This window comes from Ranitomeya imitator, chromosome 2 (genome assembly GCF_032444005.1).
Source record: "Ranitomeya imitator isolate aRanImi1 chromosome 2, aRanImi1.pri, whole genome shotgun sequence".
Taxonomy (NCBI): domain Eukaryota; kingdom Metazoa; phylum Chordata; class Amphibia; order Anura; family Dendrobatidae; genus Ranitomeya; species Ranitomeya imitator.
Window position 1 is genome coordinate 368,249,407 of NC_091283.1, and position 137,875 is coordinate 368,387,281.

Consider the following 137,875-nt stretch of genomic DNA (forward strand, 5'->3'; position numbering starts at 1 on the left):
CATATGTGGGGGTAAACCACTGTTTGGGCACTCGGCAGGGCTCGGAAGAGAAGGCGCGCCATTTGACTTTTTGAATGGAAAATTAGCTCCAATTGTTAGCGGACACCATGTCGCGTTTGGAGAGCCCCTGTGTGCCTAAACATTGGAGCTCCCACACAAGTGACCCCATTTTGGAAACTAGACCCCCCAAGGAACTTATCTAGATGCATATTGAGCACTTTAAACCCCCAGGTGCTTCACAGAAGTTTATAACGCAGAGCCATGAAAATAAAAAATAATTTTTCTTTCCTCAAAAATGATTTTTTAGCCTGGAATTTCCTATTTTGCCAAGGATAATAGGAGAAATTGGACCCCAAATATTGTTGTCCAGTTTGTCCTGAGTACGCTGATACCCCATATGTGGGGGTAAACCACTGTTTGGGCGCACGGCAGGGCTCGGAAGGGATGGCACGCCATTTGGCTTTTTAAATGGAAAATTAGCTCCAATCATTAGCGGACACCATGTCACGTTTGGAGAGCCCCTGTGTGCCTAAACATTGGAGATCCCCCAGAAATGACACCATTTTAGAAACTAGACCCCCAAAGGAACTAATCTAGATGTGTGGTGAGGACTTTGAACCCCCAAGTGCTTCACAGAAGTTTATAACGCAGAGCCATGAAAATAAAAAAAAAAATTATTTTCTCAAAAATGATCTTTTAGCCTGCAATTTTTTATTTTCCCAAGGGTAACAGGAGGAATTTGACCCCAAAAGTTGTTTTCCAGTTTCTCCTGAGTACGCTGATACCCCATATGTGGGGGTAAATCACTGTTTGGGCACATGCTGGGGCTCGGAAGTGAAGTAGTGACGTTTTGAAATGCAGACTTTGATGGAATGCTCTGTGGGCATCACGTTGCGTTTGCAGAGCCCCTGATGTGGCTTAACAGTAGAAACCCCCCACAAGTGACCCCATTTTGGAAACTAGACCCCCAAAGGAACTTATCTAGATGTGTGGTGAGCACTTTGAACCCCCAAGTGCTTCATAGAAGTTTATAATGCAGAGCCGTGAAAATAATAAATACGTTTTCTTTCCTCAAAAATAATTATTTAGCCCAGAATTTTTTAATTTTCCCAAGGGTAACAGGAGAAATTTGACCCCAATATTTGTTGTCCAGTTTCTCCTGAGTACGGTGATACCCCATATGTGGGGGTAAACTACTGTTTGGGCACATGCCGGGGCTTGGAATTGAAGTAGTGACGTTTTGAAATGCAGACTTTGATGGAATGCTCTGCGGGCGTCACGTTGCGTTTGCAGAGCCCCTGATGTGCCTAAACAGTAGAAACCCCCCACAAGTGACCCCATTTTGGAAACTAGACCCTGAAAAGAACTTATCTAGATGTGTGATGAGCACTTTGAACCCCCAAGTGCTTCATAGAAGTTTATAATGCAGAGCCGTGAAAATAATAAATACGTTTTCTTTCCTCAAAAATAATTATTTAGCCCAGAATTTTTTATTTTCCCAAGGGTTACAGGAGAAATTGGACCCCAAAAGTTGTTGTCCAGTTTCTCCTGAGTACGCTGATACCCCATATGTGGGGGTAAACCACTGTTTGGGCACACGTCGGGGCTCAGAAGGGAAGTAGTGACTTTTGAAATGCAGACTTTGATGGAATGGTCTGCGGGTGTCACGTTGCGTTTGCAGAGCCCCTGGTGTGCCTAAACAGTAGAAACCCCCCACAAGTGACCCCATTTTAGAAACTAGACCCCCCAAGGAACTTATCTAGATATGTGGTGAGCACTTTGAACCTCCAAGTGCTTCACAGACGTTTACAACGCAGAGCCGTGAAAATAAAAAATCATTTTTCTTTCCTCAAAAATTATGTTTTAGCAAGCATTTTTTTAGATTCACAAGGGTAACAGGAGAAATTGGACCCCAGTAATTGTTGCGCAGTTTGTCCTGAGTATGCTGGTACCCCATATGTGGGGGTAAACCACTGTTTGGGCACACGTCAGGGCTCGGAAGTGAGGGAGCACCATTTGACTTTTTGAATACGAGATTGGCTGGAATCAATGGTGGCGCCATGTTGCGTTTGGAGACCCCTGATGTGCCTAAACAGTGGTAACCCCTCAATTCTAACTCCAACACTAACCCCAACACACCCCTAACCCTAATCCCAACTGTAGCCATAACCCTAATCACAACCCTAACCCCAACACACCCCTAACCACAACACTAACCCCAACACACCCCTAACCCTAACCACAACCCTAATTCCAACCCTAACCCTAAGGCTATGTGCCCACGTTGCGGATTCGTGTGAGATATTTCCGCACCATTTTTGAAAAATCTGCGGGTAAAAGGCACTGTGTTTTACCTGCGGATTTTCCGCGGATTTACAGTGTTTTTTGTGCGGATTTCACCTGCGGATTCCTATTGAGGAACAGGTGTAAAACGCTGCGGAATCCGCACAAAGAATTGACATGCTGCGGAAAATACAACGCAGCGTTCCCGCGCGGTATTTTCCGCACCATAGGCACAGCGGATTTGGTTTTTCATATGTTTACATGGTACTGTAAACCTGATGGAACACTGCTGCGAATCCGCAGCCAAATCCGCACCGTGTGCACATAGCCTAATTCTAAAGGTATGTGCACACGCTGCGGAAAACGCTGCGGATCCGCAGCAGTTTCCCATGAGTGTACAGTTCAATGTAAACCTACGGGAAACAAAAATCGCTGTACACATGCTGCGGAAAAACTGCACGGAAACGCAGCGGTTTACATTCCGCAGCATGTCACTTCTTTATGCGGATTCCGCAGCGGTTTTACAACTGCTCCAATAGAAAATCGCAATTGTAAAACCGCAGTGAAATGCGCAGAAAAAAACGCGGTAAATCCGCCATAAATCCGCAGCGGTTTAGCACTGCGGATTTATCAAATCCGCAGCGGAAAAATCCGCAGAGGACCAGAATACGTGTGCACATTCCTAACCCTAACCCTAGCCCTAACCCTAGCCCTAACCCTAGCCCTAACCCTACCCCTAACCCTACCCCTAACCCTACCCCTAGCCCTACCCCTAACCCTATTCTAACATTAGTGGAAAAAAAAAAATTTCTTTATTTTTTTATTGTCCCTACCTATGGGGGTGACAAAGGGGGGGGGGTCATTTATTATTTTTTTTATTTTGATCACTGAGATAGATTATATCTCAGTGATCAAAATGCACTTTGGAACGAATCTGCCGGCCGGCAGATTCGGCGGGCGCACTGCGAATGCGCCCGCCATTTTGGAAGATGGCGGCGCCCGGGAGAAGACGGACGGGACCACGGCTGGATCGGTAAGTATGATAGGGTGGGGGGGGACCACGGGGGGGGGGGATCGGAGCACGGGGGGGGAATCGGAGCGCGGGAGGGGTGGAACGGAGCGCGGGGGGCGTGGAACGGAGCACGGGGGGGCTGGAATGGAGCACGGGGGAGTGGAACGGAGCACGGGGGGGTGGATCGGAGTGCAGGGGGGGTGATTGGAGCACGGGGGGTGATTGGAGCACGGGGGGAGCGGACACGAGCACGGGGGGGAGCGGAGCACAGGGCGGAGGGGAGCCGGAGCAGTGTACCGGCCAGATCGGGGGGTGGGGGGGCGATCGGAGGGGTGGGGTGGGGGCACACTAGTATTTCCAGCCATGGCCGATGATATTTCAGCATCGGCCATGGCTGGATTGTAATATTTCACCCGTTATAATGGGTGAAATATTACAAATCGCTCTGATTGGCAGTTTCACTTTCAACAGCCAATCTGAGCGATCGTAGCCACGAGGGGGTGAAGCCACCCCCCCTGGGCTAAACTACCACTCCCCCTGTCCCTGCAGATCGGGTGAAATGGGAGTTAACCCTTTCACCCGATCTGCAGGGACGCGATCTTTCCATGACGCCGCATAGGCGTTATGGGTCGGAATGGCACCGACTTTCATGACGCCTACGTGGCGTCATGGGTCGGGAAGGGGTTAATTGTATGTGTTTGCTGTTGGGTTCCAATAATTTTAGATATGTTTAGTATTAAAGGTTACGTTTTAGTAATGGTTACCCTCCATAGCTGATCTTAGCTATTGTGCTTTTGCCACTACCACCAGATGCACCACCACCACCACCACCATCAGTACCAGCTGGCAACCACCGCCCACGGGCTCTTCCACCAGACTTCCTCATTTTTTGGAAAATCTAACCAAAATAACAACCGTTATATGGCAGTGTAAAACAAGGTAGAAGGTGTATATAAAGTTGTTGAGAATTTAAATCTCCCTTTTTTTGGGGGGAGACTGAACCAAAACTCAGGCCCTGTGCATAAAACGAAACAATGTAAGTGGCAGAAAGTGGCTGGCTGATATACGACAAACTAACAGGACTGAAGTATATCCACTTTGTGAGAATTTGAATCTCACTTTTTTGGGGGGGAGACTGAACCAAAACTCAGGCCCAGTGTATACAACAACACAATGTAAGTGGCAGAACGTGGCTGGAAGATATATGAAAAAATACAAGGGCTGTAGTACAATTTCAATCTCCCTACAATGATCTCAGAACAAGTATGGCAGCAATAAAAAGGACTGCTGCACACAAAAGTGTGGACAAATAAACAAGATAACCGTGCAGAAAGCAGCAACAGGATTTTTGCTTTTAAAAAGCAGTTGGTTTGCACAGCGGCGTACAAACAAACAGCAATGCAGCTATCAGGGAGCCTTATAAGGCAGCCTAATAAGCTACAGAGCTGATGCACAAAAAAATAAACTCTACTGTCCCTGCAAACAAATGGTGGTATTGGACAGTGGAAATCACTACAGCACATGCAGTTTGGGGGTTAATCTTCCCTCCGTAACTATATCCCTTCTTCTGCAGCAACCTCTCCCTATGCTAAGATTGGCAGAAGTAAGATGGCAGTCGGCGTGCACGCCCCGGTGACCGAGACCTATGGGGACCGAGACCTATGTCATCACGCTGCCCACACTCTGCGTCCTCCTTCATTGGCTGAAAAATGGCGCTGAAAGCGTCATACGAAACCGACTTTTGCGCGCAGATCGCCGACCTCATGGCCGATCCCACACTAGGATCGGGTCGGGTTTCATGAAACCCGACTTTGCCAAAAGTCGGTGATTTTTGAATTTGTCCGATCCGTCTCGCTCAACCCTAGCAAGAACACTGATTAAACCTGATGGTGTAACTTCATCCTGCTGTGACTGAGATCAGTGATGTGCTATATCGTCCCTAATGTCCTCCACATCCCCCCAATAATTCACGTGCTGAAGGCAAAGTAGGATAACTATGACCTGCAGTTGGTAGTACTACTTCTCGGACAACTGATGCCAGTTGTAGTGCTTCTACTTGCATTCTCATTGCTAGGTGCCATATGCATTTTTTTTTCTTTTACATAACCCTGTCCATTTCAACTTTTTCTTTTACTATGATAGAATTAACTTTTGTCTCTTTTGGAACAGAATTTTCCCCTTTCCAAAGGGACAAACCAAGAAATTCTAAGTACACTGCACGCCTTGAAAAACAACAAGGCCACAACACTACTGTGCCATATACATATCTAAAAATCAATTAATAATATATCAACTCTAATAATAAAATGGGCTTACAAAAAAATGAATGATTTCTGAAATGCACAATTTGTGAGGCAAAAAATCACACAGTTAGATTGTCTACAAGTTGTAATATGCTTATTTTCCCATTTATTTAACACATACCTATTTGTAAAAACGATCAACCAAGAAATTTTAGCTGCACATCCCAAAATGAGCACGAACAACTAAAGTTTTGTTGTGGCATGAACATATGTCATAGTTGGCTAATAAAACAAGTGTGCAAAAATCAGTAGTTTCTGACATGCATAATATTTTTTTGTAATTCTATTTTGTATTTTATTTGTTACATTTCCCCTTCCTCAAAATGATTGACGAAGAAATGATAGGTCCATGGCATGCCCAAAAAATAACAGCAGCAAGAAGTCGCAGTATTTGGTGTGCTATATGCATATGTTAAATTAGACTAATAAAGGTGGTGTGCAAAAAATCAGTAGTTTGGAGACAGTCTCACGCAGTGTCAGGCTGGGGTGTCGAGGGCCCACCAGTAACATTGTATTTGGGGGGCCCACTTTTCACTTGTATACAAATATTATTCTGCCCTCTTTCGCAAATTCACCTACACCTCTATATAATAACTAGATGGTGGCCCAATTATAACGCATCGGGTATTCTAGAATATGCATGTCCACGTAGTATATTGCACAGCCCACGTAGTATATTGCCCAGCTAGGTAGTATATTGCCCAGCTACGTAGTATATTGCACAGCCCACATAGTATATTGCACAGCCCACGTAGTATATTGCCCAGCCACGTAGTATATTGCCCAGCCACGTAGTATATTGCCCAGCCACATAGTATATTTCCCAGTCACGTAGTATATTGCCCAGTTACATAGTATATTGCCCAGCCACGTAGTATATTACCCAGTCATGTAGTATATTGCCCAGTCACGTATTATATTGCCCAGTTAGGTAGTATATTGCCCAGTGACGTAGTATATTGCCCAGTGATGTAGTATATTGCCCAGCCACGTAGTATATTGCACAGCGACATAGTATACAGCATAGAGCCACGTAGTATACAGCACAGACACGTAGTATACTGCCCAGTCACGTAGTATATTGGCCACTCACATAGTATATTGTCCAGCTACGTAGTATATTGCCCAGCCAGGTATGTAACAGGTTAAAAAATAAAAAAAAACATATACTCACCTTCCGAGGGCCCCTTGTAGTTCTGTCGCCTGTGTGCGGTGCACGCGGCAGCTTCCGGTCCCAGGGTTGGTATGAGCGCAGGACCTGTGACGACGTCACGGTCACATGACCGTGACATCATGGCAGGTCCTTCTCGCATACATCCTTAGCACCAGAACCTGCCCCTTGCACTGCCAAGGACAGGGCGACACGTCGGAGGGTGAGAATAACGTTTTTTTTATTATTATTATTTGTAACATTAGATCTTTTTACTATTGATGCTGCATACGCAGCATCAATAGTAAACAGTTGGTCACACAAGGTTAATAGCTGCGTAACCGGAGCGCGTTACACCGCGCTCCGGAAACGCTGGCATTAACCCTGTGTGAGGGCTGACTGGATGACTGGAGGGGAGTATGGAGCGGGCACTGACTGTGGGAAGGAAAGAGCGGTCATATTGCCGCCGGACTGTGGCCATCGCTGATTGGTCGAGGCAATGGTCGTGGGCGTTTTGCTTCGACCAATCAGCGACTTGGATTCCATGACAGAGGCCGCGACCAATGAATATCCGGGACAGATAGGAAGACGGAAGTGACCCTTAGACAATTATATAGTAGATAAACTGGGTAGTTTGGTTAATGAATTATGAGATGCTGCTTTTTTCTATACAGAGTAAATCAAGTGAATTATGCCAAGTACTGCCCATACAATGGGGTTGGGGGCCCATGTCTGCACAGGGGCCCACCGGGGGATTCCCCTGTTCCCCTATGGGCCAGTCCAAGCCTGGTCTCTTGGATCAAAGACTTTTTTTTAAGTTTTATTTTGTAGTTTTTTGACACAATTTCCTCTTTCCCAAAAATAACTGACCATTAAATGCTGGGTACACTCATAAACAACAGTTGAAACAAGCCGCAATATAGGCATTTTGCGTACCTACGTCAAATTAGACTAATTTGATTTGTATGCAAAAAATGTGTACTTTGTCACTTCCTCACAAAGTCCGTATGTTGCAGATTTAATTTTATTTTTCTGTCTTTAGTTCAGCAATCTTGGTGATTTGCTTTTACATGTGTGCAGAGATAAATGCTGTAACACACAGGATCTGTAGATATTTTTCACTGGTTATTTTCTTTTTGTACCTCTATAACTAAGATGTGACAATCTTTCACAAACCAGAGTAACCACAAAATGGCTGCTGCATTCCCTGCTTTTGCTTTTATGCAGGCTATTATAGTTATTGTAAATTGTTCAAATTCGTCAGGTTGAGCAAGTTACTATAAATTCCACAAGCATTAGGGAAGCATTGAATCGATGTGCTCATCTCTAGTATCACGTTTTCAACTTGCTGTAAAACATTTACCACACTCATTATATGAATATGGAGTCTTCCTTCTTTGATTGTTTTGATGGTCAACAAGATTTGATTACCTGTAAAAAAAATATTTCCTGCATTCTAAGCATGAAAATTGCTTCCCATTTGTGTGACTTCTATGATGCTTACCAAGATATGATTTTTTAGGTAAAATGCTTCCCAAATTCTGTGCATCCAAACGGCTTGACCCCGGGGTTTATTCTTTGATAGACATGAAGATCTAACTTCTATTACAAATATTTCCCATGGAAATGGCTTTTACCCTGTGTGAGTTTTTTGATGACCAATGAGATGTGTTTTTTTAGAGAAACGTTTCCCACACTCTAAGCATGAAAATGGCTTGTCTCCTGTGTGTACTTTTTGATGGTCAACAAGAGTTGATTTCTGAGAAAAACATTTCCCACATTCTAAGCAGGAAAATGGCCTCTCTCCTGTGTGACATCTCTGATGCTTAGCAAGATGTGAATTCTGGCTGAAACACTTCCCACATTCTGTGCATAAGTATGGCTTCTCCCCTGTGTGAACTCTTTGATGTTTAACAAGACCTGACTTTCGTTTAAAACATTTCTCACATTCTGAACATGAAAATGGCGTCTCCCGAGTATGAGATTTTTGATGCTGAAAAAGATTTGATTTCTGAGGAAAACTTTTCCCACATTCTAAGCATGAAAATGGCTTCTCTCCTTTGTGATTTCTCTCATGTCTAATGAGATTCCAGTAACGGTTAAAAATTGTTCCACAAATAGAACATGAATATGGCTTCTCCACCTTGTGAATTCTCTGATGTATAGCGAGTTTTGAACTAGATGTAAAACATTTCCCACATTCTGAACATGAAAATTTCCTTGCTTCAGTGTGACTTTTCTCTGATCTTTCATGTTCAACATCCCCTCTGTTTTTTTTATTTTTCTCTAACGAGTCAGAAGTTAGGACCTGTTGAAGAGGATTAGATGATAGATCTTTGCTGTGGAGGGCTGATGGTTTATCTGGAATACTGACATGCTCTTCATGTGCAACTTCTGCGATACTATCATCATCTGCTTTCCAATATGAAGATATTAAATGCCCCTTTGCACTTCTGATCCTGTCACCTGACAAAAATAAAACAGATTTATTTAGTTTTGTATGATATACTGTATTTTTTGGACTAGAAGACGCACCGGACCATAATATGCACCTAGGTTTTAGAGGAGGAAATTAGGAAAAAAAATTGAACCAAAAAATGGTCAATTTTGTACTGTAATATCCCCTATCCTAGTTTATATGGTCCCCTCATCCCCATTCTAATATACATGGCCTCCTCATCCCTATCCTGGTGTGCATGGCCCCATTTTTATTTTGGTATGATTGGCACCATCTCAGTCCTGGTATGATTGGTCCCATCCTTATTCTGGTATAATTGTCCCCATCCCATTCCTGGTATGATTGATCCCATCCTTTTTCTGGTATAAATGTCCCCATCTGGTTCCTGGTATGATTGACCCCATCCTTCTGGAATAATTGGGCCCATCCTCTTCCTGGTATGATTGGTTCCTTCCTTTTTCTTTTATAATTGGCCCCATCTCGCTCCTGGTATGCATGGCCCCATCAGAAAACATTAAAAAAAACAAACAAACCATTACATTCACCTACACGGCGCTCCCTTGCAGCGTCCTGCTCTGGTGCCAGCAGCTGCTTAATGCTTGTAAGCAGCGCATGACAGAGATGTCATGCGCTGCTCACGAGCAGAGCACAGCTGCCTGAAAACTCACCGGGACCGTTCATCGAAGACCGCGGTGAGTTTCCATTCCTCTTCAGTAGCGCGCAGTGCATTTCTCTTAAGTATCAGCACACGTGACCGCCGGCCACAGCAGGAAGCCGCTGGCTGACACTGCGCGCTACTGAAGAGGAATAGATACTCACTGCTCTCTGCGATGAACGCTCACGGTGAGTATTCCGGCAGCTGTGCTCTGCTTGTGAGCAGCGCATGACGTCCCTGCCATGCGCTGCTTACAAGCATTAAGCAGCTGCTGGCACTGGAGTAGGACGCTGCGAGGGAGCGCCATGTAGGTGAGTGTAATGTTCTTTGTTTTTAAAATCTTTCCTGATGGGGTCATGCATACCAGGAACAGGATGGGGCCAATTATAAAAGAAAAAGGATGGGACCAATCATACCAGGAACAGGATGCGTCATTTATAACAGGATGCCAGAAAAATGAATATGCATTGCCCTCCACGCCCATCGGCATGGAATGCAGTGCATATTCATTTCTCTTTAGCAGCGGGCACAGGAGTTAGCTGGAGCCGCTGGTTCCAGTCTCCTGTGACCCGATGCTCTGCCAAAACCGCTCCCCCACCTTCCCTCCACAGCCAGAGCCCATACATCCAGAAAATCTTGGGAGGAAAAAAGTGCGTCTTATAGTCTGAAAAATATGGTAATCTTTAGTAAGATATTGATCTTTTATGAACTTTCTATATAAATATTTCTATACAAATTGCAGGGCAAGTAGTAAACTTGTATAGAAAATAAAAAATGTGACCAACCAAGACTTCTGATAAATCACTGTTCAATGTCATATATTAAAATCTAATTTTGTAATTAAATCTTACATCATAGACCACAACTTCACATTTCTTTGAAACAATAGCAAATACATGACTATAATAATTCAAAGCTTAGAATACTGAAGCATTCCATAATGCCCATGTAAATGTTTAAAAAAATCTCCGAAGCTTTTGAGGGATAGGAGATTTCTTGGTCATCTTATGGTTGTTTTGAATAAGATGAATATTCCCAATTATAGTTATAGAAAAGCAACAGGCATGTTATCAATATTAACATTTTAAAGAGGACCTTGTCAAACAAAGCAAAGTAGCTCCAAAGCAGCACCGAGCCACCATCATGCTTCACGCTAGACAGGGCGTTCTGTATATACCGTATTTTTCGGACTATAAGACGCACTTTTTTCCTCAGAGAATGGGGGGTACGTCTTGTAGTCCAGATATATTGGCTCTGGCTGGGGTGGGGGAGCGTTATTGGTGGAGCAGTGGGTTACAGAGGCAGGAGCTGGCGGCTACGGCTACCTCCTGTGCTCGCTGATAAAGAGAAATGAATATTCACTGCATTCCACGCCCATGGGCAAGGAGGGAAATGAATATTAATTTCTTCCTGGCATCCTGGTATGATTGATTTGCCCCGTCCCCTTGCTGGTATGATTGGCCCCATCCCAGTCCTGGTATCCATGGCCCCATCAGAAAAGATTACAAGCATTAAGCAGCTGCTGGCACCGGAGCAGGATGCTGCGACTGCGAAGGAGCGGAGGAAGGTAAGAGTAAAGGTTTGGTTTTTTTAATCTTTTCTGATGGGGCCATGGATACCAGGACTGGGATAGGGCCAATCATACCAGCAAGGGGATGGGATCAATCAGTCATACCAGGAACTGGATGGGGCCATGTATACCAGGAACGGGATGGGGCCAATCAGTCATACCAGGAACTGGTTGGGGCCAATCAATCATACCAGGAACTGGATGGGGCCAATCAATCATACCAGGAACAGGATGGGGCCAATCAATCATACCAGGAATAGGATGGGGCCAATCAATCATACCAGGAACTGGTGGGGCCAATCAATCATACCAGGAACGGGATGGGGCCAGTCAATCATACCAGATTAAGGATGGGGCCATGCATACCATGATAGGGATGAGGGGACCATATTTACCAGGATAGGTTATCTTAAGTACAGAATTGACCACATTTTTTGCTTCATTTTTTTCCCCCTAATTTCCTTCTCTAAAACCTAGGTGCGTCTTATGGTCCAGTGCGTGTTATAGTCCGAAAAATATGGGTACTTCATTTTTCCTCCTCCAGACATTCCACTAATATACAGGCCCCCAAAATCTAAATTTTTGTTTCATTGCTCTTTCTGCCACATCCAGGCAGTGTGGCCAGTGTTCCTTTAACTTTGAACTTGTGAATTATGCTTCCAAATATTTTCTTAGGATCATTCAATGCCTTTAAGATCTTTTTACGTCTTTTTTTGTGCAAGGTAAGAATCTCTTCCAACTTTTTGGAACCCTCTCTTGACAACCCAAGAATATTAGTAAACTTGAGACCATTGCCAAAACGAATGGGCCAAGGCCCCTTAGGAACATTGCAAGAAGTTGCTGACTGTCTAAGCGTCATGTTTGCAGCAGGTCATAACAGCTAGAGGGGCCCTACTAAGTACCAAAGATACTTGTTGTAAAAGGGTGAATAATTATAAAACTGCAGTATACGGTAAAAGTGGAATTGCATATTGAATTTGGTAAAACCACTTTAGTGGAGCTGAGCTATTTACATTTTTCTGGTTTAATTGATTTATTGCAAACAGCAGAAAGTTTCTACATTTTGCTAATAAATCAAAGTGGCAATGGGGTCGAATAATTAAGATAGCAGCTGTAACTTTCAAATGGATGCTTACTGTAGACAACCTGAATGTATCCATTAAAAAAATGAGATCTGGACCCTGATGTTTGTCAGCAAAACTACTTGAAATGGCAACAGCCTCCTTCTTAATAACATCTATCTAAATGTCTTGGATATTCTGACTTCAAAACCTAAGATAAAAACAAAATGAGCAAATACCCTGAGATAAGTAAATAAAAAATAGCAGGAGTGCATAAAAGTAACATAGGGTACTTAGTTAACATAATTTTAATTAAAAAAAACATAAAAGCTATTCCACCACATCAAAGCGACGCTATTTAAGATGGTCCTAATATTTGCTCATCTTGGTTTTGTAGGTTTAGTGGCCAGTGTTAACATACGCCTACATGCTGCATGCATACCAACTTATATTCCAGTTTTAGGTTTTTATTTCAGGATTTTGCACTCAGTGCATATAAGGTCTTGGCCTCCCTTTTCTTTGAGCTGTACATTACGTTTATATAGCTCTCTGTGGCTGGGTGTCCATTAGTCACGGCTTCAATCCTGCTCGGCCCTTGCTCACTTTTTTATCAATATTATGTTTCCTAGATTATTTTTATGCACTATTGCTATTTATTTACTTGCTGCAGAGTATTTGCTCATTTTGTTTTGTTTTTTCTTAGATTTTGTCTGTTTAGTGGCCAGTGTGAACATGCACTTAAACATTGTATGTATACCTACTTGTATTCCAGTTAAAGGGAATCTGTCACCCCTAAAATCGAAGGTGAGCTAAGCCCACCGGCATCAGGGGCTTATCTACAGAATTTTGTAATGCTGTAGATAAGCCCCCCATGTATCCTGAAAGATGAGAAAAAGAGCTTAAATTATACTCACCTGGGGGGGCGGTCCCGCTGCGGTCCGGTCCAATGGGCGTCGCGGTCCGGTCCGGGGCCTCCCATCTTCTTACGATGACGTCCTCTTCTTGTCTTCTTGCTGCGGCTCTGGTGCAGGCGTACTTTGTCTGCCCTGTTGAGGGCAGAGCAAAGTACTGCAGTGCGCAGGCGCCCGGAAAGGTCAGAGAGGCCCTGCCCTCAACAGGGCAGACAAAGTACGCCTGCGCTGGAGCCACAGCATGAAGACAAGAAAAGGATGTTATCCTATGAAGATTGGAGGCGCCGGACCACGACGCCCATCGAATCGAACCGCCCGCCCAGGTGAGTATAATCTAACCTCTTTTTCTCATCTTTCAGGATACATCGGGGGCTTATCTACAGCACTACAGAATGCTGTAGATAAGCTCCTGATGCCGGTGGCCTTAAGGTACCTTCACACATAACGATTTCGTTAACGATATCGTTGCTTTTTGTGACGTAGCAACGATATCGTTAACGAAATCCTTATGCGTGACAGCGACCAACGATCAGGCCCCTGCTGGGAGATCGTTGGTCGCTGGGAATGATCAGGACCTTTTTTTTTGGTCGCTGATCACCCCCTGTCATCGCTGGATCGGCGTGTGTGACGCCGATCCAGCAATGTGTTCACTGGTAACCAGGGTAAATATCGGGTTACTAAGCGCAGGGCCGCGCTTAGTAACCCGATGTTTACCCTGGTTACCCGGGGACTTCGGCATCGTTGGTCGCTGGAGAGCTGTCTGTGTGACAGCTCTCCAGCGACCACACAACGACCTAAACAGCAACGCTGTAGCGATCGGCATCGTTGTCTATATCGTTGCAGCGTCGCTAAATGTGACAGTACCTTTAGCTCACCTTCGATTTTGGGGTGACAGGTTCCCTTTAATCTCTTTAGGTTTTTGATTCTAACAAACTTCAACAACAAGAGATATTAAAGGCTGTTGGACAAAATTGCAAAGGGATTGTCTTAATCCTTTTGAAACTATCTAAACTTTGAGAAACTGTTCAAAAAGATACTGCAGTGTTGTAAATTATTCCAACTCCAAAAATAGCTGCGATAACAATTACGTGAGATTCTGATAAAGATTACCTCCGCTAAGTTCCAAGAACATTGTGTTATTTGTAGTGCTTGTTAGGAGTAAGCTGATTGTTTTAGTTACTTTGATATTCTCTAAGCTCAAAGAAATTATATAACAACACAAAAAGGGCTATTTACTGTTGTGTGTTATGGAAACTTCTGCTATAACTGATGTTAAAACCTATTTTAACCACTGGAAATAATTAAAAAGAAACCACTTATTTTTTATTCACGCTTCGGGGAAATTTTTACTGTATTTTTACATCCTTTTTCATCACCTTTAACAACATCATATTTTAACACATTTATTTAATATTTTGGCAGAAGGCGAATCTAAAGCTGACAAACCTGAAACACCACTGAGCTTACAAGCAGCACAAAATGATACCAGCCAGTGACTGAGAAGAATCTGAGACTTTATTACATTTAGTGGTTACTACTCACCTGGGTAATCATATGTAGGAATCTCCTCTTTACACAGCTCATCAAAAATCACATGTGTATCTGTAGTATTAATATGAATCTGATCTTTACCCTGAAACAAATATTGTAAAAGTCACAGACATATGGAGAAATCACATCTATGATCAGCTCTAATCTTGCCATCTTCACCGTTCTCATTACACAAGTATAAAACATATAATAGTGGTGGATAAAACAAGACTGAGCACAAGACCTTCACAGTCATCTACACATCATAGGGGAGATCTCATGACACCTTCTCTCCATCTACCTGATGATCCTGTGGAAGAAGAAGAGGAATCGGACATCTCTCTGGTGTTGTCCTCTTACTGGATAGAACTGGAGGAAACACATACAGGGACTGAATTAATCTTTACATACAGATAATTATAGGCCGTGTGTATTTAGTCCTGTTTATTACCTGGTGATGTGAGGGGCTGGGGAACCTCCATCATGGCGTCCTTATATAAATCTTTGTGTCCTTCTAAATACTCCCACTCCTCCATGGTGAAATAGATGGTGACATCCTGACACCTTATAGGAACCTAACACAAACAATGATACCATCATCCCCCCAACCCCTTCATGGCGTTACTGTATAATGTCCCAGCATTCCCAGCAGTGTCACCTCTCCAGTCAGCAGCTCAATCATCCTGTATGTGAGATCTAGGATGTTCTGGTCATTGATGTCCTCATGTATTAGGGGGTGAGGTGGAAGCCCCATGATTGGACTCAGGGGTCTTCCCCATCCCTCAGACACAGGGGCCTGACAGCGCTCACTAGAGATCTTCTTCACTACTGTGTAATCCTGGTTATGGAGAGACACATTAATAAATCTCACTACAGACATTTCCAGAATCCTCACCTCCCCATTTCTGTCCATCTGATATTCCCATAGGTAAAAATGATGTAATGTGACATCATCGGAATCTCTCACCTCTCCAGTAAGACGGAATAGGATCTCTAGGGTGAGGTGCAATATCCTCTCCACAATTTTTTCCTTATCCATCTTTGATGGAAGATGTGTCAATCAATTCTCTTATGTAGAAAATCTCCACAGAGAGGATCCAATATTGTAGAAATCTGAATGAGAAGATGAGAAAATGTAAAATAATAAAAAATAAAATTTCTTAAAAGGAAGCTTATGAAGGGTAATAAACCTGCTTCTCAATATTCAGAGGGAAATTTTCATTTTATTAAATTGCTTTAGTTAGATGGAATATAAAGAAGCAAGTTGACACTTGACTTGCTTTTCCTATCTGTTAGTTCTGATATGACACCTTTTATCCAACATAGTGTACAGCTTGCAGCCAAGAAGATCAGCGACCAGAGCTTGGGGGAGTATGCACAGTAACTATACTACAGGCTGAAGAGTTAACTCCTAAGACCCCAGCCACCTCTCTTCAGTACATTGTTTTCTATACATCAGTTTGCTGTTTAGATATCTCCCTCTCAGCTCCTGACAAGCTTCTAAATCTTTCAAAAACACCAGCCTCCACCATTGGCAGCTTCAATAGCAGTTTTCATGCCTCCCACTTTTCTCTCACTTTCCTAAGCTGTGGGCTATCCAAAGGCACTGTTAGCTCTACATGTAATTATAGTGGTTACAGTGTACATTTCAGAACAAACCACTGATAACTGAATCTGTTTTTAGATCAACACAAGTTCTTCTAATGCTACAGCTCTGCTGAACAAAACTGTCTCTCAAGGAGAAGTTCCTGCCTCTGCGAGAACCCAGGAAATGAAAGAGACTGGAAAGCTGTATGCTGCTGAACACAAAAGCGGAGACTATCCTCTTAGTGACAGAGCATATAATACCTTCACATGGACACTACAGCTAATCACTCGCCACAGAGGTGTTATCAACTATGCATGTCAAATGAATAAAAGGATGACAACCACCAGTGCCGCACTTCACATACAATGACCACGTATGTAAGAGTATTAAACTGGCAACTGACATCTGAATTAGCATAAAAATGATGGAAGATCCAGGCATTGTGTGAGCTACTTACAATACACCCACATTAGGGCCTCATTGATACATCAGCTTGTTTTACTCAAGAGAAAAGCACACCAAGTTTTTCGGACAGCGTTTCATCCGAGTTTGGTCCAAGTGTCACCAGATTTTCTCGTTCATGAAAAAAAAAAATCTCTATTCTTTTCCTGTGTAGCAGTGCATGCATATTGAACTACACTCACATGAGATTTGAGTTGTGTCTAATATTTTCAAGGACCCATAGACTTACATTGTCAATTTTCATCTGACACTTAGTTCAAAATCGGACATGTCTCTGCGAGACCTACGGAAAATCCCAAATATGACCCATTCCCTATTGTAGGAACGAGTGCTATCCGTGAAAAACAGAGATAGCACTCGTACACAAAGAAAGGACTTCCAAATTACATGTAATATACATTATATACACAATTTCTATAGGTTTTTTCCATGTGTTTGCGAGCTTACTGACATGTTGAACTATACATTTATCTTTTTCAATTTATCTTTTAACTTTTATAAAGTATGAGCTTATTTAAAAAAAATAGATTAAGTACAATATGGCACGTTTTAATGCAAGATAATGAAAAACTTGATTAAAAGTAATACATAGGAATGAGAAGTGGACCCAGTGTATGTATAACTGAGGAAGGCAGAGCTCGACCAGAGCGTGTGATCTCTGGGGACTATATGAAGACTGCAGCATCTGAGTGAAATTAATTCCCTGAAATAGGAAAATTGTATTTCTGAAACATTGAACTTCTTGCCCTATTTGTCATAGGGTTACTGCAACAGAGAGGAGCCAGAAGACCCCAGTGCCTGATTGCTCATACTCCTGCGCTGAAAAGAAGCAATTCACCTTCTTTTTAAATGGTGTTAATTTCTTTTGGCACAACAGGGGTTAATCGGCCATGTTGGAAGTTCTGGGAGTCTGAGCACTCAGCTAAGCTCAGTTAGCCACTCCTATCCCCTTAATAATCTAGGTCTTGATTGAAACACATTGTCAGAGCTAGCTTATGCTGCATGGCTTGGAGGAGAGATGTTTTGGTAGTTATATGAGAAGGAGTTTGGTGGATTGATCTGTGACTGTTGTGTAGGTTTGTAAGTGTGATAATTCCCTTTCCTCCTCTTACTCTGGTTTTTCCCCGTCTTCCACTCCCTGGTGCATTCCTCTGTTATATGTGAGTGAATATTTGTATGCCTGGTATTTTCAGTTAGCCCTTATTCATGTTGCTTTGCTCATAGGGTTGTGAACTGCGGTGCGCAGCAGCTTCCTTCTTCCCTGGGTGGGGAAAGTGAATAGATGGAGGGCCGATTCAGGGGATAAGGCAAGGGTGGTGGCCCCGGCATCTTCACCTTCAGAAGTATCCCGTGGAATAGGGCAAGCTAGGGCGCCACCTAGTGTTAGGAACAGGGAAGAAGCCCCTAGTCCCGAGTCACCTGACAGCTGAGTCGTAACACTGTTTTGGCATTCATATCATTAACAGTGACATTACTACAGCCCAGGAAGTATTGGCAGAGATTCATGTGAGCATGCTACCTGGCAGAGAATCTCTAAACATCTCCAACCACATAATAAACAGAGGAGCTTTCATATAATTGTATATGTATTTGTTGAGTGCAAACAGTATTTATCTGGTCATAACATCTTTGTATTGCACAGTATAGTTCTGGAACAGACCACTTTAACCCCTTCCCGACATGCACCGTGCTATAGGCTCCCTGCGCACTCCCTCCAGAAGAATGCGATGCGATCGCGTTGTTCCGGTGGTCTCCATGGAGACCCCCGGCTCCAAGATTGTCACGGGGTCCTTCCAGGTCCCGCAGGGAGGTGGCTTGCGAGTGTCTGCTGAGAACAGACGCCGGCAACCCTCCTTCCCTTCCTGTCAGATCGCTGATCTGACGCTGTGCTCTGCAAAGTGTCAGATCAGTAATCTGACATTATACAGTAATGTCCCATACTGTATGTATGTCTATGAGAACCTCTGAATGACATGAGAGAGATGCGAGGTGAGTAATTGAGTATAAGAGATAAATACATAAATCCCTGATTGATGAGGGGTTCCATTAGGTGTGGTCCTCTGTATGTGACAGAAGACATTATTCAACTCAATTTGAGCTGAATTAGGTGGAATGATTGAGAAAAGGGATTTTCTTCTTGTAAAAATCAACTGAAAAGTGAAAGAAAAAAAAAAGGAAAAATCCCTGAATGAGCACGTATGAATGAATTATCACAAAAGTATCATTACTTATCCAATTGTTGCTGAGGGTCTAGGACGGATGAGTTGTGGATATTTTTAATTTACATCTGGGATTCAGTGAAACCCTTGTTATATATGGTTTGACATTGACAGTTTTTATATGTGTTTTGACTTGTATAGCGAAACTGTTTTTGATTCCGAAAGGATGAAGGTTTTGTAGAAATTAAGTCTGAGAACTGCTGCATTCTGTTTCTGTGTAGAAGACACTAAATTTCTAAAATTCAGATGGGAGAGGTAGATGTAAAAAAAGAAGGAATGTCCAGCTTCACCGAATCCGTAAAAAAGAGTTTTTTTAAGCTCCCTTAATCTTGATTAAGGGAGCATAGTCTCCAGAAACGCGTTGAGATTCACACCCATATGGTTCGTGCTGAAGTCTGAATCCTCCATGTTTAAAGTTTGTGAATAAAGAAAACTCTTTTTTACGGATTTGGTGAAGCTGGACATTCCTTCTTTTTTTGATTTTACATGCCTGGACACAGCGGGTCCGTGCTCCCGAAGATTTGCTTATGCATCACAGGTGAGCTGGCTTATTTTTCCTCTTTCAGAGGTAGATGTAGCCACTGCGAGATTGCTTGTGAATTTCTCCTTGGAGGGATGCTGCAAGTTCTTATCTCCGATGAGTGCCAGATGGGAGGGGGCATAGAGCTGCGCTCAAGATTCCCTGTATATTCTGTCCTTGGTGTAGTATGCGCTGGGAGATTTGTGTTTAAAACAAAAATACTGTATTGAAGTAGAAAAATATTGTAAGTTGAAGTTGGAAGTTGAAAGTAAAATATGCCTATTTTAGAGGAAATTTGTGAAAGATTGTTTGGTTATCAGTGTGATTGAAAGATTGGTAAAAGATTCACCAGCTTCAAGTTGAGTGATTGATATATAGCAAATTGAGGATCAACAGAGGAGGTAGCCATCTGCACTGCTGATGTAGGAGGTGAGAGGCCTAACACATCAGGGCCTTCTTGCTACAGTCAGCTGGTTGTTGTTGCGGGTCAGAGGTGGAAAGCCTTCCCGCTCCATGGAGCTGAGCTAGTGGGTTAGAGGCCTAACACATCTGGGCCTTCCTTTTCTAGTCAGCTGATCTAACGGGTGAGAGGTGGAAAGCCTTCCCCCTAAACCTTGACACTCGCTCTGAATTGCTACATGTGGCTGCCCGTAGATAAGGTACAGGCACACTAGAAAAGGGCATTTGCAGAATAAAGGTAAGCTGTCTGAAGAATAAGTTGAAGCCATGGGCAACTTGTTCTGTGTGCAGTCAGGGCCCCCAATGGGATCCAGAACCGCTATGTAGATTGTAAAAGACAGAGAAGGAAAGGAAGCAGTGAAAGATGTGGGCCAATATTGAAAAAGGCAAACATGCCAGAGTGTGGATGTTTGGATGTACAAAAAAAGTCACAGATAAGGGAGGAAAATAGCAAGTGAATAAATGGTGTCTGAGAAAGTGCAGCAGTACGGAAGTAAGGTGTATTATGAATGTTTTGATGCTCAAAAGTCAGACTATGACCGAGACATTACTGCTACCATCATACCTTTGTATAACCAGAGACCCAGACAAGACAGATAGACTCGTAAACCCTGGGGTCAGACAAACCCAGACTGGAGAAATACTTGTATGACCTGTGCTGCAACCCGACCTAAGTGAATTGCACTGAATCCTGTCCAGACAAGATCGCATGTAGTGACATAAGAAGCTGAAACAGGAGTGTGGTTAGTGGGGACATTGACTTTTTGGGAGTAAGCTGACAGTAATCCTTTTGGGAAGGAAACTGTAGAACAGCATGTCACCCCCGATAATCATCCAGTCACCTCCACCAGCAGACCCACTACCAGAGAACCAACCACATCAGGACCAAGAAGGGTGAGTAGGGTAAGACAGATACAGGAGTATTATCCCTGAGTGTGCAAAGGCAGGTGACGTACTAGGACACATAATTAAAGACACATACAGATGTGGCAAAGGATCAAGCAGGGGGCATGGATGATAAATCTGCATGGTCTGGGGAGACATACTGAGAATCACTAAAACAATGGGCTATAGTGAAACAATCAGAACAGTCTGTACTCATGACTGACGTGACACAGCAGTAAGGAGAGAGTGTGGAGATGTATTTTGGACGGTTACAGCTGAAATTGGCGGACATGGGGTACAGTCCCATAAACCCACTCAATGTTAAAATATTGGAAAATGCATTTATTGACGGTATGAACAAAGGCTTACGAGACGCAGTATAGACAGCCAGACCTGAATGGAGAAATGTAGATCCAAAAGACCTCATAAAGATGGCTAAAGGAGTTGGACAAACCAGGACAATACGATGACCTGTCATGTATACTGGAGCACAAGGAAAACTGTAGAGACGTAGTAAGGTGTTATGACCTGGTGGTTAGGACAATAATGGACCTGGTGGTTAAGAGCACACGGAATGACCTGATAGTTACTAATAATACAGGACAAGCTCTGGGACGTGGGAACTCTGCTGACCGCAATCCCTAATCCTATCACACACACTAGAAATAGCCGTGGATTGCTCCTAACGCTCCCTATGCAACTCGTCACAGCCTAAGAAACTAGCTAGCCCTAAAGATAGAAAAATAAAGCCTACCTTGCCTCAGAGAAATTCGCCAAAGGAAAAGGCAGCCCCCCACATATAATGACTGTGAGTTAAGATGAAAATTACAGACACAGAGATGAAGTAGATATAGCAAAGAGAGGCCCGACTTACTGAACAGACAGAGGATAGGAAAGGTAACTTTGCGGTCAGCACAAAAACTACAAAAAGACCACGCAGAGGGCGCAAAAAGACCCTCCGCACCGACTCACGGTGCGGAGGCGCTCCCTCTGCGTCCCAGAGCTTCCAGCAAGCAAGACAAAAATCAAAATAGCAAGCTGGACAGAAAAATAGCAAACCAGAGAAAAACAAGCAGGAACTTAGCTTCTGCTGGGAAGACAGGTCACAAGAACGATCCAGGAGCGAACTAGACCAATACTGGAACATTGATAGGTGGCATGGAGCAATGATCTAAGTGGAGTTAAATAGAGCAGCCAGCTAACGAATTAACCTCGTCACCTGTGGAAGGAAACTCAGAAGCAGCAGCTCCACTCACAGCCACCAGAGGAAGCCCATGGACAGAACCAGCCGAAGTACCATTCATGACCACAGGAGGGAGCTTGACAACAGAATTCACAACAGTACCCCCCCCTTGAGGAGGGGTCACCGAACCCTCACCAGAGCCCCAGGCCAACCAGGACGAGCCAAATGAAAGGCACGAACCAGATCGGCAGCATGAACATAAGAGGCAAAGACCCAGGAATTATCTTCCTGACCATAACCCTTCCACTTGACCAGGTACTGGAGTTTCCGTCTCGAAATACGAGAATCCAAAATCTTCTCCACCACATACTCCAACTCCCCCTCAACCAACACCGGGGCAGGAGGATCAACGGATGGAACCACAGGCGCCACGTGTCTCCGCAACAATGACCTATGGAATACATTATGGATGGCAAAAGAAGCTGGAAGGGTCAAACGAAATGACACAGGATTGAGAACCTCAGAAATCTTATACAAACCAATGAAACGAGGCTTAAACTTAGGAGAGGAAACCTTCATAGGAACATAACGAGACGACAACCAAACCAAATCCCCAACACGAAGTCGGGGACCCACACAGCGCCGGCGGTTAGCGAAACGTTGAGCCTTCTCCTGGGACAATGTCAAATTGTCCACCACATGAGTCCAAATCTGCTGCAACCTATCCACCACAGTATCTACACCAGGACAGTCTGAAGACTCAACCTGCCCTGAAGAGAAACAAGGATGGAAACCAGAATTGCAGAAAAATGGCGAAACCAAAGTAGCCCAGCTGGCCCGATTATTAAGGGCGAACTCAGCCAAAGGCAAACAGGACACCCAATCATCCTGATCAGCAGAAACAAAGCATCTCAGATATGTTTCCAAAGTCTGATTAGTTCGTTCGGTTTGGCCATTAGTCTGAGGATGGAAAGCCGAGGAAAAAGACAAATCAATGCCCATCCTAGCACAAAAGGATCGCCAAAACCTCGAAACAAACTGGGAACCTCTGTCCGAAACGATGTTCTCTGGAATGCCATGTAAACGAACCACATGCTGGAAAAACAATGGCACCAAATCAGAGGAGGAAAGCAATTTAGACAAGGGTACCAAATGGACCATCTTAGAGAAGCGATCACAAACCACCCAAATGACCGACATCTTTTGAGAGACAGGGAGATCCGAAATAAAATCCATAGAAATATGCGTCCAGGGCCTCTTCGGGACCGGCAAGGGCAAAAGCAACCCACTGGCACGAGAACAGCAGGGCTTAGCCCGAGCACAAGTCCCACAGGACTGCACAAAAGAACGCACATCCCGTGACAAAGACGGCCACCAAAAGGATCTAGCCACCAAATCTCTGGTACCAAAGATTCCAGGATGACCAGCCAACACCGAACAATGAACCTCAGAGATAACTCTACTAGTCCATTTATCAGGGACAAACAGTTTCTCCGCTGGGCAACGGTCAGGTCTATCAGCCTGAAATTCTTGCAGCACCCGCCGCAAATCAGGGGAGATGGCAGACAAAATTACCCCCTCTTTGAGAATACCCGCCGGCTCAGGAACACCCAGAGAGTCGGGCACAAAACTCCTTGACAGGGCATCAGCCTTCACATTCTTAGAGCCCGGAAGGTACGAAACCACAAAATCAGAACGGGAGAAAAATAGCGACCATCGAGCCTGTCTAGGATTCAACCGTTTGGCAGACTCGAGATAAGTCAAATTCTTGTGATCCGTCAAGACCACCACGCGATGCTTGGCTCCTTCAAGCCAATGACGCCACTCCTCGAATGCCCACTTCATGGCCAACAACTCTCGATTGCCAACATCATAATTGCGCTCAGCAGGCGAAAACTTTCTAGAAAAGAAGGCACATGGTTTCATCACCGAGCCATCAGAACTTCTTTGCGACAAAACAGCCCCTGCTCCAATCTCAGAAGCATCAACCTCAACCTGAAACGGGAGCGAAACATCTGGCTGGCACAGCACAGGGGCAGAAGAAAAATGACGCTTCAACTGCTGAAAAGCTTCCACAGCCGCAGAAGACCAATTGACCACATCAGCACCCTTCTTGGTCAAATCAGTCAACGGTTTAGCAACACTAGAAAAATTACTGATGAAGCGACGATAAAAATTAGCAAAGCCCAGGAACTTTTGCAGACTCTTCACAGATGTCGGCTGAGTCCAATCATAAATGGCCTGGACTTTAACAGGGTCCATCTCGATAGTAGAAGGGGAAAAAATGAAACCCAAAAATGAAACCTTCTGAACTCCAAAGAGACACTTAGACCCCTTCACAAACAAAGAATTCGCACGAAGGACCTGGAACACCATTCTGACCTGCTTCACGTGAGACTCCCAATCATCCGAGAAGACCAAAATATCATCCAAATATACAATCAGGAATTTATCCAGGTACTCTCGGAAGATGTCATGCATAAAGGACTGAAATACTGATGGAGCATTGGAAAGCCCGAATGGCATAACCAGGTACTCAAAATGGCCCTCGGGCGTATTAAATGCTGTTTTCCATTCATCGGCCTGTTTAATACGCACAAGATTATACGCACCACGAAGATCTATCTTGGTGAACCAACTAGCCCCCTTAATCCGAGCAAATAATTCAGACAGCAGCGGCAAAGGGTACTGAAATTTGACTGTGATCTTATTAAGAAGGCGGTAGTCAATGCAAGGTCTCAAAGAACCATCCTTCTTGGCCACAAAAAAGAACCCTGCTCCCAATAGTGACGACGACGGGCGAATATGACCCTTCTCCAAGGATTCCTTTATATAACTCCGCATAGCGGCGTGTTCTGGCACAGATAAATTGAACAGTCGGCCCTTAGGAAACTTACTACCAGGAATCAAATTAATAGCACAATCGCAATCCCTATGAGGAGGTAGGGCACTGGATTTGGGCTCATTAAATACATCCCGGTAATCCGACAAAAACTCCGGGACTTCAGAAGGGGTGGATGACGAAATAGACAAAAATGGAACATCACCATGTACCCCCTGACAACCCCAGCTGGACACAGACATAGATTTCCAATTCAATACTGGATTATGGACCTGTAGCCATGGCAACCCCAAAACGACCACATCATGCAGATTATGCAACACCAAAAAGCGAATATCCTCCTGATGTGCAGGAGCCATGCACATGGTCAATTGGGTCCAGTACTGAGGCTTATTCTTGGCCAAAGGCGTAGCATCAATTCCTCTCAATGGAATAGGATACCGCAAGGGCTCCAAGAAAAAACCACAGCGCCTAGCAAACTCCAAGTCCATCAAATTCAGGGCAGCGCCTGAATCCACAAATGCCATAACAGAATAGGATGACAAAGAGCAAATCATAGTAACGGACAAAAGAAATTTCGACTGTACCGTACCAATGGTGGCAGACCTAGCGAAACGCTTAGTGCGCTTAGGACAATCGGAGATAGCATGAGTGGAATCACCACAGTAAAAACACAGCCCATTCCGACGTCTGTGTTCTTGCCGTTCAGCTCTGGTCAAAGTCCTACCGTATCACATTGCATAGGCTCAGGTCTATGCTCAGACAATACCGCCAAATGGTGCACAGCTTTACGCTCACGCAAGCGTCGATCGATCTGAATGGCCAAAGACATACACTCATTCAGACCGGCAGGCATGGGAAATCCCACCATGACATCCTTAAGGGCTTCAGAGAGACCCTTTCTGAAAATTGCTGCCAGGGCACATTCATTCCACTGAGTGAGTACAGACCACTTCCTAAACTTCTGACAATATATCTCTACCTCATCCTGACCCTGACACAGAGCCAGCAAGATTTTCTCTGCCTGATCCACTGAATTTGGTTCATCATAAAGCAATCCAAGCGCCAGAAAAAACGCATCAACATCACGCAATGCCGGATCTCCTGGCGCAAGGGAAAATGCCCAGTGTTGAGGGTCGCCACGTAACAAAGAAATAATGATTTTCACTTGTTGAACAGGGTCACCTGAGGAGCGAGGTTTCAAAGCAAGAAACAATTTACAATTATTTTTGAAATTCAGAAACTTAGATCTATCCCCAAAAAACAAATCAGGAATTGGAATCCCAGGCTCTGACATCGGATTCTGAACCACAAAATCTTGAATGTTTTGTACCCTTGCAGTGAGATTATCCATCCAAGAGGACAGACCTTGAATGTCCATATCTACACCTGTATCCTGAACCACCAAGAGGTAAAGGGGAAAAGAGAGACAAAAACACACTGCAAAGAAAAAAAAATGGTCTCAGAACTTCTCTTATCCCTCTATTGAGATGCATTAATACTTTTGGCCACCTGTACTGTTATGACCTGGTGGTTAGGACAATAATGGACCTGGTGGTTAAGAGCACACGGAATGACCTGATAGTTACTAATAATACAGGACAAGCTCTGGGACGTGGGAACTCTGCTGACCGCAATCCCTAATCCTATCACACACACTAGAAATAGCCGTTGATTGCTCCTAACGCTCCCTATGCAACTCGTCACAGCCTAAGAAACTAGCTAGCCCTAAAGATAGAAAAATAAAGCCTACCTTGCCTCAGAGAAATTCCCCAAAGGAAAAGGCAGCCCCCCACATATAATGACTGTGAGTTAAGATGAAAATTACAAACACAGAGATGAAATAGATATAGCAAAGAGAGGCCCGACTTACTGAACAGACAGAGGATAGGAAAGGTAACTTTGCGGTCAGCACAAAAACTACAAAAAGACCACGCAGAGGGCGCAAAAAGACCCTCCGCACCGACTCACGGTGCGTAGGCGCTCCCTCTGCGTCCCAGAGCTTCCAGCAAGCAAGACAAAAATCAAAATAGCAAGCTGGACAGAAAAATAGCAAACCAGAGAAAAACAAGCAGGAACATAGCTTCTGCTGGGAAGACAGGTCACAAGAACGATCCAGGAGCGAACTAGACCAATACTGGAACATTGACAGGTGGCATGGAGCAATGATCTAAGTGGAGTTAAATAGAGCAGACAGCTAACGAATTAACCTCGTCACCTGTGGAAGGAAACTGAAAAAAGGAACCACTCCTCCTTGTTTAAAGCAATACCCCATGAGCCTAGTCAAATCAATGGCCTTGAGCAGGGATATTAAAGAGTATGTTAAGGCAGGGGTTCTAGTGCAGAAATATTCCCCTTGCAACACCCCTTTGTATCCCATTAAGAAAAAAAAGGACCCAAAGGTTCCCCTGACACTTACAGAATAGTTCATGACTTTCGGGCTATTAATGATGTTACAGTGAGTGTGACCTCAATTGTCCCTAATACACACACCATACTGTCACAGATCCCAGCGACGTCAAGATGTTTCGCAATCACTGATTTGGCAAATGCATTCTTCGCCTCATCCACAGATTGTACTATTACAGTACGTGGATGACTTCCTGCTCTGCTACCCGGACCAGATGTCCCTGCTGTGGTTTTTGGCAGGAAAGGGTTGCAAAGTCTCACGTGACAAACTACAGTATTGCAAACAAAAGGTGACATTTTTAGGACACAATATTGCATAAGGTGTATGAAAAATGTCCTAGTATGTGTAGATCTCTTCTCTGGTTGGCTGGAAGCCTATCCGGTAAAATGTGCAAAAGCTAAAACGACTGCAGGCAAACTGATGAAAGAACTGATCTGCAGGTATGGTGTCCCAGAAACCATAGAAAGCGATAGGGGTACACACTTCACGGGAGAAATAATGAGGGAAGTCATGCAAGCCCTGGGAGTACAGCAAGCATATCATGCACCATATAGACCACAAAGTAGTGGGAAAGTGAAGAGATTAAACGGGACACTTAAACTGAAAATTCAAAGGCCATGGCAGACACAGGAAAAAGCTGGGTAGAGTGTTTGCCTCTTGTACTCTTTTCAGTCAGACACACTCCAAATAGAAAGACAGGCTTGTCTCCTTTTGAAGTCCTGTTTGGTAGTGCACCAAACACTGGTCTGTACTTTACACAGGTGCTACAAATGCAACACAGTACTATGACAGCCCATGTCCAGGCCTTGCAAAGAAAGACTTAATGTGGTGCATAAACATGTGTTCTCATCCATTCCACATCATAATGCCAGTGCAGACTTACAACAGTTGAATCCAGGTGATCGGGTGGTCATACACAGACACGTGAGAAGGAGCCTAGATCCATGATTTGACGGCCCATTGTAAAGTCCAGCTGACCACATTTACCTCAGTGAAACTTGAGGGAAAGCTCACCTGGATCCATGCCAGTCCCTGCAAAAAGATCTTTTCACCAGCAGAATGACTGTTCTCTTAATCACCTTGCTGGAAGTCATAGGATTTTTGCACCCTACAGAGACACTGGATAAAACTTTTAAATGTTGACAGGGACAACAAACTTATTCAACATCATGCTTTTCTTATAAAAGACACAGAAGGACAAAAACTGCCTGACTGTTGGATCTGTACACACAGCCCAGTATCTGCAAGGAAGCCAAGGAAGGAGCCAAGGAAGGTATTAACACCACATTGCATACACAATGAGACTTGGACTCAGATTTCCTAGGTTCCTTAAGGTTCTTAATGAGACTAATACAATATAGAGACTCTTTTTTAAATCAAGCAAATTGGCCTAGCGGGATGGATTATTTTTGGTATTTTACAGACTTGCATACAATTTTTATTGTTTTGTTTTGTTCATTGCTTTATGTAGCTGTAAAAGCGCTAATATATGCATTACATAAGCTATTGAAGAGTTTATGTTTAAGGAAGGAATCTAAGGCTGTGCCATCCATAGTGTATAATAGACCCCAGATAACCACTGCTGACTAGAGAAGTGAGTGTCCACAATGAGGGTGGATGGGCGAAGCAGGTAGAAAGCCCCCTTATGGGTACTAGACCCAAGAGACAGTAGCTCCTTTGTGGACATCATTTGACCCTGTGGCAGAGGTTATACCATTTACAAAAGGGGGAAATTGATAGAGAAGGGTTAATGTTTTGCCTTTAATTGCCTATAATTGCTAGAATGTGTTTAGAATTTGTTCTTATGATGCAGTAGTCTAGGATTCAAGGATTGTATACTTCTTATCTTACATGTTTTCAATAGTCAGCAAATAGCATGTTCTCAGTACGTAGGAAATAAAGGTCAGCATGACCCGGGGTAAAGTTACATTTGTTGTAAATGGTATAAAATACTGCCTCTTGCTGCATTACATCAGATAAAAGTGACTTTGCTCACAATCTGTGTGCATCTTCCTTTTTCTCCAAGCACTTATCAATGAAGGGCGTAATTCAACAATTTGGCCTCACTGGTGATCTGGCATGTCTGACATTGGGTCAGAACGCAAACAGCTACAACACTGAGACAATGTGATAAAGTAAAAAAAAAATACTATAATGTGTAAAAATATATATTTTTAAAAATCCCCAAATATAGAAAAAAAAATAAAATGAAAATATTTCTCCAATAAATGCATTTATTTATGTAGATTTAAAAAAAAACAATAAAAGTACACATATTTGGTATCGCCGCGTCCATAACGACCTGCTCTATAAAACGATCTCACTAGTTAACCCCTTCAGTGAACACCGTAAAAAATAAATAAAAAACAAGGCAAAAAACAACGCTTTATCATCACACCGCCAAACAAAAAGTGCAATAAAACACGATCAAAAAGATGGATGTAAATAAAAATGGTACCGCCGAAAAAATCATCTCGTGCCGCAAAACACAAGCCACCATACAGCTCCATCAGCGGAAAAATAAAAAAGTTATAGCTCTCAAAATAAAGCGATGCAAAAACTATTATTTTCTCTATAAAAGTTATTATTGTGTAAAAGCCCCAAAATATAAAAAAAAATAACTGAGATATCGTTGTAATCGTACTGACCCAAAGAAAAAACTGCTTTATTAATTTTACCACACGCAAAATGGTATAAACGCTAGGGTTGGGATTAGGGTTAGGTGTGTGTTGAGGTTAGGGTTGGAGTTAGAATTGGAGGGTTTCCACTGTTTAGGCACATCAGGGACTCTTCAAATGCAACATGGCGTCCGATCTCAATTCCAGACAATTTTGCGTTGAAAAAGTCAAACGGCGCTCCTTCCCTTCCGAGCTCTGCCGCGCACACAAACAGTGATTTACCCGCACATATGGGGTATCAGCGTACTCAGGAGAAATTGCACAACAACTTTTAAGGTCCAATTTCTCCTATTACCCTTGGGAACATAAAAATTTGGGGGCGAAAAAATCATTTTTGTGGAACAAATATGATTTTTTATTTTTACGGCTCTACATTATAAACTTCTGTGAGGCATTTGGGGGTTCAAAGTGCTCACCACACATCTAGATAAGTTCCTTGGGGGGTCTAGTTTCTAAAATGGGGTCACTTGTTGGGGGTTTCTACTGTTTAGGCACATCAGGGGCTCTCCAAACGAGACATGGTGTCTGCAAATTATTTCATCAAATTTTGCATTCAAAAAGTCAAATGGCGCTCCTTCCCTTCCAAGCCCTGCCATGCGCCCAAACAGTGGTTTCCCCCCACATATGGGGTATCGGTGTACTCAGGAGAAATGGTACAACAAATTGTATGGAGCAATTTCTCTTATTACCCTTGCGAAAGTAAACAAAATTAGGTGTCAATAAAAAATTTTGTGAAAAAAAAGTAAATGTTTATTTTTTCCTTCCACATTCTAAAAATTCCTGTGAAGCACCTGAAGGGTTAATAAACTTCTTGAATGTGGTTTTGAGAACCTTGAGGGGTGCAGTTTTTAGAATGGTGTCACATTTTGGGTATTTTCTGTCATATAGGCCCCTCAAAGTCACTTTAAGTGTGAGGTGGTCACTTAAAAAAATGGTTTTGCAAATTTTGTTGTAAAAATGAGAAATCGCTGGTCAACTTTTAACCCTTATAACTTCCAAACAAATTTAACAAAATTATGTTTCCAAAATTGTGCTGATGTAAAGCAGACATGTGGGAAATGTTATTTTTTAACTATTTTGTGCGATATGACTCTTATTAAGGGCATAAAAATAAAAAATTTGAAAATTGCGAAACTTTTAAAATTTTCCCCAAATATTCTTTTTTTCACAAATAAATGCAAGTCATATCGAAGAAATTTTACCATTATCATAAAGTACAATATGTCGCGAGAAAATAATCTAAGAATCACCAGGATCCCTTGAAGCGTTCCAGAGTTATGACCTCATAAAGTGACAATGGTTAGAATTGAAAAAAATGGCTTTGTCAGAAAGTTGAAAACAGGCTTCGGGGTGAAGGGGTTAAATTGTATGGCAAAAGATCAACAACCTTTAGAACATCATGTGACCCGGCCCCAATAGCTTTCTGCCCCATAACTAGCATTCTTTACTGTGGAAAGACTTTTTTCATTATTATAATTTGTTCCCCCCTGTGAGGAGACTATCCTTCTCTATTATCCTTAGTTCTGTTAACAGGCACGCGGATGCAACAGTGCAGAAAATGGGGAGGCAGTGGTACTAAACAAACAACTACTTATTTGGCTAACGTGAATTTCTACAATGGGGAAAATAAGTGTTTGATACACTGACAATTCTGCAAGTTTTCCCACCTACAAAGAGTGGAGAGTTGTGTAATTTTTTAAAGGGACACTGTCACCTGAATTTGGAGGGAACAATCTTCAGCCATGGAGGCGGGGTTTTTGATTCACCCTTTCCTTACCCGCCGGCTGCATGCTGGCTGCAATATTGGATTGAAGTTCATTCTCTGTCCTCCGTAGTACATGCCTGCACAAGGCAATCTTGCCTTGCGCAGGCGTGTACTATGGAGGACAGAGAATGAACTTCAATCCAATATTGCAGCCAGCATGCAGCCAGCGGGTAAGGAAAGGGTGAATCAAAAACCCAAAAACCCCGCCTCCATGGCTGAAGATTGTTCCCTCCAAATTCAGGTGACAGTGTCCCTTTAAAGTTGGTACACTTCAACTGTGAGAGACAGAATCTAAAAATAAAATCCAGAAAATCACATTGTATGATTTTTACATAATTGATTTGCATTTTATTGCAATAAATAAGTATTTGATACAATAGCAAAACAGAACTAAATATTTGGTACACAAACCTTTGTTTACATTTACAGAGGTCAGACGTTTTCTGTAGTTCATGACCAAGTTTACACACCCTGCAGCAATGATTTTGGCCCACTCCTCCATACAGATCTTTTCCAGATATTTCAGATTTCGGGGCTGTTGCTGAGCAACATTGAGTTTCAGCTCCAAGGATTTTCCATTGAGATCAGGTCTGGAGATTGGCTCGACTGTTGCAGGACCTTCAAGTGCTTCTTACTGAGCCACTCCTTAGTTGCCCTGGCTATGTGTTTCAGGTCATTGTTATGCTGGAAGACCCAGCCTCGACCCATCTTCAGTGCTCTTACTGAGTTACAGAAGTTGTTGGCCAAACTCTCTTAAGACATGACCACATCCATCCTCCCTTCAATATGGTGCATTCATCCTGTCCCCTTTGCAAAAAAAGCACATCCAAAGTATGATGTTTCCCCCATCATGCTTTACAGTTAGGCTGGTGTTCTTGGGGTTGTACTCATCCTTCTTCCTCCAAACATGGCAAGTGGAGTTAATTCCAAAAAGTTCTATTTTGTTCTCATTTAGTCAAATTAGCTTCTTCCATTCCTTTTCGGGATAATCCAGATGGTCATTGGCGAACTTCAAATGAGCCTGGGCATGTGATGGTGTGAGCAGGGGAACTTTGAGTGTCCTACGGGGTTTTAAATCCATGACGGCATAGTGTGTTACTAACAGTAATGTTTGAGACTGTGGTCCCAGCTCTTTTCAGGTCATTGATCAGGTTCTCCCATGTAATTATGGGCTGATTTCTGACCTTTGTTGGCATCATTATTACCTCACGAGGCAAGATCTTGCATGGAGCCCCAAACCGAGGAAGATTCACAGTCATCTTGTGTTTCTTCCATTTTCTAATAAATGTGCCAACAGTTGTTGCCTTCTCACCAAACTGCTTGCCTATTGTCCTGTAGCCCATCCCAGCCTAATGCAGGTTCACTATTTTGTCCCTGGTGTCCTTAGAGAGCTATTTGGCCTTGACCATGGTGGAGAGGTTGGAGTGTTATTGATTGACTGTTTCGACAGGTGTCCTTTATACAGGTAACGAGTTCAAACAGGTGCATAATACAGGTAATGTAGTAGTGCAGAATAGGAGAGCTTCTTCAAGAAAAACTAACAGGACTGTGAGAGCCAGAATCCTTGCTGGTTGGTAGATGATCAAATACTTCTTCATGCAATAAAATACAATTTTTTAATTATTTAAAAATCATAAAATATGATTTTCTGTTATTTTATCTTTAGATTATGTCTCTCACAGTTGAAGTGTACCTACAATAAAAATTACCTTCTCCATTTTTTGTAGCTGGGAAAACTCACAAAAAAAAAGTTTTATATATGTGTATATATATAACAGGCATCACTCTCACTACTGGACCCGTCACCATTGCCTTTCTCTAGGCGGCTCAAAATGTCACCAAGGCCCTAACAGAAATCAACGATACTACCCACTAAGCAGCAAGTCCAAGATTGGTGAGTTACTTGATCCTCTATTCACAAAAGCCACCTTTTTCCCCTGAAGCGTGGCTCCGGCCCACAATATATAATATATGACTATGCTGGAAGTAACGGCTTACACAAACATCTCAAAGGGGTTACATACAGAGTTATAGATATCGTTTACAGAAAACAAATTTACAATGACAGATTGGTACAGAGGGAAGAGGACCCTGTCCTTGTGGATAATGGGAAAGAGACAGAAGGTCGAGGATGCAGCAGATCTGGTGGTGGTGAGGCGGTAGCTCGGGTGGTGGTGGAGTGGCAGCTCGGGTGGTGGTGAGGCGGCAGAATGGTTATTACAGGCTGTAGGCTTTCCTGAAGAGATGGGTTTTCAGGTTCCGCCTGAAGGATCCGAGGGTAGTGGATAATCGAACGTGTTGAGGCTTGTAATTCCAGAGGATGAGGGATATTCGGGAGAAATCTTGGAGGTGGTAGTGTGAGGACAAGTGTAAAGGAGAGTAGGAGGTATTGGGAGGATCGAACATTACGTGAGGGAAGATATTCGGAGATTATTTCAGAGATATAGGATGGGGACAGGTTGTGGATGGCTTTGTAGATCAGTGTTACTAGCTTGAACTGGATTTGTTGGGGAATTGGAAGCCAGTAGGGGGATTTGCAGAGGGGAGAAACAGAGGAGTAGCGAGGAGAGAGGTGGATTAGCCGGGCAGCAGAGTTGAGGACAGACTGGAGGGGTGCGAGAGAGTTAGTGGGGAGGCCACAGAGGAGGGTATTGCAGTAATTGAGGCGGGAGATGATGAAGGCAGAGGGCATGCAGAAGAGTTTTAGTAGATTGAGTGCTGAAGAAGGGACGGATTCTGGCAATATTTTTCAGTTGAAGGCGACAGGAGGTGGCAAGAGTTTGGGCGTGCGGTTTGAAGGACAGGGCAGAGTCTAGAGTTACCCTAAGGCAGCGGATTTCAGATGCGGGAGATAGCATGATGTCATTTACCATAATAGATAGATCGGGTAGGAGGATACGCGAGATGGAGGAAAGATGATGAGTTCGGTTTTGCCATTGACATTGAGTTTTAGGAAGCGAGAGGTGAAGAATGAGGATTTGGCTGATAGACACTCTGGGATTCTGGACAGCAGAGAGGTGACATCTGGGCCAGAGAGGTAGATCTGAGTGTCATCTGCATACAGGTGGTACTGGACGCCATGGGACTTTATGAGTTGTCCTAGGCCAAGGGTATAGATGGCAAAAAGTAGGGGCCCCAGGACAGAGCTTTGAGGGACTCCAAAAGAGAGAGGGCAGGATGAGGAGAAAGTGTGGGAGTGGGAAACATTAAATGTGTGGTTGGGAAGGTATGAGGCAATCCAGGACAGAGCAAGGTCTTTGATGCCAAGGTAAGAAAGAATCTGTAGCAGTAGGCAGTGGTTGACTGTTTTGAGTTGTCTTTTAGCTTTGGCTGTAAGTCATTAGTAATTTCGGTCAGGGCAGTTTCAGTGGAGTGGTGGGGGCGGAAGCCAGATTGGAGGTTGTCAAGGACCGAGTTACATAAGAGGAGTTTTGAAGCAGTGATATGGGGTGATAGCTGGGCATAGCAATTGGGTCAAGGTTTGTTTTTTTGAGGATGGGTTTGATGGTGCATGTTTGAAGGCAGAGAGGAAGGTACCAGAAGATAGTGATAGGTTGAAGAGATGGGCTTTATATAATTATTAACTGCACCACAGCTGTAACCTGACCCAGTATCTCCTCTAACCTTTTTCCTCAGTGGATGTGTGTTCCGCTCTTCAGTTCCTACCATTATCATTCTCTCCTCTTTCTCTCTTCCTATTATCTTTGGGCAGCAAATGGCGATGTTTGTTTGCAGACATTCGGCTTAAACACTATTGTGTTTATCTCTTTACTGCTCCATCTCCTCTCCTTACAGTTCCAACCTTCTCCCATCTGTGACAAATAGTCATGTTACCACATGTAACTGCCTGGGTGGTGGAACCAGTGTGCCAAAGCCCAAGGAAGACCCGGAGGGGCGTGACTAGGAGCCTCACCCAGTCTGACCATGGATATGCAGCAGCTAACGACACTGCAGTCCGTGGAGAGACAAGGCAGATGATACAGGTGCTGCTCCAGGACTGACCTTGTGTAGATGGCAGCTGACCCCTAGGAGCAGATAGCTGGAATGGCCTGAGGGAATGTCCAACAGATGCAGGCAGGCAGAGAAGGCAGGAACTGCAGGTGCAGACAAGAGTCAGAGGGAGAGATGAGCACTTGCGGGTGCAGCTGGCTTGGTTGCCGTTGAGGTGAGCACTGGTGGGTGCAGCTGGCTCAGTTGCTGTTGAGGTGAGCAATGGTGGGTGCAGTTTGCTCTGCTGCCATTGAGGTGAGCACTGATGGGTGCAGCTGGCTTGGCTGCCGTTGAGGTGAGCACTGACGGGTGTAACTGGCTCGGCTGCCGTTGAGGTGAGCACTGGTGAGTGCAGCTGGCTCAGTTACCATTGAGGTGAGCAATGGCGGGTGCAGTTTGCTCTGCTGCCGTTGAAGTGAGCACTGACAAGTGCAACTGGCTTAGCTGCCGTCGAGGTGAGCAGTGGTGGGTGCTGCTGGCTCGGCTGCTGTTGAGGTGAGAGCTGGCGGGTGCAGCTGGCCCAGTTGCTATTGAGGTGAGCACTGGTGGGTGCAGCTGGCTCTGCTGCCGTTGAGGGAAGCACTGGCAGGTGCAGCAGACTCGGATGTAAGTACAGGGACCTGAGAACTGACAAGCGTGTTAGGAACAAATTCACAACATTGCACAGACACCTCCATGTTGGAGGAGGCGGTTTAAATAGATTGAGACCTCTAGCTATTAGTTGGGGACACTTTAGAGGAACGCACGTGGCCCCTTTAACCCCTTCAAGACCCAGCCTATTTTGACCTTAAAGACCTTGCCGTTTTTTGCAATTCTGACCAGTGTCCCTTTATGAGGTAATAACTCAGGAACGCTTCAACGGATCCTAGCGGTTCTGAGATTGTTTTTTCGTGACATATTGGGCTTCATGTTAGTGGTAAATTTAGGTCAATAAATTCTGCGTTTATTTGTGATAAACACGGAAATTTGGCGAAAATTTTGAAAATTTCGCAATTTTCACATTTTGAATTTTTATTCTGTTAAACCAGAGAGATATGTGACACAAAATAGTTAATAAATAACATTTCCCACATGTTTACTTTACATCAGCACAATTTTGGAAACAAAATTTTTTTTTGTTAGGAAGTTATAAGGGTTAAAATTCGACCAGCGATTTGTCATTTTTACAACGAAATTTACAAAACCATTTTTTTTAGGGACCACCTCACATTTGAAGTCAGTTTGAGGGGTCTATATGGCTGAAAATACCCAAAAGTGACACCATTCTAAAAACTGCACCCCTCAAGGTACTCAAAACCACATTCAAGAAGTTTATTAACCCTTCAGGTGCTTCACAGCAGCAGAAGCAACATGGAAGGAAAAAATGAACATTTAACTTTTTAGTCACAAAAATTATCTTTTAGCAACAATTTTTTTATTTTCCCAATGGTAAAAGGAGAAACTGAACCATGAAAGTTGTTGTCCAATTTGTCCTGAGTACGCTGATACCTCATATGTGGGGGTAAACCACTGTTTTGGCGCATGGCAGGGCTTGGAAGGGAAGGAGCGCCATTTGACTTTTTGAATCAAAAATTGGCTCCACTCTTTAGCGGACACCATGTCACGTTTGGAGAGCCCCCGTGTGCCTAAAAATTGGAGCTCCCCCACAAGTGACCCCATTTTGGAAACTAGACGCCCCAAGGAACTTATCTAGATGCATAGTGAGCACTTTGAACCCCCAGGTGCTTCACAAATTGATCCGTAAAAATGAAAAAGTACTTTTTTTTCACAAAAAAATTCTTTTAGCCTCAATTTTTTCATTTTCACGTGGGCAACAGGATAAAATGGATCCTAAAATGAGTTGGGCAATTTCTCCTGAGTACACCAATACCTCACATGTGGAGGTAAACCACTGTTTGGGCACATGGTAAGGCTCGGAAGGGAAGGAGCGCCATTTGACTTTTTGAATGAAAAATTATTTCCATCGTTAGCGGACACCATGTCGCGTTTGGATAGCTCCTGTGTGCCTAAACATTGGCGCTCCCCCACAAGTGACCCCATTTTGGAAACTAGACCCCCCAAGGAACTAATTTAGATGCCTAGTGAGCACTTTAAACCCTCAGGTGCTTCACAAATTGATCTGTAAAAATGAAAAAGTAATTTTTTTTCACAAAAAAATTCTTTTCGCCTCAATTTTTTCATTTTCACATGGGCAGTAGGATAAAATGGATCATAAAATTTGTTGGGCAATTTCTCCCGAGTACGCCGATACCTCATATGTGGGGGTAAACCACTGTTTGGGCACTCGGCAGGGCTCGGAAGAGAAGGCGCGCCATTTGACTTTTTGAATGGAAAATTAGCTCCAATTGTTAGCGGACACCATGTCGCGTTTGGAGAGCCCCTGTGTGCCTAAACATTGGAGCTCCCGCACAAGTGACCCCATTTTGGAAACTAGACCCCCCAAGGAACTTATCTAGATGCATATTGAGCACTTTAAACCCCCAGGTGCTTCACAGAAGTTTATAACGCAGAGCCATGAAAATAAAAAATAATTTTTCTTTCCTCAAAAATGATTTTTTAGCCTGGAATTTCCTATTTTGCCAAGGATAATAGGAGAAATTGGACCCCAAATATTGTTGTCCAGTTTGTCCTGAGTACGCTGATACCCCATATGTGGGGGTAAACCACTGTTTGGGCGCACGGCAGGGCTCGGAAGGAATGGCACGCCATTTGGCTTTTTAAATGGAAAATTAGCTCCAATCATTAGCGGACACCATGTCACGTTTGGAGAGCCCCTGTGTGCCTAAACATTGGAGATCCCCCAGAAATGACACCATTTTAGAAACTAGACCCCCAAAGGAACTAATCTAGATGTGTGGTGAGGACTTTGAACCCCCAAGTGCTTCACAGAAGTTTATAACGCAGAGCCATGAAAATAAAAAAAAAAATTATTTTCTCAAAAATGATCTTTTAGCCTGCAATTTTTTATTTTCCCAAGGGTAACAGGAGAAATTTGACCCCAAAAGTTGTTTTCCAGTTTCTCCTGAGTACGCTGATACCCCATATGTGGGGGTAAATCACTGTTTGGGCACATGCCGGGGCTCGGAAGTGAAGTAGTGACGTTTTGAAATGCAGACTTTGATGGAATGCTCTGTGGGCGTCACGTTGCGTTTGCAGAGCCCCTGATGTGGCTTAACAGTAGAAACCCCCCACAAGTGACCCCATTTTGGAAACTAGACCCCCAAAGGAACTTATCTAGATGTGTGGTGAGCACTTTGAACCCCCAAGTGCTTCATAGAAGTTTATAATGCAGAGCCGTGAAAATAATAAATACGTTTTCTTTCCTCAAAAATAATTATTTAGCCCAGAATTTTTTAATTTTCCCAAGGGTAACAGGAGAAATTTGACCCCAATATTTGTTGTCCAGTTTCTCCTGAGTACGGTGATACCCCATATGTGGGGGTAAACTACTGTTTGGGCACATGCCGGGGCTTGGAATTGAAGTAGTGACGTTTTGAAATGCAGACTTTGATGGAATGCTCTGCGGGCGTCACGTTGCGTTTGCAGAGCCCCTGATGTGCCTAAACAGTAGAAACCCCCCACAAGTGACCCCATTTTGGAAACTAGACCCTGAAAGGAACTTATCTAGATGTGTGATGAGCACTTTGAACCCCCAAGTGCTTCATAGAAGTTTATAATGCAGAGCCGTGAAAATAATAAATACGTTTTCTTTCCTCAAAAATAATTATTTAGCCCAGAATATTTTATTTTCCCAAGGGTTACAGGAGAAATTGGACCCCAAAAGTTGTTGTCCAGTTTCTCCTGAGTACGCTGATACCCCATATGTGGGGGTAAACCACTGTTTGGGCACACGTCGGGGCTCAGAAGGGAAGTAGTCACTTTTGAAATGCAGACTTTGATGGAATGGTCTGCGGGTGTCACGTTGCGTTTGCAGAGCCCCTGGTGTGCCTAAACAGTAGAAACCCCCCACAAGTGACCCCATTTTAGAAACTAGACCCCCCAAGGAACTTATCTAGATATGTGGTGAGCACTTTGAACCTCCAAGTGCTTCACAGACGTTTACAACGCAGAGCCGTGAAAATAAAAAATCATTTTTCTTTCCTCAAAAATTATGTTTTAGCAAGCATTTTTTTATTTTCACAAGGGTAACAGGAGAAATTGGACCCCAGTAATTGTTGCGCAGTTTGTCCTGAGTATGCTGGTACCCCATATGTGGGGGTAAACCACTGTTTGGGCACACGTCAGGGCTCGGAAGTGAGGGAGCACCATTTGACTTTTTGAATACGAGATTGGCTGGAATCAATGGTGGCGCCATGTTGCGTTTGGAGACCCCTGATGTGCCTAAACAGTGGTAACCCCTCAATTCTAACTCCAACACTAACCCCAACACACCCCTAACCCTAATCCAAACTGTAGCCATAACCCTAATCACAACCCTAACCCCAACACACCCCTAACCACAACACTAACCCCAACACACCCCTAACCCTAACCACAACCCTAATTCCAACCCTAACCCTAAGGCTATGTGCCCACGTTGCGGATTCGTGTGAGATATTTCCGCACCATTTTTGAAAAATCTGCGGGTAAAAGGCACTGCGTTTTACCTGCGGATTTTCCGCGGATTTCCAGTGTTTTTTGTGCGGATTTCACCTGCGGATTCCTATTGAGGAACAGGTGTAAAACGCTGCGGAATCCGCACAAAGAATTGACATGCTGCGGAAAATACAACGCAGCGTTCCCGCGCGGTATTTTCCGCACCATGGGCACAGCGGATTTGGTTTTTCATATGTTTACATGGTACTGTAAACCTGATGGAACACTGCTGCGAATCCGCAGCCAAATCCGCACCGTGTGCACATAGCCTAATTCTAAAGGTATGTGCACACGCTGCGGAAAACGCTGCGGATCCGCAGCAGTTTCCCATGAGTGTACAGTTCAATGTAAACCTACGGGAAACAAAAATCGCTGTACACATGCTGCGGAAAAACTGCACGGAAACGCAGCGGTTTACATTCCGCAGCATGTCACTTCTTTGTGCGGATTCCGCAGCGGTTTTACAACTGCTCAAATAGAAAATCGCAATTGTAAAACCGCAGTGAAATGCGCAGAAAAAAACGCGGTAAATCCGCCATAAATCCGCAGCGGTTTAGCACTGCGGATTTATCAAATCCGCAGCGGAAAAATCCGCAGAGGACCAGAATACGTGTGCACATTCCTAACCCTAACCCTAACCCTAGCCCTAACCCTAGCCCTACCCCTAACCCTAACCCTACCCCTAACCCTAACCCTACCCCTACCCCTAACCCTAACCCTACCCCTAACCCTACCCCTAACCCTAACCCTACCCCTACCCCTAACCCTAACCCTATTCTAACATTAGTGGGAAAAAAAAAATTTCTTTATTTTTTTATTGTCCCTACCTATGGGGGTGACAAAGGGGGGGGGTCATTTATTATTTTTTTTATTTTGATCACTGAGATAGATTATATCTCAGTGATCAAAATGCACTTTGGAACGAATCTGCCGGCCGGCAGATTCGGCGGGCGCACTGCGCATGCGCCCGCCATTTTGGAAGATGGCGGCGCCCGGGAGAAGACGGACGGGACCCCGGCTGGATCGGTAAGTATGATAGGGTGGGGGGGGACCACGGGGGGGGGGATCGGAGCACGGGGGGGGGAATCGGAGCGCGGGAGGGGTGGAACGGAGCGCGGGGGGCGTGGAACGGAGCACGGGGGGGCTGGAACGGAGCACGGGGGGGTGGAACGGAGCACGGGGGGGGGTGGATCGGAGTGCAGGGGGGGTGATTGGAGCACGGGGGGGTGATTGGAGCACGGGGCGAGCGGACACGAGCACGGGGGGGAGCGGAGCACAGGGCGGAGGGGAGCCGGAGCAGTGTACCGGCCAGATCGGGGGGGTGGGGGGGCGATCGGAGGGGTGGGGTGGGGGCACACTAGTATTTCCAGCCATGGCCGATGATATTTCAGCATCGGCCATGGCTGGATTGTAATATTTCACCCGTTATAATGGGTGAAATATTACAAATCGCTCTGATTGGCAGTTTCACTTTCAACAGCCAATCAGAGCGATCGTAGCCACGAGGGGGTGAAGCCACCCCCCCTGGGCTAAACTACCACTCCCCCTGTCCCTGCAGATCGGGTGAAATGGGAGTTAACCCTTTCACCCGGCCTGCAGGGACGCGATCTTTCCATGACGCCGCATAGGCGTCATGGGTCGGAATGGCACCGACTTTCATGACGCCTACGTGGCGTCATGGGTCGGGAAGGGGTTAAGAAAGAGGAAGGGTGCGCATGTGCTCTAAGCACAGTGTCTGGAGACCTGCTAGGAGTGCATGCACCCCAGGCAGCAGCAGACCCGGAAGTGGCAGGATGGGAGCCTCAGTGTTGAGTACGCTGATGTCTCTGCAGGGAGAGAGGGACTGTAGGCACTAAACCACAGCTGTGTACAATACTGACCGGCATCTGGGGAACCTCCACCAATGGAACAGTGATCTCTTCATCCAGCCATCTGTCAAGAGCATTAATGACCTACTGTATGTATAGGTTTATAGAGCTGGGTGGTCTAACCAGAATTTTTTGGAGAGCACTGCTTCCCGATAGTGAAGGAAGCTGGCTAAGGGGATGGAAAGCCAAGGGCCTGGAGCACATGCTCCTGTGTAGCCGCAACACAGATCTGTTTCCTCCTATGCTGAGGATAGAATTAATACTGGTTTTGGAATTGAAATATTTGTCTTTAAGCACAATTAATTTTGTGTTCAAGGACAGATTCTGTTTACAGTTACGTGGGACTCACAGTGCGGCACCCCCTTGCATCTCCTCCCTTATTTCTGTCTATCGGCCTAGCCGACCTCTGCGCTCTGCAAATGACTTTCAACCAACCTCTGCATTAATCCGTACCTCCCACTCCCATATCCGAGACTTCTCTGATGCTGCGCCAATGTACTGGAATGCTCTACCCCAAGATATTAGGACCATTCACAATTTGCAGTTTTAGGCGCGCCCTCAAAACATATTTGTTCAGAGCCGCCTATCACGTTCCTTATTAAAAGTCATTTCATGTGTAAGGGCGCATGTGTAGCCCATTCTCTATCTCCATCTATCCCCCACCCCCTGAAGATGGCTGGACCATCCATCATTGTAAATACATCATTGTAAATACACACCTGTACTTTGTATCTCCCCCACCTCATTGTAGATTGTAAACTCTCACGAGCAGGGTCATCTTATTTTGCTTTAATTATTGTACTGTTAACATTGTTACTTATGACTGAAAAATATTTAGAATTGAGAGTCCTCAGTGGTTGATACCTTTTAATGGCTAACTGAAAAGATGGTAACAAATTGCAAGCTTTCGAGACTACACAGGTCTCTTCATCAGGCAAACACTAAAACAAATTCTGAAGAATCACATATTTATGCACAACATGACAATTATACTTATGACTTGCATTTGAAACTGTTAAATTGTAAAGCTCTGTGGAATATGTTGGCCCTATATAAAGATTAATATTATTATTATTATGACTGCGATGGGGGTTACTTGTGCCCTCATGTATGCCAATCTTTTATGGTGTTTTTGGAATGTGAAATGATATAATCAGATTCCAAGAGATACAGTGGGGCAAAAAAGTATTTAGTCAGTCAGCAATAGTGCAAGTTCCACCACTTAAAAAGATGAGAGGCGTCTGTAATTTACATCATAGGTAGACCTCAACTATGGGAGACAAACTGAGAAAAAAAAATCCAGAAAATCACATTGTCTGTTTTTTTAACATTTTATTTGCATATTATGGTGGAAAATAAGTATTTGGTCAGAAACAAACAATCAAGATTTCTGTCTCTCACAGACCTGTAACTTCTTCTTTAAGAGTCTCCTCTTTCCTCCACTCATTACCTGTAGTAATGGCACCTGTTTAAACTTGTTATCAGTATAAAAAGACACCTGTGCACACCCTCAAACAGTCTGACTCCAAACTCCACTATGGTGAAGACCAAAGAGCTGTCAAAGGACACCAGAAACAAAATTGTAGCCCTGCACCAGGCTGGGAAGACTGAATCTGCAATAGCCAACCAGCTTGGAGTGAAGAAATCAACAGTGGGAGCAATAATTAGAAAATGGAAGACATACAAGACCACTGATAATCTCCCTCGATCTGGGGCTCCACGCAAAATCCCACCCTGTGGGGTCAGAATGATCACAAGAACGGTGAGCAAAAATCCCAGAACCACGCGGGGGGACCTAGTGAATGAACTGCAGAGAGCCGGGACCAATGTAACAAGGCCTACCATAAGTAACACACTACGCCACCATGGACTCAGATCCTGCAGTGCCAGACGTGTCCCACTGCTTAAGCCAGTACATGTCCGAGCCCGTCTGAAGTTTGCTAGAGAGCATTTGGATGATCCAGAGGAGTTTTGGGAGAATGTCCTATGGTCTGATGAAACCAAACTGGAACTGTTTGGTAGAAACACAACTTGTCGTGTTTGGAGGAAAAAGAATACTGAGTTGCATCCATCAAACACCATACCTACTGTAAAGCATGGTGGTGGAAACATCATGCTTTGGGGCTGTTTCTCTGCAAAGGGGCCAGGACGACTGATCCGGGTACATGAAAGAATGAATGGGGCCATGTATCGTGAGATTTTGAGTGCAAACCTCCTTCCATCAGCAAGGGCACTGAAGATGAAACGTGGCTGGGTCTTTCAACATGACAATGATCCAAAGCACACCGCCAGGGCAACGAAGGAGTGGCTTCGTAAGAAGCATTTCAAGGTACTGGAGTGGCCTAGCCAGTCTCCAGATCTCAACCCTATAGAAAACCTTTGGAGGGAGTTGAAAGTCCGTGTTGCCAAGCGAAAAGCCAAAAACATCACTACTCTAGAGGAAATCTGCATTGGAGGAATGGGCCAACATACCAACAACAGTGTGTGGCAACCTTGTGAAGACTTACAGAAAACGTTTGACCTCTGTCATTGCCAACAAAGGATATATTACAAAGTATTGAGATGAAATTTTGTTTCTGACCAAATACTTATTTTCCACCATAATATGCAAAAAAAATGATAAAAAAACAGACAATGTGATTTTCTGGATTGTTTTTCTCAGTTTGTCTCCCATAGTTGAGGTCTACCTATGATGTAAATTACAGACGCCTCTCATCTTTTTAAGTGGTGGAACTTGCACTATTGCTGACTGACTAAATACTTTTTTGCCCCACTGTATGTATCATCAATTGTGCCATGGTGCAGTTTCACAGATAATATGATTTTCATCTGGCAAGCTCCCAATGATGACCTGATGGGGTTTCGGGAATAATTTATCTTAATGAGGCTATCGTTAAATTGACAACCAGTTACAGCCGGTGTCAAATATTGAAAGCGGTATGAAAACTAAAATAAACTCAGAATTATATATATATATACACACACACACAGTACAGACCGAAAGTTTGGACACACCTCATTTAAAGATTTTTCTGTATTTTCATGACTATGAAAATTGTACATTCACACTGAAGGCATCAAAACTATGAATTAACACATGTGGAATTATATACTTAACAAAGTGTGAAACAACTGAAATTATGTCTTATATTCTAGGTTCTTCAAAGTAGCCACCTTTTCCTTTGATGACTGCTTTGCACACTCTTGGCATTCTCTTGATGAGCTTCAAGAGGTAGTCACCGGGAATGGTTTTCACTTCACAGGTGTGCCCTATCAGGTTTAATAAGTGGGATTTCTTGCCTTATAAATGGTGTTGGGACCATCAGTTGTGTTGTGCAGAACTCTGGTGGATACACAGCTGATAGTCCTACTGAATAGACTGTTAGAATTCGTATTATGGCAAGAAAAAAGCAGCTAAGTAAAGAAAAACGAGTGGCCATCATTACTTTAAGAAATGAAGGTCAGTCAGTCCGAAAAATTGGGAAAACTTTGCAGTGGCAAAAACCATCAAACGCTACAAAGAGACTGGCTCACATGAGGACCGCCCCAGGAAAGGAAGACCAAGAGTCACCTCTGCTTCTGAGGATAAGTTTATCCGAGTCACCAGCCTCAAAAATCGCAGGTTAGCAGCAGCTCAGATTAGAGACCAGGTCAATGCCACACGGAGTTCTAGCAGCAGACACATCTCTACAACAACTGTTAAGAGGAGACTTTGTGCAGCAGGCCTTGATGGTAAAATAGCTGCTAGGAAACCACTGCTAAGGACAGGCAACGAGCAGAAGAGACTTGTTTGGGCTAAAGAACACAAGGAATGGACATTAGACCAGTGGAAATCTGTGCTTTGGTCTGATGAGTCCAAATTTGAGATCTTTGGCTCCAACCACCGTGTCTTTGTGCGACACAGAAAAGGTGAATGGATGGACTCTACATGCCTGGTTCCCACCGTGAAGCATGGAGGAGGAGGTGTGATGGTGTGGGGGTGCTTTGCTGCTGACACTGTTGGGGATTTATTTAAGATTGGAGGCATACTGAACCAGCATGGCTACCACAGCATCTTGCAGCAGCATGCTATTCCATCCAGTTTGCGTTTATTTGGATCATCATTTATTTTTCAACAGGACAATGACACCAAACACACCTCCAGGATGTGTAAGGGCTATATGACCAAGAAGGAGAGTGATGGGGTGCTACTCCAGATGACCTGGCCTCCACAGTCACCAGACCTGACACCAATCTAGATGGTTTGGGGTGAGCTGGACCGCAGAGTGAAGGCAAAAGGGCCAACAAGTGCTAAGCATCTCTGGGAACTCCTTCAAGATTGTTGGAAAACCATTCCCGGTGACTACCTCTTGAAGCTCATCAAGAGAATGCCAAGAGTGTGCAAAGCAGTCATCAAAGCAAAAGGTGGCTACTTTGAAGAACCTAGAATATAAGACATAATTTCAGTTGTTTCACACTTTTTTGTTAAGTATATAATTCCACATGTGTTAATTCATAGTTTTGATGCCTTCAGTGTGAATGTACAATTTTCATAGTCTTGAAAATACAGAAAAATCTTTAAATGAGAAGGTGTGTTCAAACTCTTGGTTTGTACTGTATATATATATATATATATTTGTGGTGGCCATATTGGCTCCCCACGATTGCTCTATTTACATGCTGCCATAACAGATTGACAGCAAGTTCCGGCCCCTGCTGTTGCAGTCAGATTCTGTTTCTATGATACAACTCCTTGTACAGAGCCCAAATTACTTATATGACAGTATTCCCACGCAACCATAGGGAGAACATACAAACTTCTTGCAGATATTGTTGTTGATGGAACTTGAACACAGAACCCCCACACTGCAAACCAACAGTGCTAACAACTGAGCCACTGCACTGCTCTTAGGCTTCTTTCACACTTCTGATTTTACAATCTGCACAGGATCTGTCAAAATGTTGAAATGATAGGGGGGCGTGGCTAGCATCTGAAGGGCCTTGTGCTCCACTGATAGATCTTGCAATCTAATCAATCCGAAGGTTTTGTGGACTCATCCATACACCTAGAGGCAACGCACATCTGCCTCTGGACCCTAGAGTCGTTGATTGATCATATTGACTGTTGTGAATTCTGTTGTCGGGCTCCCTCCTGTGGTCATGAATGGTACTTCGGCTGGTTCTGTCCATGGACTTCCTCTGGTGCGTGTTTCTGAGTTTCCTTTCACAGGTGACGAGGTTAATTCGTTAGCTGCTGCTCTATTTAACTCCACTTAGATCTTTGCTCCACGCCACCTGTCAATGTTCCAGTATTGGTCTAGTTCACTCCTGGATCGTTCTTGTGACCTGTCTTTCCATCAGAAGCTAAGTTCCAGCTTGCATTTATTTGGTTTGCTATTTTTCTGTCCAGCTTGCTATTTAATTTGTTGTCTTGCTTGCTGGAAGCTCTGGGACGCAGAGGGAGCGCATCCGCACCGTGAGTCGGGGCGGAGGGTCTTTTTGCGCCCTCTGCGTGGTCTTTTTGTAGGTTTTTGTGCTGACCGCAAAGTAACCTTTCCTATCCTCGGTCTGTTCAGTAAGTCGGGCCTCACTTTGCTTAATCTATTTCATCTCTGTGTTTGTATTTTCATCTTTACTCACAGTCATTATATGTGGGGGGCTGCCTTTTCCTTTGGGGAATTTCTCTGAGGCAAGGTAGGCTTTATTTTCCTATTTTCAAGGCTAGCTAGTTTCTTAGGCTGTGCCAAGTTGCATAGGGAGCGTTAGGCGCAATCCACGGCTATTTCTAGTGTGGTTGATAGGTTTAGGGATTGCGGTCAGCAGAGTTCCCACGTCCCAGAGCTCGTCCTTTATGATTAGTAACTATCAGGTCATTCCGTGTGCTCTTATCCACCAGGTCCATTATTGTCCTGACCACCAGGTCATAACAATTGACCGCATATTTACGCTCTAGGCCCGCTGGAAATCTGAGGCCTGCAAACAGGCCTGAAGCCTGACAGGAGAGAATACGGCCCACCATTCGCCTGTGGACCTGCCGCACGTCATCCTCCTATTAAAGAAAACCGAATTCAGTGAGGCAAGAGAGGAACCCACCCCCGTTTACCTGGCACCCGGTGGCTCTGCTTGGGGAGATCCGCTGCCGAAGAAAGCGGCGCCGCAGCCTCTGTGCTCGCTGTGAGGCCGGCGCTTGGTCTCGGTGAGACAGATTAGCACCTACGTGCCGAGGATCCGGGGCCGCCTCCCCGAGGCTGTGTCTGCTTACCTGCCACATCGCCAGCCGCCTGGTGCTCCAGTGTGTTCAGCGGCGGGGGACCGACAGCGGGGCCGAGTCCGTCCGACGGCGGTGAGTGGAGGAGCGCCGATTGCTGTGGTGACTCTCCTTGTGCCACATTTTCCGAGGTAAGACGGGCCATGCTGTTGTGCTCAGGGTGCTCCCCCTATAAGAAGCTTCCCCATAGACAGGAAACGCAAGGCGCGACTGGCCTCCCCTGGAGAGGGACACTGTGGCGTCGGGCCTGAGTGCCTGGAGAACCCTGTATTTAGAGTCGCCTGGGAAGAAAACTAAATAAGTTTGTCAGGGGGCACTCCACTTCCCTCTTTATTAACAGCACCGGAGAGGGAATTCAGGGAACGGACAGTCTGCATACTTATATTGGTGCCATTTTCATCTAAAGGCCCAAGCACTAAAGTAGTAGAAAAGACCTCAGCCTGTAAGGAAACAACTCAACATCCTAACCCCCTCCATTTTAAAAGACTTGAAAGCGCAGATTGCAGGGTCTGTACCTTGGTGAATAGTGAAGGATTGCAGACTGCTCAATTCTCAGATATGTGATCTTGTGCTGACACCTACTGGCCGCTTGAAGGAACTGTCACCACCTTCTAATCCTCGGAACACCTTAAAAGTTTATGGAGTCGGAATTAATGGCCTGAAACCAGCAACCCCCCAACCCCTGTAAGGGACAACGTACAGTGTTGTGAATTCTGCTTTTGGGCTCCCTCCGGTGGTTGTAGGTGGTAATGCAGTTGTCCCTGGGCTGCAGTCTTGGACAGGTGTATCTGCTGATTGCAATTCTGACTGGGGTATTTAGGTTTGCAGGACTCATTAGTCCTTGCCAGTTGTCAATGTTTCTTGGGAAGTGTTGGATCTTTGTCTGGCTTCTCCTGCTTAGCTGCCAATTCAGCAAAGATAAGTGTCTGTTTCTTTTTCTGTGGCACACAAGCTGTGTGCTTATATTCTGTGCTATTCATTTGTTTTCTCTTGTCCAGCTTAGACTGTGTCAGTGTTTTCTCAGTCTTGTTGGATTCTCTGGAGTTGCAGATATACGCTCCACATCTTTAGTTAGATGGTGGAGTTTTTGTATTTTCTGATGTGGATATTTTTGGAAGGATTTTAATACTGACCGCTTAGTATCCTGTCCTATCCTCTCCTATTTTAGCTAGAGTGGCCTCTTTTGCTGAATCCTGTTTCCTGCCTGCGTGTGTCTTTTCCTCCACTACTCACAGTCAATATTTGTGGGGGGCTGCTTATCCTTTGGGGTTCTGCTCTGAGGCAAGGTAGAATTCCTATTTCCATCTATAGGGGTATTTAGTCCTCCGGCTGTGTCGAGGTGTCTAGGATTTGTTAGGCACACCCCACGGCTACTTCTAGTTGTGGTGTTAAGATCAGGATTTGCGGTCAGTATAGTTACCACCTACTCCAGTGAAAGTTTTCATGCTGCTCCAAGGTCACCTGATCATAACAGTACAACTGGCCAATAATGAGTTAAATGCATCTCAGAAGAAGTGAAGAAAGGTCTTGAGCCATTTTTTTTTCTTCAGTCTGCTTTGTCTTCTCCCTCTTTATCTCTGGGTGGCTGAGGAGCCTTGTGCTAGCATGAATGTTCAGGAATTAGCTTCTCGTGTAGACCAGCTTGCTGCTAGGGTACAGGGTATTTCTGAATATATTGTTCAGACTCCTGTTTTAGAACCGAAGATTCCTACTCCTGATTTGTTTTTTGGTGACAGGTCCAAATTTTTGAGTTTTAAAAACAACTGTAAACTGTTTTTTGCTTCGAGACCTCGATCCTCCGGTGATTCCATTCAGCAGGTTAAAATCGTCATCTCCCTGCTGCGTGGCAACCCGCAGGATTGGGCATTTTCCCTGGAATCTGGGAATCCGGCTTTGCTTAATGTAGACTCCTTTTTTCAGGCTTTAGGATTATTATATGATGAACCTAATTCTGTGGATCAAGCTGAGAAGACCTTGTTGGCCCTGTCTCAGGGTCAAGAGGCGGCAGAATTGTATTGTCAGAAATTCAGAAAATGGTCTGTGTTGACTAAATGGAATAATGATGCTTTGGCGGCAATTTTCAGAAAGGGTCTTTCTGAATCCGTTAAAGATGTTATGGTGGGGTTTCCCACGCCTTCCGGTCTGAGTGATTCTATGTCTCTGGCCACTCAGATTGACCGGCGGGAGCGCAGAACTGTGCGCGCTGTGGCTTTAACTTCAGAGCAGATTCCTGAGCCAATGCAGTGTGATAGGATTCTGTCTAGAACGGAACGACAAGGTTTCAGACGTCAGAATAGGTTGTGTTATTATTGTGGCGACGCTTCTCATGTCATTTCTGTCTGCCCTAAGCGGACAAAGAGGATTGCAAGTTCATTTACCATCAGTACTGTACAACCTAAATTTCTGTTATCTGTGTCCTTGATCTGCTCATTGTCATCATTTTCTGTCATGGCGTTTGTGGATTCAGGTGCCGCCTTGAACTTAATGGACTTTGAGTTTGCCAGGCGTTGTGATTTTCCATTGCAGCCTTTGCAGAACCCTATTCCTTTAAGGGGCATTGATGCTACACCCTTGGCTAAAAATAAGCCCCAGTTTTGGACACAGGTGACCATGCGCATGGCGCTAGCCCATCAGGAAGATTGTCGATTTCTGGTGTTGCATAATTTGCATGATGCTATCGTGCTGGGTTTTCCGTGGTTGCAGGTACATAATCCTGTGTTGGATTGGAAGTCCATGTCTGTGACTAGTTGGGGTTGTCAGGGGGTTCATAATGATGTTCCTTTGATGTCAATGTCCTCTTCTTCCTCTTCTGAAATTCCACAGTTTTTGTCTGATTTTCAGGATGTATTCGATGAGCCCAAGTCCAGTTTCCTTCCACCGCACAGGGACTGCGATTGTGCTATTGACTTGATTCCAGGCTGTAAGTTTCCTAAGGGTCGACTTTTCAACCTGTCTGTGCCTGAACATACCGTCATGCGGAGCTATATTAAGGAGTCTTTGGAGAAAGGGCATTTTCGACCATCTTCTTCACCGTTGGGAGCGGGGTTCTTTTTTGTTGCTAAAAAAGATGGTTCCTTGAGACCCTGTATTGATTATCACCTCTTGAATAAAATCACTGTCAAGTTTCAATACCCTTTACCTTTGCTTACCGATTTGTTTGCTAGGATTAAGGGAGCTAGTTGGTTTACGAAAATTGACCTTCGGAGGGCATATAATCTTGTTCGTAATAAGCAGGGTGATGAATGGAAAACTGTGTTTAACATGCCCGAAGGCCATTTTGAATACCTTGTGATGCCATTCGGGCTCTCCAATGCTCCATCTGTTTTTCAGTCCTTCATGCATGATATCTTCCGGACTTATCTTGATAAATTCTTGATTGTATATTTGGACGATATTTTGATTTTTTCCGATGAATGGGAGTCTCATGTGCAACAGGTCAGGATGGTATTTCAGATCCTTCGTGACAATGCCCTGTTTGTGAAAGGGTCTAAGTGTCTCTTTGGGGTGCAGAAGGTTTCTTTTTTGGGCTTTATTTTTTCTCCCTCGTCTATAGAGATGGATCCGGTTAAGGTTCAGGCCATTCATGATTGGATTCAGCCCACATCCGTGAAGAGCCTTCAGAAATTTTTGGGTTTTGCAAATTTTTATCGCCGTTTCATTGCTAATTTTTCCAGCGTGGTTAAACCCTTGACCGATTTGACGAAGAAAGGCGCTGATGTGGCGAATTGGTCCTCTGCGGCTGTCTCTGCCTTTCAGGAGCTTAAACGTCGATTTACTTCTGCTCCGGTGTTGCACCAACCGGATGTTTCTCTTCCGTTTCAGGTTGAGGTTGACGCTTCTGAGATTGCGGCAGGGGCCGTTTTGTCTCAGAGGGATCCTGTTGGTTCCTTAATGAGACCGTGTGCCTTCTTTTCCTGTAAGTTTTCGCTTGCTGAACGCAATTATGATGTCGGCAATCGGGAGTTGTTGGCTATGAAGTGGGCGTTTGAGGAGTGGCGACACTGGCTTGAGGGAGCTAAGCACCGTATTGTGGTCTTGACCGATCATAAGAATTTGATTTACCTCGAGTCTGCCAAACGGCTGAATCCTAGACGGGCTCGATGGTCCTTGTTTTTTTCCCGTTGTGATTTCGTGGTCTCGTACCTTCCGGGTTCTAGGAATATTAAGGCTGATGCCCTCTCTAGGAGTTTTTTTCCTGATTCTCCTGAGGTCTTAGAACCGGTCAGTATTCTGAAAGAAGGGGTGGTCCTTTCTGCCATTTCCCCTGATTTACGACGGGTTCTTCAGGAATTTCAGGCTGACAAACCTGACCGCTGTCCTGTGGGGAAACTGTTTGTTCCTGACACATGGACTAGTAGAGTGATTTCTGAGGTTCACTGTTCCGTGTTGGCTGGTCATCCTGGCATTTTTGGTACCAGAGACTTGGTTGGTAGGTCCTTTTGGTGGCCTTCTTTGTCACATGATGTGCGTTCTTTTGTGCAGTCCTGTGGGACTTGTGCGCGGGCCAAGCCTTGTTGCTCCCGTGCTAGTGGGTTGCTTTTGCCATTGCCGGTCCCTGAGAGGCCCTGGACGCATATTTCTATGGATTTTCTTTCCGATCTTCCTGTTTCCCAGAAGATGTCTGTTATCTGGGTTGTTTGTGTCCAATTCTCTAAGATGGTTCATTTGGTGCCTTTGCCTAAATTGCCTTCCTCTTCGGATTTGGTTCCGTTGTTTTTTCAGCATGTGGTTCGTTTGCATGGTATTCCGGAGAATATTGTGTCCGACAGAGGTTCCCAGTTTGTTTCTAGGTTTTGGTGGGCCTTTTGTGCTAGGCTGGGCATTGATTTGTCTTTTTCTTCTGCATTTCATCCTCAGACAAATGGCCAGACTGAGCGAACTAATCAGACTTTGGAGACTTATTTGAGATGCTTTGTGTCTGCTGATCAGGATGATTGGGTGGCTTTCTTGCCATTGGCCGAGTTTGCCCTTAATAATCGGGCTAGTTCGGCTACTTTGGTTTCGCCTTTCTTTTGTAATTTTGGTTTTCATCCTCGTTTTTCTTCTGGGCAGGTTGAGCCTTCTGACTGTCCTGGTGTGGATTCTGTGGTTGACAGGTTGCAGCAGATTTGGGTTCATGTGGTGGACAATTTGGTGTCTCAGGAGGAGGCTCAACGTTTTGCTAACCGTCGTCGGTGTGTTGGTTCCCGGCTTCGGGTTGGGGATCTGGTCTGGTTGTCTTCCCGTCATGTTCCTATGAAGGTTTCTTCTCCTAAGTTTAAGCCTCAGTTTATTGGTCCTTATAGGATTTCTGAGATTATTAATCCGGTGTCTTTTCGACTGGCGCTTCCGGCCTCTTTTGCTATCCATAATGTCTTCCATAGATCTTTATTGCGGAAATATGTGGAGCCCGTTGTTCCCTCTGTTGATCCTCCGGCCCCTGTATTGGTTGATGGGGAGTTGGAATATGTTGTTGAGAAGATTTTGGATTCCCGTTGTTCGAGGCGGAAGCTTCAGTACTTTGTCAAATGGAAGGGTTATGGCCAGGAGGATAATTCTTGGGTTTTTGCCTCTGATGTCAATACCGCTGATTTGGTTCGTACCTTTCATCTGGCTCATCCTGATCGGCCTGGGGGCTCTGGTGAGTGTTCGTTGACCCCTCCTCAAGGGGGGGTACTGTTGTGAATTCTGCTTTTGGGCTCCCTCCGGTGGTTGTAGGTGGTAATGCAGTTGTCCCTGGGCTGCAGTCTTGGACAGGTGTATCTGCTGATTACAATTCTGACTGGGGTATTTAGGTTTGCAGGACTTATTAGTCCTTTCCAGTTGTCAATGTTTCTTTGGAAGTGTTGGATCTTTGTCTGGCTTCTCCTGCTTAGCTGCCAATTCAGCAAAGATAAGTGTCTGTTTCTTTTTCTGTGGCACACAAGCTGTGTACTTATATTCTGTGCTATTCATTTGTTTTCTCTTGTCCAGCTTAGACTGTGTCAGTGTTTTCTCAGTCTTGTTGGATTCTCTGGAGTTGCAGATATACGCTCCACATCTTTAGTTAGATTGTGGAGTTTTTGTATTTTCTGCTGTGGATATTTTTGGAAGGATTTTAATACTGACCGCTTAGTAACCTGTCCTATCCTTTCCTATTTTAGCTAGAGTGGCCTCTTTTGCTGAATCCTGTTTCCTGCCTGCGTGTGTCTTTTCCTCTACTAATCACAGTCAATATTTGTGGGGGGCTGCCTATCCTTTGGGGTTCTGCTCTGAGGCAAGGTAGAATTCCTATTTCCATCTATAGGGGTATTTAGTCCTCCGGCTGTGTTGAGGTGTCTAGGATTTGTTAGGCACACCCCACGGCTACTTCTAGTTGTGGTGTTAAGATCAGGATTTGCTGTCAGTATAGTTACCACCTACTCCAGTGAAAGTTTTCATGCTGCTCCAAGGTCACCTGATCATAACAGTACAGCATGCATTTCCCTTGATTCTATCTTTTTAAGCTGGTTGTATAATACTGTGGTTCTCTATCTAATTCCAACGCTCCCATGACTAAGCAGCGTAGAACTAACTCCAGGTACGCTAGCAATCGGTTCCAGGCGCTGACGGATCTAGAAGATACTATGTCCCCTGGGCCACACTCCCAGTCTGAATCCTCTAATTCTTCCATAATAAACGGAGCAGAGCCAGATACAATTCCAGCCTCTACCAACAGGGTCCCTAGTACCCCAACTCCGGACCACAATGCCCTACTCTCTCAATTTCAGTCTATTTTACATACGGAATTATCCATAATGTCCGATAAACTGACTAAAGACCTAACGAAAGAGATTAGGGAGCTGGGATCTCGTACCTCTGACTTAGAAGATAAAATGGACTCTGCTCTAACCAATCTTGCCACCCAGGAAAAAGATATGGTGTCGCTTCATGAGGAGATATATACCCTCAACAACAAACTAGAGGATTTCGAGAATTGAGCCCGCAGAAGCAATATCAGAATTAGAGGCCTGCCGGAGTCCATTACAGACCTCCAGTCAACGGCCACAGCTCTGTTCCATGAACTTCTACCCGGCATTTCTATTGAACGCCGTGAGATGGACCGCATTCACAGAGCCTTAACCAGGAAAAAACCCAATGGCCCCCCGAGAGACATAATCTTAAAGCTACTTTATTATAAAACTAAAAATTAACTTCTCCAAGCTGCAAGAAATTCTACATCTTTGGTTTTCCAGGGGCACTCCTACGAACTGTTCCCGGACCTGCCCCCAACCACTATTGCGAAAAGACAGGCAATGAGACCATACTTGGAAGTTTTACGTTCCAAAAACATTAAGTATCGTTGGGGATTCCCCTTTAAGCTGATATTTACCCACGGTGAGATGGTTCACACGGTCCTTTCCCCGGAGGGCGCGGGCCGCTGCCTCACCAAGCTGCAGCTTATGAATCCCCCCTCACCTGCCCCACAACCATCATCGTCATTGCCGCGGTTTGGAGACAGACGATCTGAGCTGCAGGCCTCATCGGGCCCCCCTTGAGACCCAACGATTACTATAGCTCCTCCAGGAGCTTTGATCCACACCTAGGCAATTCAGACTGCAGCCTTAGAATCCTTTGGTGTCAATATTGTCTTTTGACTGTTTTATAGCAGACAGAAAAGTTCGTGTTAATGCTATTGACGCATACTAATGTTTTTTCACTTCACAGTTTATGATTGTTTTACAGTTTCTTTTCTATGATTCTTCAGCGCCTTTGGCCTCTATTGGACGTTTACTTGGAATCCAGATTTGATTTGTTATTTTACCAGCTATGAGTGCCTAAGAAGGTCTATTTTTCTTATAATGCACCGTTGTTTTATTTGTGTTATAAGGTTATTGATACTAACTTTATGCCTTGTTTTGTTTTGGTATTCCATTATAGCTGTAAGTTCTTTCTTAATAACCACCCCTACAAGGCTGGCACAGTTCGCAGCCTACATGTAGACCCAATATATTGCTAGGCCTTATTGGCGCTCCATATATACAGCTTTCCCCATCTACCCCACCCTTCCTTCACACTTAATTACTAGGTCTACTCTAAATTGCGTTGTCCCTGTTATTGTCCTTATGTCCCTACAGTGTCCCTATACACTGCTGCTCAGCATGTTGTGCTTGGCTAATGTTACGGTTTCCCCTGTTACCCTTATATCCCAGTTATAACCGACCACCCACTCCTCCTCCCCCATTCCCCACCCGAGTAAACACTATCTATCTTGCCTGAACCAAGAGGACTCTTTCATTTCCAACCCCAAACCACAAAAGATGGCTACCATAGGTGAACCCCACATTTCTTTATCATGCCGCTAACGATCATTTCACACAATGTACGCAGTTTTAATTCTCCACACAAACGTACACAGAGAAAAAAGCAGAGATGTTTACCTGCAGAAGCCTCCACACAAACGTACCAAGGCCTTTCGTTATTATAGGTCTCAACGGGCTGACGTGGTCTGTCTCCAAGAGACACACTTCTCGGCCAGTTCTTATCCTAAGTTCTTATCCGCTTCCTACCCATTATATTATTTAGCTACTGCCCCAAATAAGACTAAAGGCGTTGCCATTTGCTTTAAGAGGTCCGTCCCTTTTGTCTTTAAATCTTTAGTAGCCGATAAAGAAGGTTGTTACTTGATAGTTACAGGCACCATTTCGGACGAACTGGTAACCATCGTTTCGTACTATGCCCCTAACACCCATCAAACCGCCTTTTTCTCTCAATTGTGTGAATTAATCACCGAGCATGCCCAAGGAGCTACGGTACTGTGCGGCGATTCTAACTGTATACTCAAACCCCATTTTGATAGGTCAACAATTACACAATCCCTTACTATTCCATCGCCTCTCCCGTCGGCGGACTCGTCCTCCCTTAATAAACTCCTCTCCCAATACCAGTGGGTGGACCTGTGGAGGGACTTGCACCCCTCACAGAGAGATTATACGTATTTTTCCCCGCGTCACTTAGTCCATACCAGAATAGACCACATATTTTCCCATCCATCCTTCATTCCTAACGTCTCTAATGTCTCCATCCTTTCCACCCCATGGTCTGATCATTCCCCAATCTTGCTTATATGTTCCGCGCTGCACCCTAAACCGCAATCATATAATTGGATCCTGAACGACTCTCTGCTCTCCTACCCTGATATCAATTTGAAATTAAAAGGTCACCTAGAAGAGTACTTTTTCTTTAAATCTTCAATCAGCTTCTTCCCCTATTTCTTTGTGGGAAGCGCATAAGGCAGTATTGAGAGGCCTCTGTATTCAAGTGGCCTCCGGCAGGAAAAAAGAGAGATGTGCGAAAATGGCTGAATTGGAGGACAGAGTATCAGTGCTTGAGACTCAATTAAAGAATTCGCCATCCCCTGACATATATAGAAATCTCACCCACGCCCGAACTGAACTCGACCTCTGTCTATCTGAAAACGCTGACCGAGCCTTACGCTGGTCCCAGCAATGGTTTTATGCACTCAATAATAAAAACAACTCCAATTTAGCACGTCGGTTAAAACCCCGTCCCCCAGTAAGATTACGAACCCCCTCAGGAATCACGTCCAACCCGCTGAAGATCACGCAATTGTTTCAGCAGAAATTAAAACAATTATATAGCGCCACTTCAACTATCGATTCAGGGGAGCTGGAAGCTTTCTTGGACTCCGTCCCACTCCCTGCTTTTGGCCCAAGTTTGATTGATTCGCTGAACCAACCTATTTCCTCTAACGACATAGAGTTACCTATCCAACAATTGAAAGTCAATAAAAAGCCCGGCCCGGACGGTTTTACAGCCCTATATTATAAAAAATATGCCCCACTTCTGATACCCCATCTTACCAATTACTTTAACTCCTTGAGAGACGGTAATAAACCTGGAGAGGCATCATTAATAGCAGCTGTGTCTATGATACCAAAGCCTAATTCTGATCAGTTAGTATGGTCTAACCACAGACCAATATCCCTAATTAACATAGACCTTAAAATATTAGCCAAGATTCTATCCCAACGTCTAAACTTGGGTCTGGGAGCCATAATACATAGAGACCAGGTAGGTTTCGTTCCCAAAAGACAAGCATCAGATAATATAAGAAGAGTCTCTCACCTGTTGCACCATTGCAAACAGCGCAATTTACCAAGCATGTTATTGTCGCTTGACATTAAAAAAGCCTTTGACTCTATTTCTTGGTCTTATCTGTTTGCGGTCTTGCGGAAATGGGGTTTCCCTCCTTACTTTCTTACAATGATTCAGGCCCTTTATAGCTCCCCTTCTGCATATGTACGATACAACGGCTTCTCCTCCCCGCGCTTCCCTATTCATAGAGGCACTCGCCAAGGCTGTCCCTTATCACCTATATTATTTCTTTTAGCATTTGAACCCTTGGCGATACACCTTCGACTCAATTCATCCATCCAGGGAGTCACTATAGCATCAGTCCCCCATAAACTTTTCTTGTTTGCTGACGACATGCTGCTCCTCCTAACATCTCCTCGGTCATCCTTCCCAGCCCTACTTCAAACTCTTAATAACTTTGAACACATTTCAGGTCTACAAATTAATCCCTCTAAATCCTATGCCATGAACATCACTCTCCCTTCCTCCACTATCACATTGCTAAAACAAAATTTCCCGTTTCAGTGGACCTCTAACCATTTGGACTACTTAGGAGTGAAACTTACTTCAGAGTACGGCTCATTATACGCGGCTAATTATCCTCATATGCTCCATAAAATTCAATCAATACTCCAGTCATGGGGCAAACTTAACCTCTCCTGGCTCGGCAGAGTACGCGCACTAAAGATGACTATACTCCCTAAATTACTTTATCTATTTCGGGTCCTCCCAGTCTCGGTCCCCACACAATAACTTAAAATAGCTCAGCGAGCGATTAATACCTTTGTTTGGAGGGGGGGGGGTCTCCCTAGGGTTAATAGAGCCACCCTTTACCGCCATCGTCTAAAAGGGGGATTGGGGGTCCCAAACCTCTCGAAATATTATCAAGCAGCCCAACTTGGTCAACTGACGTTGTACCACGCCTATTCTGAACCCCCCTATGGCTAGCTCTAGAGGCCTCAGAACTCCACTTGAGTACCCTAGATACGTTGCTCTGGACTCTCCCAACACACCGGAGAGAAATCACTAACCCCATCATGGTTCACTCTCTCAGAATCTGGGACTCATTAAAATATTCCTCACATTTAATATCTTCATTCCTACCCTTGGCCCCCTTGTGGGGTAATGCCCAGTTACCCCCGGGAGTGGATTCCCTTAGGGACTTCCGACTATGGGTCGCGGCGGGAATAACGAGAGTTCACCATCTCATCAACGTGGATGGGCTTATCCCATTTTCTGCTTTGAGTGAAAAATACCATCTCCCACCGAGAGAAATATTTCGATACTTGCAACTTAAAAATTTTGTTCAATCTGTACTAAGAAACTCTGCCCCCCCTATTCCTTCACCCCCTTTGAACAGAGATGCTGCCAAAACCCACATGCTCCAGGTATCATATCCCTTCTTTACTCACACATCAACTCTCCAACTCACAGGCGGTGCCTGGGCTACACCTCTCGCTGGGAGTCTGATATTGGTTCAACCCTGACGGACTCGGAATGGACCCAGATTTGATCTTCCTCCACTGGAGGCTTGCTTAACACCCTCATGCTAGAGACCAATTACAAAGTACTTACAAGATGGTACTTGACCCCAGCTAGAGTGGCGATGGCAGTCGCTAACTACTCTCCAAACTGTTTTTGGGGATGTAACTCTATAGGAGATATGCTTCATATCTGGTGGCTATGCCCAACGGCTCGAAGGTTTTGGACCAGGGTATACTACTTGATTCTCTCAATAACAAATATCAATCTTAGGAAAAAGCTCTGGGAAGCCCTACTAAACAAGCGTATCCCCAATATTTCTAAATATTCCCAAGCCCTTATCACGTTTATATTCTTAGCAGCCAAACAAACAATAGCCTCGGCTTGGAAAAACCTGGCTTGGATCTGTCGGGAGTTAAATCTCATCTATCATGGTACATGGTAAATGAAAAATTATCAGCTATACGCACTGACAAAGTAGAGATTTGAACTTACTTGGCTCCCCTGGGCGGAATACGCCAGCCACACCCCTTTTGCTATTCCGGTATCTCGACTATCTAACCGTAGTCCTCAGGCTTCTGATTAAAATTACCCAAATGGGTATGGATTTATTATAACATCTTCTCGAGTCCCCCTTCCCTTCCCCCTCCCCTAACCCTTGTCCCCCATTTTGTGTGTGTTTTTGTCGCTGTTACACTCGTCCTTTGATATGACTCGTCTTAAGTTTATTGCCAGTTACCAGAACATAAATGAAGGACTGTTACCCCCTTGTTATGATGCAATGTACCATATGATAATACTAAAGTTTCTTCTTTTCCTGTATCATATATGCAAACTTCAATAAAAATGTATTGTTTAAAAAATGTTGAAATGACAGATCCTGTGCAGATTGTAAAAAATGGGTGTACTGGGCCCGTTTTTCTGACGAACCCGTCGAGGCTATGTGCACCTGTTGTGTATGCGTCTTCGCAGCGGTTTTCCAATGCGATAAAGGCATACACAACACAACCCAGGTTTAAAAATAATTTTTAAAAAATTGCGATATTCTCGCCTTCCGGCGTCCTGCGCAGCATTATCGATGCTTGTGATGCTCCCGGCAGCTAGCGTTGCCAGTAATGCCTTGCGTGCAATGACCTCTGATGACGTAGCGGTCTCACGAGACCGCGATGTCATCGGGTCATTTTGCAATGCATCCATGGGAACGCTAGCTGCCGGGAGCATCGGTAACACTGTGCGGGACACCAGATGGTAAGAATATTGCAATATTTTTTGGTTTTTTTAATTATTTTTAACATTATATCTTGTTACTCTTGATTCTGCATAGGCAGCATCAATAGTAAAGAGAGAGCAAGCAAGAGAGAATTTCCCTGACGGGAAATTCTTCCACGCATGCTTAGTTTCAAAAGATGGAACCCATCGCTGGATTCCTGCTTTTCACAGTCAGCAACGGATCCTGCGCCCATAGGCTTCCATTATAGCCAACAACGGGCAGCGCAGTACCCGTCACTGAGCGATTTTCCGATGTGCAGAAAAAAACGTTCCTCTGAACGTTTTCTCCTCCTGACGGACAGCAGTTTTCCGGCGGATCCAGTGCACGACGGATGAAACGGAAGGCCATCCGTCACAATCAGTCGCTAATACAAGTCTATGGGAAAAAACAGGATCCAGCAGAAAAATTTGCTGGATCCTGTTCTTTCCAAAATCAACGGATTGTGATGGGAGCTCAAAGACGGAAGTGTGAACGAGGCCTTAGGCTCAGAAGCAAGCCAAACCAGACAATCTATTTGCAGACACATATTTCGGGGTGTTGGTGCCTCTGACACACTGTCTAAGGGGGAACATTTCTCCTTGTGGAGAGTGCTGAGCAGGAGTAAAGAGACTTTTAGGCCATGCAATTTTCCTTTGGAAATTCAAATATGCAAATAGAGGCAAGCTCGTTGAAGACAGACAGCTCTCACTGTCAATGCAGCTTACAGGAATTTAGTAGATCAGGAGATTCTAGTTATATTTTTGTATGACATATCCATTTTTCTACATTTCCATGATTATAAAAAACAAACAAAAAAAAACATTACATTCTCCACCCCAGAGAGAAAGCGTCATCTGTCCCCAAACCAGAGCGCCCTCCCCTGTATACATGAGCACAGCCAGCGTTCTATTACTGTACATATACACATGGCAGAGCTGGGGGCACTATCTCCGGGAATGGAGGGGTTACTGCCTCCCCCCAGTAATGGGGAATCTCCAGCACCTACCTCCACCTGCAGAGCCGCACACCACATATATGGCTGTTCTGTGCGCACAGGACCTGTGATGAGGTCAGAGGAGGGGAGGAGTCAGGGGTCACATGATCAGGGGCCTCAGTGTATGCAAGACCCTGCTGTGCTGGGATTACATGAAGGGGCAGAAGGATTTCCGTAAACCCCCCTCCCTCCATACAGAAAAAATTGGTCATAATGCTGGAAAAATTGATAATTTTTGGAACACTGCTTATGATTAAGCTATTGCTACTTTCATATACACAGCATGGAGGGCATTTGCCACCAAAGGTGGATTATTTTTGGACAGTTTTTTTTTAATTGTAAGAAGCTTAAAAATAACGCCAGTTCAATGTGTTGTTACACAGGTTGTTGTTTACCACCAGTTACCAACTGTTTAGCCGTAGCCATATATGTTGAGGTAATTTTGATACTACTAAGGCTGTATTTGCATCAAAGGAGTGAGATACAGTCATACAAGTCATTAGCGCAACATTCACCTATTTTAAGGGCAAGAGGAGGCTTTTTTGAATATGGTATTTACAATGCATCACAATTCCTTGGAAAATTCAGCAAAGCCGGTGAATTCTAATCTAAAAGATTTTATCATCTCCTTTACAGAGAATACATAGAATCGGTAGCTTCAGTCTCAGTTTCTACTGGGTCTTTAGAAGCCGAAACATGATGAATACAGAGTTTCACGACAGCTCATAGTCCTTGCCAATTTTTTAAAAAAATACTTCTATTTTAGGATATACAGTAGCTCTAGACAAACATTCATGTTGTTACAAGGTATTGATACCAATATAGAAAAGCCTATATGGTGAGTTCTGTAAAACCTGCCTCCCAAGCTGCCCCCATCTATGAAACCTGCCTAAAACTTTCAAAAAGTCCATAGTAATTTCTTTATTCTTTCCACATTAATAGTGTTAAGGTACCGTCACACATAACGATATCGTTAACGAAATCGTTATGCGTGACAGCGACCAACGATCAGGCCCCTGCTGGGAGATCGTTGGTCGCTGGGGAAAGTCCAGGACTTTATTTCGTCGCTGATCACCTGCTGACATAGCTGAATCGGCGTGTGTGACGATTCAGCGATGTCTTCACTGGTAACCAGGGTAAACATCGGGTTACTAAGCGCAGGGCCGCGCTTAGTAACCCGATGTTTACCCTGGTTACCATTGTAAAAGTAAAAAAAAAAACACTACATACTTACATTCCTGTTACGTTCCCCCGACGTCAGCTTCCCTGCGTCCCCCAGTGTCAGCGCCGGCCGGCCGTAAAGCAGAGCACAGCGGTGACGTCACCGCTCTGCTTTCCGGCCAACGCTTACACAGTGCAGGGAAGCTGACGGCGGGGGCGCGACAGGAATGTAAGTAAGTATGTACTGTTTTTTTTTAACTTTTACAATGGTAGCCAGGGTAAACATCGGGTTACTAGGCGCGGCCCTGCGCTTAGTAACCCTATGTTTACCCTGGTTACCCGGGGACCTCGGGATCGTTGGTCGCTGGAGAGCTGTCTGTGTGACAGCTCTCCAGCGACCAGACAGCGACGCTGCAGCGATCGGCATCGTTGTCTAGATCGCTGCAGCGTCGCTAAATGTGACGGTACCTTTAGGGTCGTGACCGACCCGTTTTAGGTTTTAAATGCATACAAATTCTACATACATTTGTTTATTTCATCAAGACTTTTTGACTTTTTCAGGAACTTATTGTTAAACAAAATACAATAAAATAAAACTATTTTACTAAATTGTAAAATGCTCTTATTAAAATTATAACATTTGTGTTGTTGGGGTCAATTTCGACGCAGGTGTAATATCAGAGTAAAAAAACAAAAATAAGTCCCAAAACTGAACTCATAAACACAATATAAACCAACAGCCCACAGCCAGCTCTACCTCCAACAACTTGAGTTAGGGACATGTCCAGGCATGTATGGCCAAATCAATTATTTCATGTGTGGGCACCCTTACTGAGCAGGTATCTGGATGGGTAGAGGGTATTCTTAAACCCCTGGTAAAGGATACACCTAGCTTAATTCAGGACACAACTGACCTATTGAATAAACTATCAGCAATAGGTCCTCTACAAAAAGGAACCATCCTGGCCACCATGGATGTGGAATCTTTGTACTAAAATATCCCACACCGGGATGGAATAAATGCCTGCAAATTCTTCCTGGAAAACACAGGGACTGATGCACATTCTGTGGTGAAACGTATAAAGTTCATCCTCACCCACAATTACTTTTAATTTGACAAGAAGATCTATCTACAGGAGACTGGCACGGCAATGGGAAGAAAAATTGCCCCACAGTATGCAAATCTATTCATGGCCAAGCTTGAAAGCGACTTTTTGTCCTCATGTCCCATCAGGCCTCTGGTGTACTACCGCTACATTGATGACATTTTAATCATCTGGACGGAGTCTGAGCCACAGCTAAAGACGTTCCATGAACAGTTTAATCAATTTCTTCCTACCATCAACTTGACACTCAACTACTCCTGCACTGAAATTAACTTTTTGGACACCATCATTAAGCTGCAGAACAATAAAATAGAGACATCCCTGTATCAGAAGCCAATCGACCGTCCAACATACCTTAAATGGGACAGTTTCCATCCAAAACACATAAAAAACTCTATTGTCTACAGCCAAGCGATCAGATACAATCGTATATGTTCCAACCCAATGTATAGGGATGAACACCTTGGTCACCTCAGAAAGACCTTTTTGAATTAGGGCTACCATCCAAGAACAATTTGAAAACCAGATTACAAGAGCCACCAGAATATCAAGGAATCGCCTGCTACATTACAAATCTAAAGAAGAAAATAACCGGGTACCTCTAGTAGTTACCTACAATCCAAATCTGGAGGTGCTAAGGGGAGCTGCACAGAAATTACAATCTTTACTACAAAAAGATGCCCGCTTACAATCCATTTTTCTAGACCCCCCACTACTGTGTTTTAGGCAGCCCCCAAATCTAAGAAGCATCATTGTCAAGAGCTCCCTGTCCTCTTCAACAGCTGCAGGTACCTTTCCTTGCAACCAGAAAAAATGTAAAACCTGTCCATTTATAATGACCACGGACAAGATAAAGATCCCCAATTCACATCAGGACTACAAGATAGCAGGTACTTTCAGCTGCGTCACTTCTAATGTGGTGTACTTTAATTATTTGTACTAAATGTCCAACTGGGGGTCTGTATGTGGGGGAGACAGGGCAAAAACTGAGGACAAGGATGAATTCTCACCGCCATACAATAGGAGAAAAAAGAATGGATCTACCTGTGGCAATACATTTTTGTCTCCCAAATCATAACATGGACATGAAATTACTTGTGGTAAAAGGTAGCTTCAAATCTCAGAAGAGTCTGGGAATATAAACTGATGATGACCTTTGACAGTCTCACTGCAGGAATGAATGTGTTGCACGGATTCATGTCTTTTTACATCAACTAAGGAACTTGCCCCTCAGACTATGAGGGGTCATCACAACTGAACCCGACCCCAATCAGAGGACAATAAAACAATCCTTATCTAAGAACTGGCCCAATATTTATGGACATAACGGTTTATCACTCATGGTAATTCTGCTTCATGTCACCTGTCTTATCCATGTTTTTTTCTTTTTTTTTCTGTGCTATGTTGTGTATAAATATGTGATTCTTCAGAATTTCTTTTAGCCCTTTGCCTGATGAAGAGACCTGTGTAGTCTTGAAAGCTTGCAATTTGTTACCATCTTTTCAGTTAGCCATTAAAAGGTATCAACCACTGAGGACTCTCAATTCTAAATATTTTTCTATCTACTGGTTAACACGCCAGTACTAAGATATATATCTTTCCTGTATCATAATGAGTCTGCAGTCATTCTATGTGACTGCAGACTTCTGATTTCTCACAGTGCGCACTGCATGCTGTCAGGATTCTCTTGTGCTGGCGATTTATATTCATGTGGTCACATGCTGACTAGACATGTGTGGCCTCAGTCAATGAAAATGAACATGAGCGAGGCCGAGCACGTCTAGTCGGAATGTGGTCAGAAGTATACAAATCATATGTTTGTGCTGACATGACTGTCCACCGGCAAGGGAGAATCCTAAAAGTGTGCTGTGTATTCGTTGTGATAATCCAGTAGCCTGCGATTTCAGGATTCAGCTCTGCAGGTTCCAGTAGTCGTCACATGGACACTTCACTCATATGTGATTTTCATACTTGCGGTCCTGTCACATCGAGCTTCTCTCCCTGCTTCTCTCAGTTTTTCACTGAACATTGAGAGCATAAGGGAGAGCGGCTCGTCGATACATGACTAAGTGTGAAAATCGCATATGTCCTTGGTGGTGGTGGTGTGGGGGGCAGAATAAATACTTGCCCCAGGTGCCAGAAAACATAGATACACCTCTGCCGGTATGCTACTGCGGGCGGTGATTACTGGGTCCGGTGGAGGTATGTCTGTGCACAGTGCAGCACAGGCAGTGAGGCAGGGACTGAGGGTGTGCACAGAGAGAGAATGGAGACCCGGAGACTGTCCGTCCCAGTCTGCGCCGTAGCCTGGAACCCACATTATCATAGGAATGTCAGTTAATAAATTGTTTCTCTAAAGCTTTATTGTGTAGTTTTAGGTCAGAGAGGGATGGTTAGGGATGAGCTAGCAAGGTGCAGGGACAGGTAGTGATGGCTACTTGTGGACATGTGCAGCACTTGCGGTGAGACAAAAAAACACTGCTAGGAGCGTTTTTTTTCATTGCTATAAGTACCACATTTACCGGATCGCTGCAAAACCGCAAGTGCCGCACATGTCCGCAAGTCCCATAGGGAATGAATGAGGCCGAACGCAGTGTTGCCGTGAGCCGTTACGCGGCAGATGCGGGAAAACTGCCGGATCTGCTGCAAAAGGCTACTTTCACATCATCGATTCATGGCAAAAATCACTGCCGATAGTGTCATACTCAACAATGGGGGAGGCAGCACTAAAGAGTGCCTAGGGCAGCAGAAACTCTAAATACAGCCCTGCCTAGGAGCCTAACAAAGGCTGGGATTCAAAGTGTAAATGGGATTGTATATCCAACACTGGCTAATAAAGTCAAAGTTTGGGAAAGAGGAAAGAAGATACTAGAGATCAACGGATATACCAAATTTACACCCTTATGGCCTAATAATAATCTGCCTGAAATATTTAAATTACAAAACGCTGTAGACTGGGGAAAACGGGCATTAATACTTTAGATCTTATCTTAAAAGAAGGCACCCTTAAAAGTTTTGAACAATAACAACTATAACCAAATTTGTGATTTAGACATGCGTTTAATACCCAAAATAAGTACATAACCCATGATTATAAATTACAGTTCCTTTATTGCGGCCGCAACTGAAACAACTTCCTATAAAGGATTGATATCCCTCATATACAAATCCTTAATATCAAATTATTTGAAACAACATCCTACAAAACTCTCAAATAAATGGGTAGATGATGTAGACCAGAGGTGTCAAACTGCATTCCTCAAGGGCTGCAAACAGGTCATGTTTTCAGGATTTCCTTGTACTGCACAGGTGATAATTTAATCACCTACACACATAATGATTGCAGCACCTTGTGCAAAGCTAAGGAAATCTTGAAAACACGCATGGTTTGCGGCCCTCGAGGAATGCAGTTTGACACTCCTGATGTAGATGAAGGGCAATGGAATACAATCATGGGGCTCACACCTCATTTATCGATATGTGAAGCGCAAAGGTTGTCACAATTATACATTATGCAAAGAAAGTATAGAACCCTTAGCTTCTTCAACAAATTAAGAATAAGATCATACGAAACAAGCCCAAAGGTGCAAAATGGAGAACGTACAAATTAATGCATATGCTTTGGGAATGCCCTGCTCGGAGCAGTTTCTGGAAGGAGATACTCAAACTAGTTAGCAAAATTTCTAACATTTATTTACAGATAAACACTATACTATGCATTTTAGGGAAGCTAAAGGAAGAAATTGATTTTGACTCGATATACATAGGCGTGTCTAGAATTCTGCTCCAGGCCAGAAAGAGGAATGAACTCCATAATCAGAATGGAGACGAGTATATATAACAAAATAAAGTCTATGAGTAAACATTGAAAATGTTGGGGTTCATAGCTAGACACTCCTGGATTACCATCTGCTCAATTACTTAGAAATAGAGTGTTCAACTTTGTAATATTGCATCAAGCATGATTTATGGCAATGAATGATGAATTAAATCGATAGTACATGTTCCAGGGCATCATGTATTAAGTGCTAAAGGACAGTGAAAATCAGGATTATTAGTAGTGATGAGCAAACATGCTCGGATAAGGCGTTATTGGAGTATGCTCGTGTGCTAACCGAGGGTCTTCGGAGTGCTCGAAAAATATGCTCGAGTCCCTGCGGCTGTTTCATAGCCACAACACATGCAAGGATCGGCCTGTTTGTTAGGCAATCCCTGCATGTGTTGCAGCTGTCGAACAGCCTTTAGAGATGCAGTCATGGGGACATATTTTTCGAGCACGCCGAAGACACTCGGTTAGCACACATGCATGCTCGGATAACGCCTTATCCAAGCACCTTCGCTCATCACTAATTATTAGACATTCTGTTAAGATATGTGGGTGGAGAGGTAACAGATGGGGTATAAAAAAAATTTCTGTTATCCTCTCGTGTATTTTTATGTACGTAACATCTAATTGTATGTGTTTAGAAAAAAAATTTTGTGGTTAATAATCTAATTTAAAAAAAAATTGTTTTAGACTAGTTATGCATGAATGCAAAAATTAAAGCTATAACAAACGCTCCCTGTAGACTTTATTCACTGGTGACTTTCTCTATGGATAAGCTTTGTCATCTTCTCACTATCCAGATGCACCACAAATTGGCTGCTGTATTCCTTGCTTCTGCTTTTATACAGGGCTGTTACAGTCTCACATGATTGACTGGGAATATGATGTGAGGTGATACTTGCAGGGCATTATGTTGAAGATAAAGAAATGCCAGAAGTCATGTAATGTTTTCTGGTTAATATAATCTTCTTCAATACATAAAATGACAGCGGCAGTTTTTTACTATTCAAGCGATGTAAATTGCAGATTCTTTTCCAGGTTCAGCAAAGTCCTACAAATTGAATAAGAATTTGAGTCCAATTGAATCAAATTCCTCATTTCCAGTAAGAAGTATTGAACCATCTGTAAAACATTGACCATATTAAGGACATTAATATGAGGTGTTCCCTGCTTGAATATAGTTATGGTCAACAAGATGCGATTCCCTAGAAAAGCGGTGAGGTGTAGTACAGCCTGATTTTTTTGTTAAAACACTTTCCAAATTCTGAGCATCAAAGCAGCTTATACCATGTGTGAATTGCTGATGGGTAACAAAGTCTGACTTCAGTTTAAAATTTTTCTCACATTCCAAACAGTAATAAGGTTTATCCCTTGCATGAAATTTTTGATGGGCAGTAAGATGTGAATTCTGAGAAAAACGTCTGCCACAATCTGAACATAAAAATGGCTTCTCCCCCGTATGACATCTTTGATGGCCAATAAGAATTGATTTCTTAGAAAAACGTTTCCCACATTCTGAGCATGGATATGATGGATATGGCTTCTCTCCTGTGTGACTTCTCAGATGCTTAACAAGATGTGATTTCTGACTAAAACATTTCCCACATTCTGTGCATAAGAATGGCTTCTCTCCTGTGTGAATTCTCTGATGACCTACAAGATCTGCCTTCCGTGCAAAACATTTCTCACATTCTGAACATGCAAATGGCTTCACGCCTGTGTGACTTCCCTCATGTCTCATGAGATTAAATAAATGGTTGAAGTATGCTCCACATGTAGAACATGAATATGGCTTCTTCAACTTGTGAACCCTCTCATGTCTAATAAGTTTTGTATTAGTTGTAAAAGATTTCCCACATTCTGAGCATGAATATGGCTTCTCTCCTGTGTGACATCTGAGATGCTTAGCAAGATGTGCTTTCTGATTAAAACATTTCCCACATTCTGTGCATAAGAATGGTTTCTCTCCTGTGTGAATTCTCTGATGAGTTACAAGGTCTGCCTTCCGTGTAAAACATTTCTCACACTCTGAACATGCAAATGGCTTCACTCCTGTGTGAGTTCTTTCATGTGTAACCAGATGCCAGTAATCCTTAAAATTTAGTCCACATGTAGAACATGAATAAGGCTTCTCCACGTTGTGCATTCTCTGATGCATAAAAAGTTCTGAATTAGTCGTAAAACATTTCCTACACTGTAAACATAAAAATGGTTTCACTCCTTTGTGACATCTCTCATGCCTATTTAGATTCCAGTAACGGCTAAAACGTGCTCCACAAGTAGAACATGAATACGGTTGCCCCACTTTGTGATATTTCTCATGTATGACAAGTCTTGGTTTAGTTGTAAAACATTTCCCACATTCTGGACATGGAAAGCCTTTTGCTTTTGTGCGACTTTTTTCAGGTTTAACAAGATTTAATGCATCTTCAGAATTCTTCCCACTTTGTAAACATGGATTCTCCTCTTTGTGAGATCTTTCATGTTCAACATTATTTCTGTTAGTTTTATTTTTCGGTAATGAATCAGGAAATAGGACCTGTTGAAAAGGGTCAGATGATAAATCTTTGCTCTGAAGGGCTGATGGTAGATCTGGGATACTGACATGCTCTTCATCTTGTGTGATCTCTTCATCAAATAATTTAAATTCAGAAGATCTCACATGTCTCTTTGGGCTTCTGATATATTCACCTGCCGAGAATAAAATGTATTTTTTTTATTACGGTTTAATAAAATTAATATAGTATTGATCATGTATAACATTTCTATAAAACAATATAATGCGATAAACCCAGCCTTCTGATAAATCACTTTGTAATCTTATGTAGAGTAATTCATTCTGTTATTCAGGCATTTACTAACAAATAGAGATGGCCTGACACCTGGATGTTCAGGTCCGGCAGAACAGTTACAAAAAGTTCAGGTTCGGGTACTGGGACCAGGACAGCACGCTTAGGTGATCTCCGAGTATATATCACTGCTCGGAGATTTAGTGAACAGAAGCTCTTCTCCTGTATTCTGACCTGGCTGCTTTGTGCCAGCAGTGCAGGAGTTAATCTGGTTGCTGAGTTGCTGTGAGCTGGGTCTCTCAGCTGAAGGTGATTTTGTAATCTCCTCCTCAATATAGACCCAGCCTTGACTTCAGCTATTGTCATTGATCAGTTCAGCTGCCTGGCTTGGAGGTTGAAGGAGCGTGGTGTATTAGGAGCTTGGAGGTTTATTTACAGAGATTGGTGTCTGCTGTTTTGGTTGCATGTTAAACCTGTTTTCCTTCCTAGTTTTTTCCTTCTCTTTCCTTCTATGTGTTACCTCTGTGGTTGTGTGAGCATTTGGTGAGTTTGAGACTTTTAGTTACCTTGTCTGTATACCCTGCTTAATGTTGTATTTATACACTGGTGAAGTCCACCTCCTTTGGGGGGTGAGGGGGCCTATGATAGGGCCTGCACAGGAGACAGGGATACGCTGGTGGCTCAGGCCTCCTAACCATCATTGGTACCCCTGAGATAAGGGAAAGTCAGGGCCCCATTATAGTGGCAGGGACAGGTGCGGGTCCCAGTACGCCGTCCTGCCCCTTTATCGCCGTTAACGGCGTGACATTTAGTTTTCCTCGCAGCAGCTGGATGATTTGCGACTGTTAAGACAGTTTGATTACATGTGGTGATTCCCTAACAAACAGGCAACACCCACATGTACTCAGGCTGCGTAGTAGCTGTAAATCATTCAGCTGAGGTGATGAAAACTAAATCTCCGAACACTAACAAATACTCGGAGGTCACCGGAGCGTGCTCGAGAAAACCCGAGCAACGAGTACACTCACTCATCACTAGTGGTAAAATCACCACCGCCAGTGATACAGGTACAGTTCCCACGCTGTCAAAAGACAGTGTGAGCCAGCAGCTGTGATTGGAGGTATAGTCAAAGGTATATCAAACAGGGATACCATCGGGCTAAATATACCCCACGACAAGGCCTAATCGGTAGCTGTGGTAAAGTGAAGGATAAGAGTGACCCCCAAACGAGATTTATCCCAACTTTTAATTGCCAGTGGGACACTATTCGCCAAATTCTCACTAAACATTGGCCCATCCTCCAAACTGATCTGATCTTGAGGAAAGAAATTTGCACAAGACCATTGATCACGGCTAGGAGAAGCAAAAATCTCAAGGATCAACTGGTGAAGAGCCACTATGTGGTTCCCCAGAAAAGTCCCTTTGGCAATTCAAAACAAAGGTGGGGATGTTTCACCTTCAGGAATTGTTTGGCGTGCAATTTGCATATCATAAGGGCTAAAACCTTTACAGATATGGATGGTACTCGGGAATACACTATTAACCATTACATTTCCTGTACCACTTCATATGTGATTTATTTTGCGCAGTGTCCCTGTTCTAAGGTCTATATTGGCCTAACTTCCAGGGAACTGCGCATTAGGGTAAGGGAGCACGTCAGGGACATACTCGCGGCAAAGGAGGTGGAGGACCTTTTGCTGTTGAAGACCCTGCCCAAACACTTCAGGCTATACCACAACTCTGACCCACGTGGCCTTAAAGTGAAGGGAATCGATAGAATACATGGGGGCATAAGAGGTGGAAATCTGAAGCAGATGCTAGCACAGGCCGAAACCAGATGGATTGTGGAGCTTGGCACTATGTCCCCCAGTGGCTTAAACGAGAAATTGAGCTTTGCCCCGTACCTGTAATCCCTGCTTGTTTTTAATTCTGTTGTGTCTTTAGTAAATGTGTTTTATTGTTGTATTTTTTTATTTTAGTAATCCAGTTATATCAAACCTAATACTTTGCTATGGCTTGAGATATGGTTCCCCTATGATGATTAAGATCCTGCACTCACTGACAACCTCTGAAGATCGCATGAAAGCCGACTTGGTTGCACTATATGTTTTTAGAATCCCCTAAATTAACCTGGAGGCTATAAATCTGTGTTTGTTTATTTTGATTATATATGATCTTTCTCGCTTTTTTTTTTTCTTCTTTCCCTGAATGCCCCTTGATCACTGTGTGATATATTACTGCTTGTATTTTTTGAGCAATTTGGACATCTAAATGATCTAAACATCAACATAGGGAAAGCGTAGGGAGATATGCAATCCTTCTCATTAGTATGCACAGGTCAGGGTGGCACCACCTTAATCCATCAAGAGAAAGGGCTGCGCACTTGCGCATTAGAGGCTGGTGTGTGGGATAGTTGGACTTCAACAAAATGGCGACGCGCATGTGCACTACGCTCCAGGATCCGACATCTTTTTGAAGGCCTCTTTTAACTCCGGCGTGCAGATATGATGTCACGGAGGATTTCCTCTCTGCAAACTGAAGCTGAGTGCCGGCATTAGATGCACCTGAGACCCGGGGGCAGTGGCGCCATGCACGACACACTATTGGGCAATAGGTGAGTGGGGATACCATATAAGCCAGCAACTATGCAGACATGACATGCACAATTATCTTTTTCTCCCTTGAGAAAGCGGAAGACGCGAAACGTACGTCGGGACGTATGTGATACTAAGGACGGGCTCACCACATGGGTATGTGTCAAGCATTCTATATGTGTTAAACTGGACTGAGAACTTGGCACTATGCACTTCAGACTAGGGCTTATATATTTGTGATGACTACATGCTATGACACAGACTATTTGATCCCAGAAGCCTATTTCCTGTATCACTTTTTTGTGCTATGTACTTGGGTACTCATCCTTTCCTCTTAATGAATACGACATTTTGATATTTTCTGTGTTTTTAATAATAAAATTTGTTAATTTTTCTAAACAGTTTTTGTGAGAGTGGTGTGTTTGGGTACTTGGTACCCGGTTGTTAGATTATGATAGGTTAACACACCCCTATATTTACTGCTTTGATGGATAAACCTTCCTTGCTGGAGGTTCCTATATATTTAGTATTATTATGTTTTTGGACAGCTTTGTATATGTACTCAGGCTGCGTAGTAGCTGTAAATCATTCAGCTGAGGTGATGAAAACTAAATCTCCGAACACTAACAAATACTCGGAGGTCACCGGAGCGTGCTGGAGAAAACTCGAGCAACGAGTACACTCACTCATCACTAGTGGTAAAATCACCACCACCGGTGATACAGGTACAGTTCCCACGGTGTCAAAAGACAGTGTGAGCCAGCAGCTGTGATTGGAGGTAAAAAGTTTACCTCCGGTCACTCGTATCAGCTGATGGGACTACTACTGGTCTACCGATACCTACTGCCACTAATAACAGTGAGAGCAGAAACGGCTGATGGCAGTATTTTGCCTGCACCTGTGTTGTAAATAAATAAAAAAACAAAGAAAAAAAAAACGGCTTGGGTTCCCCTGTATTTTTCATAATCAATAATTGAGGGGTCCCCCCTCGGTGAACAATCCCTGCACGGGAGATAACGACCACGGCGGGTTTCCCACCATAACGGGCGCCATCTTAAACCTGTGCCACAATACAGAGGGAAACAAACGCCTGTGCTCAGCTCTGGTTGTGAGGCAGTTCAACCTTCCAGCCATTCCTGCAGGCAAATTTTCCTGCTGCCCCATACCCAATACCCCTAGGCATAAAGCCCAATTGTCTGACCACCCTGGGCTGGTGAGGATACCCCACAGCACCTTTATAGTACCACACAAACATCTGGTGCTTGCCTAGTAATATTCTGCACATCAAATAATAAAATAAGAAGTGGACTCATCACTACAGCTCTCAAATTTATTTCCGGGACATTTATCTTTATCTTCCATTATATGGGAAATACAGAAAGCATCTCTAAAATCAATAAACGTCAGTCAAAAGTGCCTTAATACAGTTTTGTGGTATTACGCTAACACCTAGTGGCCACTAAAAATAACGGTTTCTTTCTGTATGCTATCAGAAGTCCTTTGGCCTGCTTTGACCTGCTCCCTCCTCCAACACTTGAATTGACATTCTCACTGCCTAGGCAAAAATCTAGTAACATGATATTCTAATAACCCCCTTTGCTAGTACGGGAGAAACTAGAAGCTTTATAATACTCTACTCAACACACCAAACAATGGTTAAATCCGGTGTTAAGACGCCCAGATCTACCAAAACGAATAATCTAGCTACTCAGTCGGACCTGGACAAATACTAAAAAGCCTTGCAACCCCAAGTGCTATTAAATCAAACTATCCGCCTAATTCAGCACAAGAGGGAGAAACGGATACAGATATGGAGAGAAACTCTGATATGGGCTCTAGTTGCAAAGACCAACCTGTGATACGTTCCTTTATTAAGCGCATCTTATCCCAAGCCTTAGAACCCATTCAAAAGAACTAACAGATATCACACAAGAAATATCTCAACAAGGACATAGACTGGAGACTCTAGAAAGTGCACAGTCCACCTATGCAGAACACTCTAATGCTATTCTTTCCTGCATTAAAGCCAAGAGTAACAGCTACAACTTGTCCAATCCACTCTAGAGGACCATGAAAATTGAGAACGCAGGAATAACATTCAGATAAAAGGGCTACCGGAATCTGTCGCCTTTGACGCTCTAAACAAGGCTGCAACTGAGACCTTCCGATCACTCCTCTTGGAGCAAAACCCTCAGGACATTGAAATAGTAAGAATTCATAGGGCGCTTTGACCTAAGCCTAAACAAGGAGACCCACCACGAGATGTTCTGTGCAGATTCTTGGACTTTCACACCAAAGATCTGATACTAAAACGCGCCCGTGAAGCGAATGACATTAAATTTGAAGAATCTCATCTCAAACTATTCCAGGACCTCTCAGCAATCACCTTGAAGAAATGACAATTACTTAAACCATTAACTGAAGCGGTTCTCCAGAAAAAATTACAATACCGATGGCTATTTCCATTCGGGATACAGATTATACAGTAACTGAAGATAAGAGATTACAAGCCAGTTTTTCAGCTGAAGTTCAAAAACTATGCAAAGACTTAAATATATCCCTGGACCAATACCCACACATTGAGATTTTCCATTTGGCCTCCATACTACAACCCCTCCCTCTCCCGTCCCCTTGGCACCCGGACTCTATTCCTAAATCACAGAAGACAAGGCGTAAAGTCCCCAGATAAACCCCCACCAAAGATCCGGACACCTGAAGGGGATGTCTGTACCGTGTGCTGCTGAGCCAACGTGACCATCTCCTCTTCCTCCGAACTGAACACGTCACTAGGATGGCCTTAACTACATGTGGGGTCTGGGACATCATTGTCCCCCACATCATCTTCCACCCAGTCCTGACCCCTGCCCTCCTTGACGGTCGGAACACTGCAGAAAGTCGCAACAGTTCGGAACTGGGTTTCCTCAGCTCAAGAAATGTGCTGACTGTCCTCTAACAGAACCAGTGGTTGAACCCTCAGTCTCTTCCATTTCTTGGGCAGAGCCTGGTGTATGGGCCGCGGAACCTCAGCCAGTGGACTCATCAAACAGCAGAAGAGACTACTGAATGACTTGAGACTCACACTGCTTAGATGCTTTGCAAGGGGGTGTAACAATATATAGGTACTAAGGAATCTGATAGCGTGGGATAAAGCCAGTCTGAGAGCAAAACTGTAGTAAAAGATGTATTTAAACAAAACAGAAATGCTAACAAAACTAACACAGATATTCCTGCAATTGTAACGAGGTGCTCATCACAATATGGTAATCACAGCACAGTGAATAGCGGGACGTGGCCGCTAATATGAATCAGTCCAGCAAGGACCAGCAAGGATATGACGAGGGGGCAAACAAGACACTTGACAAGGAAGTCCAGTTGGTTATTAGTGAAAATGCACACAGTACTTAAACTTGGGAATCCAGCAGAAGTGAAGTAGAAATGCACACAGTACTTAACGAGGAAGCCCAGCAAAACTTGATCCCACGTGCGCACAGCACTTGTTTGTGGAAGTTCAATAATATGCAGGTGGTGCATTGAGCATGAAGTCCTGGTGAAAGAGGATGAAGGGAAAAAGAGGGAGAGCACTATCTAAGCGTAGTAGATGAGTACAAAACTCTCTTGATGGGAAAAGCAACACTAGAATCTTGCTCACCTGGTGTGGTTGTGCAAAGAGGCACAACACTGGGAAAAGTTTAGCAAACAAGGGAAATCCTTCCACAGGTGTGCTGCCAGTCACAGCAGTTCCAAAGGTGAGATGCGGCTGAAAGGGGCGAGGCAGACCACCGAGTAGAGCGCAGCTGAAGCAGGGAGTTCACCAGAACACAGGCAGAAGCTCAGGAGCCAGCAACACAAAATACTCAGGCACAGAAGAACACATGACTCGGACTTAAATAATCAGGACAGACAGGAAGTTCCATGACAGGGTGAGATCCAAGACTTCATCTTGGATCAGGGCGAACAGGAACAAGGGAAGTCCGGAATCCTTACAGGGGGTGAGGTGGAAGAGCGATGACCAAGATCTTTTATAGCACAGACCCATGAAGCTTTTATGGCACATACCACAGGGCACATACCAGGAGGCTTTTATGGCACAGACCTACAAGGCCTTTATGGCACAGACCAAAGCCTTTTATAGCACAGTGCACCAGGAAACACATCAATGGGATTGCACACAGCAACATGCTGATCTGATCAGCCGTCATGTGCCTTTAACTGCCATGGGTGGATCAGAGACCCACCTGCGGCTGTTAAGTTAAATGCCACTGTCACTCTCCAACAGTGGCATTTAACATGCGCCGAGTGTAAGCGCATCACAAGAGATTACGTTGGCTCCCCTGTCACGAGATCGCCGGGCTTCGATGGGTTTTCATGACAGTCGGGGGTCTGCAGAAGACCCCCATGCCTGTCCCTGTAAATCATGATTTATGTTACACATAGTAGGGCTGAAGCCCTGACGTGTAGCATAAAGGATCAGTTGATTGCAGCTTCAAGTCTCCTAAGAAAACTTTTAAAATCAGTAAAAAGTTTAAAAAAAGTTTTAAAAAAAAAAAATATATATATATATATATATATATATATATATATATATATATATATATATATATAAAAATTAAAACACGTGTTCAGAAACGCCCAATTAAAATATAAAGTAAATTAATCCAATCAATAAAGGGCGTAATGAGGAAAAAACAAAAGCCAGAATTAAGGGTTTGTTTCGGCAACATTTCAATAAAATACAATAACAGGCAAGTAAAACATTGTATCTACCCCAAAATTATATCAGTAAAAACATCAGCTCAGTGTTCAAAAAATAAGCCCTCACTTAGCCCAGGATCCCAAAAAATGGGGATGTAAGGAGCCATAGAAAATGGCATTTTTTTGTTTGTTTTGTTTTTAACCAAATTTTGGAATTTTTTTCACTTCTTAAATAAAAAAGAACCTATACATGTTTGGTATCTGCAAACTCATACTGAACTAGAGAACAATATTGCCAGGTAAGTTTTAGCATTTAGTGAACATGATTATAAAAAAAAAAAAAATTGTGGTGCACTTTTTTTGCAATTTCACTGCTTTTGGCATTATTTCCCCTTTTCCAGTACATTATCTAGTAAAATAAATGTTGTCATTCAAAAGTATAACTCATCCCATAAAAAACAAGCCCTCACGCTGCCATATTGATGGGAAAAAAAAAGAGTTATGGCTCTGGGAAGAAGGGTAGGAAAAAAATGAAAACGAAAAAAAGGAATAACGGAAAGTTGCAAGCTGGCGAAGGGGTTAAACCAGAGTGTTTTATCACACAAATTAGTTAATAAATAACATTTTCCACATGTCTACTTTACATCCGCATAACTTTTTAAGCATAATTTTTTTGTTCCGAGTTAGAACCGTTAAAAGTTGACCAGCAATTTCTCATTTATACAACAAAATTTACAAAACCATTTTTTTAGGGACCATTCACATTTAAAGTCACTTTGAGGGGTGTTCATGACAGAAAATACCCAAAAGTGACACCATTCTAAAAACTGCACCCCTCAAGGTGCTCAAAAACACATTCAAGAAGTTTGTTAACCCTTCAGGTGATAAAATGCACAAAACAATTTGTTCTGCAATTTCTCTTGAGTACGCAGATAACTCGTGAAAAATTACTGTTTGGGCGCACGGCAGGGCTCAGAAGGAAAAGAGCACCATTTGAATTTTGCAATGCAAAGTTGTTTGGAATCGATAGTGGACGCCATGTTATGTTTGGAGAGCCCCTGATGTACCTAAACAATGGAAACATCCCACAAGTGACCCCATGTTGGACACAAGGAATTTATGTAGATGTGTGGTGAGGACTTTGAACTCCTTGATGCTTCACAAAATTTCAGAATATTGAGCCATGAAAATGTAAAAAAAAATAAAAATTAAATTTTTACCACAAAAATATTGTTTTAGCCCCACACTTTTTATTTTTACAAGCGTAACAGGAAAATTGCACTGTACAATTCGTTGAGCAATTTCTCTAACTACTGTTTGGGCACACGGCAGGGCTTGGAAGGAAGGAGCGCAAACTGAATTCTGGAGCTCAGTTTAGGCTTAAAGGGAACCTGTCACCCCGTTTTTTCAGATTGAGATAAAAATACTGTTAAATAGGGCCTTCGCTGTGAGTTACAATAGTGTATGAAGTGTACCCTGATTCTCCACCTATGCTGCGAAATACATTATAATAATAATAATCTTTATTTTTATATAGCGCTAACATATTCCGCAGCGCTTTACAGTTTGCACACATTATCATCACTGTCCCCGATTGGGCTCACAATCTAGAATTCCTATCAGTATGTCTTTGGCATGTGGGAGGAAACCGGAGTGCCCGGAGGAAACCCACGCAAACACGGAGAGAACATACAAACTCTTTGCAGATGTTGTCCTGGGTGGGATTAGAACCCAGAACCCCAGCGCTGCAAGGCTGTAGTGCTAACCACTGCGCCACCGTGCTGCCCACATTACCAAAGTCGCCGTTTTCGCCTGTCAATCAGGCTGGTCAGGTCAGGTGGGCGTGGTGACATCGCGAGTTTGCATCTCGGCTTCAGGAAAATGTCCGCCGCGATCTCCATCTGCGCACGCGTGGCAACCTGCGGCCATTTTCCTGAAGCCCCGTGCAGCAGAGCACTCCATCTGCGCACGCGCGGCCTCAGGAAGATGGCCGCCCCCACCGATGACAATGGTACTAGCGCAGATCGCGCGCTTTTTCTTCACCTGCGCGCAGTGGATTCGGGCACTTGGACATGCGCACACCACTACGCCACCAACGGAAAGCTGGGGAAGAAACAGCGATGTCACCACGCCCACCTGACCTGACCAGCCTGATTGACAGGCGAAAACGGCGACTTTGGTAATGTATTTCGCAGCATAGGTGGGGAATCAGGGTACACTACATACACTATTGTAACCCACAGCGCAGGCCCTATTTAACAGTATTTTTATCTCAATCTGAAAAAACGGGGTGACAGGTTCCCTTTAAATAGCAGATGCCATGTCAGGTTAAAAGAACCCCTGAGATGCCGAAAGAGAAGAAAACCCTACAACTGACTCCATTTTGGAAAACACACCTTCTGAGGAATTAACCTAGGGTGTAGTGAGCATTTTTAACAATCAGGCAACTCACATAATTGTATAAAATTAGGCTGAGTAAATGGAAAATTATTATTTTTTGTCCACCCAAAAAAAATACTGTTGAGGCACAATGCAAAGCTCAGAAGGGAAGAAGTACAGTGGGTATGGAAAGTATTCATACCCCTTAAATTTTTTCACTCTTTATTCCATTGCAGCCATTTGGTAAATTCAAAAAAGTTCATTTTTTTCTCATTAATGTACACTCTGCGCCCCATCGTGACTGAAAAAAAAAAAAACAGAAACATAGTAATTTTTGCAAATTTATTAGAAAAGAAAAACTGAAATATCACATGGTCATAAGTATTCAGACCCTTTGCTCAGTATTGAGTAGAAGCACCTTTTGAGCTAGTACAGCCATGAGTCTTCTTGGCAATGATGTTACAAGTTTTTCACACCTGGATTTGGGGATCTTCTGCCATTCTTCCTTGCAGATCCTCTCCAGTTCCGTCAAGTTGGATGGAGAACGTTAGTGGACAGCCATTTTCAGGTCTCTCCAGAGATGATCAATTGAGGTTAGGTCAGGGCTCTGGCTTGGCCCGTCAAGAATGGTCACAGAGTTGTTCTGCAGCAACGTCTTTGTTATTTTAGTTGTGTACTTAGGGTCATTGTATTGTTGGAAGGTGAACCTTTGGCAAAGTCTGAGGTCCAGAGCACTGTGGAAGAGGTTTTCATCCAGGATATCTCTGTACTTGGCCGCATTCATGTTTCCTTCAATGACAACCAGTCGTCCTGTCCCTGCAGCTAAAAAACACCCCATAGCATGATGCTGTCACCACGTTTCACTGTTGGGATTATATTGGGCAGGTGACGAGCAGTGCCTGTTTTTCTACCGCTTAGAATTATCACCAAAAAGGTCCATCATTGTCTCATGACACCAGAGAATCTTATTTCCCATAGTCTGGTAGTCCTTCATGTGTTTTTTTTTAGCAAACTCTATGCAGGCTTTCTAATGTCTTGCAATGAGGAGAGGCTTCGGTCAGGCCACTCTGCCATTGTGGAACTTTCTCCCATCTCCCTACTGCATCTCTGGAGCTCAGCCACAGTGATCTTGAAGTTCTTCTTTACCTCTCTCACCAAGGCTGTTCTCCCACAATTTCTCAGTTTGGCTGGACGGCCAGGTCTAGGAAGACTTCTGGTGGTCCCAAACTTCTTCCATTTAAGGATTATGGAGGCCACTGTGCTCTTAGGAATATTGAGTACTGCAAAAATTCTGTTGTAACCTTAGCCAGATCTGTGCCTTGCCACAATTCTGTCTCTGATCCAGTTCCTTTGACCTCATGATTCTAATTTGGTCTGACATGCACTGTGTGCTGTGAGGTCTTATATAGACAAGTCTGTGCCTTTCCAAATCATGTCCTATCAGTTTAATTAAATACAGCTGGACTCCAATGAAGGAGTATAACCATCTCAAGGAGGATCACAAGGAAATGGACATCATGTGACTTATATGAGTGTCTGAGCAAAGGGTCGGAATACTTATGACCATGTGATGTTTCAGTTGTTTTTTTTTATTAAATTTGAAAATATTTCTACATTTTCTGTTTTTTTTTTCAGTCAAGATGGGGTGCAGAGTGCACATTAATGAGAAAAAAAAAATGAACTTTTTTGAATTTACCAAATGGCTGCAATGAAACAGAGTGAAAAATGGGGTCTGATACTTTCTGTACCCACTGTATAAGCCGATGGGGCCATAGACTGTGATAATGATAGCAGAGTAAATGTGCGTTCTGACGTGCATTATTTTTGGGAGTGTCCACCTATTGGAGGTGGTCACTCAGATGCAGTTTACTACTTCTGAGTGTCCGCCTTCAGTAGGCAGACACTCACGAAAACGATACATGTCAGAGCACACGTTCGCTCTGCCGTCACGATTACAGTCTATGGCCCCGTCGGCACATACGTCCGAACCTGGTTTTGCCGAGGGGGTTGGGAAATATGAACCAATGGGACCCAAGAACACAATAGGAAAGCACCCTAAAAATAGCAACAAAATTTATCACACAATTTCTGCTGAACATGGCAGTACCCCATATATGGATGTACAGTACTGCTTAGCCATACGACAAGTCTTGGGAGGGACGAAGCACTATTTGCCTCCTGGAGCACAGATTTTCCTAGAATAGTTTGCAGACATCATATACAGAGCCCCTAAGTGCTAGAAGAGCAGAGTAGCCCACTCAAGTGACCCCATTTTGGAAATTATACCCCTTTTTTACTTTATCTATAGGCGTAGTGATGAATTTGACTTCATCAGTGTTTTCTGCTATTGTAGTGCCCAGTACGTTCTAGTGCCCATACATTAAGCCCAGGTTACACTTCAGGAGACACGCAAACAGTAAATTAAGCAGGCTCTCATCGCTAGAGAAAAGCCAAACATGTGGGCGCTAAAGGTTGTTTAGGCACACTGTGGGCCTCAGAAAGGGGGCATTTGGATTTGGGAGTGCAGAATTTGCTGAATTTTTTTGGGGAGAAGCGAGGAGCCATTTAGCTTTTCCGGAGCCTTTGTACTACCAGTAACTTGGAAGCCCCCCATATTTCCATTAACAGATGACGGACCTGAGTGGGGACTTGCCATTTTTGTGGACTGAGTTAAAGCTTTTATTGGAACATTTTCCATAACACTTGGGATCACATTTATCCGGCGCTCTATGCTGAGAACTTACATTGGGGTTTTCATCTAAATCTATGAGTGATGTATTTGAGATGAAACCCCCGAGGGATCCATTCACTTTAATTCGGCAGCAGATTTACTTTGTGCTCCATCTTTCCTCAGTTCAGTGGTGTCCTTCTTTTCATCAGATTACAGGTTAGACAGCGTCCACAGTGCCTCCATCTGCCTCAGCCTAAACTTACTGGGATCTTTGGGAAGCAGAATGAACAAATCAATAGTAGGTCAAGAATAGATTTCATTTATTTTTTACGCTGTTCTTCGTGCTGTATGAGTGATTAGACAACTTTATTCTTCGGTTTAGTGCGATTACATCGATACCAGATTTATATCGGGTTTTTATATTTGGCAGTTGTCACCCGCTAAAAGATTTTTTTTGGTTGAAAAAACAAGTTTTGCATCCCCATATTCGGAGAGATATAATTTTTCCATATTTCTGCAGATAGAGTCATGTGGGGGGTCTTGTTTTTATTTTTGCGGGACGAATTAACGTTTTTATTTGCTACAAATTTTGGGCACATTACATTTTTTGATCAGTTCTGTATTCCAATTTTGCGGAGGCAGGATGAATAAAATCCAAAAATTCAAGAATTGTGTCTTTTGTTTAATTATGTCAAACACAGTGTGGAAAAAGTGAAGACAACTTCATTCTTCTGGTCAGTACGATTACAGCGATACCAACTTGCTTAACTGTTGACAATCAATTACAGAAGTGCCCAAACTTTTATATGCTGCTGTAAAAGACCTTTGGTGGGTTTTTTATTGATGAATTACTCTTTTTTTTTTTTTTTTTTAATCCAAGCATATTTGTCCCAACTACAGTGGAATTGTAGCCTCCTGATTGCATAGCAGAGCTGACTGGGTCTTCTTGGGTCCAGCAGCTCTTGCCCCTTTCCTACATCCAGTGATCACATAACTGCTGGGTCTGGAGGAGTAAGTTAGTTATTCCTATTTCTGTATACACAGCGCTTGTGAAGTCCTAACAAACAGGCAATCCATGCATGGGTTGTGGATGTCGAACAGCCGCATGACATACAGCCATAGCGAATCGAATATAGAGTATCTTCGGTGTTTTCGAATATCATTAGAACACGAGCGTGCTCGGATAACACCTTATTTGAGCACACTCGCTCATCACTAATATTTTTACAGCATTTCGGAAGAAGTGGTGAATCTAAGACCACAGAGCTCACACAAAATGGTAAAAGCCATTGACTGAGGAGAATCTGTGAGATCTCTGCATTTAGTGGTTACTACTCACCTGGGTAGTCATATGTGGGAATCTCCTCTTTACACCACTCATCACCAATCACATATGTCTCTATAGTATTATCATGGGTCAGATCTTCATCCTGGAACAAATATTGTAAAAGTCACAGACAGATGTAGAAGTCACTTCTATGATCAGCTCTAATCCTGCCATCTCCACCGTTCTCATTACACAAGTATAAAACATATAATAGTGGTGGATAAAACAAGACTGAGCACAAGACCTTCACAGCCGTCTACACATCATAGGGGAGATCTCATGACATCTTCTCTCCATCTACCTGATGATCCAAAGGAACATCTAGATTTTCTTGTTTACAGTCCTGAGGAAGAATAGGAAGTGGACATTTCTCTGGTGTTGTCTTGTTACTGGATGGAACTGGAGGAAACACATACAGGGACTGAATTAATTTTTTTACATGCAGATAATTATAGGCTGCGTGTATTTAGTCCTGTCTATTACCTGGTGATGTGAGGGACTGGGGAACCTCCATCATGACGTCCTTGTACAGATCTTTATGTCCTTCTAAATATTCCCACTCCTCCATGGAGAAATAGATGGTGACATCCTGACACCTTATAGGAACCTGACACATACAATGATACCATCACCCCCCGATCCCTTCATAGTGTTGTTATTATACAATGTCCCAGCATTCCCAGCAGTGTCACCTCTCCAGTCAGCAGCTCAATCATCTTGTAAATGAGTTCTAGGATCTTCTGGTCATTGATGTCATCATGCATCAGGCTGTGAGGTGGAGGCCCTGTGATTGTGCTCAGGGGACTTTCCCATCCCTCAGACACAGGGTCCTGACAGCGCTCAGAGGTCTTCACTAATATGTAATCCTAGTTATGAAGAGACACATTAATAAATGTCACTACAGACATTTCCAGAGTCCTCACCTCTCCAGTTCTGTCCATCTGTTATTTCCATAGATAAGAATGATGTAATGTGACGTCATCAGAATCTCTCACCTCTCCAGTAAGCCAGAAGAGGATCTCTAGGGTGAGGTGTAACATCCGGTCCGCCATCTTGTCCCTTTCCATCCTTGATGGGTCAATCAGGAAAATCTTGTTATATATAAGATCTCCACTGAGAGGATCCAATATCGTAGAGACCTGAATGGGGAGAAAATAAAATCAAATACAAAACAATTTCTGAAGATAATAAAGGGAAATATATGAGAGAAGATATAAAGCAGATACTCCATAATTAAGGACAGATCATGTCAGACCCTCAGATGAACGATGCAGCTAATCATTGGCCACCGAGGTGTTACCAACATATATGAGAAGTGGACAACCATGAGGGCCACTTCACCTACAATGACCAGCAAGTGATAACTGTACTAGAAGAAAGTTAATCGGGGATCCAGATTTTCTGTGAGGCACTTTATAATACACACACAAATATGTCTGCGCTGTGTGGACAGATATTAGACAATTTGTATTTTTGATAATTCATTTTATTACTGAACATCTGCTGTTGGTCAATCCAAAAAGTTAATAAACCTGAATATTTAAGAAAGTTAAAGTGTGGTTTTGTCTTTCTTAGGAGAATATTGATATGTTCAAAATTATGGGGTAACTAAATGATAAACAATTTGAAATGGGAAAAATCAAGTTTAACCCCTTACTGACATTGGACATACTAATACGCTGATGTCAGTATCCCCCGCTTTGATGTGGGCTCCACCTCAAATCCGGGACATTTCAGCTGTTTTAAACAGCTGGCATGTGCCCGCAATAGTCGCAGGCAGAATCGCGATCTGCCTATGGCCATTAGTTAAATGCCGCTGTCAAACTCTGACAATAGTATTTAACAAGCGCTTCAGGCCATCCGGCTGGAAATGCGCTCACCGGTGGCCCGTATCACGTGATCGTAGGTCACCGGTGTGTCGGTATGACAGCCATGAGACCTCTATGGTTGTTGGTGCCGGATTGCTATGAGCGCCACCCAGTGGTCGACGCTTATAGCAAGTCTGTAATTCTGCTACATAGAGGCAATCTGAGCATCGCCTCTATGTAGCAGAGCCGATCAGGCTATGGCAGCTTCTAGCCTCCTATGGAAACTATTGAAGCATGGCAAAAGTTAAAGAAAAATAGTTTTAAAAATAAGAAAAAAATATATAAAAGTTCAAATCACCCCCCTTTCACCCCATTCAAAATAAAATAATTAATAAAAAAAAAAAAATCAAACCTACACATATTTGGTATTGCCATGTTCAGAATCGCCCGATCTACTGTATCAATAAAAAAGGATTAACCTGCTCGCTAAAAGGCGTAGCGAAAACAAAAGTCAAAATGCCAGAATTAAGGTTTTTCTTGGCACTTGCGACAACATTGCATTAAAATGCAATAACGGGCGATCAAAAGATCATATCTGCACCAAATGGCATCATTAAAAACATCAGCTCGGTGCACAAAAAATAATCCGTCACCCAACCTGAGATCATGAAAAGCAGAGACGCTACGGGTATCGGAAAATGGCACAATTTTTCTTTTTAACAAAGTTTGGAATTTTTTTTTCACCACTTAGATAAAAAAAGAACCTAGACATGTTTGGTGTCTATGAACTCATAATATAAACATAAGGATGAATGACCTCGGGAAGATCAAATCATCCCACAACCCGGAGACACCATCACGTGTTTCTCAACGCAGTGATCCAGAACACTGCTCCCATCCCTTATGGGAAATATGCAAATGCATGTAGAAAAGCCGCGGAGACACCATCACGTGTTTCTCAATGCAAGCAATAAATAGCCAGGTCTTTCACCGGGAAGGAACAACCACGGGAAGGGCAGCATCCAAAAGGAAAACCACCTATACCAAAACATGGTATCCATCCATAGACAGCTGTTTCAGGGTATTTGCCCCTCATCAGTGTGGAGCAGGAAACTGGCTATTAGGAGCAGTGCCTAGTAAAAGGACTATAAACAAAAGGATGAATGACCTCGGGGAGATCAAAACATCCAACACCGCAGAGACACCATCACGTGTTTCTCAACGCAGTGATCCAGAACACTGCTCCCATCCCTTATGGGAAATATGCAAATGCATGTAGAAAAGCCGCGGAGACACCATCACATGTTTCTCAACGCAAGCAATAAATAGCCAGGTCTTTCACCGGGAAGGAACAACCACCACGGGAAGGGCAGCATCCGAAAGGAAAACCACCTATGCCAAAACATGGTATCCATCCACAGACAGCTGTTTCGGGGTATTTGCCCCTCATCAGTGTGGAGTAGTTAACTGGCTATTAGGAGCAGTGCCTAGTAAAAGGAGCAAGCAATAAATGATGAGGGGCAAATACCCCGAAACAGCTCATCCCACAAAAAACAAGCCCTCACATGGCCATATTGATGGAAAAAAAAAAGTTATGACTCTGGGAAGAAGGGGAGTCATAAAGTCCATCCATGGAGTCTGTCAGTTTCTTAACCCCTTGACCCTGAAGCCTGTTTTCAACTTCCTGACCAGACCATTTTTTTCAATTCTGACCACTGTCACTTTATGAGGTCATAATAATTCTGAGATTGTTTTCTCGTGACATATTGTACTTTATGATAGTGGTAAAATTTCTTCAATTTCTTCAAAATGGAAATTTGGCGAAAATTTAGAAAATTTTGCAATTTTTAAACTTTTAGTTTTTATGCCCTTAAATTAGAGAGTCATATCATACAAAATAGTTAATAAATAACATTACCTACGTCTGCTTTACATTAGCACAATTTTGGAAACATAATTTTTTTGGTTAGAAAGTTATAAGAGTTAAAAATTGACCAGCGATTTCTCATTTTTACAACATAATTTGTGAAACCATTTTTTTTAGGGACCACCTCACACTTGAAGTGACTTTGAAGGGTCTATATGACAGAAAATGCCCCAAAGTGACACCATTCTAAAAACTGCACCCCTCAAGGTACTGAAAACCACATTCAAAAAGTTTATTAACTCTTCAGGTGCTTCACAGGAATTTTTGGAATGTTTAAAAAAAATTGAACATTTAACTTTTTTTCACAACATTTTTACTTCAGATCCAATTTGTTTTATTTTACCAAGGGTAAAAGGAGAAATTGGACTAAAAAAGTTGTTGTACAATTTGTCCTGAGTATGCCGATACCCCATATGTGGGGGTAAACCACTGTTTGGGCGCATGGCAGAGCTCGGAAGGGAAGGAGCGCCATTTGACTTTTCAATGTAAAATTTGCTGGAATTGAGATCGGACACCATGTTGCGTTTGGAGAGCCTCTGATGTGCCTAAACAGGGGAAACCCCCCCACAAGTGACACCATTTCGGAAAGTACACCCCCTAGGGAACTAATCTAGATGTGTGGTGAGCACTTTGAACCCCCGAGTACTTCACAGAAGTTTATAACGCAGAGCCGTGAAAATAAAAAATCCTTTTTTTTCCACAAAAATTATTTTTTAGCCCCCGGTTTTGTATTTTTCCAAGGGTAACAGGAGCAATTGGACCCCAAAATTTGTTGTCCAATTTGTCCTGAGTACGTTGATACTCCATATGTTAGGGGAAACCCCTGTTTGGGCGCACGGGAGAGCTCGGAAGGGAAGGAGCACTGTTTTAGTTTTTCAACGCAGAATTGGCTGGAATTGAGATCGGACGCCATGTCGCATTTGGAGAGCCCCTGATGTGCCTAAACAGTGGAAACCCCCCAATTCTAACTGAAACCCTAACCATACTCCTAACCCTAATCCCAACCCTAATCCCAACCGTAAATGTAATCCAAACCCTAACTTTAGCACCAAACCTAACCCTAGCCCTAACCCTAACCCTAGCCCTAACCCTAACGGGAAAGTAGAAATAAATACATTTTTTAAAATTTTATTATTTTTCCCTAACTAAGGGGGTGATGAAGGGGGGCTTGATTTACTTTTATAGCATTTTTTGGGGCGGATTTTTTTGATTGGCAGCCGTCACACACTAAAAGACGCTTTTTATTGCAAAAAATAGTTTTTGCATCACCACATTTTGAAAGCTATAATTTATCCATATTTTGGGCCACAGAGTCATGTGAGGTCTTGTTTTTTGCGGGACGAGTTGACGTCTTTATTTGTACCATTTTTGGGCACATGACATTTTTTCATCGCTTTTATTCCGATTTTTGGGAGGCAGAATGAACAAAAAATAGCAATTCCTGAATTTCTTTTAATGGGGGGCGTTTATACCGTTCCTTGTGTGGTAAAATTGATAAAGCAGCTTTATTCTTCAGGTCTGTACGATTACAGCGATATGTTTTGGTGCTTTTACACAATAAAAACTATTTTATATAAAAAATAATTGTTTTTGCATGCCTTTATTCTGAGAACTATAACTTATTTAGTTTTCTGCTGATGATGCTGTATGGCTGGGTTTTTTTTGCGGGACAAGATGATGTTGTCAGCGGTACCATGGTTATTTATATCTGTCTTTTTGATCGCGTGTTATTCAACTTTTTGTTCGCCGGTATGATAATAAAGCGTTGTTTTTTGCCTCGTTTTTTATTTATTTTTTTGCAGTGTTCACTGAAGGGGTTAACTAGTGGGATCATTTTATAGCGCGGGTCGTTAAGGATGCGGCAATACCAAATATGTGTACTTTTAGGGTATGTTCACACGTTCAGGATTTCCATCCTTTTTTTTTCAGGACTGTTTTTTTAAAAAACTGCAGCTTTTGGCAGAAAACGCAGGTCCTTTTTTTGGTCCTTTTTTGTCCTTTTATGATGCGTTTTTTGATGCGTTTTTTGATCCTTTTTTTTTATGCAGTTTTCTAACCCTAACCCTAACCCTACCCCTAACCCTACCCCTACCCCTATTCTAACCTTAGTGAAAAAAAAAAAAAAAAAATCTTAATTTTTTTATTGTCCCTACCAATGGGGGTGACAAAGTGGGGGGGGTGTCATTTACTATTTTTTTATTTTGATCACTGAGATAGGTTATATCTCAGTGATCAAAATGCACTTTGGAGCGAATCTGCCGGCCGGCAGATTCGGCGGGCGCACTGCGCATGCGCCCGCCATTTTGCAAGATGGCGGCGCCCAGGGAGAAGACGGCCGGACGGACACCGGGACGCCGGGTAAGTATAAGGGGGGGAAATTAGGGCACGGGGGGGGGCATCGGAGCACTGGGGGGGGCATCGGAGCACGGGGGGGGGGCATCGGAGCACGGGATCGGAGCACGGGGGGGCAGCCACACTCCGCCCACGCACTTCCGCCCGCTCCCCCGCACTTCCTGCTGCAGCGGTTCTGCACATCAAATCGCAGTAAAACCCGCAGATATATTTTTGATCTGCGGGTTTTACTGCGGTTTTGACCTCACAATGGAGGTCTATGGGTGCAGAACCACTGCGGTTCAGGAAAAAGAAGTGACATGCTCCTTCTTTTTTGCCGCAGCTATTCTGCGCGGCTTTTTAAACGAAATTCCGGATCATGTGCACAGCAGTGACTGTTTTCCATAGGGTTACATTGTTATGTACCCTGCATGGAAAACAGCTGCGGAACCGCAGCGGCAAAACCGCTGCGGTTCCGCAGTAAAAAACGCACTGTGTGAACATGGCCTTACTGTTTTTTTTTTTATTTACATAAATAAATGGATTTATTGGGAAATATATATATATTTTTTCCTTATTTGGGGATTACTTTTTTTTTTCCAGGACACCGGAACAATGCGATCGCTTCGCATTGTTCCGATGGGAAAGCGCAGGGAGCCCCCATCCCTGCGTGATGCCCCTCTATGTCGCTGTCACTACTGAGAGGGGTTAAATGCCCACGTACATGTACAGCTGACACCTGCACGAGATCGCCGCGGCGCTCAGCGTGAGGCCGCGCGATCGTGCCGCTGTACTAGTACTGTGGTTTGCGGGAACTCAGTTCACGCAGAGCAGTACTAGTACGGCGCATGTCAGGAAGGGGTTAATCTTATGGCGATCAACTTTTTGGAAAGCACCAACCACAGCCCCCAGACACTGATCAAAAAAGTGACTGTTCTCAGTAGGATTTAGGTTTGGTGAGGAGGGGTGTATCACTATTCTTTCAATTTTAAGGCCTTTACTGGCAGCCGAGAAGCAGAGACTTCAATGCTGCAATGGAGCATTGTACTGCAGAACAATCATGGTTGTCTAGAAACATGAAGACTTTTTGCTGGACCATTGCTTGATGTCTTCTAAAAGCTGGCAGTAGGTTTAGCAATTGATTTTATAATGAAAAACAACTATTTTTTACTCCATTTTTAATCCATAAAAGTCCAACGAGATGCTCTTTAATAATACCAGCCCTTAGTGGAATCACACCTCTACCTTTCAGAAGCCTGAGTCAAAGTAAAGGTCTGTGTCTGTTACTGATCCAGCCACAGGCACATCCATCACGTCCGTCAAGAGTCATTTGCATGTCATCTGTCCATAAGGTCTTTGTAAAATCTTTCTTCAGACATTTCTTGGAACAGTCTTGCCGTATCCATTTCTGAGTTGCTCAGTGGTGGTCGGGTTCAGCCTCCTCACCTCAGTTTTGGCTCTGAGCACCTTGTACTTCTGGCCTCCCCGGATGTTGCAGCTCTGGAATTTGACAGCACTGGAGGATAATGGCTTCCTGGTCGCTTCAGGATTCATTCGTCTCACATCTTTGGCCGTTAATGTGTTTTTTTTCCCTCAACACATTTTTTGTGACCCTGGTGATTATTTGCAACAAAACTTTGAATGTTCTGTGATTGCTCCAATATCTATTTCAAAAGCTCTGCATCCCTCTTTAAGACTTGTAACAATTTTTGCCTTTTCAGAGTCAGTTAAATCTCTTTTTTGCCCATTTCTAACTTTGACGGTGATTTGTCGGTCAATTTTCATGTGCATGGGACATTTATGTTATGACTATTATTGCACATGAACTTATGTTATTTCACGATGTCTATTAACCTCTTCCTGACAGCCCATGGTAGATATACGTTGGCGCTTTCTGGGCTCTGTGCAGCACCGACATTAATGAACGGTGGGTGGTCTCGCAGCACTCGGGACCCCCAGCGTCCTTGAAGCACTGCGATTACTGTGCAGAGTGGTTGCTATGACAGGTGACATCATCAGGACCTGATTAGATCAGGTCCCAATGATGTTAACATTTTGCTATCTTCTGCCACGATCACGGCATTTAGAAGATAGCAGAGTGAGACCGCTGCTATACTCGCCTCTCTGACGCCCCCATGATGAGATCTGATCACATCACGAGGGATCCCGCGTTGTCCCGCCGGAGGTCATGTGATGACCTCCAGACCTGCCAGCTACGGTGGCCTGTTAGACTCAGCCTGCAGCGGAGTCTAAGGGTATGTTTCCACGGTCAGGAAACGCTGTTTGTTTGATACTGCGTACAGCCGCAGCATCAAACACGCAGCGTCCAGATGTTACAGCACAGTGGAGGGAATTTCATGAAATCCCATCTCCACTATGCGTTAAAAGACGCAGGCGGCAGACACGCGTAAACGGACATGCAGCGTGTCTTTCCAGGATGCAGCATGTCTGTTTACAATGTGTCAACGCTCCATCGCCGCACCGCAAATTTACCAGAGACTATCATTAGATGCAGTAAAACCGCATCTAATGATTAGTCATATGCATAATAACTGCGTAAACGCAGCTTACTATGCATGTCTACTAATTTAAATAAGGTCTTACCTGTTACACTGCCGAAAGTCCGTGTCCACTGCAGTTCTCGCGATAACTTAGCTTACTGCGAGAACTGCCGTGTACGTTATCGGGGGTTATCTCAGGTCACCCTAGGCTAGTTCTCACGGTCAGCTGATCGCGAGAGCTAGAGTGTAGGTGATCGCCGGAGAGTTATCTACAAGCTTTGCTATGTCTGGATGTCAGGCATCCACATGTAGCAGAGCTGGACTCGTCGTGGGACACTCGTTATTAAGGACTGTATCGGACCAAGGAGTATTTCTTTATTATTTTCAGAAGATCGATGGCTTCGTTTGGATTACCAGTGTAATAAAGATGGCAAAACTGTGTGGTGTTTCATTTCATTAAAATACTTTATTCTGCATGTGTGTGTTTTATTAACCCTTTACCAACTATAGGATTAGTAATGGTAGGAGTCTTATTGACGCCTCTCCTTTACTAAGCCGGCTTAATGTCACCTTACAAAGGTGACATTAACCCCTTATTACCCCATATGCCACCTCTACAGGGCGGTCGGAAGAGAGAGGCTAAGCACCGGGGTGGCTGGGATCTGGCATTTGTAGCCAGGGGGCCAATATCCATGGTCCCTTCCTAGGCTATGGATATCAGCCCGCAGCTGCCTTGTCTGCGTAGCCTTTTCTGGCTATAACTTATAAGGGGACCCCACGTCATTTCTTTGGGGGTCCCCCTATTTTAATAGCCAATAAAGGCTAAATATACAGCAGCAGACTGATATTCATAGCCTGGGAAGCTCCATGTGTATTAACCCCACCCCAGTCTATCAACATTGGTCCGTAGTAGCTGGCTTTCCCTCTCTGGTGCAGAAAATTGTGCAGGAACCCATGCCATTTTTTTTTAATGAAGACCAAGGAACACAACAGGAAGGTCAGTGATACTGCTGTGGAGAAATTTAATGCTGGATTTGGATACAAAATGATTTCCAAAACTTTAAACATCCCAAGGAGCACTGTTCAAGCGATCACATTGAAATGGAAGGAGTATCATACCACTGCAAATCTACCAAGACCCGGCCGTCCCTCTAAACTTTCATCTCAAACAAGGAGAAGACTGATCAGACATGCAGCCAAGTGGCCCATTATCACTCTAGATGAACTGCAGAGATCTACAGCTGAGGTGGGACAGTCTGTCCATAGGACAGCAATCAGTCGTACACTGCACAAATCTGGCCTTTATGGTAGAGTGGCAAGAAGAAAGCCATTTCTCAAAAGATATCCATAAAAAGTGTTGTTTAAAGTTTGCAACAAGTCACCTGGGAGACACACCAAACATGTGGAAGAAGGTGCTCTGGTCAGATGAAACCAAAATCGAACTTTTTGGCAACAGTGTCAAATAATATATATATTATTCTATAATAATTTGTTCTCCAAGAGTCAAATAGCGCTCTGTCCCTTTAGAGTCTTGCTGTGTGGCTAAGCAGTACTGTACCGCCACATATGGGGTATTGCCAAGTTCAGAAGAAATTGTATAACACATTTTGCCACCATTTTACCCATTTCCCAGTGTGAAAATGTAAAATCTGGGGCTAAAATTGTTTGTGGTAAAAATGTAATTATTTTTTCTTCACTGCCCAATGGTATCAAATTCTGTGACACACTTGTGGTGTCAATATGATCATTGCACCCTTAGATGAACTCATTGAGAGGTGTAGTTTGCAAAATGGGGTCACTTACGGGGGTTTCTGCTGTTCTGGCACCTCAGGGGCTCTGCCAATGTGACATGGCCCCCTCAAACCAATGCAGCAAAACCTGAACTGTAATATGGCGCTCCATCCTTTTCATGCTCTGCTGTGCTCCCAGACAGTAGTTTTCCAACCACATACTGGGTATTGGCATACTCAGGAGAAATAGCGCAACAAGCTTTGGAGTCCATTTTTTCTTGCTACTCTTGTGAAAATAAAAAAGTGGGGGCTAAAATAGCAATTTTGTAGTAAAAATGTATTTTTTTTATTTTGACGGCTCAATATTATAAAATTCTGCGAACGCCCTGGAGGTTCAACGTGCTCTCCAGAAATCTAGATAAAATCCTTGAAAGTCTAGTTTCCAAAATGGGGTCACTTGTTGGGGGTTTCCACTATTTAGGCACGTCAGGGGCTCTCCTAATGCAACATGGCGTCCGCTATCGATTCCAGACAATTTTTCATTTCAAAAGTCAAATGGCATTCCTTCCCTTCCAACCCCTGCAGTGCGCCCAAACAGTAGTGTTCCCCAACATATGGGCACGTGCTCAGGAGAAATTGCACAACAACTTTTATGGAGCAATTTCACCTTTTACCCTTATGAAAATACAAAAAATGGAGCTAAAAAAAAATAATTTGTGAAAAATTTTAATTTTTTATTTCCACGGCTCTATGTTATAAACTTCTGTGAAGCCTCTGGAGGTTCAAGGTGCTCACCAGACATCTAGATAAATTCCTTGAGGGGTCTAGTTTCCAAAATGGCGTCACTTGATGGGGATTTCCACTGTTTAGGCACATCGGGGGCTCTCCAAACACAACATGGCAACCGCTAATTATTCCAGCATATTTTACATTCACAAAGTCAAATGGCGCTCCTTCCCTTCCGAGCTCTGCCATGCACCCAAACAGTAGATTTCCCCCATATATGGGGTATCGGCATGCTGAGGAAAAATTGCAAAACAAAATGCATAGTCCATTTTCTCCTGATACCCTTGTGAAAGTAAAAAAAAAATTAAGTCTAAAAGGAAAATCTTTGTGAAAGAAAAGTAAATGTTTATTTTTTCCTTCCACATTCCATTAATTCCTGTGAAGCAACTGAAGGGTTAATAAACTTCTTGAATGTGGTTTCGAGCACCTTGAGGGGTGAAGTATTTAGAATGGCGTCACTTTTGGGTATTTTCTGTCATATTCACGCCCCAAACTCACTTCAAATTTGAGGTGGTCCCTAAAAAATGGTTTTGTAAATTTTATTGGAAAAATTAGAAATCGCTGGTCAACTTTTAACCCTTATACTCAGGGCCGCCATCAGGGCATTACAGCCATTACTACAGTATGGGGCCCGGTGATGAGGAGCAAAAAGGGGCATTTTATTCAGGCTGCCGAACGCCAACAACACAGTGCTGTAAATGCAGCGGAAATGAGCGCTGTAGCTTTAAGCCGCCGCCTGCGGCCCGGTGCATCATGGTCCAGTTCGTGATGTCACATGCTGCCCTGCTCCACTTCCTCATTCCGGAGCAGAGCAGCGTGCAGTGGGCAACGTGGCTGCGGACGACGGAGCAGAAGAGGCAGCGGGGGACCACCCGGGGGAGGAAGAATGCTGGAGACCCGAGGTGGGGGGGTATGAGGAAGAATGCTTAAGACACAGAGGTGGAGGAAGAATGATGGAGACACGGAGGGGGAGGAAGAATGCTGGAGAAGCTGGCTGGGGGCAGAATCCTGGAGACACTGGGGCAGAATGCTGGAAACACTGGGGGCAGAATTTTGAAGACACTGGGGAGCAGAATGCTGGAGAAGCTGGCTGGGGGCAGAATGCTGGAGACACTGGGGAGCAGAATGCTGGAGACACTGGGTAGCAGAATGCTGGAGACACTGGAGAGCAGAATGCTGGAGACACTGGGGAGCAGAATGCTGGAGACACTGGGGAGCAGAATGCTGGAGACACTGGGGAGCAGAATGCTGGAGACACTGGGGAGCAGAATGCTGGAGACACTGGGGAGCAGAATGCTGGAGACACTGGGGGAAAGAATGCTGGAGACACTGGGGGGAAGAATGCTGGAGACACTGGGGGGCAGAATGCTGGAGACACTGGGGGCAGAATGCTGGAGACACTGGGGGCAGAATGCTGAAGACACTGGGGGCAGAATGCTGAAGACACTGGGGGCAGAATGCTGAAGACACTGGGGGCAGAATGCTGGAGACACTGGGGGCAGAATGCTGGCGACACTGGGGGGCAGAATGCTGGAGACACTGGGGGGCAGAATGCTGGAGACACTGGGGGGCAGAATGCTGGGGGCAGAATGCTGGAGACACTGGGGGGCAGAATGCTGGAGACACTGGGGGGCAGAATGCTGGAGACACTGGGGGGCAGAATGCTGGAGACACTGGGGGGCAGAATGCTGGAGACACTGGAGGGCAGAATGCTGGAGACACTGGAGGGCAGAATACTGGAGACACTGGAGGGCAGAATGCTGGAGACACTGGGGGCAGAATACTGGAGACACTGGGGGCAGAATACTGGAGACACTGGGGGCAGAATGGAGATACGGGCATGATTGGAGATACAGGGCAGAATGGAGATATGGGGCAAGATGAAAGACATGGGGGCATGATTGGAGACACTGAGGGCAGGATTGGAGACAGATCGTGCAAGATCATGGGGCAGGATGGATATTATGGAGACAGATGGGGCAGAATGGATACTCATGAGGGCAGAATGTGAGAACATATGGCTGGAGCCAGAAATAAGACACACGGGGGCCAGGATGGGGAATATTGTTACCATAGGGGTTAATTAAAGGGATATTATTACTGCAGGGACGTATTTATTTTATTTTTTGAGGATACTGTTTTAAATGGGGGGGCGGTCCTGTTACAGTGTAGAGTGATACTATGTTGCCTTTTTTTCTTCATGTGGTGTAATGTAGAAGTTGGGAAAAATTAAGTAATGTGTTCTGCAAGCGGAGCTCGAGATAACTGTGTTATTTCCTGCAGAGACAAGTCCTGGCTGGAAGAAGTGACGGCGGTCTGTGCTGGATGAAAGATGAAGGACTTCATCTAGAGACGTCACTGGTGAGTCAGTGTTTTACGTATACACTGACACTATACACTGTATACTATATACAGAGCTCCTGTGTATAATGTCACCAGTGATCACTGTATTACCTATACATTATAAACAGAGCTCCTGTGTATAATACCACCAGTGATCACTATTATCTGTACACAGACACTGCATACTAAGTACAGATCTCCTGTGTATAATGGCACTTATGGTGATAGTATTGTGGGTTTTTTTTTATTACTGATCAGTATTGTAGTATTTAGTCACTATGTGGTGGTAATATGTGGTCTGGACAGGGTGTTGCGGTATTTGTCCCTTGTATGTGCTATTTGGTCACTTTGTGGTGGTAATATGTGGTCTGGTCATGGTGTAGCGGTATTTGTCCCTTGTATGTGCTATTTGGTCACTTTGTGGTGGTAATATGTGGTCTGGTCATGGTGCAGTGGTATTTGTTCCTTGTATGTGATATTATTCGGTCACTGGTGGTAATATGTGGTCTGGACATGGTGTAGCGGTATTTGTTCGTTGTATGTGATATTATTGGTCATTTTAAAAATTGAAAAATAAATATATACCTAAACTGTACTGCATATTTTAACAAATATTAAATAGGTTACAGCAGAGTAGGGCCCGGCCAAAAGTGTCTACCGTGTTATGGTGGCGGCTTAAAAAATCCTTTGGCCAAAACAAAAGCTGCCGGCTATATATGTGTGATCTGGTGATGGGAACTGTTAATGTGCGATAGATGAGAAGTGGAGTTTTTCCAAGAGAGAGCGGGGGTACTGTGGACAGTTCGAGGGGGGGAGGCGGGGCTGGGGTGGAGCATCAAGGGGGCCCCGAAAAATTTGCCAGTATGGGGCCCGAAAATTTCTAGTGGCAGCTCTGCTTATACTATACATACGCGCAAAGAAGCCTTATGAAACGTCCAATCTTAACTTCTATGACTGGTATTAAGGTGTCTTAGGTGAATATATAGATGACTTTGCAAGCCACTTGCAAGTGCATTTGGCCCCAGATGAAGCCATACCCCCTAGCGGCAATACACGTGGGGTAATCCCTCTCTCTGTATCTACGCAGTTCAAACAATAAGAAGAGCCCCAAAATACCACATCCTAGATATAGATTTCCCTGACCCCCGACTCCACAGCACTGCCTCACTACTGACCATGGACATAAAGTGAAGCACAGATTCATCTCAACTAAAAGCCTACATTCTTAGTAGAGATGTCCGAATGCGTTATCCGCGCATGCTCGAGAGCTAACCGAGTGTCTTTGGCGTGTTTGAATAATATGTTGGAGTCCCCACGCCTACATGTCTCAAGGCTTTTCGACAGCCACAACACATGCAGGATTGTCTAACAAACAGGCAATCCCTGCATCTGTTGAAAAGCCGAGAGACATAAGGTTGTGGGCATGACTGTGGAATCGGTAAGCCAAACCTCCGACTCCTCAATTTCCATGACACTCACGTCACCAAAATGAGCTCCGACTGACTCCACAGCCCTGGTTGTGGGGACGCAAACATATCTTTTGAGCATGCCGAAAGCACTCCGTTAGCTCCCGTGCATGCTCGCAAAACACATTATCTGAGCACGTTTGTTCATCACTAATCTTTAGATTAAGAAGAGAAGATATATTTATAGGATATTTCATAATTCCAAATTCTTATGAAAAAATTTACAGCACATACTGCACTGAACTACTGTATCCAATTTATTCTATATTTTGGGAGTCTTGGCCACATCGGGAGAAATAGTGGTGGCTGGGAAACGAGTACCAAGGGACGGCTGCCGACATGAGTAGGCGGAAATCCTTTGTGTCCACAAGTCTAAACATCAACATTTCCATGGCAAACAGTCTGGTAATGTGCCCATTTAGTGTTTGAGCCTGTGGGTGGGTGGCTGAGAACTTTCTGTATCGTTCCAAGGCCTGGGGTAGGGACAGCTGAATGCTGTACTGGGACAAGGATTTAGAAGAGCCTGATGATGGTGCCTCAGATTGTGCAAGGATAGGTTCAAGGCAGGAGGCATCTACACCAGTGTCATGGACACAGCTCCCTCCAATCACAACTGTCCCTGAACTGTGCACTGACGTCAGCGCGGCGACACCTGTCCTTTTATAACCTCTGATGAGGTAATGCGACCAGCCAGTCACAGCAATGCCACTACCAAGATGGCTACAGCACTAGTGACCGGCAGGCAAATGCTGCATGCTTATTGGCTGTGTAACAGGTGCCAAAGAAGCGGGGCGGGGATACGAGCACCAAACAATGAAGGGCACCCAGATAACTCGAGTGATATCGGAGGATCACCAAAAACACTCATCACTAGTCAGAAGTAGTGATAAGCGAGTGTACTTGATGCTCGGGTTTTCCAGAGTACGCTTGGGTGTTCTCCAAGTACTTGTTATTGCTCGGAGATTTAGTATTCATCGCCTCAGCTGAATGATTTACAGCTATTAGCCAGGCTGAGTACATGTGGGGGTTGCCTGGTTGCTAGGGAATCCCCACATAGACTCAGCTTGGCTAGTAGCTGTAAATCATTCAGCTGAGGCTATGAAAACTAAATCTCCGAGCACTAAAAAATACTTGGAGACCACATGAGCGTGCTGGGGAAAAGCCGAGCAACGAGTATATTCTCTCATCACTAGTCAGAAGCTGTGGTGGATGGTGAGATATGGGGCCTGGAAGTCAAAAGTTAAAAACATTGATACCGCTTTGTTTGTCGCTGTATGTTCTATTACAAATGTAAATTAGGGACCATTCTGCCCCCACAATTACCGTCCTCCATGTGATCTGGTCTCCTGCAGGGTCAGTGGCTTCAGAGCTAGAGTTTCTATTCAGGAAGCGCCCCAAAGCGAGTACCCCACCCCAGAGAGAAAGCGTCATCTGTCCCCAAACCAGAGCGCCCTCCCCTGTATACATGAGCACAGCCAGCGTTCTATTACTGTACATATACACATGGCAGAGCTGGGGGCACTATCTCCGGGAATGGAGGGGTTACTGCCCCCTGCCCAGTAATGGGGAATCTCCAGCACCTACCTCCACCTGCAGAGCCGCACACCACATATATGGCTGTTCTGTGCGCACAGGACCTGTGATGAGGTCACAGGAGGGGAGGAGTCAGGGGTCACATGATCAGGGGCCTCAGTGTATGCAGGACTCTGCTGTGCTGGTTGTCATGGTGCTGGACGAGGGGAAGTTTATGTGTGGGGTCAGGAGTAGTGTTGAGCATTCCGATACCGCAAGTATCGGGTATCGGCCGATATTTGCGGTATCGGAATTCCGATACTGAATTCCGATACTTCCCGCGTATCGGATACCGGAATCGGAAGTTCCCAGAATTCAAATTGAACGCAGCAGCCAATGAGGAATGAATGAAAGTGTGGGCACATCCTGTTTAGCATGGTGGGCATGTAAGTACTGGCAAGGCTTGGATTGGCTGCTGAAATGATGTCACTCTGCACTATAAAAAAGCGCTGCCGCCATTTTGCGCTCACTCTGCTGTGATTTCAGTTAGGGACAGGACGCTGTGTTCTAACTGAGGGCCAGTTGAGCTAGCTAATTGCTTTATTTTCCTTTCCAAAGGCTAATTTAGCAAAACGCTGTGTGTTCTTCACTGTTCACCTTGCTCTTGCCTTGCAGCGCTGTTTTAACAGCGTTCTGCAAGGTCTCTGTGTGTGTTTGTGTGTGCAGCTCACTCTGTAGTCTGTGTGCAGCCATATACCCGGTTGTATTCAGCTCAGGGGGGGTTCACACTGCCTCACACAGTTGTTCTTTTTTGCTCTTAGTGCAGCCTGCTGCACATTTTTTCTCAAATTTCCTATTAGTGTTTTTCCACCAGTCTCCAGCTCTATTGTGGAAAAACACTACATAGGATAACCTAGAGGGGGGTTTTTGGGCCTTGCAGCGCCGTTTACGGCTGTCTGCACGGTCTCCGTGTGAGCCCAGCTCGCCCTGTAGTCTGTGTGCAGCCATAGCCGGTTGGATTCAGCTCAGGGTTCGTTACTGGCTCATACCTTGAGAAAAATTTTCCTTTTTTTCAAATAGTGCAGCCTGTTTAAAATTTGAAAAAAAAAATTCCTATTAGTGTCTTTCCACTCGTATCCAGCTAAATAGTGGAAAAACACTATATAGGATAACCTAGAGGAGGGTTTTTTGGCCTTGCAGCGCCGTTTACGGCTGTCTGCACGGTCTCCGTGTGAGCCCAGCTCGCCCTGTAGTCTGTGTGCAGCCATAGCCGGTTGGATTCAGCTCAGGGTTCGTTACTGGCTCATACCTTGAGAAAAATTTTCCTTTTTTTCAAATAGTGCAGCCTGTTTAAAATTTGAAAAAAAAAATTCCTATTAGTGTCTTTCCACTCGTATCCAGCTAAATAGTGGAAAAACACTATATAGGATAACCTAGAGGAGGGTTTCTTGGCCTTGCAGCGCCGTTTACGGCTGTCTGCACGGTCTCCGTGTGAGCCCAGCTCGCCCTGTAGTCTGTGTGCAGCCATAGCCGGTTGGATTCAGCTCAGGGTTCGTTACTGGCTCATACCTTGAGAAAAATTTTCCTTTTTTTCAAATAGTGCAGCCTGTTTAAAATTTGAAAAAAAAAATTCCTATTAGTGTCTTTCCACTCGTATCCAGCTAAATAGTGGAAAAACACTATATAGGATAACCTAGAGGAGGGTTTTTTGGCCTTGCAGCGCCGTTTACGGCTGTCTGCACGGTCTCCGTGTGAGCCCAGCTCGCCCTGTAGTCTGTGTGCAGCCATAGCCGGTTGGATTCAGCTCAGGGTGCGTTACTGCCTCATACCTTGAAAAACAATTTCCTTTTTTTCAAATAGTGCAGCCAGTTTAAAATTTGAAAAAAAAAATTCCTATTAGTGTCTTTCCACTTGTATCCAGCTAAATAGTGGAAAAACACTATATAGGATAACCTAGAGGAGGGTTTCTTGGCCTTGCAGCGCCGTTTACGGCTGTCTGCACGGTCTCCGTGTGATTTAAACTAGCTCTGTAGCCCGATCTGCACCAAAAAAAAGGTTAAGTTCACCAAACACAACTTACACTTGTGTAGGCCACATTTGAAAAATAATAAAGTTTAGTCCACAATTTACAACATTAGTGTTTCTTACACCTGTTAGGAGGAGCATTACAGGAATAAGCACACTAAGGCCTTAGTACTTTTCTGCTTATCTTTATCTGTCAACCAAGATGAAGAGGGCAGGGAGTAAGGCACGTGGGCGTGGGCGCGGAGCAGGGAGAGGAGCAGGGAGAGGACGTGGTGATTCTGTGCCTGCTGCGGGCGCCGGTGACTCGTCGTCACTCAGTTTCAGCAGGGAACAGTCCTTCATGCGCAGCTTTGTCGGAGAGCGCCGTGCACCGCTGCTGCGTGAAGACCAAATTGAAGCCGTTGTCGGGTGGATGGCAGCTAACGCCTCGGCATCGACTTCAGTTAGTGCCACATCCTCTCAGGCACAGAGCACTGGAGAGCAGCCATCTGTCTCTTCACCACCTGCCAAATTGGCCAGGCAGTCAGAGAGCCCAGGACAGGAGCCGTCTCTACTTCTGTTCTCTGAATCTCTTGGCTTGGAAACAGGGGGCCAGCCAAGCAGCATTGGAGAAATGGAAGAAGAGGCAGTGTGCAGTGATGCCCAACACCTTTTTCTCTCTGACTCTGAAGAGGCAGGTGGGCCAGTGCCTCCGGTGACCACAGCGCAGTACGCATCTGATGATGAAACTCAGGTGCCGCTTTCTCGTGCGTACTGTGCTGCTGAGACTACCCAGGAGGAGCAGTTGGTGGCAGAGGGTAGTGGAGATGATGAGGTCCTTGACCCATCGTGGCGTGAGGAACAGGAAGGTGGTGGGAGCAGCTCAGAGGAAGAGCTTCCTCTTACGGGCCAAAGAGGGAGAGGGAGGGGGAAGACTGCGGAGCCTGTAGCCTCCACTTTGGCACCCGTTAGGAGCCTGTCTCTTTCCAAAGCCAAAAAGGGCGCTCCCAAGACTTGCAGTGCCTGGTCCTTTTTTGACACAGTTGCAGATGACATTTGTTTTGTCAAATGCAAGCTGTGTCATCATAAAGTAAAAAGAGGGAAAAATGTCAGCAACCTCAATACCACAAATATGTGGAAACATGTGCGGACCAGGCACGCGGTGGAGTTACAGAAACACACTGAAGATGTAGGCCAACCAACAGCGGCAGCTACCACCTCTTCAGCTCGTGTTGCCTCTTCCTCCAGCTCACGCACAGCTGGTTTGGCTTCCTCCCAGAGACCTTGTGTAATTCCACCCACAGCACCACCTTCCCAGTCATCCTCACACTCCCAGTCTACTCTACAGCCATCGGTAGTACAGGCATGGGAGAAAAGGCGGGCATTCTCGGCCAACCACCCCCGAGCACAGGCTCTGAATGCAGGCATTGCCAAACTGTTGTCCCTGGAAATGCTCTCGTTCAGGCTGGTGGAGACTGACAGCTTCCGTGACTTGATGGCATTGGCAGTCCCACAGTACAAGGTGCCCAGCCGCTTTTACTTCAGCAGGCAGGCTGTCCCTGCCCTGCACAGGCATGTTGAGGCAAACATAAAACATGCGCTACTGAACGCCGTCAGTAGCAAGGTCCACCTCACCACCGATGCGTGGACCAGTCAGCATGGACAGGGGCGATATGTTTCCCTCACTGCCCATTGGGTTAATGTTGTTGAGCCAGGTACAGATCGTGCGAGTGGCGCAGGACGTGTCCTGCCCACTCCAAGGATTGCAGGAATCCAGTCTGTACGCATCGACTCCTCCTCTTACACCAGTTCCTCTGATTCCTCTCTGCAGGATCCGTCACAGTCCACCTCCACATGGACCCGTGAACGTTTACCTATGACCGACATGAGCACAGCCGTGGCCAAACGTCAGCAGGCCGTCTTGAAACTAGTTTCATTGGGGCATCGAAGCCACACAGCGCAGGAGCTCTGGAATGCCATCAAGCAGGAGAGCGATGTGTGGTTACTGCCAGCGAATCTCCAGCCAGGCATGGTAGTGTGTGACAATGGCCGAAATCTGGTGGCAGCTTTGGCCCTTGGCAACCTCACTCACATCCCATGTCTGGCACATGTGCTCAATTTGGTTGTGCAGAGTTTTCTGAGGGACTATCCGGATCTTGATGCCCTGCTGCACAAGGTCCGCCTAGAGTGTGCTCACTTGCGGCGTTCCAGCTTGGCCAGATCCCGCATTGCTGCTCTGCAGCGCCGATTCCGCCTTCCGGAACACCGCATCATATGTGACCTACCTACCCGGTGGAATTCCACGTTACATATGTTGGAGCGGTTGTGTGAGCAGCAGCAAGCAGTTATGGAGTACCAGCTGCATCAGGCGCAAAGAAGTCGCAGTCAGCGCCGATCAGACTTCACAACCACAGAGTGGGCCACTATGAAGGACGTCTGCCAGGTTTTGCGTCCTTTTGATTATTCCACGCGGATGGCAAGTGCAGATGATGCACTAGTCAGCATGACTGTCCCCCTTATCTGCCTGCTTCAGCAAACTTTGCAAGGGTTAAGGGATGATGTGGTGGAAGAGGTGGAGGATGAGGAGTCACCTTTTCCATCAGCTTCTGGAGAGTCAGCGCCACGTGGTTCCTCACAAAGGGGTACGCAGGGGCCAATTTGTGAGGAGGATGAGGAGGAGTCAATGGAGGAGGAAGAGCTCCGTCCAGAGGAGGGAGCGACACAATTGTCCAGTGGTCAGTGTGTACAGCGAGGGTGGGGTGATGACGAGCGGGCAGAGATCATGTCTCAAGCAGGGGACAGCGTTTCTGGGCCGGTTGGCACTCTGCAGCACATGGTGGATTTCATGCTGCAGTGCCTGAGAAACGACCGCCGCATCGACCACATTCTCAACATGCCTGATTATTGGGTGTTCACCCTCCTCGATCCTCGCTACCGGGACAACGTCCAAAACCTCATCCCTGCGTTGACCCGGGAGCGTAAATTGCGGGAGTACCACGACACACTGGTGAATTCCATCATCTTCTCCTGTCCAACTGAGAGGAGTGCTGCTAGTGCTTTACAAAGCAGCTCAGTGCGTCGAGGCAGTGGGGGAGGCTCTGCCCAAAGAGGGAGCAGAAGCAGTGCCTCTGCCCAAGGCAAGCCCAGTATGGCACAACTCTGGCACACTTTTGTGTGCCCGCCCCAAATGTCTACACCATCACCGGCGGCTCCAGTCAGCAGGAGGCAACGGTTCCGTCAGATGGTGACAGACTACATGGCTTGCCCTCTTACTGTACTCCCAGACGGCTCTTCCCCGTTCAAGTTTTGGGTCTCTAAGCTGGATACATGGCCAGAGCTAAGCCAGTATGCATTGGAGGTGCTGGCTTGCCCTGCGGCTAGTGTCTTATCGGAACGTGTCTTTAGTGCCGCAGGTGGTGTACTAACAGACCGTCGCATGCGACTATCCTCCGATAACGTTGACCGGCTTACTTTCCTGAAAATGAACCAGGCCTGGATCTCGCAGGAATTTGCCACTCCTCTGCCTGATTAAGTAATTGGGTGTCATCCAGGTCTCCTGCTGTGTTCATCTTTCTACCACCTGAACTGCTTTTCCTGGGCTCCAACACCGCCAGTTGCGGCTCAGAAGTGCAGGCTGCACAGTAAAAACATACGACCCAGTGTTATTGGGTTTCAGTAACGTCAGCTGATCCCCAGCTGTGTAGCCGGCAATGTGTCCTGCGACCGCCACGCTGGCACAACAACCTAAATGTAAGGGAACCTGTCCCCCCCCCCCCCCCCCCGTCGTTTGTTACTGAAAGAGCCATCTTGTGCAGCAGTAATGCTGCACAAGGAAAAGGTAGCTCTTTTTTTTTAGCTCTTTGCACACGCAGAACTTAACACTTATAAAATGTGTTCACTGATACCGTTATACCGTCCCGGAGCTGGGACTTTCCTTCGTAATGTGACGCAGCACAGCCGTCATTCCTACCCCCTTGGTGCCATGCGCTGCCTCCTCAGCGTTGTTTTAAGCTGTCACGGAGCCTGCGCTGTTCTGTTATCCCTTGGGCATGCCCTATTTGCGCTGCCTGTCTTCTGACATAATTTGGTGTCAGGCTGGCTGCGCCTGTGCGGCCGCGGTGCCCGAGATCCCGCCTCGCAGTGTCTTCTGATTGAGTCACACTGCGGGCCTGGGATCCATGGGCATGCGCAGTGCATATCTTCCCCTCGGGCTCTCGCTCATTTCCCTCCGCCTTCTTTAGACTGTGCGCCGTCAGCTGATCCCTAGCATGCCACGGCCGTGACACCGCACAGTCTGAAGAAGAGGGAAGGAGGGGAGTGAGAGTCGAGGTTATGCACTGTGCATGCCCATGGTTCCAAGGCCCGCAGTGGGATTACGTTAGATGAGACTGCGAGGTGGGATCTGGAGCAGCGTGGACGCACAGGCACTGACAGCCTGACACCAAATTATGTCAGAAGACAGGCAGCGCTAATTGGGCATGGCCAAGGGCTAACAGAACAGCGCAGGCTCCGTGGCAGCTTAAAACAACGCTGAGGAGGCAGCGCACGGCATCAAGGGGATAGGAATGACAGCTGTGCTGTGTCCCATTACGAAGGAAATTCGCACCTCCGGAACGGTTTAACGGTATAAAGGGACACATTTTTAGTGTTTACTTCGGTGTTTGCAAGGAGCATAATTAAAAGAGCAACCTTTTCCTTTTGCATCCTTAGTGCTGCACAACATGGCTCTTTCAGCTACAAACGTCTTGGGGGGGGGGGTTAAAGGTTTCCTTTCAACTTGCTCCAATCAGGCTTCGGCCTACACTCTGTTCCTCTGCTCCTCCTGCTGTCCCTGGGCTCTAACACCGCCAGTTGGTGCCTGGAAGTGCTGTGTGCACAGTCAACAGTCGCTCCTCTGTTATTGGGGTTCAGTAACGTCAGCTGATCCCCAGCTGTGTGTGCGGCAATACCTCCAATCTGCTCCTCCTGCTGTCCCTGGGCTCTAACACCGCCAGTTGGTGCCTGGAAGTGCTGTGTGCACAGTCAACAGTCGCTCCTCTGTTATTGGGGTTCAGTAACGTCAGCTGATCCCCAGCTGTGTGTGCGGCAATACCTCCAATCTGCTCCTCCTGCTGTCCCTGGGCTCTAACACCGCCAGTTGGTGCCTGGAAGTGCTGTGTGCACAGTCAACAGTCGCTCCTCTGTTATTGGGGTTCAGTAACGTCAGCTGATCCCCAGCTGTGTATCCGGCAACGTGTCATGCGACCGCCACGCTGGCACAACTAAAATGTAAGGGGACCTGTCCCCCCCCCCCCCTAGGCGTTTGTTACTGAAAGAGCCACCATGTGCAGCACTAATACTGCACAAGGGAAAGGTCGCTCTTGAAATTATGCTCCTTGCAAACGCTGAACTACACACTCATGTAATGTGTCCCCTCACACCGTCCAACCGTCCCGGAGGTGGGACTTTCCTTTGTAATGTGACACAGCACAGCCGTCATTGCTACCCCCTTGGCACCGTGCGCTGCCTCCTTAGCGTTGTTTGATTCCGTCATGGACCCTGCGCTGTTATGTTATCCCTTGGCCATGCACAGTTTGCGCTGCCCGTCCTCTGACATCATTTGTTGTCGTCCTGGCTGCGCCTGTGCGTCCACGCTGCCCGAAATCACACCTCGCAGTGTCGTCTAATGTGATCCCACAGTGGGCCTGGTATCCATGGCCATGCGCAGTGCATATACTAGCCTCTCACTCCCCTTCTTCACGCTTCTTCAGACTAGGCGGCGTCAGCTGATCCCTAATAGCATGCCACGGCCGTGACGCCGCACAGTCTGAAGAAGCAGGAAGGAGGTGAGTGAGAGGCGATGATATGCACTGCGCCCGCATGGATCCCTGGCCCGCAGTGGGACTACATTAGATGACACTGCAAGGTTGGATCTCGGGCAGCTTGGACGCACAGGCACTGCCAGCCTGACACCTACATGATGTCAGAAGACGGGCACCGCTAACTGTGCATGGCCAAGGGATAACATTACAGTGCGGGCTCCGTGACAGAACCAAACAACGTTGAGGAGGTGGTGCCCGGCACCAAGGGGGTTGGAATGACGGCTGTGCTGTGTCACATTACAAAGGAAAGTCCCACTTCCGGGATGGTTTGACGGTGTGAGGGGACACATTATATGAGTGTGTACTTCAGCGTTTGCAAGGAGCATAATTTTCGGAGCCACCATTTTCCATGTGCAGTATTACTGCTGTACAAGATGGCTCTTTCAGCAACAAATGCCTGGGGGGGGGGGTTAAAGGTTCCCTTTCAACTTGCTCCACTGCAGGCTTCGGCCTACACTCTGCTCCTCTTTGATTCCCTGGGTTTCAACACTGTCAGTTGCCACCTGGAAGTGTTGTCTACACAGAAAAAAACACTAGGTGATGTGTCAGTGGGGTTCAGCACCGCCAGCTGTTCCCCTGCTGTGTAGTCGGCAACGTGTCCAGCACAAGCCACGCTGGCACAACAGAACAAAAGCTGCCACCAGTGCAGGCTTCGGCCTACACTCTGCTCCTCTCCTCCTCCTGCTGACCCTGGGCTCAAACACCGCTAGTTTTTGCCCGGAAGTGCTAGCTGCACAGAGAAAAACACCAGCCAATGTGTTAGTGGGGTTCAGCAACGCCAGCTGTTCCCCTGCTGTGTAGCCGGCAACGTGACCTGCAAACGCCATGCAGGCACAGGAACTGAAATTAAAAGGGAACCTGGCCCCACCCCCCCAGGTGTTTCTATGTATAACAGCCACCTAGTACAGCAGTACTGCTGCATTTGTACAAGGTGGCTGACTTTTTCTCCTTGCCCACGTGGAACTCAACACGTACAAAATGTGTCTCATTGAGACCATTCCACTGTCCCTGAGGTGTGACTTTCCTTTGTAATGATACGCAGCACCCCCCTTGGTAGCGTTTCCCGTCTTTTGTCATCATGGTTAGCTGGCTGCGCCTGTGCATCCGCCCTGCTAGAAACAACGCCCCTCGTTGTCATATTTATTTTGTCAGCGAGGGTGTGGTTTATGGGCACGAGCAGTGCATATGTTCGCCTGTCTTAACTCATCTCCTTCCGCCTTCTTCAGACTGTGCGGCCTCCTGGCCGTGGTAGGCGATAAGGGATCAGCTGAGGCCGCCCAGTCTGGAGCCGGTGTAAGGACATGTGTAAGCGGCAAACCTATTTACTACACAAGGCCACGAATCCCAGCCACGTAGTGTGATTGTTTGAAAACACACTGTGGGTCTGGGATTCATGTCCATCGCTAACCGCAACGGCCGACATGAAATGAGGTCAGAAGACAGGAAGCGCTCACAGCGCATGGCCAAGGGATCACAATAGCGCAGACTCCTGTACAGCAAATAACAACGCTCAGGAATCTGCGCCCAGTACCTAGGTGCAAATTTTGACACCTGTGCTGCGTCTCGTTAAAAAGACAAGTCACGCCTCCACAACTGTTTGACAGTATAATGGGCTAAATAGTGTACGTGTTTTAGTCAGCGTGTGCAAGGAGCAAAACAAATAGAGCAACCTTTTACTTGTGCAGCATTAATGCTGCACAAGGTGTGGCTCTTGTACCTTGCAACACCTGAGGGGGGGGTTAAAGGTAACCTTTGAAATTGGTTCAACTAGGCTTCGGCCTACACTCTGCTCCTCTACTCCTCCTGCTGACCCTGGGCTCAAACACCGCTAGTTTTTGCCCGGAAATGCTAGCTGCACAGAGAAAAACACCAGCCAATGTGTTAGTGGGGTTCAGCACCGCCAGCTGTTCCCCTGCTGTGTAGTCGGCAACGTGTCCAGCACAAGCCACGCTGGCACAACCGACCAAAAGCTGCCACCAGTGCAGGCTTCGGCCTACACTTTGCTCCTCTCCTCCTCCTGCTGACCCTGGGCTCAAACAACGCCAGTTTCTGCCCGGACATGCTAGCTGCACAGAGAAAAACACCAGCCAATGTGTTAGTGGGGTTCAGCACCGCCTGCTGTTCCCCCGCTGTGTAGCCGGCATCGTGTCCAGCACAAGCCACGCTGGCACAACCGACCAAAAGCTGCCACCAGTGCAGGCTTCGGCCTACACTTTGCTCCTCTCCTCCTCCTGCTGACCCTGGGCTCAAACAACGCCAGTTTCTGCCCGGACATGCAATCTGCACAGAGAAAAACACCAGTCAATGTGTCAGTGGGGTTCAGCAACGCCAGCTGTTCCCCTGCTGTGTAGCTTGCAACGTGACCTGCAAACGCCACGCAGGCACATGAACTGAAATTGAAGGGAGCCTGCCCCCCACCCACAGGTGTTTCTATGTATATCAGCCACCTTGTACAGCAGTACTGCTGCATTTGTACGAGGTGGCTGACTTTTTCTCCTTGCCCACGTGGAACTCAACACGTACAAAATGTGTCTCATTAGAGACCATTACAATGTCCCTGAGGTGTGACTTTCCTTTGTAATGACACGCAGCACCACCCTTGTTAGCGCTGCCCGTCTTTTGACATCATTGGTTAGCTGGCTGCGCCTGTGCATCTCCCCTGCTCGAAACAACGGCCCTCGGTGTCTTATTTTTTTGGACAGCGAGGGTGTGATTGATGGGCATGTGCAGTGCATATGTTTGCCTGTGTTCACTCATCTCCTTCCGCCTTCTTCAGACTGGGTGTCCTCATGGCCGCGGCAGGCGATAAGGGATCAGATGAGGCCGCCCAGTCTGAAGCAGGTGTAAGGACATGTGTGAGCGGCAAACATATTTAGTGCACCAGGGCACGAATCCCAGCACCGCAGTGTGATTTTTTAAAAACACACTGTGGGTCTGGGATTCATGTCCATCGCTAACCGCAACGGCCGACATGAAATGAGGTCAGAAGACAGGAAGCGCTCACAGCGCATGGCCAAGGGATCACAATAGCGCAGACTCCTGTACAGCAAATAACAACGCTCAGGAATCTGCGCCCAGTACCTAGGTGCAAATTTTGACACCTGTGCTGCGTCTCGTTAAAAAGACAAGTCACGCCTCCACAACTGTTTGACAGTATAATGGGCTAAATAGTGTACGTGTTTTAGTCAGCGTGTGCAAGGAGCAAAACAAATAGAGCAACCTTTTACTTGTGCAGCATTAATGCTGCACAAGGTGTGGCTCTTGTACCTTGCAACACCTGAGGGGGGGGTTAAAGGTAACCTTTGAAATTGGTTCAACTAGGCTTCGGCCTACACTCTGCTCCTCTACTCCTCCTGCTGACCCTGGGCTCAAACACCGCTAGTTTTTGCCCGGAAATGCTAGCTGCACAGAGAAAAACACCAGCCAATGTGTTAGTGGGGTTCAGCACCGCCAGCTGTTCCCCTGCTGTGTAGTCGGCAACGTGTCCAGCACAAGCCACGCTGGCACAACCGACCAAAAGCTGCCACCAGTGCAGGCTTCGGCCTACACTTTGCTCCTCTCCTCCTCCTGCTGACCCTGGGCTCAAACAACGCCAGTTTCTGCCCGGACATGCTAGCTGCACAGAGAAAAACACCAGCCAATGTGTTAGTGGGGTTCAGCACCGCCTGCTGTTCCCCCGCTGTGTAGCCGGCATCGTGTCCAGCACAAGCCACGCTGGCACAACCGACCAAAAGCTGCCACCAGTGCAGGCTTCGGCCTACACTTTGCTCCTCTCCTCCTCCTGCTGACCCTGGGCTCAAACAACGCCAGTTTCTGCCCGGACATGCTAGCTGCACAGAGAAAAACACCAGCCAATGTGTTAGTGGGGTTCAGCAACGCCAGCTGTTCCCCTGCTGTGTAGCTTGCAACGTGACCTGCAAACGCCACGCAGGCACATGAACTGAAATTGAAGGGAGCCTGCCCCCCACCCACAGGTGTTTCTATGTATATCAGCCACCTTGTACAGCAGTACTGCTGCATTTGTACGAGGTGGCTGACTTTTTCTCCTTGCCCACGTGGAACTCAACACGTACAAAATGTGTCTCATTAGAGACCATTACAATGTCCCTGAGGTGTGACTTTCCTTTGTAATGACACGCAGCACCCCCATTGTTAGCGCTGCCCGTCTCCTGACATCATTGGTTGGCTGGCTGTGCCTGTGCGTCCCCCCTGCCCGACACAACGCCCCCCGTTGTCTCATATATTTTGACTGCGAGGGTGTGATTGATGGGCACGAGCAGTGCATATGTTCCCCTGTTTTCACTCCCCTCCTTCCGCCTTCTTCTGACTGTGCGGCCTCATGGCCGCGGCATGCGATAAGGGATCAGCTGAGGCCGCCCAGTCTGAAGCAGGTGTAAGGACATGTGTGAGCGGCGAACATATTTACTGCACAAGGCCACGAATCCCAGCACCGCAGTGTGACTTTAGGAAAAGCCACTGTGGGTCTGGGATTTATGGCCATCGTTAACCGCACCGGCCAACATGAAATGAGGTCATGAGACGGCCTGCACTAACAGGGTATTGCCAAGGGATAACACAAGAGCGCAGACTCCTGTACAGCAAATAACAACGCTCAGGAATCTGCGCCCAGTACCTAGGTGCAAATTTTGACACCTGTGCTGCGTCTCGTTAAAAAGACAAGTCACGCCTCCACAACTGTTTGACAGTATAATGGGCTAAATAGTGTACGTGTTTAATTCAGCGTGTGCAAGGAGCAAAATTAAATAGAGCAACCTTTGACTTGTGCATCATTAATGCTGTTCAAGGTGTGGCTCTTGTACCTTGCAACACCTGAGGGGGGGGTTAAAGGTAACCTTTGAAATTGGTTCAACTAGGCTTCGGCCTACACTCTGCTCCTCTACTCCTCCTGCTGACCCTGGGCTCAAACACCGCTAGTTTTTGCCCGGAAATGCTAGCTGCACAGAGAAAAACACCAGCCAATGTGTTAGTGGGGTTCAGCACCGCCAGCTGTTCCCCTGCTGTGTAGTCGGCAACGTGTCCAGCACAAGCCACGCTGGCACAACAGAACAAAAGCTGCCACCAGTGCAGGCTTCGGCCTACACTTTGCTCCTCTCCTCCTCCTCCTGCTGACCCTGGGCTCTAACACCGCTAGTTTTTGCCCGGACATGCAATCTGCACAGAGAAAAACACCAGTCAATGTGTCAGTGGGGTTCAGCAACGCCAGCTGTTCCCCTGCTGTGTAGCTTGCAACGTGACCTGCAAACGCCACGCAGGCACATGAACTGAAATTGAAGGGAGCCTGCCCCCCACCCCCCCAGGTGTTTCTATGTATAACAGCCACCTTGTACAGCAGTACTGCTGCATTTGTACAAGGTGGCTGACTTTTTCTCCTTGCACACGTGGAACTCAACAAGTACAAAATGTGTCTCATTACAGACCATTACAATGTCCCTGAGGTGTGACTTTCCTTTTTAATGACACGCAGCACCCCCATTGTTAGCGCTGCCCGTCTCCTGACATCATTGGTTGGCTGGCTGTGCCTGTGCGTCCCCCCTGCCCGACACAACGCCCCCCGTTGTCTCATATATTTTGACTGCGAGGGTGTGATTGATGGGCACGAGCAGTGCATATGTTCCCCTGTTTTCACTCCCCTCCTTCCGCCTTCTTCTGACTGTGCGGCCTCATGGCCGCGGCATGCGATAAGGGATCAGCTGAGGCCGCCCAGTCTGAAGCAGGTGTAAGGACATGTGTGAGCGGCGAACATATTTACTGCACAAGGCCACGAATCCCAGCACCGCAGTGTGACTTTAGGAAAAGCCACTGTGGGTCTGGGATTTATGGCCATCGTTAACCGCACCGGCCAACATGAAATGAGGTCATGAGACGGCCTGCACTAACAGGGTATTGCCAAGGGATAACACAAGAGCGCAGTTTCCTGTACTGCAAATAACAACGGTAAGGAATCTGCGCACAGCACCTAGGTGTAAATTTGTACACCTGTGCTGCGTCTCCTTAAAAAGACTAGTAGTCACGCCTCCACTACTGTTTGACAGTATAATGGGCTAAATAGTGTACGTGTTTAATTCAGCGTGTGCAAGGAGCAAAATTAAATAGAGCAACCTTTGACTTGTGCATCATTAATGCTGTTCAAGGTGTGGCTCTTGTACCTTGCAACACCTGAGGGGGGGGGTTAAAGGTAACCTTGGAAATTGGTTCAACTAGGCTTCGGCCTACACTCTGCTCCTCTACTCCTCCTGCTGACCCTGGGCTCAAACACCGCTAGTTTTTGCCCGGAAATGCTAGCTGCACAGAGAAAAACACCAGCCAATGTGTTAGTGGGGTTCAGCACCGCCAGCTGTTCCCCCGCTGTGTAGCCGGCATCGTGTCCAGCACAAGCCACGCTGGCACAACCGACCAAAAGCTGCCACCAGTGCAGGCTTCGGCCTACACTTTGCTCCTCTCCTCCTCCTCCTGCTGACCCTGGGCTCTAACACCGCTAGTTTTTGCCCGGACATGCAATCTGCACAGAGAAAAACACCAGTCAATGTGTCAGTGGGGTTCAGCAACGCCAGCTGTTCCCCTGCTGTGTAGCTTGCAACGTGACCTGCAAACGCCACGCAGGCACATGAACTGAAATTGAAGGGAGCCTGCCCCCCACCCACAGGTGTTTCTATGTATAACAGCCACCTTGTACAGCAGTACTGCTGCATTTGTACGAGGTGGCTGACTTTTTCTCCTTGCCCACGTGGAACTCAACACGTACAAAATGTGTCTCATTAGAGACCATTACAATGTCCCTGAGGTGTGACTTTCCTTTGTAATGACACGCAGCACCACCCTTGTTAGCGCTGCCCGTCTTTTGACATCATTGGTTAGCTGGCTGCGCCTGTGCATCTCCCCTGCTCGAAACAACGCCCCTCGGTGTCTTATTTTTTTGGACAGCGAGGGTGTGATTGATGGGCATGTGCAGTGCATATGTTTGCCTGTGTTCACTCATCTCCTTCCGCCTTCTTCAGACTGGGTGTCCTCATGGCCTCGGCAGGCGATAAGGGATCAGATGAGGCCGTCCAGTCTGAAGCAGGTGTAAGGACATGTGTGAGCGGCAAACATATTTACTGCACCAGGGCACGAATCCCAGCACCGCAGTGTGATTTTTTAAAAACACACTGTGGGTCTGGGATTCATGTCCATCGCTAACCGCAACGGCCAACATGAAATGAGGTCATAAGACAGGAAGCGCTCACAGCGCATGGCCAAAGGATCACAAGAGCGCAGACTCCTGTACAGCAACTAACAACGCTCAGGAAGCTGCGCCCATGCAAAAAGGTGTTTTCGACACCTGTGCTGCTTTTCTTTAAAAAGACAAGTCACGCCTCCACTACTGTTAAACAGTATAATGGGCTAAATAGTCTACGTATTGCATTCAGCTTGTGCAAGTAGACAAATTAATAGAGCAACCTTTTACTTGTGCAGCATTAATGCTGCAGAAGGAGTGGCTCTTGTTCTTTGTAACACCTGAGGGGGGGTTAAAGGTAACCTTTGAAATTGGTTCAACTAGGCTTCGGCCTACACTTTGCTCCTCTCCTCCTCCTCCTGCTGACCCTGGGCTCTAACAACGCTAGTTTTTGCCCGGAAATGCTAGCTGCACAGAGAAAAACACCAGCCAATGTGTTAGTGGGGTTCAGCAACGCCAGCTGTTCCCCCGCTGTGTAGCCGGCATCGTGTCCAGCACAAGCCACGCTGGCACAACCGACCAAAAGCTGCCACCAGTGCAGGCTTCGGCCTACACTTTGCTCCTCTCCTCCTCCTCCTGCTGACCCTGGGCTCAAACACCGCTAGTTTTTGCCCGGAAATGCTAGCTGCACAGAGAAAAACACCAGCCAATGTGTTAGTGGGGTTCAGCAACGCCAGCTGTTCCCCCGCTGTGTAGCCGGCATCGTGTCCAGCACAAGCCACGCTGGCACAACCGACCAAAAGCTGCCACCAGTGCAGGCTTCGGCCTACACTTTGCTCCTCTCCTCCTCCTCCTGCTGACCCTGGGCTCAAACACCGCTAGTTTTTGCCCGGAAATGCTAGCTGCACAGAGAAAAACACCAGCCAATGTGTTAGTGGGGTTCAGCACCGCCAGCTGTTCCCCTGCTGTGCAGCTTGCAACGTGACCTGCAAACGCCACGCAGGCACATGAACTGAAATTGAAGGGAGCCTGGCCCCCACCCCCAGGTGTTTCTATGTATAACAGCCACCTTGTACAGCAGTACTGCTGCATTTGTACAAGGTGGCTGATGTTTTCTCCTTGCCCACGTGGAACTCAACACGTACAAAATGTGTCTCTTTGAGACCATTCCACTGTCCCTGAGGTGTGACTTTCCTTTCTAATGATACGCAGCACCCCCCTTGGTAGCGCTTCCCGTCTTCTGACATCATTGGTTGGCTACTTGCGCCTGTTCGTCCGCCCTGCCTGAATAAAATGCTCCTCGTTGTCTTAATTATTTTGACTGCGAGGGTGTGATTGATGGGCACGAGCAGTGCATATCTTCGCCTGTCTTAACTCATCTCCTTCAGCCTTCTTCAGACTGTGCAGCCTCATGGCCGCGGCATGCAAGAAGGGATCAGCAGAGGCCGCCCAGTCTGAAGCAGGTGTAAGGACGTGTGTGAGCGGCCAAAATATTTACTGCTCAAGGCCACGAATCCCAGCACCGCAGTGTGGCTTTATGAAAAGACACTGTGGGTCTGGGATTTATGGCCATCGTTAACCGCACCGGCCAACATGAAATGATGTCATAAGATGGGCAGCGCTAACAGGGCATTGCCAAGGGATAACACAAGAGCGCAGACTCCTGTACAGCAAATAACAACGCTCAGGAAGCTGCTCCAAGCACCAAGGCGTTATTTTGGACACCTGTGCTGCGTCTCATCAAAAAACCAAGTCACGCATCCACTACAGTTTGACTGTAGAATGGGGTAAATTGTGTATGTCTTTCATTCAGCGTGTGCAAGTAGACAAATTAATAGAGCAACCTTTCACTTGTGCAGCATTAATACTGCACAAGGTGTGTCTCTTGTACTTTGTAACACCTGAGGGGGGGGTTAAAGGTTTCCTTTGAAATTGGTTCAACTAAGCTTCGGCCTACACTCTGCTCCTCTCCTCCTCCTCCTGCTTCAACACGGGCTCTAACATCGCTAGTTTTTGCCCGCAAGTGCTAGCTGCACAGAGAAAAACACACGCCATTGTGTTAGTGGGGTTCAGCAACGCCAGCTGTTCCCCCAGTGTGTAGCCGGCAAAGTGTCCTGCAAACGCAACGCAGACACAAAGCTGCCTCCAGTGCAGGCTTCGGCCTACACTCATCTCCCCCTGCTTACCCTTTGCTCCAACACCGCTAGTTGGGGCTCTAGGAAGACAATCTTTAATAGGCAAGGCAACGCATCCGGGTTCCAGCACCGCCAGCTGGTTCTCGGCAGTGTTTTTGTCACAGGTACTCCCTCGTGCCAAGCCTGGTTTCAGCACCGTCAGCTGTTTCCGGGTTGTGTCAAGCTCACTGAGACACCTATGCTTGCCTCGTCGTGGTGCGGTCGGGTTAGCCAACTCCAGGGTGCCTCCAGTTTAGGAGCTTCCTATGTGGGCTGCGTGAACTGGTAGTCAAGGCTGGTTCTGTAGTGCCAGTAGGCCCAGCTCCCCCTGTAGGACTGTTGGGGTTCGGTAACTGCGGCTGCCTCGCGGCCTAGCTGTTCTCTCCTCTCCTGTGGACCTTCGGGTCCACCACCTGGTTCCAGCACCGTCAGCTGGTTCCGGGCCGAGCCTTTGGCTTAGGTGCCTCCTCCTGGGTATCCGAGTTCCGCCAACGCCAGGCGGTCCTTGGTAGTGCTTTTAAGCGCGGGCACCTACAGCTTAGTAACCGGGTTCCAGCACCGTCAGCTGGTCCTCGGTCGTGCCATTGGCTCTTGCACACTGGGGCAACGCATCCGGGTTCCAGCACCGCCAGCTGGTTCTCGGCAGTGTTTTTGTCACAGGTACTCCCTCGTGCCAAGCCTGGTTTCAGCACCGTCAGCTGTTTCCGGGTTGTGTCAAGCTCACTGAGACACCTATGCTTGCCTCGTCGTGGTGCGGTCGGGTTAGCCAACTCCAGGGTGCCTCCAGTTTAGGAGCTTCCTATGTGGGCTGCGTGAACTGGTAGTCAAGGCTGGTTCTGTAGTGCCAGTAGGCCCAGCTCCCCCTGTAGGACTGTTGGGGTTCGGTAACTGCGGCTGCCTCGCGGCCTAGCTGTTCTCTCCTCTCCTGTGGACCTTCGGGTCCACCACCTGGTTCCAGCACCGTCAGCTGGTTCCGGGCCGAGCCTTTGGCTTAGGTGCCTCCTCCTGGGTATCCGAGTTCCGCCAACGCCAGGCGGTCCTTGGTAGTGCTTTTAAGCGCGGGCACCTACAGCTTAGTAACCGGGTTCCAGCACCGTCAGCTGGTCCTCGGTCGTGCCATTGGCTCTTGCACACTGGGGCAACGCATCCGGGTTCCAGCACCGCCAGCTGGTTCTCGGCAGTGTTTTTGTCACAGGTACTCCCTCGTGCCAAGCCTGGTTTCAGCACCGTCAGCTGTTTCCGGGTTGTGTCAAGCTCACTGAGACACCTATGCTTGCCTCGTCGTGGTGCGGTCGGGTTAGCCAACTCCAGGGTGCCTCCAGTTTAGGAGCTTCCTATGTGGGCTGCGTGAACTGGTAGTCAAGGCTGGTTCTGTAGTGCCAGTAGGCCCAGCTCCCCCTGTAGGACTGTTGGGGTTCGGTAACTGCGGCTGCCTCGCGGCCTAGCTGTTCTCTCCTCTCCTGTGGACCTTCGGGTCCACCACCTGGTTCCAGCACCGTCAGCTGGTTCCGGGCCGAGCCTTTGGCTTAGGTGCCTCCTCCTGGGTATCCGAGTTCCGCCAACGCCAGGCGGTCCTTGGTAGTGCTTTTAAGCGCGGGCACCTACAGCTTAGTAACCGGGTTCCAGCACCGTCAGCTGGTCCTCGGTCGTGCCATTGGCTCTTGCACACTGGGGCAACGCATCCGGGTTCCAGCACCGCCAGCTGGTTCTCGGCAGTGTTCTTGTCACAGGTACTCCCTCGTGCCAAGCCTGGTTTCAGCACCGTCAGCTGTTTCCGGGTTGTGTCAACTTCACTGAGACACCTATGCTTGCCTCGTCGTGGTGCGGTCGGGTTAGCCAACTCCAGGGTGCCTCCAGTTTAGGAGCTTCCTATGTGGGCTGCGTGAACTGGTAGTCAAGGCTGGTTCTGTAGTGCCAGTAGGCCCAGCTCCCCCTGTAGGACTGTTGGGGTTCGGTAACTGCGGCTGCCTCGCGGCCTAGCTGTTCTCTCCTCTCCTGTGGACCTTCGGGTCCACCACCTGGTTCCAGCACCGTCAGCTGGTTCCGGGCCGAGCCTTTGGCTTAGGTGCCTCCTCCTGGGTATCCGAGTTCCGCCAACGCCAGGCGGTCCTTGGTAGTGCTTTTAAGCGCGGGCACCTACAGCTTAGTAACCGGGTTCCAGCACCGTCAGCTGGTCCTCGGTCGTGCCATTGGCTCTTGCACACTGGGGCAACGCATCCGGGTTCCAGCACCGCCAGCTGGTTCTCGGCAGTGTTTTTGTCACAGGTACTCCCTCGTGCCAAGCCTGGTTTCAGCACCGTCAGCTGTTTCCGGGTTGTGTCAAGCTCACTGAGACACCTATGCTTGCCTCGTCGTGGTGCGGTCGGGTTAGCCAACTCCAGGGTGCCTCCAGTTTAGGAGCTTCCTATGTGGGCTGCGTGAACTGGTAGTCAAGGCTGGTTCTGTAGTGCCAGTAGGCCCAGCTCCCCCTGTAGGACTGTTGGGGTTCGGTAACTGCGGCTGCCTCGCGGCCTAGCTGTTCTCTCCTCTCCTGTGGACCTTCGGGTCCACCACCTGGTTCCAGCACCGTCAGCTGGTTCCGGGCCGAGCCTTTGGCTTAGGTGCCTCCTCCTGGGTATCCGAGTTCCGCCAACGCCAGGCGGTCCTTGGTAGTGCTTTTAAGCGCGGGCACCTACAGCTTAGTAACCGGGTTCCAGCACCGTCAGCTGGTCCTCGGTCGTGCCATTGGCTCTTGCACACTGGGGCAACGCATCCGGGTTCCAGCACCGCCAGCTGGTTCTCGGCAGTGTTTTTGTCACAGGTACTCCCTCGTGCCAAGCCTGGTTTCAGCACCGTCAGCTGTTTCCGGGTTGTGTCAAGCTCACTGAGACACCTATGCTTGCCTCGTCGTGGTGCGGTCGGGTTAGCCAACTCCAGGGTGCCTCCAGTTTAGGAGCTTCCTATGTGGGCTGCGTGAACTGGTAGTCAAGGCTGGTTCTGTAGTGCCAGTAGGCCCAGCTCCCCCTGTAGGACTGTTGGGGTTCGGTAACTGCGGCTGCCTCGCGGCCTAGCTGTTCTCTCCTCTCCTGTGGACCTTCGGGTCCACCACCTGGTTCCAGCACCGTCAGCTGGTTCCGGGCCGAGCCTTTGGCTTAGGTGCCTCCTCCTGGGTATCCGAGTTCCGCCAACGCCAGGCGGTCCTTGGTAGTGCTTTTAAGCGCGGGCACCTACAGCTTAGTAACCGGGTTCCAGCACCGTCAGCTGGTCCTCGGTCGTGCCATTGGCTCTTGCACACTGGGGCAACGCATCCGGGTTCCAGCACCGCCAGCTGGTTCTCGGCAGTGTTCTTGTCACAGGTACTCCCTCGTGCCAAGCCTGGTTTCAGCACCGTCAGCTGTTTCCGGGTTGTGTCAACTTCACTGAGACACCTATGCTTGCCTCGTCGTGGTGCGGTCGGGTTAGCCAACTCCAGGGTGCCTCCAGTTTAGGAGCTTCCTATGTGGGCTGCGTGAACTGGTAGTCAAGGCTGGTTCTGTAGTGCCAGTAGGCCCAGCTCCCCCTGTAGGACTGTTGGGGTTCGGTAACTGCGGCTGCCTCGCGGCCTAGCTGTTCTCTCCTCTCCTGTGGACCTTCGGGTCCACCACCTGGTTCCAGCACCGTCAGCTGGTTCCGGGCCGAGCCTTTGGCTTAGGTGCCTCCTCCTGGGTATCCGAGTTCCGCCAACGCCAGGCGGTCCTTGGTAGTGCTTTTAAGCGCGGGCACCTACAGCTTAGTAACCGGGTTCCAGCACCGTCAGCTGGTCCTCGGTCGTGCCATTGGCTCTTGCACACTGGGGCAACGCATCCGGGTTCCAGCACCGCCAGCTGGTTCTCGGCAGTGTTCTTGTCACAGGTACTCCCTCGTGCCAAGCCTGGTTTCAGCACCGTCAGCTGTTTCCGGGTTGTGTCAACTTCACTGAGACACCTATGCTTGCCTCGTCGTGGTGCGGTCGGGTTAGCCAACTCCAGGGTGCCTCCAGTTTAGGAGCTTCCTATGTGGGCTGCGTGAACTGGTAGTCAAGGCTGGTTCTGTAGTGCCAGTAGGCCCAGCTCCCCCTGTAGGACTGTTGGGGTTCGGTAACTGCGGCTGCCTCGCGGCCTAGCTGTTCTCTCCTCTCCTGTGGACCTTCGGGTCCACCACCTGGTTCCAGCACCGTCAGCTGGTTCCGGGCCGAGCCTTTGGCTTAGGTGCCTCCTCCTGGGTATCCGAGTTCCGCCAACGCCAGGCGGTCCTTGGTAGTGCTTTTAAGCGCGGGCACCTACAGCTTAGTAACCGGGTTCCAGCACCGTCAGCTGGTCCTCGGTCGTGCCATTGGCTCTTGCACACTGGGGCAACGCATCCGGGTTCCAGCACCGCCAGCTGGTTCTCGGCAGTGTTTTTGTCACAGGTACTCCCTCGTGCCAAGCCTGGTTTCAGCACCGTCAGCTGTTTCCGGGTTGTGTCAAGCTCACTGAGACACCTATGCTTGCCTCGTCGTGGTGCGGTCGGGTTAGCCAACTCCAGGGTGCCTCCAGTTTAGGAGCTTCCTATGTGGGCTGCGTGAACTGGTAGTCAAGGCTGGTTCTGTAGTGCCAGTAGGCCCAGCTCCCCCTGTAGGACTGTTGGGGTTCGGTAACTGCGGCTGCCTCGCGGCCTAGCTGTTCTCTCCTCTCCTGTGGACCTTCGGGTCCACCACCTGGTTCCAGCACCGTCAGCTGGTTCCGGGCCGAGCCTTTGGCTTAGGTGCCTCCTCCTGGGTATCCGAGTTCCGCCAACGCCAGGCGGTCCTTGGTAGTGCTTTTAAGCGCGGGCACCTACAGCTTAGTAACCGGGTTCCAGCACCGTCAGCTGGTCCTCGGTCGTGCCATTGGCTCTTGCACACTGGGGCAACGCATCCGGGTTCCAGCACCGCCAGCTGGTTCTCGGCAGTGTTCTTGTCACAGGTACTCCCTCGTGCCAAGCCTGGTTTCAGCACCGTCAGCTGTTTCCGGGTTGTGTCAACTTCACTGAGACACCTATGCTTGCCTCGTCGTGGTGCGGTCGGGTTAGCCAACTCCAGGGTGCCTCCAGTTTAGGAGCTTCCTATGTGGGCTGCGTGAACTGGTAGTCAAGGCTGGTTCTGTAGTGCCAGTAGGCCCAGCTCCCCCTGTAGGACTGTTGGGGTTCGGTAACTGCGGCTGCCTCGCGGCCTAGCTGTTCTCTCCTCTCCTGTGGACCTTCGGGTCCACCACCTGGTTCCAGCACCGTCAGCTGGTTCCGGGCCGAGCCTTTGGCTTAGGTGCCTCCTCCTGGGTATCCGAGTTCCGCCAACGCCAGGCGGTCCTTGGTAGTGCTTTTAAGCGCGGGCACCTACAGCTTAGTAACCGGGTTCCAGCACCGTCAGCTGGTCCTCGGTCGTGCCATTGGCTCTTGCACACTGGGGCAACGCATCCGGGTTCCAGCACCGCCAGCTGGTTCTCGGCAGTGTTCTTGTCACAGGTACTCCCTCGTGCCAAGCCTGGTTTCAGCACCGTCAGCTGTTTCCGGGTTGTGTCAACTTCACTGAGACACCTATGCTTGCCTCGTCGTGGTGCGGTCGGGTTAGCCAACTCCAGGGTGCCTCCAGTTTAGGAGCTTCCTATGTGGGCTGCGTGAACTGGTAGTCAAGGCTGGTTCTGTAGTGCCAGTAGGCCCAGCTCCCCCTGTAGGACTGTTGGGGTTCGGTAACTGCGGCTGCCTCGCGGCCTAGCTGTTCTCTCCTCTCCTGTGGACCTTCGGGTCCACCACCTGGTTCCAGCACCGTCAGCTGGTTCCGGGCCGAGCCTTTGGCTTAGGTGCCTCCTCCTGGGTATCCGAGTTCCGCCAACGCCAGGCGGTCCTTGGTAGTGCTTTTAAGCGCGGGCACCTACAGCTTAGTAACCGGGTTCCAGCACCGTCAGCTGGTCCTCGGTCGTGCCATTGGCTCTTGCACACTGGGGCAACGCATCCGGGTTCCAGCACCGCCAGCTGGTTCTCGGCAGTGTTCTTGTCACAGGTACTCCCTCGTGCCAAGCCTGGTTTCAGCACCGTCAGCTGTTTCCGGGTTGTGTCAACTTCACTGAGACACCTATGCTTGCCTCGTCGTGGTGCGGTCGGGTTAGCCAACTCCAGGGTGACTCCAGTTTAGGAGCTTCCTATGTGGGCTGCGTGAACTGGTAGTCAAGGCTGGTTCTGTAGTGCCAGTAGGCCCAGCTCCCCCTGTAGGACTGTTGGGGTTCGGTAACTGCGGCTGCCTCGCGGCCTAGCTGTTCTCTCCTCTCCTGTGGACCTTCGGGTCCACCACCTGGTTCCAGCACCGTCAGCTGGTTCCGGGCCGAGCCTTTGGCTTAGGTGCCTCCTCCTGGGTATCCGAGTTCCGCCAACGCCAGGCGGTCCTTGGTAGTGCTTTTAAGCGCGGGCACCTACAGCTTAGTAACCGGGTTCCAGCACCGTCAGCTGGTCCTCGGTCGTGCCATTGGCTCTTGCACACTGGGGCAACGCATCCGGGTTCCAGCACCGCCAGCTGGTTCTCGGCAGTGTTTTTGTCACAGGTACTCCCTCGTGCCAAGCCTGGTTTCAGCACCGTCAGCTGTTTCCGGGTTGTGTCAAGCTCACTGAGACACCTATGCTTGCCTCGTCGTGGTGCGGTCGGGTTAGCCAACTCCAGGGTGCCTCCAGTTTAGGAGCTTCCTATGTGGGCTGCGTGAACTGGTAGTCAAGGCTGGTTCTGTAGTGCCAGTAGGCCCAGCTCCCCCTGTAGGACTGTTGGGGTTCGGTAACTGCGGCTGCCTCGCGGCCTAGCTGTTCTCTCCTCTCCTGTGGGCCTTCGGGTCCACCACCTGGTTCCAGCACCGTCAGCTGGTTCTCGGCAGTGTCTTTTGCTCTTGTACCTTCTGCTCCCCATCCTGGTTCCAGTACCGTCAGCTGGTTCCGGGCAGAGCCTTTGGCTTAGGTGCCTCCTTCTGGGTATCCAAGTTCCACCAACGTCAGGTGGTCCTTGGTAGTGCTTTCAGGCACGGGTACCTCCTGCTTAGTAACCGGGTTCCAGTAACGTCAGCTGGTCCTCGGTAGTTCCATTGGCTCTTGGACCTTCGGCTACCCATCCGGGTTCCAGTACCGTCAGCTGGTTCTCGGCAGTGTCTTTTGCTCTTGTACCTTCTGCTCCCCATCCTGGTTCCAGTAACGTCAGCTGGTTCCGGGCAGAGCCTTTGGCTTAGGTGCCTCCTTCTGGGTATCCGAGTTCCGTCAACGTCAGGCGGTCCTTGGTAGTGCTTTTTAGCACGGGTACCTCCTGCTTAGTAACCGGGTTCCAGTAACGTCAGCTGGTCCTCGGTAGTTCCATAGGCTCTTGAACCTTCGGGTAGCCATCCGAGTTCCAGTTCCATCAGCTGGTTCTTGGCATTTTCTCAGCCTTCTTGTACCTTCTGCTACATTTCCAAGTTGAAGACCCTAACGTCGACGACCCGGAAGACCACCACGATGACGACGACACGGAAGACCACCCCGATGACGACGACGACGACGGCGGAGATGACGACACTGGAGACGACGACCCTGGAGACGACAACATGGAAGACCGAGAAGCAGAAGAACAAGAGGCTGCAGAACAAAGAGCAGAAGAACATTAAGCATAAGACTTAATATCAGAGCAAAAGATATTATCTAAATTATATGCAGAAGAAGACTAAGCAGTGTATGGGGGTGAGTCCGTTCCTCCTCGTGGTGCCCCTGGATAAAGCCTGATGCTGCAGGCCAAACTGAACGCGGACAAATGTAACTTTTGTGACTGGCAGAACGGAAGGTGTAATCTTCAAACTTTTATAGATAACAACTACGGGAATGCCTGTCACAAATGAGAATATGATGAAGAAGTAGAATAGGAAGAATAATAACAGTGGAATAAAAAGAATATGTAGAATAAGAAGAATAATAATAGTTGAATAAAATGAATATGAAGAATGTAATAAAAAAAAAAAAATAGGTAGAAGATGAAGAAGAAGATGAATAAGGTGAAGAAGTTGATGTCAAAGATGCTGATGATGATGAAGATGAAAGTGTGGGAAAAGAAAAAAAAAAAGAAAAAAAAGAAGGGGAAGGGCGTGGAATAGTGAAACATCAATATCTGACAAAATAAAAAAAAAATTTACATAGTCAATATCTTTGTCACTCCGAACGTCTTAAAAAAAAACAAAAAACATGCTATTCTATTTGATTGGGATAAACCTCTATGACTTTAATGTCTCCGCCACCTCCCCAAATACATCCGGCATTATTCTTAGTTGTTTTCCTTCATGTAGAATGAACCTACAAGGAAAGAAAGGGTTTATTTTAATTCCGATATTTTGGTCCCATTGACTTGCATTGGGATCGGGTATCGGTATCGGCGATATCCGATATTTTTTGAATATCGGCCGATCCAAACCGATACCGATACTTTCCGATATCGGAAGGTATCGCTCAACACTAGTCAGGAGGGGTTTACAGTGTGGATGTAGCGGAGCCGCGTGTGTACGGAGCGGAGCCGTGTGTGTACGAGGTGTACGGAGCGGAGCCGTGTGTGTACGAGGTGTATGGAGCAGAGCCGCGTGTGTACGAGGTGTACGGAGCAGAGCCGTGTGTGTACAAGGTGTACGGAGCGGAGCCGTGTGTGTACGAGGTGTACGGAGCGGAGCCGTGTGTGTACGAGGTGTATGGAGCAGAGCCGTGTGTGTACGAGGTGTACGAAGCAGAGCTGTGTGTGTACAAGCTGTATGGAGCGGAGCCGTGTGTGTACGAGGTGTACGGAGCAGAACCGTGGAGATCAAAGCCTTCCTCCAAGTGCGGTAGAGATGTGGTTCCTTACTGCCTAAGGCTGCCGTCACACTAGCAGTATTTGGTCAGTATTTTACATCAGTATTTGTAGCCAAAACCAGCAGTGGGTGATAAATACAGAAGTGGTGCATATGTTTCTATTATACTTTTCCTCTGATTGTTCCACTCCTGGTTTTGGCTACAAATACTGAGGTAAAATACTGACCAAATACTACTAGTGTGACGGCAGCCTAAGGCTTCACATAAGATCCTCACTAGTGATGAGCCAGTATACTCATTGCTCGGGTGATCTCCGAGTATTTGTTAGTGTTCGGAGATTACGTTTTCATCGCCTCAGCAGCATGATTTACAGCTATTAGTCAGCCTGAGTACATGTGGGGGTTGCCTGGTTGCTAGGGAATTCCCACATGTAATCAAGCTGGCTAACAGCTGTAAATCATGCTGCTGAGGCGATGAAAACTTAATCTCCGAGCAGTCATAAATGCTCGGAGACCACCTGAGCGTGCTCGGGAACACCCGATCAACGAGTACACTCGCTCATCACTAGTCCTCACGGTCCCCCATAAAGGATAGGGCACAACCCGTATGACAGGTGACACTTCCTTATTACTGTGATTATTTTACAACAGGGTATTTTTACCTCACTGTGCTCTTTTGTGTCTTCAAGTTTCTTGGTGGTTTGTGTGAACATGTTTTTATAGACTTGTTCAATGTGCAAGTAGCCCATGTGTTTCTGGTTCTATAATTGTTCTCTTGTTTCTACAAGACTGGGGAGTCCATCACTCCTCTGTGGGTCATTTGCATTCAGCTGTTCCATCCTGCATGTCCACATGGATATTCCCTCTCTGAACCCTGCTTATACAAGTACTATACAGATGATCAGGTTTTTAAATACATCAGATTGGGATTATATACATTAGTTAGGACTGCTCTATATGGGTATACCTTGACGATGGGTGGAGCAGCTTAGTATACTTTTTTTTGCAAAAAAACGTATCAACTAAATACCTTGTTTTTTTTCCATCTTTTGACTAGCACTTCCTTATTACTGTGATTTTTTTTTTACAACAGAATATTTTTGACCTCACTGTGCTCTTTTGTGTCTTCAAGTTTCTTGGTGGTGTGTGTGAACATTTTCTTACAGACTTGTTCAATGTGCAAGTAGCCCATGTGTTTCTGGTTCTATAATTGTTCTCTTGTTTCTACAAGACTGGGGAGTCCACCACTCCTTTGTGGGTTAGTTGCACTTAAGCTGTTCCATCCAGCATGTCCACATGGATATTCCCTTTCTGAACCCTGATTATACAGGTACTATACAGATGATCAGGTTTTTAAATACATCAGACAGGGATTATATACATTAGTTAGGACTGCTCTATATGGGTATACCTTGACGATTGGTGGAGCAGCTTAGTATACTTTTTTTTGCAAAAAAAAGTATCAATTAAATACCCTGTTTTTTTTCCATCTACCGGCCACATTGTTATTGCATGTGAGCATAATAACAATGAAAATAGGTTACAAAATCTGCTACTAAATTTTATCAGGATGTTAATAATACTCCAGCAGTATGAGGGTTGATAGTTCTTCCTCACCACTGCATTGAGTATTTATGAGCAAAGTCCCATCTATTAATAATTCATAAGATACTCTGGCAGATCTGAAACTGCCCCCATTTATCTATATAAGCTGAGTCATTAGGTGACATAGCTCACAAGTAATTGGTAACAGAAGGGTATGTACCTGGTATTAGCCACGTGGAATACCCTCGGCGTCCCTCTGCCTCGACGTGCGTTTCGCAATGCTTCTTCGGGAGGAGTGTCAGGGCAGGGGGCGTACTGGTTTAAATAGTAAAAGCTGCGCTGTTGATTGGATGTGGAATACCTACGTAAGGGGGGAATACTAAATGTGCAGAAAGTGATTTCCATGTAAGTGGCGCAAGCGCTGGTGTAATAGAAACCCCGTCCTACTGTGTGATTTAAATGAGCGGTGCAGAGTATGTCGGCACATGCATCGGTCAGTAGCGCTGGTGCACAGTGAGGGGACGGTTCGCAGTCACGTGAGTGGAAGGGCCAGGCCATCTGAGTAGATGATGTAGTCGCACCGCCGCACAGTTGAAGTATGGTGGTAGGGGTTTTTATTAATTTATGTTGGTCTTGTCGGTTTTAATTCATTTGTAGTGTTGAGCATTCCGATACTGCAAATATCGGGTATCGGCCGACATTCGCTGTTTCGGAATTCCAATACTGAGTCCCGATATTTTTGCGATATCGGATTCCGGAATTGGAAGTTTCCATAGTGCAATGATGCACTATAATGGAGTGTGGGCGGTGCGTGGGCAGAGACTGCGTGTGTGCGGGCGGGGTCTGTGCGTGCCTGCCGGGGCTCTGTGCGGGCCTGCCGGGGCTCTGTGCGGGCCTGCCAGGGCTCTGTGCGGGCTGCCAGGGATCTGTGCGTGCCTGCCGGGGTTCTGTGCGGCCTGCCAGGGCTCTGTGTGGCGTGCCGGGGCTCTGTGAAGGCAGAGGGCTGCCGGGGCTCTCTGCCGGGGCTCTGTGGGGGCAGAGGGCTGCCGTGGCTCTGTGCGGCGTGCCGGGGCTCTATGCGGCGTGTCGGGACCTTGTGCGGGACCTCGTGCCGGGGCTCTGTGCGGCCTGCCAGGGCTCTGTGAGGGCTTCCGGGGCTCTGTGAGGGCAGAGGGCTGCCGGGTCTCTCTGCCAGGGCTCTGTGAGGGCAGAGGGCTGCCGGGGCTCTGTGCGGCGTGCCGGGGCTCTGTGCGGGCTGCCGGGGCTCTGTGCGGCGTGTCGGGACTCTATGCAGGCTGCCGAGGCTCTGTGCGGCCTGCCGGGGCTCTGTGCGGCCTGCCAGGGCTCTGTGAGGGCTGCCGGGGCTCTGTGCGGTGTGCCGGGGCTCTGTGAGGGCAGAGGGCTGCCGGGGCTCTGTGCGGTGTGCCGAGGCTCTGTGTGGGCTGCCGGGGCTCTGTGCGGCGTGTCAGGACTCTGTGCAGGCTGCCGGAGCTCTGTGCGTGTGTGCAGGCATCATCCGATGGGACTACAAGTCCCATCTGACGATGAAGGCAACAGTGACAGTGATTGACACATTAGCCAATGATGGGACAGTAGTAGTCCCATCATCCGGCTAATGTGTTGAATGTAAAAAAAAAAAATACTACATACATACATACATACTACATACATACTACATACATACATACTGCATACACACTACATACATACATACTACATACATACTGCATACACACTACATACATACATACTACATACATACTACATACATACAACATACATATTACATACATACATACTACATACATACTGCATACTACATACATACTTACATACTACATACAGTACATTCATGCATTACATACAATACATACATACAATACATTAAACAGAGTACATACTCACCATTACTTGTCACTTTGTTCCCCGAAGCCAGTGTCATCTGTAAAAAAATATGAAAATAACAAACAACCAATATACTCCCTGTCCGCAGAAATCCACGAGTGTCCCACGACGATCTCCCATGGAGAACGGCAGCATCAGCTGATGCGACCGCTCTCCGGGCGCTTCAGGAATACAATAATGGGAGGAAGGTATCCTTCCGCACTGTATTCCTCCGCCGCTATAAAAAAAAATAGTCCCTAGTCTCACTTTTGGCATTGCTGTGTGAGAAATTTTCCCACGCAGCAATTGCCATAAAGTGAGACTTTGAACTATAGTAACCTCAGTGATGCACTGCAGGAGCCATTGTCTCCTGTCAGTGTGTCACTGAAGGCCCTATAGAGCAGTGACATCACCCGATGTCACTGTTCTATAGGGGAGATCATCGTGGGACACTAGTTATTAATTGGACTACGGCGGACAGGTAGTATATGGTTTATTATTTTACGTTTTTTGCAGGCGCTGAAGTATAGTAAGTATGGTTAAATGAAGAATATTAAAATACTTTTTTCCTAATGTGTGTGTGTGTGTGTTTTATTAACCCTTTACTAGTATTGGATTAATAGTGCATAGGCGTCTTATTGACACCTCTCCGTTATTAACCCGGCTTAATGTCACCTTACAATAGCAAGGTGGCATTAACCTCTGATTACCCCATATCCCACCGATACACGGGAGTGGGAAGAGAGGGACTAAGTGCCGGAATTGGTGCATTTTACAGATGCGCCATTTCTGGGGCGGCTGCGGACTGGTATTTGAAGCTGGGGGGGGGGCAAAATTTATGGCCCCTCTCTAGGCTATGAATATCAGCCCGCAGCTGTCTGAGTAGCCTTTCTGGCTATAAAATATAGGGTCCCCACGTCATTTTTTGTTGGGGTACCCCTATTTTAATAGCCAGTAAAGGCTACGCAGACAGCTGCGGGCTGATATTCATAGCAGGCTACAAATATTGGCCCCCGGCCGTCGGCTTTCCCCCTCTGGCGCAGAACATTGCGCGGGAGCCCACGCCTTTTTTATTCCGTTTTTTTAAAATTCAATGCTCATTAAGGCCTCTTTCATACTTGCGTCGGTACCGGTCCGTCGCTATGCGTCGGGCCGAAGGTCCGACGCACATTGTGAAATTTGTGCACGACGTGGGCAGCGGATGGAGTTTTTCAATGCATCCGCTGCCCATTCTGAAGTCCGGGGAGGAGGGGGCGGAGTTTCGGCCACGAATGCGCGGTCGAAAATGGCGGACAAAAAAACGTTCGCTTAAATGTTTTTTCATGCCGACGGTCCGCCAAAACACGATGGATCCGTTGCACGATGGACGCGACGTGTGGCCATCCTTCGCGATCCGTCGCTAATACAAGTCTATGGGTAAAAAACGCAACCTGCGAGCACATTTGCAGGATCCGTTTTTTCCGCCGGATCCGTTTCTTTCTGCCGGATCCATTTTTTTCCACCAGATCTGTTTTTTCTGCCGGATTCGTTTTTTCCGCAGGATCCGTTTTTTTGTGCCAGATCTGTTTTTTTCGCAGGATCAGTTTTTTTCCCCCGGATCCATTTTTTCCGCCGGATCTATTTATACCGCAGGATCCGTTTTTTCCGCCTGATCCTTTTTTCTGTAGGATCCGTTTTTCCCCCCTAATTCGCTTTGGTCAAAAACAGCATCAAAAACCGCATCAAAAACCTGCACCAAAAACTGCACCAAAAACTGCATCAAAAACCGCATCAAAAAAACACACCAAAAACCTGCATCAAAAACTGCACCAAAACTGCATCAAAAACAGCACCAAAAACCGCATCAAAAACCACACCAAAAACTGCACCAGTTTTTGATGCAGGTTTTGATGCGGTTTCTGATGCTGCTTTTGATGCAGTTTTTGGTGCAGTTTTGATGCAGTGTTTGGTGCAGGTTTTGATGCAGTTTTTGATGCGGTTATGATGCATTTTTGATGCAGTTTATGGTTCAGTTTTTGATGCAGTTTTTGATGCAGTTTTGATGCAGTTTTTGGTGCAAGGTTTGATGCAGTTTTTGGAAATAAATAAATGGAAAATGTGCATGATTTGAATGGAAACATCCTTAAAAATCGGATTCGGAGGCCGGATTCATCATTTCACATCTCAGTTTCATCCGTTTTTTGCCGGATCCATCACTGTTTTTTTCGCCGGACAGAAAAACCGTTCCTCTGTATGTGTTTTCCGTCCGGCGGAAACAGCTTTTCGACGGATCCGGCAAAAAATGGATGAAACGTGTGGCCATCAGGTGCAATCTGGCGCTAACACAACTCTATGAGAAAAAAACAGATCCGGCGGAAAAAAACATCCTGCAAATGTGCTAGCAGGATGAGTTTTTTACCCATAGACTTGTATTAGCGACGGATCGAGACGGATGGCCACACGTCGCGTCCATCGTGCAACGGATCCGTCGTGTTTTGGCAGACCGTCGGCACGAAAAAACTTTCAAGTGAACGTTTGTTCATCTGTCGCGTCCCCCATTTTCTATCGCCCATGCGTGGACAAAACTCCGCCCTTCCTCCCCGGACTTCAGAATCGACAGCGGATGCGTTGAAAAACTGCATCCGCTGCCCACGTCATGCACTAATTTCACAACATGCGTCGGTACGTCGGCCTTAATGAGCGTTGAATAAAAAAAAAACGAAAAAAAACGGTGTGGGCTCCCGCACAATTTTCTGCGCCAGAGGGGGAAAGCAGACGGCCGGGGGCCAATATTTGTAGCCCGCAGCTGTCTGTGTAGCCTTTACTGGCTATTAAATTAGGGGGACCCCCAAAAAAATGATGTGGGGTTCCCCTATATTTTATAGCCAGAAACTCTACGTAGACAGCTGCGGGCTGATATTCATAAATCCTACACAAGACCAAAAAAGGAGTAAATGTCCCACGAGTTTAAATCAGTATAAATATTTTATTAATAGATACAAAATCAAAAAAGTATAAAACAGACATGAAAGGTAAACACAATAACTCATGAGGGGAAAGAGCGACACAACTGGAGTAACAGACCAGGTAAGTGAGCATACCTAACAGGCATATCGTCCATATTCATGAGCATCCATTACAGCAAGTGAAAGCCCCATAATAGGGCTGGATACTGATGAATATACCATGACCTCCATATACACACATCAGAAGCTAATCTTAAATACTCTATGGAGCCTGGTAGAAAAGATTATTAAACGGACCCCTTCATAGGACGCTCAGCTTACCCATAGTAATGTCCATCAGTGTGCGCTCCACAGCAGCCCCAACGCGCGTTTCGCGTGGGCTTCTTCCGGGGGCCCATAGCCTAGAGAGGGGCCATGGATATTGGCCTCCCCGGCTACAAATACCAGACCGTAGCCTCCCCAGAAATGGCGCATCTGTAAGATGCGCCAATTCCGGCACTTAGCCCCTCTCTTCCTACTCCCGTGTAGCGGTGGGATATTGGCTAATAAGGGGTTAATGTCACCTTGCTATTGTAAGGTGACATTAAGCCGGGTTAATAACGGAGAGGCGTCAATAAGACGCCTATCCATTATTAATCCAATAGTAATAAAGGGTTAATAAAACACACACACATTAGGAATTTTTTTTTAATATCCTTCATTTAACCCCTTTCTGTCATTGGACGTACTATTCCGTCCATGTGGGGTGGGCCTTAATTCCCATGAACGGAATAGTACGTCCAGCGCGGCCGATCGCGGCCGGGTGTCAGCTGCCTATCGCAGCTGACATCCGGCGCTATGTGCCAGGAACGGTCACGGACCGCCCCCGGCACATTAAACCCCGGCACACCGCGATCAAACATGATCGCGGTGTGCCGGCGGTATAGGGAAGCGTCGTGCAGGGAGGGGGCTCCCTGCAGGCTTCCCTGAGACCCCCGTAGCAACGCGATGTGATCGCGTTGCTCCAAGGGTCTCCTACCTCCTTCTTCAATGCAGGCCCCGGATCCAAGATGGCAGTGGCATCCGAGTCCTGCAGGGAGGGAGAGGGAGGTGGCTTACCAAGTGCCTGCTCAGAGCAGGCGCTTGGTAAGCCTGCGGTGCTCTAAGTCAGATCGCTGATCTGACAGAGTGCTGTGCAGTCTCTCAGCTCAACGATCTGTGATGTCCCCCCTGGGGCAAAGTAAAAAAGTTTTAAAAAACATTTCCACATGTGTAAAAAAAAAAATCCTAAATAAAGAAAAAAAAATATATATATATTATTCCCATAAATACATTTCTTTATCTAAATAAAAAAACCAAAACAATAAAAGTACACATATTTAGTATCGCCGCGTCCGTAACGACCCAACCTATGAAACTGTCCCACTAGTTTACCCCTTCAGTAAACACCGTAAAAAAACAAAAACGAGGCAATAAACAACACTTCATTATCATACCGCCGAACAAAAAGTGGAATAACATGCGATCAAAAAGACAGATATAAATAACCATGGTATCGCTGAAAAAAGATTTTTATTTTCACGGCTCTGCGTTATAAACTGTAGTGAAACACTTACGGGTTCAAAGCTCTCACAACACATCTAGATAAGTTCCTTAGTGGGTCTACTTTCCAAAATGATGTCACTTGGGTTTTTTTTTATTGTTTAGGTACATTAGGGGCTCTGCAAACGCAATGTGATGCCTGCAGACCATTCCATCTAAGTCTGCATTCCAAATGGCGCTTCTTCCCTTCCGAGCCCTCCCATGCGTCCAAACGGTGGTTTTCCCCCACATATGGGGTATCAACGCACTCAGGACAAATTGGACAACAACTTTTGGGGTCCAATTTCTCCTGTTACCCTTGGGAAAATACAAAACTGGGGGCTAAAAAATAATTTTTGTGGGAAAAAATGTTTGTTTTATTTTTACGGCTCTGCATTATAAACTTCTGTGAAGCACTTGGTGGGTCAAAGTGCTCACCACACCTCTAGATAAGTTCCTTAGGGGGTCTACTTTCCAAAATGGTGTCACTTGTTTAGGCACATCAGTGGCTCTCCAAACGCAACATGGCGTCTCATCTCAATTCCTGTCAATTTTGCATTGAAAAGTCAAACGACGCTCCTTCCCTTCCGAGCTCTCCTATGCGCCCAAACAGTGGTTTACCCCCACATGTGGGGTATCAGCGTACTCAGGACAAATTGTACAACAACTTTTGGCATCCCATTTTTCCTCTTACCCTTGGGAAAATAAAAAATTGGGGGCAAAAAGAATTTTTGTGAAAAAAAATGATTTTTTATTTTTACGGTTCTGCATTATAAACTTCTGTGAAGCACTTGGTGGGTCAAAATACTCACCACACCTCTAGATAAGTTCCTTAGGGTGTCTACTTTCCAAAATGGTGTCACTTGTGGGGGGTTTCAATGTTTAGGCACATCAGTGACTCTCCAAACGCAACATGGCATCCCATCTCAATTCCAGTCAATTTTGCATTGAAAAGTCAAATGGCGCTCCTTCGCTTCCGAGCTCTGTCATGCGCCCAAACATTGGTTTACCCTCACATATGGGGTATCGGCATACTCAGGACAAATTGTACAACAACTTTTTGGGGCCATTTTCTCCTTTTACCCTTGGTAAAATAAAACAAATTGGAGCTGAAGTAATTTTTTTGTGAAAAAAAGTTAAATGTTAATTTTTATTTAAACATTCCAAAAATTCTTGTGAAACACCTGAAGGGTTAATAAACTTCTTGAATGTGGTTTTGAGCACCTTGAGGGGTGCAGTTTTTAGAATGGTGTCACACTTGGTTATTTTCTATCATATAGACCCCTCAAAATGACTTCAAATGAGATGTGGTCCCTAAAAAAAAAATGGTGTTGTAAAAATGAGAAATTGCTTGTCAACTTTTAACCCTTATAACTCCCTAACAAAAAAAAATTTTGGTTCCAAAATTGTGCTGATGTAAAGTAGACATGTGGGAAATGTTACTTATTAAGTATTTTGTGTGACATATCTCTGTGATTTAATTGCATAAAAATTAAAAGTTGGAAAATTGCGAAATTTTCAACATTTTTGCTAAATTTCTGTTTTTTTCACAAATAAACGCAGGTAATATTAAAGAAATGTTATCACTATCATGAAGTACGATATGTCACGAGAAAACAATGTCAGAATCACTGGGATCCATTGAAGCATTCCAGAGTTATAACCTCATAAAGGGACAGTGGTCAGAATTGTAAAAATTGGCCTGGTCATTAACGTGCAAACCACCCTTGGAGGTAAAGGGGTTAACCATACTTACCATACTTCAGCGCCTGCAAAAAACATAAAATAATAAACCGTATGCTACCTGTCCGCCGTAGTCCAATTAATAACGAGTGTCCCACGATGATCTCCCCTATAGAACAGTGACATCGGGTGATGTCACTCCTCTATAGGACCCTCAGTGACACACTGACAGAAGACAATAGCTCCTGCAGTGCATCACTGAGAGGTTACTGTAGTTAAAAGTCTCACTTTATGGCAATTGCTGCGTGGGAAAATTTCTCACACAGCAATGCCAAAAGTGAGACTAGGGACTATTTTTTTTACAGCGGCGGAGGAATGCAGTGCGGAAGGATACCTTCCTCCCGTCATTGTGTTCCTGGAGCCCCTGGAGAGCGATCGCATCAGCAGATGCTGCCGCCCTCCATGGGAGATCGTCGTGGGACACTCGTGGATTTCTGCGGACAGGGAGTATATTGGTTGTTTGTTATTTTCATTTTTTTTTTTTTACAGATGACACTGGCTTCAGGGAACAAAGTGACAAGTAATCGTGAGTATATACTCTATGTTTAATGTACTGTATGTCTGTATGTATGTATTGTATGTAATGTATGAATGTACTGTATGTAGTATGTATGGTTTTTTTTTTTCATTCATTCAACACATTAGCCGGATGATGGGACTACTACTGTCCCATCATTGGCTAATGTGTCAATCACTGTCACTGTAGCAGGCACATCGGACGATGCCTGCACACACGCACAGAGCCCCGGCAGCCCGCACAGAGCCCCGGCAGCCCGCACAGTGCCCCG

General features: G+C 45.9%; 2 protein-coding genes across 3 annotated transcripts; both read right to left on the bottom strand.

The window, feature by feature from the left end:
• Positions 1 to 5,676: 5,676 nt before the first annotated feature.
• LOC138663925 (zinc finger protein 684-like) lies at positions 5,677 to 62,535 on the bottom strand. Of its 2 annotated transcripts, XM_069750298.1 has the most exons (7): positions 62,478 to 62,535; positions 15,901 to 16,046; positions 15,592 to 15,771; positions 15,385 to 15,508; positions 15,235 to 15,302; positions 14,946 to 15,036; positions 5,677 to 9,214 (listed from the first exon to the last, which is right to left on the bottom strand). In XM_069750298.1, exons 2-7 carry the CDS (start codon positions 15,970 to 15,972, stop codon positions 8,382 to 8,384), a joined length of 1,368 nt encoding a protein of 455 aa, XP_069606399.1. In that variant the 5' UTR covers positions 15,973 to 16,046; positions 62,478 to 62,535; the 3' UTR covers positions 5,677 to 8,381. The 2 variants fall into 2 exon arrangements, with proteins under 2 accessions (XP_069606399.1, XP_069606401.1); XM_069750300.1 differs by lacking the exon at positions 62,478 to 62,535 and having other exon boundaries at positions 5,706 to 9,214; positions 15,901 to 18,529.
• Positions 62,536 to 67,775: 5,240 nt separating this feature from the next.
• Positions 67,776 to 101,526, bottom strand: LOC138663911 (zinc finger protein 271-like). Its single transcript, XM_069750280.1, has 7 exons — positions 101,487 to 101,526; positions 86,006 to 86,149; positions 85,703 to 85,876; positions 85,494 to 85,617; positions 85,312 to 85,409; positions 85,023 to 85,113; positions 67,776 to 71,249 (listed from the first exon to the last, which is right to left on the bottom strand). Exons 1-7 carry the CDS (start codon positions 101,511 to 101,513, stop codon positions 69,709 to 69,711), a joined length of 2,199 nt encoding a protein of 732 aa, XP_069606381.1. The 5' UTR covers positions 101,514 to 101,526; the 3' UTR covers positions 67,776 to 69,708.
• Between the last annotated feature and the right edge of the window lie 36,349 nt (positions 101,527 to 137,875).

Coding starts and splice junctions, on each gene's coding strand:
- LOC138663925 (XM_069750298.1), bottom strand. CDS start 15,972: ATGGATAAGGAAAAAATTGTGGAGAGGATATTGCACCTCACCCTAGAG. Junction 15,037..15,234: donor TTCTTCCACAGGATCATCAG/GTAGATGGAGAG, acceptor TATTTGTTTCAG/GGTAAAGATCAGATTCATAT. Junction 9,215..14,945: donor TCCTACATATGATTACCCAG/GTGAGTAGTAAC, acceptor TATTTTTGTCAG/GTGACAGGATCAGAAGTGCA.
- LOC138663911 (XM_069750280.1), bottom strand. CDS start 101,513: ATGTGGTGTGCGGCTCTGCAGGTGGAG. Junction 86,150..101,486: donor GTGCGGCTCTGCAGGTGGAG/GTAGGTGCTGGA, acceptor CTCCCCATTCAG/GTCTCTACGATATTGGATCC. Junction 85,114..85,311: donor ATGTTCCTTTGGATCATCAG/GTAGATGGAGAG, acceptor TATTTGTTCCAG/GATGAAGATCTGACCCATGA.